This window comes from Budorcas taxicolor, chromosome 3 (genome assembly GCF_023091745.1).
Source record: "Budorcas taxicolor isolate Tak-1 chromosome 3, Takin1.1, whole genome shotgun sequence".
NCBI classification, from domain to species: Eukaryota; Metazoa; Chordata; class Mammalia; order Artiodactyla; family Bovidae; genus Budorcas; species Budorcas taxicolor.
The window spans coordinates 82676921-82821099 of NC_068912.1; the positions used below are offsets into that span (position 1 = coordinate 82676921).

The 144179-nt window shown below is 36.9% G+C and overlaps 1 protein-coding gene and 1 pseudogene across 1 annotated transcript; one reads left to right on the top strand and one right to left on the bottom strand.

Moving 5' to 3' along the window:
- Positions 1-21438: 21438 nt before the first annotated feature.
- On the bottom strand, positions 21439-93485 carry ATG4C (autophagy related 4C cysteine peptidase). Its single transcript, XM_052637662.1, has 11 exons — positions 93410-93485; positions 81119-81202; positions 69733-69966; positions 67279-67603; positions 65175-65245; positions 61938-61958; positions 58107-58243; positions 53081-53159; positions 52344-52420; positions 46885-47004; positions 21439-21606 (listed from the first exon to the last, which is right to left on the bottom strand). The coding sequence occupies exons 1-11, from the start codon at positions 93483-93485 to the stop codon at positions 21439-21441; spliced, it is 1392 nt and encodes a 463-aa protein (XP_052493622.1).
- Positions 93486-139557: 46072 nt separating this feature from the next.
- On the top strand, positions 139558-140130 carry LOC128045760 (EP300-interacting inhibitor of differentiation 1-like; annotated as a pseudogene).
- The last annotated feature ends 4049 nt before the right edge of the window (positions 140131-144179 follow it).

A 144179-nucleotide genomic window follows, 5' to 3' on the forward strand; every position in this document is an offset into this window, starting at 1 on the left:
AGGCCAAGGACTAAGTTCTAGGGCACCCCAACACTTACAGATTAAAGAGGAGGAGGAACTTTAGAAGGAGCAGTGAAGGAGGAGGAAAACCAAGACAACAAAGATCAGCCTCTGAAAGCGTCATGCAAATATGTAATTAGAAATTATCCCTAAGCGCCCTTTTCTCATCTCCCTTAAATCCCAAATTTCCCATAATTCCCAGTTAAAATAACTGTTTTGTTGTCGTAATCAAAGTAGAAGACATCTTCCAACTGATGGACGACACCACTTGGAGTAATATTCGGCTCTCCCTTCATTCCAGGTCATAGCCAAGTCTTGCCTCAATGTCACCATCTGAGTCAAATGATGACTAGCAACAGATAGAGATGTGAATTCAGGCATTAGAGATGCTATGTAGACACAGAATCTTACACACCATAAACCCATAGCCAAGTCAGCTTCAATCAAGGCACATTCCCATGTTCTCTTGCTCTACATAGACGCACCAAGGTGCCATTTTGCCCTGCCAAAATAACTCTTGCTAGATAATTCTCCTCACTGTCTCACCAGGCCAAACATCTGATTTTCAGGAGAAAACAAAAACTATCATTGCAAAATTTTCCAAGCCTGGTTCTTATAAACTGAAAGGGAAATTTGAACAACAAAAAAAGGGTTCTAATCAGAAGATTGTGAATATAAGACTACGCTTCCTCTTGATTGGGCTTTTTCTTAGGTAAAAAGGCTTAGAACAGTTTATGGAACCTTTCAAAATAATATTTTATAAGCATTTTGACCCTTTTAAAATCACACATAGCCTTTGAATACGTGAGCAAACAGGTTGGTTGGTTTTACGTATGTCCATAACTGGCCGGAAAGATGATGTATTTAGCCATATCCACCACCACAAAGGTTGGTTCCCCCATACACCTCTCCAGCAGTGCATGGATGAAAATGTGCCTTTTTTTTTTTTTTTTTTGCAGCCGAGAAGCTGATACATAATCCTGTTACTATCCTAGGCACCTATTAAATATGATTGAAACAACGCCCATTGGAAGTCTTAAAACCTTAACCACCAGTTTTACTTCTAAAATAAAGTAAACTGCCAAAAGTTCTGATAAAAGTGACAATTTATTTTTTAAGTAGTACAACTGGAATTTTCCTATAGCTGTAGACAAAGGAATTCTTACTCAGATAAGTAGAAGAGCACCAATAAATTTAAGGTAGCTTATGCAAGTTAGGCACTAATGAATGTCATCTTCTGTTTTGTCATGAAAAAAGATCTTTCTGCTGCTAAAGGAGACTGATTTAGATTATGAATAGCTGTAGTGATTTGCAAAAATGGCTCCAGAGAGATAGAATGAGACTCCATATACTCATGGCACTTGAGGTTTCTGCCCTTTTTGTTGAAAATTAATTTGTCCTGTGGGTTATTGGATTCTAGCTCAGCCAATGTATATTGCTCAGTCATCACAAATTTACTTAAAATTTAGTGTAGCTGAAGTTCATTCAACAAGACAAAAGTCTACCGTTGAAAGCTTCTAAAAATCTTTTTTAAAAACTGGCTAACAGTGTAATTGAAAGTGCTGGTGTCTAACTAGATTCACATAATGTTTTGCAGGTATCAATATATACTGTATTACTATGTTAGAAATAGATTTTTCACTTGTTTCCCAAGAAAAAGCATATATGGGGGATTTATCATCTTTTGGTAAAAGGACATTTTGCTTGAAGTTTCCATATTCTGAAAAAATACAAATGCTTAAATTCAGATTTGATTCTGGAACGTGTACCCTCTATTCCACTCATTTACCTATTTTAGGTAATTTCAAAATAAATATATTTAAAAGCAAATAGACTATGCAACTCCTAATGCTTCCAAATCCCAAACACATTACACTAGAAAAACATTTTAAGTACATAAATTCTGTCTCCTTGTTTCAGCAGTTTTACTGTGGGTCACTCACTCCCTAACACTACAGTGTGGAGGCTTACGGGCTGGGAGGGTCAGAGCAAAGAGTCCACTTTGAGACAGAGCATCAGGATACAAATCACTTGCTTTAGACAAGGCGAACACTAGTTTAGTGGCTATGTTCCCTTACCAACAATAATGAGATGAAAACAAGAGCATTCTTCAAAAGGATACAAAGGAGACATTAAAAAAAAAAAAAAAAAAAGAATGAACAGCTAATGGTGAGAAACAGAGCAGTTTTAATTAATCATTCCTTTAAAGTGATTTTTCTTAATCTATATTTTTCATTTTTACACATTTAAACATGTATATTTAATACATTAAACATGTTTAAGTAAGTGTGTATGACAGTCTTTTTCCCCTTTAAAAATCTAGATGAATCTCAAGACTTCACACCTAAAATCACATTAGAGAACTTCAATTGTAATTAGGGCCATTAGGGTTGCTCCTAATTAAATTGATACACAGGAGGCCACAAACATTATTTGTTCATTTCATTTATACAGGAAGATTACTAGATAATAGGAGTGCTTCCTATTGAAATATTATATTAGAAAGTAATTAACAGCTAAACCGAAGTGATAAAAACATTAGAATGTATCATCTCTTTAAGAAAAGAAAGCGAATAGTATTGGAGGCAAACTAAACTAGAGTTTGGAACTTTTCTGGGAGAGCAGCATTTGTTTTAGTCCTTGCACTTAACTACACAACTGATCATGTTCAAACTCTGAAGCGATCAGCTCTTTGCTTGAGGTACCATTGCACAAAATGAGATACAGAGTGCTAACCAAATCATGACACAGTGGACTGGAAATTTTAGATTAATAAACCTCTTCCAGTGAAGAACTAAATAACTTTTACAGTTTTATCTATGGTTATTTGTTTCTCTGAAGATTTATGGTCCTCGCAACAGATATGCATCTTATCTTTCACTTTCCAGATTAAAGAAAGGTGATTTTAAACAGGCTTCTGACTGGCATAATCTAGAATTGCAGATGATCTCAATTTTTTAAAAAATGCTAAAAGTGAACTTGCAAGTCAAATGAAAATGACTTTGCGCATGTCAGGTGCGCAAGGGGAAAAAATCTACATAGAGTTAAAGAAGGCTGATCTATTACCAGTCCCGATCGCCTCACACCACCCTGAATCAGCCAGGTGCAATCTGTACATGCTTAACCAGGAATTAAAACTCTTCGTGCTGCTGCTGCTTTAATTGATTGATGCTAAAAGTTTAGAAAATAAAACCTAACCAGCTATTACAAAGGGCCTTTAACCAAGCCTTCTCCTTTGAAAGCAGGATTCTCAATTGAAACTGGCAGACCACATTTTTAGGTTTTAAGCAGCTCTGTCATTCTACAAGGAATGTGTCTGCCACTTCACACGATAGCTTGAGCTGAAAGACATGTACTTTGAATCAGAGAATCAATAGAACACTTAATGGACAATTAGGAGAACAGCTGTAGGACTGTCAGAGACCCATCTGTACACAGCTCAAACAGCAAGCCTGGACAGGGCCCGGAAAACAAAGTACACTGCTCCAGGGCACTGGCCCCAGTACAAAACCTTCCTTTCATTTCTCATTTAATGTTAATATAGTGTTCTTTTTCATTACAAATTTTAACACGTGTAGAAAATTATGGAAATTGCTTAAGCCATTTGTCAACTTATATCATGTGAATTGATCAATAAATTTCACTACTTTGTTGTTAATGTAGATAAATTTTGGCATTTAATTAAGCTCCAGTGAAAATGCGGCCACTTTTAATCTCAGCAGATGCTGCCTTTTTCATTTGTAATACATAACTACAGGGGTAAATACAACCCAATCATGAATTATCACTAAATATTTATAGACAACATAGCAATTCAGAAAATAGATACAAAAGATTTTTACAATGAAATAATTACTATGAGCAAAATCTGAAATAGGTGGTGATGAACTCCAGTAGGAACGGTGAAGGGAATCTTAATATAGTGGCTTACAAAAGAATTCCATATGTATATTTTTCTCTCATGATCTTCCTCTATAGATTATTCTCTATTAGGCAGAAACAGTTTGAAATTCTCTTCACAGAATTGTTCCAAATGTTAAAAGACAGTTTCCTAAGTTTGTGGAAGCTTATGAAAATTTATAAATTAAGATAAACACCCATTCCTTTACATTTCTTTTTACTAAATTTACTCAGACATGACTGGGAACCTTCTCTTGATGGATAAGAGGAAAATCTTTCAATGCTTTTTTCAAAGACCTGATTTGGACTTGGGCAATAAGGTTGGTCAAGAGGAGACTGGGATGGGAAAAGGAGACAAGATGCTAGACAATGGGAAACGGGGAATGAATTTCTTAGTCTTCCTTCACATGGCCCGAGGGGCCCCAATATGAAATCCTGTTCCTGACAGCCAGAAGCCCTATAGGCTTTAACCCTGCGTGGAGTAATCTGACATGATAAACTGCTGAATCTCATTTGAGGGGGAAGAGGCGGCCTCTTGGTGATTCTGCTGGTACCTTCAGGGAAAAGAGGATTCAAAATCACATTGCTGTCTTTGCAGTGTAATCCACTCCATAACACCCATTCCCACCATTGTCTACATGCTTCACCAAGAGGGTCCTGCTGGCGGTGCAATCACTGCCTTTTCAGCAGACAAGCAGACTGAGTGCTTGTGTGCAGTGCCTCTGTAAGTATTTTTTTTTTTAAATAAAGTTTAGGGAAATCAAAGCTGATCCCTTATTCCTATTTTGCCAGTGTCTCTATGTCAAGTTGGCCATCACCACTGCGGTAGTTTGGCACTTTCCGTTGTTCTGGCAGAGGAGTACCTGGTCAGAAGAGATGATTCTCGAAATTCAGACTCTATTAGAGAAATCACAATGCAGCAGCCAAAGGGAAAATGGATTGGGTCTTCTTGCTGAACCAAATTACACATCTAAATTCCCAGCCAAAATTCTCTGTCTGGCTCACTTTTACATGTTCATATTTCTTTTCATTCCAAAACTTAACTTTCCTAGGATTTGAGGCCTTGTTTTTATACCCCTAGAGAGTACAGTTCAGTTCAGTTCAGTCGCTCAGTCGTGTCCGACTCTTTGCGACCCCATGAATCGCAGCACGCCAGGCCTCCCTGTCCATCACCATCTCCCGGAGTTCACTCAGACTCATGTCCATCGAGTCCGTGATGCCATCCAGCCATCTCATCCTGGGTCGTCCCCTTCTTCTGCTGCCCCCAATCCCTCCCAGCATCAGAGTCTTTTCCAATGAGTCAACTCTTCGCATGAGGTGGCCAAAGTACTGGAGCTTCAGCTTTAGCATCATTTCTTCCAAAGAAATCCCAGGGCTGATCTCCTTTAGGATGGACTGGTTGGATCTCCTTGCAGTCCAAGGGACTCTCAAGAGTCTTCTCCAACACCACAGTTCAAAACCATCAATTCTTTGGCACTCAGCCTTCTTCACAGTCCAACTCTCACATCCATACGTGACCGGGGAAAAACCATAGCCTTGACTAGACAGACCTTAGTCGGCAAAGTAATGTCTCTGCTTTTGAATATACTATCTAGGTTGCTCATAACTTTTCTCCCAAGGAGTAAGCGTCTTTTAATTCACTTTCATTCTCATATAGATCATTAGGGATCTTTTTGTAATCTCTGAAATCCAGGCTTTCATATCATAATCCTAGCATTTTCCTAAGTCATGTATGTCTGTGAATTTCTTTGTCTTTGGGGGAAACCGAGGAAAGAGGCAGATTATTGCCTGAGCTAAGGAAATACTGGCACTTGTTGAGTGTTTCATTTGGACATTAAGATGGTAAAAAAGTTAAGATATAAGATTGAGAAACAAAAACTGAGATCTAGACATGAGATTATAATGGATTAAAGATGGTCACAAAATTCTTTGCCATTTCTCTCCTAAGTAAATGGAATGTATTTCTTCTAGCTGTGAATCTGAGCTGGTCTTTTGAGTTGCTTTTGCTCAATAGACTTAGCAGAAGTGATTCTTGCAAGATTCTGGTATGAGCTTTGAGAAGGCCCAGAAGCTACCACATTTGTGCTCTCTTAAGTGTTGCCAGGCACTAAAAAGTTCAGGTTAGAATGACAAGAGATAACTTGAGAGTGGTCTTAGAAGTAAGAGTTCTAGTCCAAGACATAGCTGACTACAGCTTCACCATGAGGAGCAGAAGAGCCTTGTAGCTGAGCTCAATCCACCTGCAGAACCATCAGGACTAGTATCATTCTTAGGTTAAGGCATGATATATTCAGGTGATATGTTACATGGCAATAGATAACTGAAACAGATTTTATATTAAAGGTCTCCATTCATTTTTTTCTCATATCCTACTCTCCTTCTGAAGTCATGCCAATTGGTGGTTATCACCTGTATTCCTATGCCTCTTGCAGAAGTGACTCAATAACAATAACACAAAAAGCCAAGATATGAATTGGGAGGAAGGGGTAGAATTTTTCAAAGGAGCTCAGATTGATTCCCTCTGCTATTAGCTTTTTTTTTTTTTTAAGAGGAATTCTTTAAAATATTTATTTATTTGGCTGCTCCAGGTCTTAGTTGTGGCACATGGGATCTAAGATCTTCATTGCAGCATGTAGGCTCTTTAATTGTGGTATGTGGGATCTAGTTCCCTGATCAGGGATCAAACCGGCACCCTCTGCATTGGGAGCACAGAGTCTTAGCCACTGGACCACCAGGGAAAATAGTTTTCTATTTTCTCTCTTCATGGTTTCACTCACTCACTATCCCAAGTCTACATCAACACTCAAGCTGGACACCAGAAGAAAGGCAAATTCTGTAAGAAGAACTCCATCTCTTTTCCAGACTGTAGTTTTGAAAGTCAATTGAACAATCCAATTTACTTAAATAAGGGTAGACTTTTAAAATGACATCAGTAGATGTTCTTCTCTTTATATTCAAATTCCCTAACTTTAAAACAAATTCTCTCTCAGCTAAAAGAAAAAACTGGATTCTACTTAGAGCTCTGTCCTGTGTAGCTGTGTAACTTGGGCAAGTAATTTTATCTTTGGGGGCCTCAGTTTCCTCATCTGTAAAATGAAGACAGTGGACTGGATAATCTTTAAATTTCCTAAAACATGGCCACCTTTCAAAGACATATGTCATTTTTCAGGTGATGCCAGATCACTCACAACCCCTGATTGCAATCTTGTTATTGTCAACTAAAAAAATCCTTCTCTATTGCCTAAGGCAGGAATGAATATATTCTTAATCTAATATTCTATCCTTGAATAATTGAGGTGATTGTATAACTAACTTTCTCTCAGAAAGCATAATCCTAATTTTTTTCACTCCATCGATCTATAAGAACAAAGAAGTAAGATAATTTGTCTTTACCATGCAGGATACCCATTCTTCATAAAGATCAAAAGAACTTAGTACATGTTTAGCTTATGGGAAAGATCTGAGAGGAACTGAGAGAAGGTAATAGCTTTTGCATGGAAGGTAACAGCTTCAAAGTCCTTCCCAGTTGGCTCAGTGGTAAAAGAATCTTTCTGCAATGCAGGTGATGCAGATTTGATCCCTAGGTTGAGAAGATCCCCTGGAGAAGGAAATGGCAACCCACTCCAATATTCTTGCCTGGGAAATCCCATGGATAGAGGAGCCTATTGGGCTACAGTTCATGAGGTCACAAAGAGTCAGACACAACTTAGCAACTAAACAACAACAACAATAGCTTCAAAATTTACTGGTGCTTATGTTGTATCTGATAGTGAAAATGTTAACACTGAAAATTCTGTTGCATTTCAGGTATCTTCATGAAACCTTGCTAACTTCGGGGTTTTGTCAGAAACAGGTATTAATGTGTCATATGTGTCTCTATGTAAAAAACAAACAAGCAAAAATAAAAGCTTAAGGCTATTACATTATTATAGTAAAATATGGTAAATATTTGGCCTGGTAAATGTGGTAAAGTTAGTTTTCACTTATATCTAGGAAAAGAAAAATATGGTTCATTAATTCCATATACAATCCCCAGATTGAGCAGTTTCAACCATTTATGGAATCAAATAGATCTGGGGTGGAATCCTGAATGAATCATTTTCCAGCTGGGTAGCCTGGGGCAATATGACTAATCTCGCTGAGTCTCAAGTTTCTTCCCTATAAAGTGTAGATTTCTGTCTATGGCATAAAAATGAGATAATGCAAATAAAGTGCCTAGAATAGCAAGCACTTAGTAAATGGAAGTTACAACTAAATGTGAGTTCCATGAGAGCAGAGATTTTTTCTCTTTTGTTTACCTTTCCATATCAAGTGTATAGATAAAGATGTGTAAGTCAAAGATTATTTATCTGGCCAACAATTCCAACTTCTTTCCATGGCTTGTTACATCGTTTATCAAGTGGAAATCATTTAGTGTGAGTTTCATGCCCTTTGACCTCCTCTGCTCATTACTAACAAGGAATGAATCATCTAAAAGACAAAACTTGGAGGGATAAACCCCACATAAATCACTGATCCCTGGTAAATTAAAAGTTACGAGCATGAACTAAAGACAACAAACAGGTACCTTTGGAAAGTTGTACTAACTACCTTTACAAAGGCCACTCCTTAGGTGAGCTTCCGTTTTGGTAAAAGTTTCCCAACAGACAAGTGGATTGGGTTTTAGGAAATCCCGTGGAATAGCTGAAATTCAGTCTAGTAAAGGAATAAAGGGAAAAGAAGTTCTAGACAATTTTTCCCAAATCAGCAACCAAATGGAAATTAAACTCACTTTGCTTAATTTTCCTAATAAGTTATTCATTATTAGCCATACATACTTGGTTCCTGTATTGGGAATCTGCTTAGTGGTATGAAGCAACATTAGAAAACAAGGTATATAACACATGTTCTCAATCTTCCTTCAGGGAATCTGGGCTGAATTTGCAATATACCAGAAGAATCTTACGAAGATCAATGATCAAAGCCTGCCCAGCAGACCTGCTGCCCGAGATGGAGAATCAATTCTGGTTCATTGGCAAACAGAGTGGAGGTAAGACTGTTCCATCTCAAACTGTACCAAATCTATGCCTAATCGATCACTTTTTATGAAATGAGTCAGCCTATCGTTGGGTCGCCACATAAGGCAAACACAAAACCATACAAAAAGATTCACGCTCCCAAACAACACTCCTGAAGTTCCGAAATTATAGAGAATTCACATGGCTAGAGGTAAAGCTAAAGCTGATGAAGATATGACTTAAAAGCAGAAAAGAGAGGGGCACTCTGCCAGTGTATGTGGCGGGGGGGGGGGGGGGGGGGGTCAAATCATAATTATGGAACCAGGTATTAATTGTTCTAAGTCCTAGATAGTACATGGTATATGACATGAATTCATTAAAATCGCACTGACTTCTTTCATCTTTCTCTATCCCCACTCCTGTGAGAAAGAAGACAGCAGTCTACAGGAAACAGGAGAATATAGTTTACAAGAAGCTTTACCACTGACAGAACTGGGGTTGAGATTTGGGTGTCTTATTCTTTGTACCCAGGGTTGAATATACCAAGTTATGCAAGAGTTTTCAGATGATTCTACATCTTCACTTTCATACCAGCTTGCTTGTAGCTCTCGATGAGATTTGAGATTCTAAGAGTTAGGCATCTAAATGCAAACAGTAATAATAATAATAGTGTTTCTTTTCTGTACATGTTAATATTAAGAAAGCATCCTTCATATTGGGGAAGTCAGGTAAAGCATAATCAAGGTAAATCTGTTTGGGCTTGAGGAGAAGCAGACTTGAATCAGAGGTGTGGATTTGGTTCAATTTTCAGAGCATGCCAGATAACTTCAGAGGATGACAGAGAGCCTAATTCTAGTTCTCCTTGAGAGGCTGATGTGTACATGTGCATAAAATGTATATTAGAAGTATATTAATGCAATTCTATCTCAACAGATTTAATTCTTAAATGCTACATATACTTGTTTAATCTCCCATTTTAAAAGTAGAAAAGGTTAGATTATAACATCAGGTTAGCTCTCTTTGAAGCAGGTAATAATTAAGTTGATTCACTGTTGCAATTACTGTCAAATCCCCCTTAATTACCAGAGATTTTATAGCAGCTTCATTATACGTCTGCTATAATGCATTGTGGCCCTAAGGAGAAGTGTTGCAGGAAATTCTGCATAGCATGGATAATTCTCACCTGCAGTTACAGCTTCCAGCAAAAGCTTCTGCACTAAATTTATCTTTTTTTGACATTTCTCCCTGTTACCCAAGCAGTTAAATAAGGTAACAATAGTGAAATACCTACCTAACTTTGAAAGTTAGAATTGGTTTCTCCACAGATATTAAAAACAGGAAAATAGATGAAGAAGGGATAAATTAGCCTTCCATAATTCCTGAAAAGTATTAAATTATGTTTAATAATGAATGTAGATTATGGCATGCAAATAGATCTGAGATCTATATCTACATCATAAATGTATCTCCTGTTTCTACTTCTCGTAGGTATTTCTTGTATGATAAGCAAGACAACATTACAATCCCTGACAGATAATCTTGAAGAGAATTATCAATTGCTTTTTGTTTACCAATGATTTTTCAACTAATTTCTGGGAAAAGTAACCATTTAAAATAGGTCATTTTAAAGTTTCCATATCACTGCTTGTTTTCACTGGAAAAATCTTTACAAATCAGAGCCTGTAAATTGAGTAAAGTTCAAAACAGATAACTGAATAATGTCTCTCAGAGATCTTTTTTTGACCAAGGAATTTACTCCACAGAATATATTAGATTCAGAAAGGGTTGCAGTGTCAATGACATTATTGGCAGCTGTGTTAACAGTTAAGGGCCTGGCTTTGTACAGCAATACAGTTATTAAATTTCTCCAGAGACCATGACTCATTAATCAAATATTCATACATCTCTGTAAATACACACTGAACAGAGAATACCCTCAGAGCAGAGCATCCCAATACAAGTGCTCTTTCATGTAACACTGACAAAATCCTGAGAACATGCGGTCATGTTTTGCATTTCTAATGCACTATGTACTCTTTAATACTCCATTTCCTAAAAACAGAACACAAATGATCTTACTGATTGCATGTGTTAGAGAGTTACAATTAAAATTATTCCACTATTGCTTCATACCATCTTTTTTTAAAACGAGGACAGTGAATCAATTCTTCTGTTCTTTGTTTACCATCAAACAAGTAATTTTTTCCCAGGCGGATGAAGAAACCCAGGGCCATGCTCCTATTAATACAAGAATTTGTATTAGCATGAAAACAACAAATCACTACTTAAACTAGGGAGGCCAAATAACTTAACATATTAGCAGACATGAACTTGCTATATTTTGCAAAGTTCTCAGTCTGTTTTCTACCACTGGGAGTTTTCCCTCTATTATATAGTAACAAACGGTCTTTCTCACTTGTGGTCTCTGGAAAATTGGGGTCTGAAGGCCAGGCAAAGAAGAGAAGGCTTGCTTCATAAGGCTACTAAGATCAGACTCTTCACCTCAGGGTGAGCAGGATGTACTATGTGAAGGGAAGAGAGAAAAGGAGCATCTTACGTAAACTTCCCATCTATTTAGCAGTTTCTGAAACAACAGGAACCTGATTCGCAAAGCCAGTAAAATATAAGCCAATCTGTCGCGTGTCATCTCATCTGTTATTCAACCTCAAACTACCCGTGTCTTTAATCTCAGTTTTCCACAATGCTGGCTGCTAGGTCAAAGGCTTCTCTTCTACTGTTAGCCCCACTTTTATTCCCATCCAGCTCCGTCTTCCTTCATTCTCTGGGCCATTTTCGCTAGCATCCACTTCTAGGTTCTTTTGAGCCACTAACTCACTACCTTCCAGGGAAAACTAGAAAGCCTTTGGAATCATGAGAGGTTTAAACCCCAGCCCTGCAAATTATCAGCTGTGCTAACTTGGCAAGCTATCATGTCTGACACATGAGTTTCTTCATCTGTAAAATGATGGTAATAAAAATAATTAACTTCCCAGGATTTTTTCGTAGATTTAAGGAAATAATACATTTTTATAAAATACTTAGTAAAGTACCCAATAAATGGCAGCTGTTGCTATTGTTGTCATCATTGCGTCCATTAATTATTTTCTTCAGTCCAGTTCAGTCTCTCAGTCATATCCAACTCTTTGCGACCCCATGGACTGCAGCATGCCAGACTTCCCTGTCTTTCACCAACTCCTGGAGCTTGCTCAAGTTCATGTCCATTGCGTCTTCTCTTCACATTGACTCAAATTTTCCTTTGGCAATACTTGTTGTTCAGTCAAGTTGTGTCTGACCCTTTTCGACCCCAACTGCTGCACACTAGGCTTCCCTGCCTTTCACTGCCTCTCGGAGTGTTCTCAAGTTCCTGCTCACTGAGTTGGTGATGACATCCAAACATCTCATTCTCTGCCGCTCTCTTCTCCTTTTGCCTCAGTCTTTCCCAGGATCAGAGTCTTTTACAATGAGCCATCTCTTCATTTCAGGTGGCCAAAGTATTGGATCTTCAGCATCAGTCCTTCCATTGAACATTCAGAGTTAATTTCCTTTAGGATTGACTGGTTTGATCTCCTTGCTGTCCAAGGGACTCTCAAGAGTCTTCTCCAGCACCACAGTTCGAAAGCATCAATTGGCAATACTAAATTCTCATTTAAATTCAACCAACAGAGTGAAAAAGTTGGCTTAAAGCTCAACATTCAGAAAACTAAGATCATGGCATCTGGTCCCATCACTTCATGGCAAATAGATGGGGAAACAGGGGAAACAGTGGCTGACTTTATTTTTCTGGGCTCCAAGAGTGCTGCAGATGGTGATTGCAGCCATGAAATTAAAAGACACTTACTCTTTGGAAGGAGAGTTATGACCAGCCTAGACAGCATATTAAAAAGCAGAGACATTACTTGGCCAACAAAGGTCCGTCTAGTCAAGGCTATGGTTTTTCCAGTGGTCATATATGGATGTGAGAGTTGGACTATAAAGAAAGCTGGGAGCTGAAGAATTGATGCTTTTGAACTGTGGTGTTGGAGAAGACTCTTGAGAGTCCCTTGGACTGCAAGGAGATCCAACCAGTCCATCCTAAAGGATATCAGTCCTGGGTGCTCATTGGAAGGACTGATGTTGAAGCTGAAACTCCAATACTTTGGCCACCTGATGCGAAGAGCTGACTCACTGGAAAAGACCGTGATGCTGGGAAAGATTGAGGGCAGGAGGAGAAGGGGATGATAAGGATGAGATGGTTGGATGGCATCACTGACTCGATGGACATGGGTTTGGGTAGACTCCAGGAGTTGGTGATGGACAGGGAGGCCTGGCGTGCTAGGTTCATGGTGTCGCAAAGAGTTGGACACAACTGAGCGACTGAACTGAACTGAACAGAAACTCCTCCTTCCGTCTGAATATCTCCCATTGGGGTGGGGTTGACTTTGCATTCCTGCCTCCAGGTGCTGCTCTATCTTCATCTCTCACCCTCCTCCTCCTGATGTGCATCCATTTACTTCAACACCAAAATGCTCCATTTTTCAAGCCTTGCCTATGATCCACATAATCTTCTATCTTTCTGTTTGTTCCACTTCCTCACTTTAAATCCTTTGGGAGTCTGGTAAAGTCTATGGACCCATTCTTAATAAAATATTTTTAAACAGAAATGAAATGTACATAGTTATCAGGGGAATAGTTATTAAAATATTTTAAAATTTGTGATATAAAATAATTGATCTCTTTATCAATACATTAATAAGTCCTAGCAGCAAGTCCTAACTGTAATTTCAAAGCAGTATAAATATTTCAAGATAACCATATCAACAATGATCATGAAAGAATGTATGATTTCTCTTAGTGACAAATCCTGGGTACTGCTGATATTACTATATATTTTTGCCTATATTCTTAGTGGAAGAAAATGCTATGTTTTAGTTAGATGATAGTGAAAATAAAGATGTAATTTTTTTTCACATCCAAGTTCACAGACCCTTGAATTCTACTCATGGGTTCATCAGGTTAAGAATCTCTACATTAAATGACCGACCTTTCCTCAGCCCCATTTAAATTTACTAATTTCATCCATAGACTATAGAATTAATCAAAGTAAAACAGTCTCAAAGGGTAGGGCTTGAGAAATCATATTCCAATTTTAAATCTTTATATTTTAAAGTGTTAGAACTAAACCCCAGTTCTTCTGACCTCTATGTTTTTTCTTCCATCATAGCATCCTTCCACCTGTGGCTCTCTCCCAGGCATCTACCTCGCTCCCACGTGCTCAGTTGTGTCCAACTCTTCGCGACCCCATGGACTGCAGCCCACCAAGCTTTCTGTCCATGGAATTTTCCAGGCAAGAATACTGAAGTGGGTTGCCATTTCCTACTTGGAGGCATTTACCTACTTAACATGTTAATTTTAGCATGACCCTCAAGACCTTCAGTAGTATAGCTTTGACATATGTTTCATTCTTACCACTTATTCTTCTATCCACATCATTGCAGAATGCTTGTTATCATTATCCCCTTACTAAATGCCACTAGTGCTCCCTGGTTAGTAGAACAACCAAAACCGGCCGCATGTACCTCAAACGTGCCCCAAGGCATTTGTGCTGTTTCCTTATTAGCTGCAATACTTACTTCATCCCTACTTTATATCAGACTTTTAGGGCTCATCTCAAATGTTGCCTCTTCCATGAAGATGTTCCTAGTCTCCATAACCAGTTGTGAGCACTCTTATGAAACAAAATACAATTCTATGTTAGACAATTTCAAGTCTTCTCTTCCTCTAGAAAGTGTGGCCATTTCTTTGTGTGTATTTCCCCCACACTTAGGTAAATTTCTAAGCTTCCTGACAGAAGAAACGTCACATACCTCAAGATATTCTGCAGAGCTTGACACTCAATACTGGAATAGAATTAAGAAGTTTTAGGTTGTGTGTTTTTTTTTTTTTTTTCCTTTTCTAACTCTTGGTCTTCAATGCCAGTTTTTAAAAAAGTATACTCTTAAAGCCTTTCCAAATCTTAAGACAGAGATGAATGAAATCTTGACAATAGTTTTAAGGGTTAACACTTACTGAGTACTCACTATGTTTTTGCATGTTTCCTCTCCACTGAATCCTCACAATAGCTACTGTTATTCATATTTTATAGATGAGATTAAATTATTTGCTCAACGCCATGTAGCTAGTAGGGCTTCCCAGGTGCCGCTAGTGGCAAAGAACCCACTTGCCAATACAAAAGATGCAAGAGACACAGGTTCGATCCCTGGGTCAGGAAGATCCCCTGGAGGAGGGCATGGCAACCCACTCCAGTATTCTTGCCTGGAGAATCCCATGGACAGAGGAGCCTGGCAGGCTACAGTCCACAGGGTTGCAAAAGGTCAGACGCAACTCAAGCGACTTAGCACACACGCATGTAGCTAGTAAGTGCTAAAGTCTCAATTTGAGGAGAGCCAGTCTGACTCTAGTTTAACCAGTTCATCAGTGCCATCTCCACGGTGTACCACTGGAGCTCAACAGAGAAATATCTGTTTTTCCCTAAATATAAGGATTCATATTTTTTTCCAAACTAGTAGTATTAAGTGAATATGTAAAGTCTTACTTTTGAAACACTTGTTCTTGTCTCCTAAATGACCTTAAATATAAAAGTTAGACTTTGGAACATCAGCTGACACAGAAGCACTATGAGCTCTGAGCTGATGCTGTGTGCCAGTTAATAGCATGATCTTTGTGTAGCAGCTTACACAGTATTAGAGTTTAACATTCCATTTCCCCTTATTTTGTAAACATGACAGGAAAATACAAAAATGAAAGTGCACATGGTAAGAAACGTAGGTGTCAAATTTCATATAATATATAAATAATCATTGCTGTTGTTTAGTTGCTAAGTCAGTGGGTCAGGTTTAGGAACCAGTCACAAGACACAGGGACGACAATGCAAGTCGGAGAAACGACGTCACCGCACAAATAAAAAGTTGAAAGACTGGTAAGTGGTGGCTCTCTCCATCAAACAGAATGCTGTTAAATTTTAAAAATAAGTATCAAAATTCAACCTATTAAACACAAAAAAGAAGAGAATATAGACAAGTGAAGTTGAGGTACCAGAAGTGTAGGTGGATTTTTTTTCGATGACATCTACTTAAAGTTTCTTGGAAATAATTGATGTGTGCCTGCACGTGTGCTCAATTGCCCAGTCGTATCCGGCTCTTTGTGACCCCATGGACTGTAGCCCACCAGGCTCCTCTGTCCGTGGGATCTCCTGGAAAGAATATTGGAGTGCGTTGCCATTCCCTTCCCTAGAGAATCTTCCTGACCCAGGTATCTCTCCATTAAAACTTTGATAACTAATGAGAGTTCTAACTGTGGACTCTCCTGACTTGTGCCATTATGAGATCACCCAAGTCTCAGGACTGCTTAATTGTCTCTTTAATCCCAGGTCTAATTCCCCATCTTAGGTTCAATTTAATACAACTTAATAGATCAAAACAGTGATGTGTAAATTAGCAAGTATTATGTAGATATTAGAGCTTCCCAGGTGGCTCAGTGGTAAAGAATCCACTTGCCAATGTAGGAGCCACAGAAGACACATGTTTGATCCCTGGGTCAGGAAGATCCCCTGGAGTAGGAAATGGCAATCCACTCCAGTGTTCTTGCTGGGACAGAGGAGTCTGGCAGGCTACAGTCCACAGGGTTGCCAAGAGTCGGACATGACTGAGCATGCAGGCATGCGTGTAGATGTTAGCTACAAGAATGCCACACTGTACAATTCCAGGAAGTGCCATTCATTAGTTGTGCAGCATGGAAGCCACATACTACCCTTTGGTATCAGTATTTATTTTCTTCCAATGTCTATACCAAATTTTAAATCATCCCAGCACCAGCCTTCAAGCCTTTTTATTTCATACTTTGTATCAGTTTGGTATGGTGTATTTGCCTAGACACGCTGACTTGCCATCAATAATTCATCCTTTCTATTATCAGACTTCTATTGGACTTATTTTCCTTTGGTTACCTTTCTTGCTTATTACTTCTTTTAAAACCCATGAATTCCCAATTCTTATTATATAATCTGAGTATAAAATATAAATATGTATTATATTTATACTTATTTTTTAATAACTTGAAATATAATTCTCTGTAGAATTTTTTGTGTTTCATTCTTGAATGACACCAGTATCTAATGACTATTGACTTAAAATAGGGGGAGACTGAGCTTCTCAATTTCTGGAGGAATTGGTTAGAGGGTGGCACAATAATTTTTCTACCTAACACAAATAGGTATTCTCCTTTCTTACTGTGAGAGGATAAGCGAAATTTTATAGTCATTGTGAAAGTTTTTGGCCATTGCTTACCCCCAATAAAGTTGAGGAGGACTGTAAGAAAGAAAGAGAGGAAAATGCTAATTCAAAAATGTATCTACAATACTGACACTAAATATATTTTCCAAAGTTTACAGACAAAGAGGAAGTCTTCTGTATAATCATGAAAATCACACAAAAATGCTAAAGATTTCTAAACTGACCTAAGATTCAAACTATAAAATGATAGAAAATTTACATTTTGGAATCAATTTGTTTTTGTTCAGTCACTCAATCATGTCCGACTCTGTGACCCCCAGGGACTGCAGCATGCCAGGCTTCCCAGTTCTTCACTATTTCCCAGAGTTTGCCCAAACATGTCCATTGAGTGGGTGATGCCATCCAACCATCTCATTCTCTGTTGTCCCCTTCTCCTCCTGCCTTCAATCTTCCCCAGCAGCAGGGTTTTCGCCAATGAGTTGGCTCTTTACATCAGGTGGCCGAAGTATTGGAGCTTCAGCTTCAGCATCAGTCCTTCCGATGACTATTCAGGGTTGATTTCCTTTAGGACTGACTGGGTTTGATTTCCAGAATGTTTCCAATTTTTCCTGGTTTGATGTTTGAACTTTTCAATTTGGTACCTCAAGATATTCAGTTTAAATATTGAACAATATAATACTATTAAAGTATGGTTAATTGACAATACTGAGTCTATAATAAATATCACTGGCTAAGTATTAATTCTCCTAAAATTTTTTGAAAGACATTGCTCTTCTTTTTTATAGAAAATAATAATCCATTATCCTTTCTAAGAAATTGCCTCTATCAATATATTCTGGATATCTTGCTTCTATTTCACTATTATTTTAAATCCTCAGTATCCTCCTTATCTTGTGTCTATTTCAATAGAAGTTCATATAGTGATTTAATATTTTCAAAGCATTTTTTCATTATCTGTTCTTCCTACTGTGTCCCATTTTTGGAAAGAATCCTTCACAGTGTTTTTATGACTGTGTACGAAAATAGTCAAGACACAGATGTACAATGCAAGCTACGGAAAGTGAACTGTGTGATAAACCATGAAAATAAAACTTTCTCCTAGTAGCAAAGAAATCAGTGGAGAAAAGGAAAAGAAAAAAAGACTGAATTAGTATGATTTTACCAGAAATACAGCACTTTCTGGCACGGAATAACAGAAAGTAACTAGAGACTAGAGATCTCTAAAAAATAGATTTCTGACTTAAAATAAGACAGACTATACAGATAAGTTATTTTTACTCTTTTGTCTCCACTCTTCTGAAAATAAGGGGAAATTGACATATGCATATTTTAGATATGCTTGTCCTTAGACAACGCTAAACCCTCAGGTTAACGTGCTTCCCTGGTAGCTCAGCTGGTAAAGAATCCGCCTGCAATGCAGGAGACTCCGGTTCAATTCCTGGGTCGGGAAGTTCTCCTGGAGAAGGGATAGGCTACCCACTCCAGTACTCTTGGGCTTTCCTGGTGGCTCAGCTGATAAAGAATCTGCCTGCAAGGCAGAAGACCTGGGTTCAATCCCTGGGTTTGGAAGTTCCCCTGAAGGAGGGTATGGCAACCCACTCCAGTATTCTTGCCTGGAGAATCGCCATGGACAGAAGAGCCTGGCAGGCTACAGTCCATGGGGTCCCAAAGAGTTGGACACAACTGAAGCGACTAAGCACACAGGTTAACAGAATAGAAAAGTGACCTAAATTTTAATTCTCTCAAGTTGTCTTCTCACTAATACAAATTTAATGGGGTTGGTTTAATGTAAAATCAGAAAAATGGATACCTCAGGGAAATTCTTTTGGATAGACTTACACTATAAAGGATCTTTCCATTCAGTCATTCAACAAATGATGACTCTCAAGATTGCCTGTTGCCAGTTAATACACTGACAAAAGGGGATTCAAAGTGTCAAATTTTATGAAGAAGAGAGTAAAGAAACCTTCACCACCAAAAAGTCACATCAAATATTTTAAAAATTCATTTCTGAAATGTTAATGGTAAAATCTAGTATCTTAATATTGAGGTCCAAATGGAGGATCCTTCTGTCATTTTGTCCTTTTTTACTTTCCTTTTATTCCAGGCTGAAAGAGATCATCCAATAGCTTTACTGACTGAGTTTACTGGCTGTCAGAACTTGAAATGAAATCTGTGTTCAAAGTCTAAAACATCTATTCTAACAATGTAGTCGTGTTGCTGCCTTTCCAATAAAAGATTAGCCCAACTTTTGGCTGGTCCTTGGCTGAAGCTGATTTTTCTATTATTAACAAGTAAGATCTATCCATCAGTCTATCTCTTAACTGCCAAGAACGCATGCATTCATTCGTACATATTGGTTGAATGCTTTTTATGCATGTATTATTCTGATAATTGCTGATCCTAACCATTTATTCTCAGACATGGGAATGATTGTGTTTTAAAACCTGTCTTGTCTGTGCAATATTCTGAATATCCTCAATATAATTCAATGTAAAGGAAGTTTCTGCCTCCTCTCACCTCAACTTTGTCCAGGGGTAATTTTGTCTCATTCCAATTCCTACTTAAAAATGATCCCCAAATATGCTGTGACAATAACAGAATGCTATCCTCTAATTCTAAGCTTGTATATAGTTATTGTGAGAGGACACTTACAATCAGTTCTGATTCATTTGAAGATATGGTGCTCTCATCTGATGTGTTTCTTATATTGATAGAATCCTGTGACTACTGCAGGTATGTAGGAATAACCAACTGCAATACTTTAGATGAATGAACTGTGGTATATAAAATCGTGTATAAAGCTGCATTGTATAAAATTGGGTGTACCACTGGCTTCTTGTACCTATACTACTTTTGCATACTAGGAAAATCAGTACTAGACTTAACTTGTCCAGATTTCACCTAGCATAAAGGAAAATTTTAGATTTCTGATTGTTTTTTCAATTCAATAACTATCTTCACTGGGAAATGCCAAACCTGGTCTTCCTCATCGGGCATACCAAAGCAGTCTATCTGCCCACTCTCTGTTTCAGTTTTGGATGCAGCTCTAAACCTAACCAACAGGCTTCCTGATGAAAAAAAAAAATCAATGAGTTTAAATGATACAGAATTGTATGTCTTTATGAGTCACCTTTTCACACTAAAACATGGAAGCTTCATAAAATAAGTTAATATTTTGCTTTCAAAGCAACAGTATTTGCCTTCATTATAAATAAACAGGAGTCATTTGAGACAATGATTTTTCAAATGAAAGGATTAAAATAATCTCATTAAAACCAAAACAAAGGCATTTTATGTTCTTATGTCTTTATTAAAGTACTTACTTTATAAACCTGACTCAATAGTAACTCATATTTTTATTATTACAAATTTGCCTTTAATAATACATAATACACTTAAGGCAGATTTACCTTATAGATGGTCTCAGTTCTAAATACCACTACATTGATTTATACAAATAGCAAAAATCACATAGAAGAACACCTAGTGACAGCTTTCTTGGTACTTATCTTTAGATTTCAAAACTGTATAATAAGTCAAGTTTCCATAAATTTCATTTTTGAAAAGGGAAACAAACAATTTTGCCTTTATCTGCTTTGATTAGATGTAGTTATTATTAAAAATATAACCTTTAAATCTGTGGGGAAACCAATACTTTACCTTTATTCCTCAGAGAAGGCTAACAGCAGGCAAAATAAGGAACCGTTATAGAATCATACTGTTAAGTATTAACTTAACTTAAAATTCTTATATAATTGTATCACATCACAGCTAAAAATTACTATTTAATATATCAAGATACATCCAAAAGTGTCCTTTGGTTGCATTAATATCAGGGGGCTTAGGCAGCACTTAAGATTCATTCTCTGGTCTTCTGGTGATTAGTATAAACTGAAGCTTTTGAAACTATTGGGTGATGCCATTTGGGGGGGCCCAATAGCACAAAACCTTCAGGAGAATAGTGGATCCCAGTGGAAGAATTTGAAGACTGAAAGACTTGCAGTTAAGGTAGATTTATCATTAGGAGAACTTCAAGGAAATAGGAATGTGGTCAGAATCACTTAATATTTATTAGAAATCAAGATTCGGTAAATCATTTCTCTTTCAGAAAAATATCTTTAAAATGTGTATATTTTCAAATGCTCTTTTGTTTAAAAGAACATATAAAATTAAGATACTAGTGAATATAAACCAGTTTTAAATGTACTTGTTTCTCTTCATTTTTCCACCTTCAAAGGATTTCTTCTCATCAAGCACAAATGTGCTAATCTTTACAGCAAGACAAACTCTTCTGTGCTAAATCTTTTTATTCTTTTCTTTTCATCCTCTGAGAAAAGGTCTTCTTCACTGGTTGTAGTAGATGTAAAATCATAGTCTCTGGAATGACCATTTACAAAAGTAAATAAGGGATACTTCTCCTTAGAAGAAATTTTCAGCATCTGTAACAGAAAGTACAGAAGAATCCCTTATTGGATGCAATAGCGCACAGTAGGACCACATGATGAAATCTAAAGTTCAAGCCCTGAACTGCTCCTGTTAGCTTCTCCCATTTATATTTATCCAGTGCTACTGCTTTACTGTTCTGGCTAAAAAGACAAAAGTTGACCAGTACTTGCTGCACAGTTTATTTACAGCTAAATACCTACTTCCTCATTAGGATTAGACCATCAAAAATTAAGTATATTATATTCCTACCCCAAGCCCCCCAAAGTAAAGTCTTCTGGTCACATTGTTTGAAGAGCTACTAGTGAGTTAAGATTTATCTTCTGTAACAGACAGTGAAACAAAATGGTATCACTGATTATGGCAAAATACTGTGAATGACTGTTTAGTACCATAACGCAGAAAAAAAATTAAGTCAAAAAGATCCACTCTAATCTCAGTTCTACAACTTACTTTGATATGACTTTTGAAAAATCACTCTACCTCATCTATTTTTTTTTTTAGGTATTCATTTTTTATTTTTCTTTTTTTCTTTTTTAAAAAAATATAAATTTATTTATTTTAATTGGAGGCTAATTACTTTACAATATTGTATTGGTTTTGCCATACATCAACATGAATCCGCCACGGGTGTACACATGTTCCCCATCCTGAACCCCCCTCCACCTCCCTCCCCATACTTCATTTATAAAAGTGGGCAAAAGATATCCAGTCTCCTTACCTCAGAGAAAAGTTAGGATGACAAACGGCAATGAAAAGTTATTTTTTAAAATAAACAAGTTTTATTTAAAAGACCAAAATATAAGTTTGGTCTTTTCAAAGACTTCCATTTAAAAAAATATATTTCTGCAATAATCTAGTCAATACAAAAACAGTGTTTGTATATACTGCAATAATCCATACTTTACATATTACCTTCTAAAGTTATGTTATATAATATGGAAGTAAAATAAGTAATACCTGGAATATTGTGGGAACACCAACAACCTTTATATAACCTCTGTCAATTTGGGATTCACTGACAAGCCAATTAACTCATTCTACACCATTTAAGTCTTTCTGTTAAACAGTCTATTTAAATATTAAAACAGTTTTAATTTAGAAGTGAATAAAAATTTTTGAGTGAAGGATGTTTTTATAGAAATGAACATTTCTATAGGTAATCAGGGCTTATAAGAAGGATTCTGAAAAATTTATGTGGGTTACAAAGAATGCTGAAAAAATATCAATAGTATTTATACATCATTAATCATGATCAATTAAATATAACTTGTTTAAGGATAATTTTAGGAGCAAAAACTAAATTCTCTCAAATGTTGATATCCAAATGAAGGCTCATCAAATTCTTATATATTACATTTACAGATTCTCCTGAAACAAGGCTAAAATAAATACGTAGCCCTAGGATACGATACAATGTTAAATTTAAAATATTTCAATGAGACAGTTAATGAAATACATTTTCTAACAGTGAAAATGAACCATTTAAAAACAATCAAGTACTTAAAAAGCCAGATGTGATGAAAATCTGACCCTATAAATTCATATTGTGCTCCTATTTTTTATTCTCAAATTTAATTTATATTCTAAAAAAATGGGAGAGAGAAGGGCAAAAATATGGAAATGAAAAAGAGACAGAGGGAGCAGGGAGCTGGCATCTGATCAGGCATCTTTCACCTCCAGCCAATGGTTGGAATACAAGCCAAAATTGTTATCATTTTATATTCATTTAATGTCACTTGTAAAAGTCGAGTATCTAATAGGCAGGTATCATTGCATCATTTTTAATTCAACATAACAGAGCTAACATTATCATCTCTTCATCTTTTCTTTCAAAATCAAGAATTAAGTCATTTAGGTTTATTAGTTGTACATTAACTAAAATTCAAATCTGTGCCCCAAGGCAAAATATTAGAAAGGAACTCCCAGTCCTTTAATTATAAAATGCACCTACTTTTGCAAACCCACTTGCAATGTAAGGCCTTACTGCTGCTGCTGCTAAGTCGCTTCAGTCGTGTCTGACTCTGTGCGACCCCACAGATGGCAGCCCATTAGGCTCCTCTGTCCCTGGGATTCTCCAGGCAAGAATACTGGAGTGGGTTGCCATTTCCTTCTCCAATGCATGAAAGTGAAAAGTGAAAGGGAAGTCGCTCAGTCGTGTCTGACTCTTTGCAACCCCATGGACTGCAGCCTACCAGGCTCCTCCGTTCATGGGATTTTCCAGGCAAGAGTACTGGAGTGGGTTGACATTGCCTTCTCCGGTTTTGGACAATACTGCAGCATGAATTCAGACTGAAACCCGTATCAGTACTGGCTTACAGTTCAAATTCTCAGGGAAGTTCTTTTTAACTCCCTCCACTCAGTGCCAGGGTTGAAAAGTGGAAGTTTCTTTTCTGTCCTTTTCTGTGGGAAACTTTATTTCCCTTTTAATTTTATATTTACTTAGGTTGTAGCCTTTCAGTGTCCTAGCTTTTTAATTGGGTCCCTTTTTCCTTATCATGGGTTGTTTTCTTTATTCTTCAGTGACACATAAATTATGGTATAAAACTGATAGCATCCTAAAATTAATAAAATTTTATAAGGCCTCATTATATATACATATTGATTCAGGCTTTGAGAATTATATTTTCTAACTTTTCTACATTTAAACATTTTTAAAGACTAGAAGATGAACAATAAATTGAAAAAAATGTGTAAATGAAAATTCGATTTATTTAGATAAGTTTAAATCTTATACCATAAAAAAACTTGCACACAATGTTTTTGGTGGCTTTATCCATAATTGCCAAAACTTGGAAACAACAAAGATTTCCTTCTATAGATGAGTGGATAAACTGTGGTACACCCAGACAGGAGAAAATTACTATATACACTATATACTGTGTGATTCTCTCTATATATACACAGACACACACAATGCATTTTTACATACACACACACACACAGTTAAGTTGAGCAATGTTAAGTGATAATCTAACAAATAAAAACATGATATGATAGGAAGAAGTAAATTTAGGACAAATAAAAATAAAAATGCCAATGGAGATTTAAATGATCTAGCTTATTCTCATTTTATAAATGGAAAAATTGAGACCCAAAGGATTTAAACTGTTTTTCCAAGACGACATAACAGCAACAGCAAAAAGAGATAAACTGAAAATCAATTACTGAGACACTGCCTTATCAACAAGCCTTTCAAAGTTCTAAGTACCATATCAAGAATTTTTCAGATTTTTTAAAGAATAATCATTGATTTGAACATCTATGAGAAGGGAAAAGTTTAGTTTTCTTTTTTTACTACAAAATAGGATGCACTGTCAAAACATTAAGGTCCCTCCACAATGGATAATATAAAATCTACACCAAAAAAATTCCACATTAGGTTACCTATATGACTTGGGTATATCAATTGAGATAATATACAAAATAAAGATAATGAAAGTTATTTAATAACTTAGAGAAATAACTATTATATAATGGTAAAGGAAAAACAGCATATAACACTAGATATAAAGTTTAATCTCAGTTTTGTTAAAATAATTTTAAACACGTACTTTAAGAAGTTTAAAGAAAATACAACAAAATATTAACAGTTATCTCTGAATGAAAGACTTAATGGTGATTTTTTTATACTTTTATCTTCCAAAATTTCTAATATGTATTTCTTATACAGTGAGGAGAAAACCAAGTTTCTGGTTTTTTGTTTTTTTTTTTTAACTTAAGCTAACTGGATTTACTATCCCATAGCTATATTTCTAAAGCAGTTCAGTAGTTTACTCAACAATAAGTTTAGAACAGGCAAGTCTTCTGTTCTAGTTTAATAAGACAGCTAAAGATACACTGAAGAGGCTTGATTGTCGAAAAGGCAAATCATAAATGTCTTTTTAAGACGTCAAATATTTTATATAATTTTTCCTATGTCCTAAATTAATGGGTTTCAGAATTTACAAAGGAAATACCTAGAGGACAAAAATCAAGTAATTTCTTCCATCATAAAGCTAGCAGTTATAAAGTAAGAACAGAATGAGAACCAGATGACTCCTTCTCCCCAGCCCCAGAACCTTTTCTGCAAGTCTCTGCCACCACACATGTCAAATCAGACCCAGCACACAGCAGTCTGTACCTATGTGATCCATGCTGACCATGATGGAGGTAAATATTGTGTAGGGGTTAGGTTCTAAATCAGGTCTTAATGTGAAAATCAAATATAGTAAAATATTACCTTCAAAAAGTCTTTAAATTATTTAAAGGGTGTTATGCATAATTCTGTGTATACAACCATGTTTAGTAACATGTATAAGCGTACAGTATAGTGTGGTATACAGCAATGCACAATATGAAATAAAAAGTACACATGGACAAATACTATCATTGAACTGAAGTAAGTTAAATGTGCATGTGATGATAATTCCATTCTGTTCCCTCACTGCTGCTGCTGCTGCTAAGTCGCTTCAGTCATGTCCGACTCTCTGCAACCTCAGACGGCAGCCCACCAGGCTCCGCCGTCCCTGGGATTCTCCAGGCAAGAACACTGGAGTGGGTTGCCATTTCCTTAAATTCCTGTAGTTGAACTTTTAGCCCTTACTATGTTCAGTCACTCAGTCGTGTCTGACTCTTTGCGACCCCATGAACTGCAGCCTGCCAGGCTCCTCTGTCCATGGGGATTCCCAAGGCAAGAATACTGGAGTGGGTTGCCATGTCCTCCTCCAGGGGACCTTCCCAACCCAGGGATCAAACCCAGGTCTCCCGCACTGCAGACAGATTCTTTACCATCTGAGCCACCAGGAATTAACCATCTACATACAAGAAAATAAAGACTCATATTAGAAAAATCAAATAAATACATGTACTCTAACACACCCGGCTGAGCGATGAATACAAAAGTTGAGGGGTAAGTGAGAGTCTAAAATACTAAACCATAGGGGCCTCAGCATTCTTCACTTCCTGCTCTGGGAGCACAGAGAGGCAACATACATTCTACAGAGAGATGGAAGATTTTTTCTCTGAAAAAATAAAACAACCCTAGAGAAAAGATTACCACTTAATAACATTTGGGGGTCACCTAGTAAAATGTAAGGCTCATCACCTGATCACCTTAGTATGAAGGTCACCAGCTAAAAAGCCATACTCAAACACAGGGAACATCTACTCAGCTCTTTAGTGCCCCACTTTCAAGTATAAACAGACACAGAAGATCACCAGTCATTTGGAGGAAAGCATCAAATGGAAAATTGGAAGATTAAAACAAAAAAATAGAAAACCAACCAAATAAAAAAGGATCTAAAAGGAAGGGAACATAAAAAGCAAAGGAAATGGAGAAAAATTTCAAAATTACTATAATTAATTTCCTTAGGGGAGAAGAGAAGGTAATACACCCACTAAAAAATGAAAGAATGCTATGAAGAATGAGTAATAGAAAAATATAAATAATTCCTAGAAATGTAAATATCATGATTGAAATTTGAGAATAAAAGCATTAAAAGATGGAGAAAATCCCCTAATACAAAAAGATAAAGACAAAGAAAATAAAAGGAAAAAAATACAGGAAAATCAGAGGACAATTCAGAGGGTCCAACAACCATATAATAAAAATTCCAGAAAGAAAGAATGAAGAAAAACAAAAGATAGGAAATAATGTTATATCTATTTTAAAAAAATTTTATTCTCAGACTGGAAGGAAACAATCAAGGAAAAGGAATAAACCAGGACACACAATGAAGTTTTAGAATACTAAGGATAATTAGTAATAGCTAACACATTATATAGTACCTACAGAGTATTAATCTAGTAATCATTTAATCTTCATAATAATGCTACTGAGAGGTAGCTATTATTATTTTTATTCCATGAGAACATTGATGCACAGAGAGGTTAACCAGTGAGGCCAGAGGTATACAGTCCTGAGATGGTGGAGTCAGGATTCAAATCTGAAAACTTTCAGAAAGGAAAAAATGTTTACATTCAGAGGAAAATAATCCACAGTGACATTAAGCTTCTCAACAGCAACACTGGATGCTAGAAGGGAGCAGAGCAATGTCTCTAACGTTTGGTGGGGCAGGAGGCAGGGGATTATTCCATTCTAGAATTCTATATAATATCAATAAATGAAAAGATAAAGATGGTCAGACATGCAAGAATTCAAAAACTTTATCATCTACTCATACTTTTCTTTGAAAGTATGCTTTCATACTAGAAACTATGCTTCAGCAAAATGAAAGTGAAAGTTGCCCAGTCATGTCCAACTCTTTGTGACCCCATGGACTATCCATGGAATTCTCCAGGCCAGAATACTGGAGTGGGTAGCCTTTCCCTTCTCCAGGGGATCTTCCCAACCCAGGGATCGAACCCAGGTCTCCCACATTGCAGGCAGACTCTTTAACAGCTGAGCCACAAAGGAAGCCCAAGAATACTGGAGTGGGTAGCCTATTCCTTCTCTAGCGGATCTTCCCAACCCAGGAATCAAACTGAGGTCTCCTGCATTGCAGGCGGATTCTTTACTAACTGAGCTATCAGAGAAGCCCACGCTTCAGCAAAACAAGGAATTAAACTAAATAAAGATTCAGAAGATAGGGGGTCCAATGGAGAAAGGCAGCATTAGGAAGTTCCAAACAGACAATTCTGCGTCAAGTCTAGAGAAGAAAGAAGACTGCAGTCAAGAGAAAACTGAGAGAGAAAAGTCTCCAGAAAAAAGAAGGAAAGAAGAAAATGATATATTTTCTTACATTTATATTCATGAAAAATTTGCTGCTAGGTACTTGACAGATATGAGTAAAAAATTAAAGGAAATATCAGTCAGTATGGGATTCCCAGGTGGCCCAGTGGTAAAAAAAAATTAATCTACAATGCAGGAGACATGGGTTCATTCCTGGACCAGGAATATCCCCTGGAGAAGGAAATGGGAACCCACTTCAGAATTCTTGCCTGGGAAATCCCACGGACAGAGGAGCCTGATGGGCTACAGCCCATGGGGTCACAAAGAGTCGGTCACGACTTAGTGACTAAACAACAAACGACAACTCAGTACGTGCAAAGGAAATAAAAAGGGGAGAGGTAGTATTTACTCCAAGAAAATAAAATTTAGAGAGAAAAGAAATGTGATCATAGTATACCATGTGATTAGTGAGCAACATTATGTCGTTGCTGTTGTTGTTTGGTCAGTGGCTCAGTGAGTAAAGAATCTGCCTGCAAAGCAGGAGACCTGGGTTCAATTTCTGGGTCAGGAAGATCCCCTGGAGAAGGAAACAGCAACCTACTCCAGTATTTTTACCTGGAGAATTCCATGGACAGAGGAGCCTGGTGGCTAGTCAATGGGGTCAGAAAGAGTCAGATATGATTGAGTGACTAACACTTTCATTTTCACAGTAGTCAGATAAGAGAATGTAGGAACTGCACAATTATTCAAGAGTGTGGGGCATCATGTTGGTAACTTTCAAACAGCTCAGAAAAAAAATTATTTGTATTATATTTACAATGTTTCTATAAGGATGGAATTATTCCAATTTTTAATAAAGACAAAATAAAATGTATTAAACAAGAACTGAGTGACTTTATCACCAGCAAATAGCACAAAAGAAACAGTAAAGGAATTGTTCAGAAAGAAGTAAAATAATCCCAGAGGAAAATAAAGTAATACAGGAAAGATTGAAGGGCATCACAAAGGATAACTCTGACTATTTAAAAAATAACACCATGTGGAATTTAAAATGTGTATAAGGTTAAATTATATGACAATAAAACACAAAAAAACAGGCTTCAAGGAAATAAATATTACTAGACACTTCCTTGTAGCTCAAACAGTATAAAAATCTGCTGGCAATGCAGGAGACCAGGGTTTGATCCCTGGGTCGAGAAGATCCTCTGGAGAAGGGAATGGAAATCCACTCTAGTATACTTGCCTGGAGAATTCCATGGACACAGGAGCCTCGTGGGCGACAGTTCATGGGGTCGCAAAGAGTTGGACACGACTGAGCGACTAACACACACGCACACAGTTCTGCACAGGCCACCACCACCAGGATACTACATAGAGCGGAGACTGAACACTACCCTGTCTTCCTGTAAAAAGGCCTATTTACTTAGCTAGAGCTTCATCCCAAGGGACAGGCTTTAGTAATCCTCAAATATACAGGCAAAGGAGGCACTCCCAGGGAAATTAGGCAGGGAGACACCATCCCTGAGCGCTCCTGTAGCCTCACTACAGTGCAGCAAGACTCCCCATGATGGAGCTTAAACACTGTCAAGGGCCCCCCTTTTTGTAATTGTCATCCAGGGGACACCATCAAATCTCCTGGTCTGGAGTCCAGCAGTTTTACTGACTATGGCCCTATGAAACTGCATCAGTTCCGTTGCTCAGTTATGTCTGACTCTTTGCAACCCCATGGACTGCAGCCCACCAGGCTTCCCTGTCCATCACCAACTCCCAGAGCTTGCTCAAATATATGTACAACAAGTCGGTGATGGCATCCAACCATCTCATTCGCTGTCGTCCCCTTCTCCTCCTGCCTTAAATCTTTCCCAGCATCAGGGTCTTTTCAAATGAGTCAGCTCTTTGCATCAGGTGGCCAAAGGATTGGAGTTTCAGCTTCAGCATCAGTCTTTCCAATGAACACCCAGGACTGATTTCCTTTAGGATGGACTGGTTGGATCTCCTTGCAGTCCAAGGGACTCTCAAGAGTCTTCTCCAACACCACAGTTCAAAAGCATCAATTCTCTAGCACTTAGCTTTCTTTATAGTCCGACTCTCACATCCATCCATGACTACTGGAAAAACCATAGCTTTGACTAGACAGACCTTTGTTGGCGAAGTAATGTCTCTGCTTATTAATATGCTGTCTAGGTTGGCCATAACTTTTCTTCCAAGGAGCAAGCGTCTTTTAATTTCATGGCTGCAGTCACCATTTGCAGTGATTTTGGAGCCTAAAAGAATAAAGCCTGTCACTGTTTCCATTGTTTCCCCGTCTATTTCCCATGAAATGATGGGACCAGATGCCATTATCTTAGTTTTCTGAATGTTAAGTTTTAAGCCAACTTTTTCACTCCTCTTTCACTTTCATCAAGAGGCTCTTTACTTCTTTGCTTTCTGCCAAAAGGTGGTGTCATCTGTGCATCTGAGGTTACTGATATTGATCCCCTCAATCTTGATTCCAGCTTGTGCTTCATCCAGGCTGGCATTTAACATGATGTACTCTGCATATAAGTTAAATAAGCAGGGTGAGAATATACAGCCTTGACGTACTCCTTTCCCAATTTGGAACCAGTCTGTTGTTCCATGTCCAGTTCTAACTGTTGCTTTTTAACCAGCATACAGATTTCTCAGGAGGCAGATCAGGTGGTCTGGCATTTCCACCTCCTTAAAAAATTTTCAGTTTGTTGTGATCCACACAGTCAAAGGCTTTGACATAATCAATAAAGCAGAAGCAGATGTTTTTCTGGAAGTCTCTTGCTTTTTCAATGATCCAATGGATGTTGGCCATTTGATCTCTGGTTCCTCTGCCTTTTCTAAATCCAGCTTGAACATCTGGAAGTTCACAGTTCATGTATTGTTGAAGCCTGCCTTGGAGGATTTTGAGCATTACTTTGCTAGCATGTGAGATGAGTACAATTGTGCAGTAGTTTGAACATTCTTTGGCATTGCCTTTCTTTGGGATGAAATGAAAACTGACCATTTCCAGTTCTGGGGACATTGCTGAGTTTTCCAAATTTGCTGGCATACTGAATGCAGCACTTTCATAGCATCATCTTTCAGGATTTGAAACAGCTCAACTGGAATTCCATCACCTCCACTAGCTTTGTTCATAGTGATGCTTCCTAAGGCCCACTTGACTTCATATTCCAGGATGTCTGACTCTAGGTAAATGATTATACCATCATGGTTATCTGGGTCATGAAGATCTTTTTTGGATAATCCTTCTGTGTATTCTTGCCACTTCTTAATATCTTCTGCTTCTGTTAGGTCCATACCATTTCTGACCTTTATTGAGCCTATCTTTGCAGGAAATCATCAGATTTCATGCAAATCATCACTGACCATCACCTCTTGGCAGAGAACTCGAATTCTGGTTCTGGTCTGGTCTGATTTCTGGTAGGGCTGAGTTCCAGTCCTCCCTTCTCTGGAGGCCCAGGGAAAAGTCCCATAACGCCTGGGTATCTGTAGGTGGCAGGAGACGTCTGTAAGGCCACCCCTTTTGCCCATCCTCTCCCTTCTTCTTTCAACCTGGCTTCCTTTCCTCCCTTGAAATCTTTGATGTTAGTACTTGGATCTGAAGTTCTGTGTCTCTATAGGAGGTTTTCTGAGAGACTGTACTCTTGTATTTAAGGGCTTCCCTGGTGGTGCAGAGGTTAAAGCGTCTGCCTGCAATGTGCGAGACCTGGGTTCGATCCCTGGGTCAGGAAGATCCCCTGGAGAAGGAAATGGCAACCCACTCCAGTATTCTTGCCTGGAGAATCCCATGGAGGCAGGAGCTTGGTGGGCTATAGTTCACAGGTCGCAAAGAGTTAGACACAACTGAGCGACTTCACTTTCACTTTGCATGAAATGCTTCCCTGGTACCTCTAATTTTCTTGAAGAGATCTCTAGTCTTTCTCATTCTGTTGTTTTCCTCCATTTCTTTGCACTGATCACTGAGGAAGGCTTTCTTGTCTCTCCTTGCTATGCGTTGGAATTCTGCATTCAAACAGGCATATATTTCTTTTTCTCCTTTGCCTTTAGCTTCTCTTCTTTTCTCAGTTATTTGCAAGGCCTCCTCAGACAACCACTTTGCCTTTCTGCATTTCTTTTTCTTGGGGTTGGTCTTGATCACTGCCTCCTGTACAATGTCATGAACCTCCGTCCATAGTTCTTTAGGCACTCTATCAGATCTAAACCCTTGAATCTATGTGTCACTCTCACTGTATAATCCTAACGGATTTGATTTAGGTCATACCTGAGTGGTCTAGTGGTTTTCCCCACTTTCTTCAATTTAAGTCTGAATTTGGCAGCAAGAAGTTCATGATCTGAGACACAGTCAGCTCCTGGTCTTGTTTTTGCTGACTGTATAGAGCTTCCCCATCTTTGGCTGCAAAGAATATAATCAATCTGATTTTGGTATCAACCACCTGATGTCCATGTGTAAAGTCTTTCTTGTGTTGTTGGAAGAGGGTGTTTGCTATGACCAGTGCATTTTCTTGGTAAAACTCTATTAGCCTTTGACCTGCTTCATTTTGTACCCCAAGGCCAAATTTGCCTGTTACTCCAGGTATCTCTTGACTTCCTACTTTTGCATTCCAGTCCCCTATAATGAAAAGGACATCTTTTGGGGGTGTTAGTTCTAGAAGGTCTTGTAGGTCTTCACAGACCCATTCAGCTTCAGCTTCTTCAGCATTACTGGTCAGGGCATAGACTTGGATTACTGTGATATTGAATGATTTGCCTTGGAAACGAACAGACACTCTGTTGTTTTTGAGACTGCATCCAAGAACTGCATTTTGGACTCTCTTGTTGACGATGATGGCTCCTTCATTTCTTCTAAGTGATTATTGCCCATACTAGTAGATATAACAGTCATCTGAGTTAAATTCAGCCATTTCAGTCCATTTTAGTTCACTGATTCCTAAAATGTCAATGTTCACTCCTGCCATCTCCTGTTTGACCACTTCCAGTTTGCTTTAATTCATGGACCTAACACTCTAGGTTCCTATGCAATATTGCTCTTTATAGCATCAGACCTTGCTTCTATCACCAGTCACATCCACAACTGGATGTTGTTTTTGCTTTCACTCCATCTCTTCATTCTTTCTGGAGTTGTTTCTCCACTGATCTCCAGTAGCATATGGGGCACTTACTGACCTAGGGAGTTCATCTTTCAGTGTCTTATCTTTTCGCCTTTTCATACTGTTCATGGGGTTCTCAAGGCAAGAATACTGAAGTGGTTTGCCATTCCCTTCTCCAGTGGACTCATTTTGTCAGAACTTTCCACCATAACCCATCTGTCTTGGGTGGCCCTACAGGGCATGGCTTAGTTTCATTGAGTTAGACAAGGCTGTGGTCCATGTGATCAGTTTGGGGTTAGTTTTCTGTGATTGTGGTTTTCATTCTGTCTGCTCTCTGATGGAAGAGGCTTATGGAAGCTTCGTGATGGGAGAGATTGATCCAGGAGAAAGAAGCAGTGTCCGTGCAAGAGACTGACCCAGACTTGCCTGTGAGTGTCCAGGAGTCTCCAGCAGAGGCATGGGTCGGTGGTGGACTGCTGAAGGGTGGGGGGCACTGAGTGCAGCAGTGCATGCATGGGACCTCTTGAAGGAGGTCGCCATTATCTTCATTACCTCCACTTCAGTTTGGCCCCTGGTGGCTCAGAGGTAAAGCATCTGCCTGCAATGCAGGAGACCTGGGATTGATCCCTGGGTCAAGAAGATCCCCTGGAAAAGGAAATGGCAACACACTCCAGTACTCTTGCCTGGACAATCCCATGGACAGAGAAGGTAGACTACAGTCCATGGACTGCAAAGATTCGGGTGACTTCACTTTTACTTTCTCACTTTATAGTTTGGCCTCAGCTCAAACAACAGGGAGGGAACGCAGCCCTGCCCATCAACAGAAAATTGGATTAAAGATTTACTGAGCATGGCCCCACCCATCAGAACAAGACCCAGACCCAAAACTGCATTTAGCTGCATATTTTAAAAGCTGCTGACTGAACCTAGATAGTGTATTCAAAAGGAGAGACATTACTTTGCCAACAAAGGTCTGTCTAGTCAAGGCTATGGTTTTTCCAGTAGTCATGTATGGATGTGAGAGTTGGACTGTGAAGAAGGCTGAGCGCCACAGAATTGATGCTTTTGAACTGTGGTATTGGAGAAGACTCTTGAGAGTCCCTTGGACTGCAAGGAGATCCAACCAGTCCATTCCAAAGGAGATCAGTCCTGGGTGTTCTTTGGAAGGAATGATGCTAAAGCTGAAACTCCAGTACTTTGGCTACCTCATGCGAAGAGCTGACTCATTGGAAAAGACTCTGATGCTGGGAGGGATTGGGGGCAGGAGAAGAAGGGGACAACAGAGGGTGAGATGGCTGGATGGCATCACCGACTCAATGGACGTAAGTTTGAGTGAACTCTGGGAGTTGGTGATGGACGGGGAGGCCTGGTGTGCTGCAATTCATGGGGTCGCAAAGGGCTGGACACGACTGAGTGACTGAACTGAACTAACTGAGGATCTGGCACCCCATCAGCCTGAAATTAGGTGTTAAATGAGGTTCCCCCCCTTGAAACACTGACAGGTCTTAGTATGCTCTAAACAACACAGGTATATCAAGAATAAACCAGGTGGTACTCCAAAAAGAGCCAGGATGGGTGAGCACCCTGTGTCCTGCCCTGGTGCACAGCAGTCGAGGCACAAGATGGCTAGGCAAATCCCCCAACCCCACCATACCCATGCAACAGCTGACCCACAAAAGGGCCAGGCAAGTGCCTTGAACTCCACCCACCCCTCACAAATACAAAACTTTAACTAATCCTTACCCACACCATGCAGACACTGAGCCACAACTGGGGTAGGTAAGCAATTTATGTTCTGCCCTCCCTGCACAATGGCCAAGCCACAATCAGGCCAGGCAAGGGCCCTGAGCCCAACCCTCCCCACACAGCAGCCTCAGCCCTATCACATCTGGTAGGCACACAGCCCACACAAAGGACTCCCATAGAGTACCTGACACTGGTGACCAGAGGAGAGTGCATTTCTGAGCCACACGGTACAGCTCCTATATAAGATCACTCCTTCAGACAGAGGCAGCCATTGTAGCTAATACACACAGACAAACAGACAGGCAAAAGGAGGAGACACAGGAATATGTTCCAAACCAAAGAACAAAGCAAATCCCTCCCCCAAAACCTTCATTAAACAGAGATAAGCAACCTATCTGATAAAGAGTTCAAAACAATGATCATAAAGAGCCTATGATCTCAGGAGAAGAATGCATGAGCAAAATGAGAATTTAAAAAAAAGACAGAAAATATAAGAAAGTACCAAACAGAAGTTGCAACAACTGAAAAATACACTAGAGGGGTTCAAGAGCAGAATGGCTTTAAAACAGAAACACCAATCTGGAAGACAAAGCAATGGAAAACATCCAGACAGAGTGGCGATATGAAGAAATAATTAAAAGAAGACAGGATCTCTTAAGGGACTTTCGGGGCAATATCAAGCAGCATACTGTTTCGATTATAGTGATCTCAGAAGGAGAAGACAGAAAGAAAGGACCAAAAAGTTATTTGAATAATGTCTGAAAATTTCCATAATTGGGGAAAGGACACAGATACCCAGGTCTAAGAAGCCCAGAGAATTCCAAATAAGATGGACCCAAAGGAAAACATACCAACCACATTATAATGGTAAAAGTTAAGGATAAAAAGAGAATCTTAAAAGCAGAAAGAGAATGGCAATTTATTTTGTACCAGGGAAAGCCCATGACGCTATGAGCAGATTTTCAGCAGAAACTTCACAGGCCAGGAAAGGAGTGGTATGACATATTCAAAGTGCACAGAGGAAAAAACTGCCAACTAAGAATTCTCTACCCAGCAAACTTATCGTTCAAAATTGAAGGAGAGATTAAGAGTTTTACAAATAAATAAAGCTGAAAAGTTTATCACCACTAAAACACTACAAAAAATGCTAAAGGGACTTCTCTAACTTAAAAAGAAAAGCACTAATTACTAAGAAAGCATATAAAAGTAAAAATCTCAGTGGAAGAGGTAAACAAATGATAAAGGTAGTAAATCAGTCACTTATAAAGCAAGTACAAATGGTAAAAGACAAAAGCAGTACAAAAACTTTAAAAATGTAATAATTAGTCAAAGTGAAGTTGCTCAGTCGTATCCGACTCTTTGTGACCCCATGGACTGTAGCTTATCAGGCTCCTCCATCCATGGGATTTTCCAGGCAAATGGAAGTGGATTGCCATTTGGAGTGGATTGCCATTTCCTTCTCCAGGGGATCTTCCCGAGCCAGGAATCAAACCCAGGTCTCCCACATTGCAGGCAGACACTTTACCGTCTGAGCCACCAGGGAAGCCCAATAATTAGTCAAGGGATACATAAAATAGTAAGATGTAAAATATGTCAGCAAAAATATCAAACATGGAGTCAAAATAAATGTGTTCAAAATTAAATTACTATCAACTTAAAAGAGACTGCTATATACAGAGAATGTTATGTGAATCTCACAGTAAGGACAAAGGGAAAAAAGTAAATATACAAAAGAAAGTGAGAAAGGAATGCAAATACATATGCCGCCTACAAGACACTCACTTCAAACCTAAAGACACTGATTGAAGTGAAGAGATGGAAAAAGATATACCATGAAAACAGAAACAAAAAAGCTAGGATAGCAATACTTAGACAAATTAAACTTTAAAACAAAAACTATTAACAAAACACAAAGAATTATAACAATAAAAGGTTCAATCCTATAAGCGGATACAACATTTTGTAAACATTTAAGCACCAACATGGTGTGTGCATACTCAGTCGCAGTCATGTGACACTTCATGACCCCATGGACAGTAGCCCACCAGACTTCTCTGTCCATGGGATTATCCAGGCAAGAATATGGAGGTGGGTTGCCATTTCCCCCTCCAGGGATCTTCCCAAACCAGGGATTGAACCCATTTCTGAGCCTCCTTCATTGGCAGGTGGATTCCTTACCAATGAGCCACCTGGGAAGCCCATGCACCCAACATAGGAACACCAAAATATATAAAGCAAATATTAATGTAAATAAAGGAAGAAATAAACAGCAATACAACAATAGTAGGGGACTTTCACAGTCCACTTATATCAAAGGACAGATCATCCAGACAGAAAAATCAACAAAGAAACATCAGCCTTAAATGACACATTAGACCAGATGGACTCAATATAAATATATACAGGACATTCCAGTCAGAAACAGCAGAACACTCATTCTTTTCAAATGCACATGGAACATTCTATAAGATAGATCACATGTTAGGTCAGAAAACAAGTCTCAATAAACTTAAGAAGATTAAAATCATACCAAACATCATTTTCAACCATAACCAACAACAGTATAAAACAAGAAATCAATTATAAGAAGAAAATTGAATACACTATATACCCAAAACTAACATAATATTGTAAGTCAACATATTTCTTAAATTAGGATTTACATTTTGTTCAGATAAATACCCAGAAGTGGTATTGCTGGATTGTATCGCAGTTCTATTTTTAGTTTTCTGAGGAATCTTCATGCTATTTCTCATAGCAGCTGTACTACTTTATATTACCATCACCAGTGCATGACAGTTTCCTTTTCTCCACATCTTCACCAACCCTTGTTATTGTCTTTGTAATTTTAACCATCTAGTGTATGTGTATAAGATGGTAAATTATTGTGATTTTGCATTTCCCTGATAATTTGTGATGTTAAGCATCTTTACATATGCTTGTTAGCCATCCGTATGTCTTCTTTAGAAAAATGTTTATTCAGGTCTCCTGTCCATTTTTAAATAGAGTTTTTTGTTTTGTTTGCTGTTTAGTTGTACGCGTGCTTTAAATATTTAGATATCAACTGCTTATCAGATATATCATTTGCAAATATTTTCTCCCATTCCATAGGTTGCCTTTTCATTTTGCTGATGGTTTTGCTATGCATTAACTTTTTGGTTTAATATGGTCTCATTTGTTTATTTTTGCTTCTATTGCCCTTGCCCGAGAAGATATATTGAAAAAAAAAAAAATTGCTAAGACTAACAGCAAGGGCTTACTGTCTATGTTTTATTTGAGGAGTTCATCAGGGATACTGGCCTATATGCACCCCTTTCTCTTTTTGTAGTGTCTTTGTCTGGATTTGGTATTAGGTTAATGCTAGCCAATGTTCATTTCTCTCCAATTTTTTGGAATAATTTGAGAAGGACAGGAATTAATGCTTCTCTAAATGTTTGGTAGAATTCATCTGTTAAGCCATCTGAAACTAGATTTTGCTGGGAGTTTCTTTTTTCTTAATGATTCAACTTTATTACTAGCAATTGATCTATTCAGATTTTCTATTTCTTTGTGATTTGGTCTTAGAAGATTGTATGTTTATAGAAATTTATCCATTTCCTTTAGGTTGTCCAATTTGTTGACATATAATTGTTCATAGTATTCTCTTATGATCTTTTGTATTACTATGGTATTGGTTGCAATTTTTCCTCTTCATTTCCAATATTATTTATTTGGGTTCTCTTATCTTGATGAGTCTGGCTGGACATTGTCAATTTTGTTTATCATTTCAAAGAACCAACATTTAGTTTCATTAGTCTTTTTTCTATTGCTTTTAAAATCTCTCATTTATTTCTGCTCTCATCGTTACTACTTTGGGTTTTGTTAGTTCTTTTTTTCCTAGTTCCCTGAAATATAAAATTAGATTGTTTATTTGAGATCTTTCTTGTTTCTTGAGGTAGGTCTCTATAACTATGAACTTCCCTCTTAGAACTGCTTTTGCTGTGTCTCCAGATTCTGGAAAGTTGTGATCTCATTTTTATTTGTCTCAAGGTTCTTAAAAAAACTTTCTCTTTGATATCTTCATTGACTTCTTGATTGTGTAGTAGCACACGGTTTAACCTCCAAATATTTGTGGTTTTCCAGTTTCTTTTTTTTGCATTTTTGTACACTAATAACAAATTATCAAAAAGAGAAATGAAGAAAATCTCATTTACAACTGCATCAAAAAGAACAATATACCTAGGAATAAATTTAACCAAGAAGGTGAAAGACCTGTACTCTGAAAACATGACAAAAGAAACTAAAGAAGACAACTGAACTGGAAGACTCAATACTATTCAAATACTACTGAAAGCAATCTGCAGTCAATGTAATCTCTATCAAAATGCCAATGGCATTTTTTGCATAAAGGAAAGAAATAATTCTAAAATTTGTATGAAATCACAAAAGACCTCAAATATCCAGAGAGATTCTTGAGAATGAAGAACAAAGCTGGAAGTTTCAAGCATCCTTATTTCAAACTATACTACAAAGCTATAGTAATCAATTAGTATGTTACTGGCACAAAAACAGATCAATGGAACAGAATAAAGAGCCCAGAAATAAACTCATATGCTTCATTAATCTAAGACAAAGGAAACAACAATACACAATGGCCGAAAAAAGTCCTCTTCAGTATATGGTATTGGGAATACTGGACAGCCACATGTGAAAGAATCAGACTACTTTCTCACACCATATGCAAATATAAACTGAAAATGGATGAAAGACTTAAATGAAACCATAAACATCTAGAAGAAAACAGGTAGCAAGCTCCTTGACATGAGTCTTGGTGATGATTTTTTAAACTTTAACACCCCAACGCAACAAAAGCAAAAATTTAAAAAGTGGAACTATAACAAACTAAAAAGCTTCTGCACAGCAAAGGAAACCATCAAAAAAATTAAAAGACAATCTACTAAATGGGAGAAAATATTTGCAAATTACATGCCTGATAAGGGGTTAAAATCCAAACTATATAAAAAAGACTCATATAACTCAATATCAAAATACAGACAACCTGATTAGAAAATGAGCAGAAGATGAAAATAAACATTTTTCCAATGGTAACACACAGATGCCCAACAAGCACATGGAAAGATACTTATCTTCTCTAATCATTGGGGAGATGCAAAGCAAACCATAATGAGCTATTACTACATATCTATCAGAATGCCTGTTACCAAAAGGACAAAATAAGTGCTAGTGAGGATGTGGAGAAAAGGGTACCTTCATGCACTAATGATGGGAATGTAAATTGCTGCAGGCAGTATGGAAAAGTTATGAAGTTCCTCAAAAAACTAAAACTCAAACTACTACACAATCCAGCAATTCTAATTAAGGGTATTTACTCAAAGAAAATGAAAACACTAATTTAAAAAGATATAGGTACCCCTATATTCATCACAGCACTATTTACAATAGCCAAGATACGAAGGCAACCTAGATGTCCACTGATAGATGACTGAATAAAGTAGATGTTTTACACACACACACACACACACACACAGTTGAATACTACTCAGTCACACAAAAAAAGAATCAAATCTTGCCATTAGAGACAACATGGACCTAGAGGGTATCACACTAAGCGAAATAAGTCAGTCAGAGAAAACCAGTATCTGCATGATTTCACTTACATGTGGAATCTATAAAACTAAACAAATGAACAAACAAAACAGAAACAGACTCAGATATAAAGAACAAACTGATCACATGCTCTTGGATTCGAAGAATTAATATGGTTAAAATAGGCGTACTACTCAAAGGAACTGACAGACTTAATGTAATCCTTATCAAATTACCCAAGACATTTACCACAGAACTAGAACAAATAATCCTAACATTTATATGGAACAACAAGAGACCCCGTAAAAGCAATCCTCAGGAAAAAGAACAAGGCCGGAGGCAAATTCTCCCAGAACTCAGACAATACTGCAAAGCTACAGTAATCAGAATAGCATGGTACTTGGGGAAAGTAAAAAAAAAAAAAAGACATATAGATGAATGAAACAGAAGCAAGAACCCAGAAATAAACCCAGACAGCTACAGTCAATTAATCTACAACAAAGGAGGCAAGAATGGGGAAAAGATGGTTTCTTCAGCAGGTAGTGTTGGGAAAGCTGGATAGCCTCATTATAAATCAATGAAATTAGAATACTTCCTTATACCATATACAAAATAAACTCCAACTGTCTTAAAAGACTTAAATATAAGACATGACAACATAAAATCCTGGAAGAAAACACAGGCAAAACCTTCTTGGACATAAATATAGTAGTATTTTCTTAGATCAGTTTCCCAGGGAAAAAGAGAGAAAAGCAAAAATAAACAAATGGGACCTAAAGAAACTTACAAACTTTTGCACATCAAAGGAAACCATCAAAAAAAAGAAAAGACAACCTACAGAATGGGAGAAAATATTTGCAAATGATGCAACTGACAACAGATTAATATCTAAAATATACAAACATCTCATACAGCTCCATATTAAAAAAATAAAAAACCACCCAATCAAAAAATGGGAAGGAGACCTAAATAGTTACTTCTTTAAAGAAGACATAGAAAATAAATAAATAAATAAAGAAGACAGAGAGACGGCCAATAGGCATATGAAAAGACATTCAACATCTATACTTAAATAAATAGATAAACAACAAGGTCCTATTGAATAGCATAGGAAACTATATACAAGATATCATGATAAAACAATAGAAAATAACATGAAAATGAATATATATACATATAACTGAGAATACATATTTACAACTATACAGCAGAAATTAACCTAACAGTGTAAATCAACTATACTTCAAAAATTCAAAAAAAAATTTTTTTAATGTATTATATTGTAAATTGTAATACTGAGTAATGCTCAAAATTCTCCAAGACAGGCTTCAACAGTACCTGAACTGTGAACTTCCAGATATTCAAGCTGGATTTAGAAAAGGCAGAGAAACCAGAGATCAAATTGCCAACATCTGTTGGTTCACAGGAAAAGCAAGAAAGTTTCAGAAAAACAACTACTTCTGCTTTATTGACTATGCCAAAACCTTTGACTGTGTGGATCATAGCAAAATGGAAAATTCTTAAAGAGATGGGAATACCAGACCACCGGACCTGCCTCCTGAGAAATCTGTATGTAGGTCAGGAAGCAACAGTTAGAACTACATATGGAACAACAGACTGGTTTATTGGGAAAGGAGTTCATCAAGGCTATCTATTGTCACCCAGTTTATTTAACTTATATGCAGAGTACATCATGGAAAATGCCAGCCTGGATGAAGCACAAGCCGGAATCAAGACTGCCAGGAGAAATATCAATAACCTCAGATACACAGATGACACCGCCCTATGGCAGAAAACAAAGAAAAACTAAGAGCTTCTTGATGAAAGTGAAAGAGGGGAGTGAAAAAGTTGGCTTAAAACTCAATATTCAAAAAACAAAGATCATGGCATCTGGTCCCATCACTTCTTGGGAAATAGATGGGGAAACAATGGAAACAGTGACAGACTTTATTTTTTGGGGCTCCAAAATCACTGCAGATGGTGACTGTAGCCATGAAATTAAAAGATGCTTGCTCCTTAGAAGAAATGCTATGACCAACCTAGACAGCATATTAAAAAGCAGAGACATCACTTTGCCAACAAGGCTCGTTTAGTCAAAGCTATGATTTTTCCAGTAGTCATGTATGGATGTGGAGAAGGCAATGGCAACCCACTCCAGTACTCTTGTCTGGAAAATCCCATGGATGGAGGAGCCTGGTAGGCTGCAGTCCATGGGGTTGCTAAGAGTCGGACACGACTGAGCAACTTCACTTTGACTTTTCACTTTCATGCATTGGAGAAGGAAATGGAAACCCACTCCAGTGTTCTTGCCTGGAAAATCCCAGGGACGGCGGAGCCTGGTGGGCTGCTGTCTATGGGGTTCCACAGAGTTGCACATGACTGAAGCGACTTAGCAGCACCAAGCAACACAATGTATGGATGTGAGAGTTGGACTGTAAAGAAACCTACTGAAGAAATGATGCTGTTGAACTGTGGTGTTGGAGAAGACTCTTGAGAGTCCCTTGGACGGCAAGGAGATCAAACCGGTCATTCCTAAAGGAAATCAGTCCTGAATATTCATTGGAAGGACTGATGCTGAAGCTGAAACTCCAATACTCTGGCCACCTGATGCAAAAAACTGACTCATTTGAAAAGACCCTGATGCTGGGAAAGACTGAAGGCAGGAGGAGAAGGGGACAACAGAGGACGAGACGGTTGGATGGTATCACCGACTCGATGGACATGAGTTTGAGCAAATTCCGGGAGTTGGTGATAGACAGGGAAGCCTGGGGTGTTGCAGTCCATGGGGTCACAAAGAGTCGGACACAACTGAGTGACTGAAGTGACAGATTTGTAAAAAGTATTACTCTTCTGCAGTTTAAATGAATCAGCTAGACCAACATGAACAGATAAAATCTCCAAGTCAGTCAAATGAAAAAGCAAGTTGCAAAAGGATATATACTTTTTTATATAAGTATATAATTAATGATAAGTTTAAGAACATAGAAAACAGTATATTTTGTTTATGGATATATCAAGTATACTAATTTACACTAATTTAGGATAGTGGCTGCCACTTGGAAGGAAATAAGGGAATAAGACTGGGGAACGGTAATACACTTCAATAATATATGAGGGCTTTACTTTCCCATAAGCTTAATGATAGCACATGGGTATTTATTATGCTATCCTCTGTATTTCTGTATGCTTGACATTTTTAAAAACTAGTCTAATAATGTCAACATATTGTAAAAGTACAAACTACTTCAGCCTGGCATTCAAAACTCTCTACAATATTATTCCAAACTCCTTTTCTAGCCTCATCCTTTATTATTTACTATAGTGTTTCCTTATTTTCACTATACATGTCATCTCTATTACAATTAATGAACATTTCTCTTTTCAGAATTTTATTTTTTTAACTAATTAATTTATTTGGCTGCACTTAGTCTTAGGTGTGGCATATGGGATCTAGTTCCCCAATCAGACATTGAACTCAAGCCCCCTGCAATGGGAGCGTGCAGAGTCTTAGTCACTAGACCACCAAGGAAGTCCCTCTTTTCAGAATTTTGACTCAAATAGTTTTGTACAGGTCAATGATAAGGAGGAAATCACATGTTTAATAAGCCAGCTATACTTTTCTATTATGAATACACATATATATATAAGTATTAAGAGTATTTGTCCTACTGTCATCTAAAAACTTCAAGTATTACACCTTGGGTTGTATATCAGTGGTTCTCAAATTTGATGTACAATGTTACTTGGGAGGTTTGTTAGAAATGAAGGGTCCCAGGCCAAATCTCTAAGACTTCTGATTCAGGCCATTAGAAGATAGAAATCCTGCCCTATATGTATCCATGGCCCCTAACAAATTGGACTATCTGCCATTTTCTAAAGAAACTATATTTTTCTTTTCTGGTACCAACCTTTCCTTTTGTTATTTCCTCTGCTTGAAGCACACTCCCTTCTCCCTGAGCCAAGAGATATTAAGCCTACACTTTAAGGCCCATATTAAATATCACCATCACAATAAAGAACTTTGACTTGGATGTGACATCTCTCTCATTTTAACCTTCTTCCTTCCCCTATCGATTTATTTCTATTTCTGTATGAATGCTTATCACATTCAATGTAATGCCTATCTTCTCTTATTCTGCCTCCTGAACTATAAATGCCACTTGAGGGCAAAAGCAGGGATTATGGCTTGGTCATTTTATGATTTCAACATGATAGTTATTCAGATACTTGCTGGACTGAGCTCTGCTAAACACTGAATTAATTTAACAAGTTTTATTAACATTTAAAACTCATGTGGCAAAAGCATTAGAATATCCATTCGTATAGCATTACAAATTAAACATGAGAATCTACATTATCTGGTGTCATTTTCAAAATGAGAAAACTGAAAACATATCCTATATAGAAACAAATAATTTAAGAAGTTTTAATTTTCAAAGAAAAAATATTACAGTTTACAAATGCCAAATTCAGCTTTTAAGAAGGAAAGCTGCTTAATTTACCATCTTCCAAGCAAAAGTAAATGATCGAGCTATTAATTGACAAAGTGAGTTTTTGATATTGCTATAAAACGCTATGAACTTAAGAACAACAGTATAATTAAACCAAAGTTAATAGACTCTAGCAAAATTCTCAATACTTCCATATATTTCAGCATGATTTCTCTTTGCTTTAACATTGCATATCACTAGGATACATCAAGTGCAATAACTTCTAAGTAGTTTTCCAGCATAAAAACTATAATTATTAGTATAAAACCCACAAAACCATGTTTTTAATCAGAAAATATCAACATGCAACTCATTTATGAATATAATTGTTTTTCAATTTGGTAATAGTAATTTGGGCTATTTTCTACTCCAGAGGTAATTACTTCGCTGTTCTAAATATACTTATTTCAACCTAGATAGAAAATAAACTAACGCAAACAGAAATGGGACTTTTTAATGGAAAAATGTTCATCAACATCAATCTATATTATAGCATCATCTGCATCTGTAAATTTTAGTACATACATAACACCTTATAAAGACAGACCATTGTCAAAATGAAATATACAAATGTATATACTAATTTCAAGTGATAAAAAAGAGAAAATGGATAAAACATATTTCCTTATGTTCACTTGGCCCTTCAGGTTGAAAAGGAGAGTGAAAAGACGACAACTGTGAGAAATGAGGAATAAGAAAACGTTCTCACATACCTCATTTTCTCCTCTTCTCATTCATTTTTCTGTCATATTTCTGTTAAATTTCCTCTTTTACATGGACAAGTCAAGTAAACTAAACCTAGCTCAAATGAAACTTTTTGTTTAACTTTTTCATTCTATTTTTACATTATAAAAGTAAAATTTTAACCCAGTATGTCCATTTTCCTGAATAAAATTAACTGGAAATAAAGCAGTTATAAGGCACACTATTATAACTGAGCTCAAGTTAAGAATTCCTAAAAATGATTCTAGTACTGGCTTTAAATACCATAAATGATAATCTGTAACTATTGATACTAATAAAGAGAGCCATCCAATTATGCTTACTTGCTAAATAAGTAATCTTTCCAAACTACTAAATATACACAGATCTTAAGGCCCTATAAATATTTTAGCAGTACTCAATGGCCAGAAAAATGCAGAAGTTTAAAGGTAATAAGAGGAGTCAAATAAACCTATTTCAGAGATCCTATAAGTAGAACAGATCAGATTAAACAAGCTTATTGGAAGGTAACAACACAGCTCATTTGATAAAGCAGTTCTGAGAAATCCAAAAATACCATTTCTCTTCAAAAAAAAATCAAAGAAGCACTTGGACTAACAAGAAATAATGCACAATTTGGCTTGATCAAATACTTCATTAATTTTTTTCTACCCCCTAAGGTATTGCCCTTTTAAAATCTTCAAATAAAATATAACCTAATTACTTGCACATGGCTACAGTTTGCAGAGATTTTTATTTCAACAGTGCCACCTAGTGGATCAGTCAATACTTTCAACTAGTCAAAAAGTGGTTTCACCACCCTCAAAGGCTAGGAATCCCCAAATAGTTATATTTTCTGGCTCACAATATTCCTAATAATATTAACATTCAAGGGGAAATTTTATAACCATATTATAAATTATATATTTTTGTCTTCTGATAGGCTATCTCTAATAAAAATTAGATCATTTACAAATATTATAATATTTAAAATAAAAGTACCTTAGTGATTTCTTCAGAAGCTCGTTTGAAGTCCTGAACATTTCGACAGTAAAATCCTACTGTACAGCTAGGATCCATTTTTCGAAATGACATCTTTTTGGGAGAAGGGCAGTGGAATGTCTGTAATTTTAAAAGTTCTTTAGGATTAATTTAGTTTTATTTAATGGACTTTATATACAAAAATATCACTTCATTTAAAATTTGCTATCTAGCTATCCTTCAAACTATAAACATGCTTTCAAATGGTGTTTTAGCATATCTTATGCAGATGATCCCTCCCAGTCTCCAAAGTTGTAAAACATAAGAGCCAACATTGTGTACATTCAGTTTACCAAATCTCCACCTTACACATTAGTGCCATTCTGCAAAAGAAAAGAAGTGTGTCAAAAGCAGGGTGCATTTCTAACACTTGCAGAAGGGAAAAAAATGTATCTCTGAAAAAGACATGAATAGGCTAGTACAATGTTTAGAATCAAGTTAGCTATTTCTATGAAAGTGCAATTAAGTCTGTTCAGTTAAGAGATTTTTAAAATATTTATAAACCTTTGAATAAGAAAACCAACACTTTGTAAACAAATATGCAGGTTCATGAAAATGTTCCATGATGATATGAAGAGGTCAGCTTGAGAGTTTTAGCAATTGACACAATCAGCACATAATTGCACACTGTCCCAACCCACTCTTCTACTGAGCTTTACCTCAAGTTCTTGTTTAGTTCCACACAGGATAAGGTGAAAATTGTTCTACTATGGTCCTTGCCCTCTTCCCTTAGTTCACTCTTCTCTAGTAGTCAGTGTTAAAGATACAAATGGCTCAAAAATGCTGCTCTCGACTCTCTACTTTCGCCAGTAGGCTGTGGCTGTTAGTAGAATCTGATTATCTTTAGAGAATGAAAAAGTAGTAAAAGGGTAGAATATAAAGCTAATCATTCTGATCTTTTTTCTTCACCATGACACTCTAGTACTTGGTTTAAAACATTTTTTAACTGCATAAATGCTCAGATACTTGTCCTTAAAAATGCTACCAGATTTTTTTTTTTGTATGTATAAGAAAAAGGATGTTTATGTTAAAAAGGAGGGCCATAAAATATATATTCATATTTGCATAGGATATACAAAAATTAACAAGGTTAGAGAAAAGGGAGAAAACCTGGCAGATGGGAAACAGGTATGAGGAATTCTTCATTTTATATTTTATATTTTTAACTAAAAAATAAGCTGCTCAAGAAATAATCTAGGCTGGATATAAATCCATAAACTTAAAATTTCCCTATATTTAATGCCTAAAACTAAGGGATTTAAACTTGGAATTATCTATAAAAAGGCAGAAAAATATAGACTTTTATATTTATGTTCATGGAAGATCAATCAAAACCACTCTTTTCTCTCCACCTAAATATATCCTGTGATCCCATTAATATTCCATATTATCACCAGAGGATATGCAAAATGAATACATTCAAACTGTTTTTCCCCCCTTATCAATAGTTCAGTCATATATTAGATTCAAATCCAACATCATGCTAGTAAATAACCAAACAAATGTGTTTTTAAAACTATGACTACTATGAAACCCTTAGCTAACACTTACTGTACAGTAAGACTCAACCCAGCTAAACTGGAATGTCCATCTTTCTAATCAATATGAGTACTGTCTTAGCTAGACTTTTCTAACATTGTTTTACCGATTTTGTTTATAAAGAGATATTAAAAAACAGATCTGGAAAGGTATAGAAGAGCTAGGTAAATCTGGTAGTTAACAATATACAAGAGTATTAGGCTCGGACAGTTCTAGGTCATATTTACAAAACAAAAATTATTTGACATACAAGATATCTAACAATAGTCATTTGCCCCTCTTTCCAAAGTCAGTAATAAAGAAATGCTTGTTTAGTTTTCACTACCTGGGGATAAGAAAGAAGAATCAAAAGTTTGTATGGTCCAACAAAGTATTTTCTTAACTTGTCTACATGGATGCCCTAAATTATATTAAAGCATTGATTAAAGTTTTCATTAAGAACCATTAAGACTAAACCAATATAGGCTTAGTGCTACTTCACTGGTTGTCTCCATCACCATAGATAATAATGACAAACACTAGTTAAGCATAGTTATTTTCATATCTATAGAAAACTTAAAATTATTCACAAAAACAAATATAAATATCTGATGATTGAAACTGCACTATCTGGTGTTCCTACATGAGTACTAGGACTCATATTACAGAGAGGCATTTTATACCATTTAAATCATATTTTTTGTTCACCCAAAAATATTCTGAAATCAAACCAAGATTAATTTATAATTCAGAATCAATTCTGTTTATTGTAGAACAACTTAGACTTAAAGGTATTTTTCCCAAGTGGCATTACACAGCTCTGTTCACTCTGTGATAATTCTCTGCACTATGCACTTAGAGGAGAAGGCAATGGCACCCCACTCTAGTACTCCTGCCTGGAAAATCCCATGGACGGAGGAGCCTAGTAGGCTGCAGTCCATGGGGTCACTAAGAGTTGAACATGACTGAGCGACTTCACTTTCACTTTTCACTTTCATGCACTGGAGAAGGAAATGGCAACCCACTCCAGTGTTCTTGCCTGGAGAATCCCAGGGACAGCGGAGCCTGGTAGGCTGCTGTCTATGGGGTCACACAGAGTCGGACACGACTAAAGCGACTTAGCAGCAGCAGCAGCATGCACTTAGATTTTTTAGGTTTTAAAAACTAAAACTTTTTAGCACAATTCTAGTTTTTAAAATTCTGATGATTTGGTAAGAGTAGCAGTTTCTACTGAAACACATTTTAGTAAGTATCACTAGATACACTTCTGCACTTACGTTTCTGAAAAAACTGGCCAGAGCGAGTCAATTCCTATTTATTTCATTTTTCTAATACAATATTTATTCATTGCCTCAAAAAATTAGGCACCTACCAAATGGTAGGTACTCTTCCAGACTTATATCAAAGAGTGGGTTCTACTACCTAAACATACAAATAATACTGAAACAAATAATTTTAGGTGTAGCTCTGTTATTTGGTGATTTAGATAAAACTTCCTAAGATAATTAATTAGAGAATACATCCTTACTAAAAAGCACCTCCTACTCACTGCAGTTCACATGGGTAATTCATAAAGGGTACATCTTTCACTGAGAAATTCACTCATCTATCTACATAATCACATCACATCATTCTAATAGCTTTAGTGCCACTATGCTTTGAATTTAAAAGAATATATTAAAACAGTCACCACTGTATACACCTCCTAAAACCTGAAACTTGGAATTGGGGGCCTAGCAATCAGAAGAGACTAACATATCTGTAATAAGGTTTTTTTAACCTTATTAGTAGAATGTTAATATTAAGATAATACAATATTTGGAGAAGGAAATGGCAAGCCACTCCAGTATTCTTGCCTTGGACATAGACAGAGGAGCCTAGGTCACAAAAGAGTCAGACATGACTTGGCGACTAAACAAGAACGAACAGTACAACAATACCTTAATAATAAAATATTTTCAGTATTTGTAAAGAGATAGAATCAGTCACTCTGAAAGTATATCAGAAATAGCATGAAGCAATAGTTTCTGGTTTAAGAAATCTTAACTTAAATATATACATACATACATATATATTATAAATATGTATAAGATAATGTATATCCACTAGTCCTCTCATCCAAACAATTGAAACTCTGCCCTGATTTAACTACTAACAATGAAAACCCACAGTTTAACACAGCCTCACTGCTAAATCTCATCTTAAACCCACTTTCTGGCATCTCAATATATAAAAAATAAGTGCTTCTGTGCTTTTAAGAAGTTACCTAATTTCACCAAATTTTACTTTACAAAGTCTCTTAAAATCAAATTATTTTCCATTCCCACTACCTCCCACTTCAAGCTTCTATTGACTCACCTGTGAAGTGTTGCAACAGTCTCCCAGTGAGCTACCACCTTCCTAATATTGATTGTGTAGGCATTCGTTAATAACAGTGTGAATAACATGGATATTCACTGACCTGGCATCTTTGTAGAGTCTCTCAAAATATCAGATGAATAATCTCTTTCTACTGGTCAAAACACCCGACACTAATAATCTTTTAATTTGCCTATTTTAGATAATGCTTAGAGCACTATGAACAAGTTTCCATCTAAATCTCAAGTATTTATTTTTTTTAAGGAGTCAATTTGACACAGCCACATGGGAAATGTAACTGAGGACACAGGAATCAGTGCCACAAGATCACTATGCAGCAGAAACAGATTTACAGTGTGGTTCACATAGCACAATTCTAGAGTGCCTCCCACAGAATTAATCAGTCAACCGGAAATACTTACTAAAGTTTATATGCAAAATATAGTGAAGGAAGAAAGTAGAAAGCAAAGCTGTTCTCTGGCCCGTACTTTAGCTGAGATAATGGTCTACAAAAAATGCTAGGCTGTTTTATAATCTATCACTTAGTACCAGATTTTAATCTTATGTTTTATCCATCTTCATAATCTACCCCTTATATACTTATTACATATTAATATTAGCTAGCAAGCTATTACTTATACAAAGTACTAAACCACATTTCCAACTTGCCAAGCCCTGGAGAATTAGTGATCCATGTGCCACTCAAGTAATTAAGATGACTTTAAAAGTCTCTAAAAGCATCAACTGGGAAAATAAGAACTGAAACCATGTAACAGTTACATTTCTCATTTATGCACTCTCAAAATTTTCTGAAATATAATCCTATACAAGTATAATTGATTCACTTTGCTGTACAGCTGGAACTAACAAAACATTGTAAATCCAATTTAAAAATTTTCTAAATGCTGGCTCAGAAAATGGAAGGAAGGAAAGAAAGACTTTAGGAAGGAAGGACTTCAGGAAGGAAAAGAAGACTTTAAGAAACCAAAGCTAAAATAAATATTAGAAACCCAAGTAAAATTTATGGAAACTTAACTAGAGGCTAAGACTTAATTACTGAAATGCTAGTTATTAGACATTGTTCTTGTTTTCACTGAAACTTGTCTTAATTACATACTTAAAGCAAAATAATGTTATACTCTCCTTCAATCATTTTGTCATTCTAACCCAACTCCATTGTCTTCTTTTTCTTTTTCCCCCTTTCTTTCTTTCTTTAAACATGTCTAACATTTTAAATTCTTCACTACTGTTCAGCTGTATATGTACAAAACTACTTGGAAGCTTGATCATTTATTTTGGTAGGGCTAGGATATCTAACAAGTTAGAGACAAAGATAAATGAAGAAGAGAGTGTATTATAAATTAAAATTCAGCAACAAATTATCTAACCTTTGACCACTGTATGTATTATGGCTTTGTAAATTAGTAAAATATTTATTATTAACTTGGAATACCATAAAAGCATAGCTGCTTAGCACATCTCTGAATAATTAAGAGTTTGCTTCATATGGTAAGAAAACAGTCCCAGCTCTTTATCCACAGTACCTCAAGAGGGAAATCCTTTATGCTGACATCTACAAAAGATTGGCAGTAATGAGGATCCATGTAAATCAAACTGTCATCTACAAGGACAAAACAGAAGACAAGTAATTCAAAAAACACCTTATTATTACACTGCTTACAATCCAATTTCTATGTAGAATAGCTGAAAAAAATCTGGGAGTAACAGCTTGCCAGACTGATATTCATTGACTGAAACATAGGTTTGCACAGGACAGATTAACTTTTGCATAATCAAATATGCTTGTATAAGCAGAATTTTTATAAAGTGATGAGACTGTCATTTAATTTTTGGTGATAAAATTACTTTCACAAACACACAATTATATTCTACAGTTTGCATATGAAAAATGTATTGCATTACTTTATCCTGACAGGAAGAACATATTGCTTGTCATTTTATCATCAACTAGCACCACTAAAACTGGTATAAGGTAAATATGTAAATAGCAACTGCCAGAATATAGCAGCAATGTCTTCTAAAGTTTAGTAAAAATCAATAAATTATGCCTTGTTTATGCAATAACAGACATTAAATATACATTTTACAGAATCCAATTATACTATGGACCAAATGACAAATGAATGGCTATGGCAGGACTGATGAATTTATAAGGTACTCATTTTGCTCCGTTACTCATCCTGTTTCTGGATGATCCTATGTTAACTTTCTGACTTTTAAAAGAAAACAAAGAAGAAATATACTTTACTAAAGCACTAACCTTGAAATCCAGCAAAGTAATATGACTGTTTAGGTTTGCCACCAATAATACCCACACAATATTCAAGGCTTAAAATTCCCTGCCAAAATAAATTAATTCAGATTTAGGGTCAAGAGACAAATGATAATTATTCAAAACAACTAAATTTATATTACCAGTAGTAGTCTGCAAATTTTTCACCATCACTTTTATTTTTATTACATTTTCCCCCATGTTCTGAAACCCTTTAGTCTACCAAACTATCTTCCATTTACCAATTTTAAACAGTTACTACGTGCCAGTTATAAACAACATAACTATGGAAAGGCAATAAACATTTCTGCCAAAGTCAAAACATATGGCCTGTCAGTTAGTTGGTGCAACTTTGCTGTGATCAATGTAATATTTTCATCACATTTTGTGAAATGCTAGAAGTAATTATTAGACATTGTCCCTTGTTTTCACTGAAACTTGTCTTAACAAACTAAAAATCATTTTTAATCAATGGTGTTCACTTGACAAAAATTTTGTGCTACTTCATTTGGAATAAAAACGGACTAATGAAAACAACCTAATCCAAGGAAAAGAATAAATATTATTGTATTTAAAGTCAGTTTACTTTACTAATCATAAAATACCAATGATACCTCAATAAATCATTTAGTAGTTCCCTAAGCATCTACTTAAGATGGGTCAAACAATTCTTTTTTAAAATTAATTAATTCATTTATTATTTTGGCTGGGTGGAGTCTTAGTTGCAGCACAGGGGACCTTTTGTTGCATCCCACCAGCTCAATTGTGCTGTGTGGGCTTAGTTGCCCGAAGGCATGTAGGATCTTAGTTCCCCTGTTGTTGTTTAGTCACTAAGTCATGTGGGACTCTTTGCGACCCGATGGACTGCAGCCCACCAGGATCCTCTGTCCATGATAGTTCCCAGGCAAGAATTCTGGAGTGAGTTTCCTTCTCCAGGGTATCTTACCAACCCAGGGATCAAACCCCATCTCCTGCATTGCAGGAGGATTCTTTATTGCTGAGCCACCAGGGAAGCTGAAGCCCCCTTAGTTCCTTGATCAGGGATCAAACCTGCGTCACCTGCACTGCAAGGCAGATTCTTAACCACTGGACCAACAGAGAATAATTCTGGCCTAAATAATTCTATACTTAAAAAAAAAAAATCATGTCCATGGAGTAGAGTCATTTAAAAATATGCCCAGTGGAATCAATTAATATCCATATTCTATTAATGTAGAAACTGTCAATAGCTTCTATATTTATTTTAGCATATATTATGGTAGAAAACACTAATAAAGTTTATGCTATAAACCCCCCAAAGTATTAAACAATAAACTTCCCTTCTCTTAAATGAGAGGATGTTTCAAAATCTAGAAGACACAAAAATAGACTGTGTAAACAAATGCTTTTTTCTTTTAACAAGTAAACAGAACAGTTTTGTTTAAACTTAACGATTTTCTTAAAAATAGTAATGTGGTGGTTTACTGAAAAACACACACAGAAAATAAATCAAAAAGCAAAAATTTCTCAAAACACCAACACTCAGAGTTCATCATTAACCACATTTAGGGGAATACCTTGTTGACATCTGTCTATATTACATATATTCACATATAGATTTATAAATATAATTATATATATATACATGTCATTATATAACATATGCCACTGTAACTTTTGTCATTCATGATCTCTTAAACATCTTCCTATCAATAACTATAGATCTATATTACAATGTTTAATGGATGCAAACTGTATACTTTGTGAAAATATCATAGAGGTGCTTTTTGTGGCGTAAGGAGAACTGCAACTGAAAAAATTAAACAGAAAAATCAATTGGGGCTTCCCAGGTGGCTCCGTGATATGCAATCTGCCTGCCAATGCAAGAGACGCAGGTTCAATCCTTGGGTCAGGAAGATCCTCTGGAGAAGGAAGTGACAACCCACTCCAGTATTCTTGCCTGGAAAATCCCAAGGACAGAGGAACCTGGTGGGCTACAGTCACAAAAGAGACAGACCGGACACAATTGAGCGACTAAGTAACAACAACAACAAAAATTAATTAAGATGCAATTATACCAAAAATCTTGATAATAATATTTGTTATTATTCTGTTATTATCATTCTATTCTCAGTCCTATTATTCTATTGTGTTCCCCCAAAATAAAGATCTTTAACACAATTAGAGAGTGCCTTCGACCTGAGGTAATCTGATCAGCTGAAATACAATGTTTCTGATACAGGGACCCAGGAGAAAGTAAAAGTTCTAAGTCCCTCAAAGTCGAGAGTAAAAAGAAAAAAACGCATAGCAAGAATCATCACAGACTGTCAGAAAAAAGAATGATTTTGGGTAATGGAAGAAAGACTTTGCTTCTTGACATCTATATTTCCTTTTCAACAAAATAGAGCAGATTTAGCAATAAACACTTAGAAGCAGATTAGGAGCTAAAATGTCATTACATATAAGAAGCTGTATCTTTGGAAACTTGAAACATTTTACAGTTCCTAAAAAAGCTTTTTCACAGTTATCTAGCGGTGAGCATTGATTGAGCTGTATCCATGAAGCAATAAATAAGACTGAAGTAATCAGTCAAAAAAGGAAAGTCCTAATTTGTCTTGCTGAAGAAAGAGAACATATTGGATTTTCCTCATTCCAGGTCCTTTTAAAAATAAATAAATAAGTAAACTTCTTGTGGTAGGGATTGATAAAGCTCCTCACAGAATGTAGCAGGCAATGGTACCATCTCTGAAATACCACGGAATTACCTCGGTTAATAAATTTAAATAGAATTGAATGGTGAATTTTGGAGAGTATAATGTACAGTAGTTTGGCAGGAAAAAATACAGTGCTGACAAAGGAGGAGGAAGAAGCACAGACAGAGGAGAAGACAGAGGGGGAGTGAGTGGGGAGGTGAGGGAGGCACAAGTGGAGGAGGAGGAAATACAGAAGAAAAGTGAGCAGAAATGAAAGAGGAAGAAGAGGACGATTACTTCTCTTTCAGGTCTATTAGACACGCTATTTTTTTCACTCCTAAATGAATAGCTCTTTACATGATCTCATTATGGCTTTTGACCCAACCATCCTGTGACCAAGCACCACACCTAACATGACACCCACTTCACTCAGCCATTTTAGACATTTTTACCTGATAACCAAAAACTTTAAACATATTAATAGTTATTAATACTATTCTAAAAGTGGACTGTAGCATAAATTAAATTAGTAGAAGCTCAAAGAAATGTTACATTTTAGGAAGTCCAGATTCTACGGGAACATATGAAAAAAGGTCAGGTCTCTGTCAATAGTTTTGTTATCTGAAGTTGAACTTATCACTTAACTTTTGTCATTTCTGTTTTTTTATAAAGGCAATTGAGTTCCCAGCTAGTGTGAGGGCAAAATGAGATAAATCTGTATTACAAGTGTTATACAAGTATCTGTTGAGCAACTCCTATATGCTAGGTACTAAGGATCACTTTAACAGCTAACCGTGGTTTGTTTCACTACAATGCAGACTCCAATGAATCACTCAAGAGGATTACACAGTCCTGCCATCTGATAACTGTTCTCAATGCCGCCAAACAGCAAAGCCCTCAGCCAGATGAAGCTATCTGCACCCTTTTCACCAGAAATGGGGTTTTAGCAAGTCGATTCCAAAACTGCCTCAGTTTCTGATCTTCTCAGGCAATCCATTTTAGATTTGGTTACAAAAGAGATATAATAGCATGCCAGAAATCTCAAAGCCCTCATGAAATGGTTCACAACTTCTCATATTTCACCAAAAATTCTACTAAAGAGTCCACATATTAGAAATCAAAGCCCCACTTTTATCTAGTGGATTCATAAGTTATTGGTTACAGTGGCGCCAATGGTAAAGAACCCACCTGCCAATGCAGAAGACCAAAAGAGATATGGGTTCAACCACTGGGTCAGGAAGATCCCCTGGAGAAGGGCATGGCAACCCACTCCAGTATTCTTGGCTGGAGAATTCCATAGATAGAGGAGCCTGCTGGACTACAGTCCACAGGGTTGCAAAGAGTCAGACACGACTGAAGCAACTCAGCATGCACACACTGGTATTATTAGTAACAAGTAGCCTGCAAATTTTTATTAACTATTAGGAAAAGCCAAGATATCAGCTAGAAGACTTGCATATACCATATATTGAAATGAACTGCTCTAGATTTTTAGAATCAGTACAATCTAGAGTGAGGATACATGTTCCACCTATATACATTGGGATCACAGTATGGGACTATTACTGTGTTTCACGTGAGGTACAAATCTAAAATTTATTTCAGGAATCGTATATGCCACAACAGTCCATTCAAAGAGGAATTCCATCTCTGGCCTTGATTTTATTAAAACTATGCAAATAATATAAATATTAAACATTCAACCAGACTATTTCAAAAGTTGAAGTTTTGTGACAAGATAACCTAATTAGACAGTTCTTTTGAAAAAAAAAAATTATGTGTTCTGAAATAGAACAGATTTGTAACTGGTTAATATAAGGGAAACAAAATTGGAACCTCCCCAACATTACCTTCATCACCTCTGTCTATATAAATAAGTATTCTTCCTACTTATGGACCTTATGATAGCACATGAAACAAAGTAGAAGATAATGCAGCAGTAATTTTTAAAACTCATCTTGTTTCAATAGTTACCTAGATATAGTTTAATGTGGGTTTATGAATAAATAAAGGTACATACATTTAAAAATCACACATAAGAATACTAGGAACTATAAACATATTTCAGATTATGATCATTGCTGCACTGTATCCCCTTGATTAGCTCCGAAGATTAAAAGGCTTTTTATTTTGTCACAGAACACCTTACTCTTCAAATCACATCTGATCTTGTAATACTGAAATTTAAAATCTATAATGTCAAATTTTATAACCTACAACTATAAAATCATCAATCTACAACTATAAAATCATTCCATTTCATAGAAAAAAGACCGCAAACCTTCTGTATTTTTCAGGTTAGCTAGCATTGCCTTCAAAATTTTTTAGTTCTTATTTCATACCTTTACAAAATCTAAATAGTCGGCATTGGTTCTTTCTCCACCAAGTCTAACAGGAACTAGAATAATAACAGCTTTGTCATTTGTATTATCAGAGGCCATGGAAGTGCACTGTTTATCAATTACATCAGAACTGTAAACTGAGAAAAAATACAATTAATACATATTAAATTTTACAAAAATAATTTTCAGAAACACTTGTACCCTAATTTTTCTCCCAACAATGGCCAGTCATGCAATTTCTAACATCATTAACAAGGTCTCAGTGAGTTAAAAATTACCCACATCCTTTATGCATTCAATATATATTTATCAAATAACTATTATATGGCACTGAGTCTTCAGCCGTGAGCAAAATGGAGAAAAACCCCTACCCTCATAGAGCATATCCTCTAACACAGAGTAGACAATAAATAAGTAAAATATATGATAAGACAGATGGTGATAGCTGCTCTGAAGGAAAACAGGGGAAGAAGGATGGATAGGAAATGTTGAAATGGAGCACAATTTAAATAAGCTGGTAGGGAACTCAAGACTTAAAGAAAGTAATAAACCAAGAAGTGCAGATACCTGGGGGAAGAGATTCTAGATAGAAAGATGAGCAAGTGCAAATGTCTTAGGGCAGAAGCATGGACAGTTTGTTCCAGGACCAAGAGGCCAGCGCCGCTGGAGGGACTGTGAGTAAGGGTACAATAGTAGATAATGAGGTTAGGTGATAAGGTTACAAATTGAGAGAGAACAAAGACAGATGGTAGGAAATTTAAAAAGCCATTATAAAGACTTCAGTTTTTACTTTGAGTAAGATGGGAAGCCACTGAAGAGTTTTTTAGGAAACAAATGTCCTGATCTGGATTTATATTTTATCAGTGTGGTTCCTGTGTTTATTAGCACAGGACTGCAGAGGGCAAGGGCTGAAACACAGAGAAGTTAGGAAGGCACCGCAAGAATCCAGCAACAGACGATGGTGGCCTGAGCAAAGGCAATAATTGTCAAGATGCAGAATGGTCACAAGATGGTCATGAGGAGGTGGTGAAAAATGATTCATTAAACAAATATACGAGAGGAAAAAGGAGTCATAGATGATGGGCGTCGTTTTGATATAAGCAAACAGAGTAGGCGAGCTGCCATTTACAAAGACATAGAAGACTGTAGGAAGGGAAAATATAGGAAGGAGAAACGGGAATTCAGTTTTAGACATGCTAAGCTTGAGGTATCTATTAGATATGCAAGCAGAGATGATGAGTAGGCAGTTATGGACATAAAAAGCCTCTATCTGGGAACAGGTCTGAGATGGAGCTAAAAATCTGGGAACTGACAGGAGACAGATGGTACTGTAAAGCCACGAGATTGAGTAAATCCAAATATGGACACAGGAACTGTGTACCTCCCATGGCCAGTCTACACCAAAGCTACAAAAATGGAAAAATAGTTCTTTCCATGTTTCAATTCATCTTACTTTTGCCAAGCTACTCAGTAAAACTGCTAATTATAAATCTTTAAATTCTCTCACTTTTCTGAGATAGTACAGACAAGACCGTTTCTATCTTTGACTTTTCTGAACTAATAAATACTCCAGTCAAATGGGTTTTTCCAAAGGACTGCCTCCTTCAGAGACAAATATTGTTGCAAAAAGACAAAGTAATAATATTCCCTTGGCATAGACAATAATTTCTTCCTTATCAAGTGCTTCTTACTCTTCAATTTCTTCTTACTCTTCTATTTCATTCAACACACATTTATTGAGGGGCAACTATTTATTGAAGCTTTCTATGCCAGGGAAATATAAATGCAAATAAGATCCTTAATTCACAGTGTCTGCCTCAGTGTTTTGGTATTTTCCCTCTACTTTCAACACATGGAAGGACTATAAAACAGTACAATTCCATAACAGAGGCTCATTACAGAAGTGATTCCCAACCAAATAGTTCTGGTACTTTCCCCCAACACTGATCTACAAGGACTTACAGATAAGCACAAGGTGTTATTAAAAATGAATTACAAGTGCAATATTTAATATAAGTATTTCCACAATGTTACAGAACACAGAATAATAAACTAGTTCTACCTGATAGGAGCTGGAAAAGGCTTCACAGCATGTTCTTAAAGAATGAGTAAGAGTTAATAAAAAGCATTTTAATAATAAGGGGCATTCTAAGCAGAGGCAACAATATCAGCAAAGACATGGGAGAAAGGTAATAATAATACATCCAAGGAATGGTGTGCAGGTTGATGGTACTTTGGTGTACCAGCATGCAAGACAGTTGACAGGTGATGCTGGCAATGTAGGTTAAGACAATTGGTAAAGGACTTCATGTGCTTTATTTTCAATGCTACAATAACTTGAGACTGGAGTTAACAGACAGTCATAGATTTTCAAATTAAGGGACATGATCATATCTTCTGACTAAATGAATGAGAAATAGAAGAGAAAGGGAAATCATGTTCAAGTCCTAGTTAGAGATAAGGGTCTGATCTGTATCAATGAGAGTAAAGAAGAGAGGACAGATTTCAGAACCGTTTTTTTACAAGTATACTTTGTTAAGCCTTGGTTGACTGACTAGATTATGAGCAACAAGAAAACAGTCAAGAATAAGTAAGCATGCATGTGGACATGATACTATCAGTGAAGAGAAAACAGAAAGTAAGAAAAGAGCTGTGTATAGAGAGAAATGATGGGTTTAATTTTAAATGTGCTGAATTTGAAGTGCTTGTAGAACATCTAAATGGAAATAGTTAAGGATGGCAGAAAATACAAGTTACCTCATATTAACACAAGTAGCAATGGCACCCCACTCCAGTACTCTTGCCTGGAGAATCCCATGGACGGCAGAGCCTGGTAGGCTGCAGTCCATGGGGTCGCTAAGAGTCAGACAAGACTGAGCGACTTCCCTTTCACTTTTCACTTTCATGCATTGGAGAAGGAAATGGCAACCCACGCCAGTGTTCTTGCTGGAGAATCCCAGGGACGGGGGAGCCTGGTGGGCTGCCGTCTATAGGGTCGCACAGAGTCGGACACGACTGAAGCGACTTAGCAGCAGCAGCAGCACTAGAAATGCAGTTTTAAAGTCCTCGTGTATAGAGCATAGTCCTAACTATTTAAAGCCATGGAAAAATATGTAATTACAAAGGAAAAGAATACAGAATGAGAGGAAGAGAAAATGAATAGAAAGTGGAGCTTCTAAAAACACTAATTTAAAAAACGCACTAATGAAGATGGGGGAATGGTGAGGAATTAATTATTAATTGACTCTGGCTTCACCTAATTTCTAACCTCAAAATCTATCAAAATGCACTACAGCAATATAAACTCTCCCTTTATAATTTTAAATATCAGTGTTCAAAATTTTAAATATCTACTTCAAATTATACAAATCACCTAGATATTGAGTAGCTTTGTGATCTTTAATTAACAGTATGTGACGCTAAAGACCAAAGCTGATTGATATCAATAAAAATGCAAAAGGCAAATTCATAAATTATCTAATGACTGATTGTTTAAGTACATACTTTGGCTTAATTAGAACTCTTAACACAGTACATTTTATTTGTAAGATTTCCTACCTGAAAAACAAATTTAGTATCTGCAAAATTCATACACTTGTTTGAAAACTTAAAACTTTCATGTTCATATGGTTATAATCTTGGCTTATCAGTCTTTCTTAAAAATCCAATTAACCTTAACAAAAGCCCAAACAATATGCATGTTTATTTGCTAACCATTATTTCCACACTATCAGCACTAGTCAGTTACCAAGGTACTCTCAAACTTCTTATAAACACCCTTATATTAAACATAATTAAAGTATAACTTAACTTTCCCCAACATTAACATACTTTGTTCTGTTGAAAGCATTTCTGTAATAAATAAACAATATGAGATGGCTTATTTTGAAGACACTTTATTTTATCAGGAAATTAAGGTCTCTATTTTATCCCCAATAGAGTTTCAAAATTACTATAAATACTGGTCATTAAACAGAAGACCCAAAACAATAAAACAAAGCTACATTCTGGACAATACCTGCATCATGATCAGATGATTTACTGAAGGACTAGTAACAGACAACTCAAACTGAGAATTTTCCTCCCTTGAAACAAATCCACCAATGAGGAGGTACTTGGCAGACATGCATACCAAGTATACACTTATGTTACATTTTCCCACCTACCTTTTTCCAAGTAGTCATTTTAAATACTGAAATTTTCCTCAAGAATTTATTTTAATATTGCAACTTATAATTCATAGTATATATTCAATCAAGAAATATTTAATAAGTGCCTACATAGGGTACCATGTTGGAACCAAAATGTGAAAACATGGTCCCCACCTTCATAATCATTTACAGTATAATTGGGATAAGCTAAATACTTTTGAAAAATCTAATTATAAATGGTGTTGAGACAACTGTACGGCAACATGCAAAAGAATAAAACTGGACCACCATCTTATACCATACACAAAAATTAAACCAAAATGGATCATCAAAGATTTGAACATAAGACCTGAAACCATAAACTCCTAGAAGACAACAGGCAGAAGGCTCCTTGATATTGGTTTTGGTGATAATTTTTTTAATTGGGCATCATAAGGCAACAAAAGCAAAGGTAAACAATGGGAATACATCAAACTAAAAAGCTTCTGTTACAGTAAAGGAAAACATCAACAAAATCAAAAGGTAACTTACTGAATAGAGGAAAATATTTGCAATCACATATATGATAAGGGGTTAATATACAAAATATACAAAAATCTGTATGCAGGTCAGGAAGCAACAGTTAGAACTGGACATGGAACAACAGACTGGTTCCAAATAGGAATAGGAGTATGTCAAGGCTGTATATTGTCACCCTGCTTATTTAACTTATATGCAGAGGACATGAGAAACGCTGGACTGGAAGAAACACAAGCTGGAATCAGACTGCTGGGAGAAATATCAATCACCTCAGATATGCAGATGACACCACTCTTATGGCAGAAAGTGAAGAGGACCTAAAAAGCCTCCTGATGAAAGTGAAAGAGGAGAGTGAAAAAGTTGGCTTAAAGCTCAACATTCAGAAAATGAAGATCATAGCATCGGTCCCATCACTTCATGGGAAATAGCTGGGGAAACAGTGGAAACATTATCAGACTTTATTTTGGGGGGCTCCAAAATCACTGCAGTTGGTGACTGCAGCCATGAAATTAAAAGATGCTCACTCCTTGGAAGAACAGTTATGACCAACCTAGATAGTATATTCAAAAGCAGAGACATTACTTTGCCGACTAAGGTCCGTCTAGTCAAGGCTATGGTTTTTCCTGTGGTCATGTATGGATGAGAGTGTTGGACTGTGAAGAAGGCTGAGCACTGAAGAATTGATGCATTTGAACTGTGGTGTTGGAGAAGACTCTTGAAAGTCCCTTGGACTGCAAGGAGATCCAACCAGTCCATTCTGAAGGAGATCAGCCCTGGGATTTCTTTGGAAGGAATGATGCTAAAGCTGAAACTCCAGTACTTTGGCCACCTCATGTGAAGGGTTGACTCTTTGGAAAAGACTCTGATGCTGGGAAGGATTGGGGGCAGGAGGAGAAGGGGACAACAGAGGATGAGATGGCTGGATGGCATCACGGACTCGATGGACGTGAGTCTGAGTGAACTCCAGGTGATGGTGATGGACAGGGAGGCCTGGTGTGCTGCGATTCATGGGGTCGCAAAGAGTCGGACACGACTGAGCGACTGAACTGACTGACTGACAAAAATATTTGTATATAAAATATATAAAAAGACGCATACAATTCAGCATCAAAAAAAAAGTAATCCAATTTTAAAATGAGCAGAAGACCTGAAGAGACATTTTTCCAAAGAAGCCATACAAATGGCCAACACATACATGAAAAAGTGCTCAACATCACTAACCATCTGAGAAATTCAAGTCAAACCACAATGAGATACCATCTCACAGCTGTTAGAATGGTTATTATCAAAAAAGACAAGAAACAACAAATGTTGAGGATGTGGAGCAAAAGGAACCCTTGCGCACTGCTGGTGAGAATGTAAATTAACATGGCCACTATGGAAAACACTACAGCGGTTCTTCAAAAAAAGTAGAAAAAGAACTACAGTATGATCTAACAATTCTACTTCTAGGTATTTTTCTGAAGAAAACAAAACCACTATCTCAAAAAGGTAAATGCATCCCCTTGTTTTCTGAAGCATTATTTACAATAGCCAAGGTATGGAAACCACCTAAGTGTCCATCAATAATGAATAAAGAAAATGTGGTGTATGTATATGTGTTTATATATATATATATATATATATATATAAAAGAATATTATTTAGCCTTAAAAAAGAATGAAATCTTGCCATTTGTGACAACATGGATAGATTCTGAGAACATTATACTAAGTATAATAAGTCAGACTGAGAAACACAAATACTCTATCATCTCACTTACATGTGGACTCTTAAAAAGCAAAACAAAATGAATAAAACACCAAGCTCATAGATACAGAGAACAGACTGATGGTTGGCAGAGGTAAAGTGGGGGGACAGAAAGAGTGAAGGGGGTTAAAAGGTACAACTCTTAGCTATAAGATAATAAATTATAAGAATGTAACATACAGGATGGGGACTATAGTTAATAATATATATTGTATATTTAAAAGTTTTCATCACACACACAAAAATCTGTAACTATGTATGGTGCATCAGAGAATGAGATGGCTGGACGGCATCACTGATGCAATGAACATGAACTTGGGCAAACTCCAGGAGATGGTAAGGGATAGATAGGCCTGGCAAGTTGCAGTCCATGGGATCGCAAAGAGTCAGACACAACTGGACAACGAGAATGGAATGGACAGAATGGATGGTGATGGATGCTAACTAGACTTATTATGATCATTTCACAATATATACAAATACTGTTGTACATCTAAAACCAATGCAACATACAAATTTGTATATACAAACACAAATTATGCTGTACATCTGAAACTAATGTAATGCTATATATCAATTATACCTAATTTTTAAAAAGGTCTAACCAAACAAGTGGATAAAAAGTAGAATTATATAATAGATTCCTCACCTGTACAATCTTGCGCAACATAAATAGTGATTCCTTTTAAGTCTGGATGTCTTGCTTCTTCAACTGCTTTTCTAAGAAAATAAAAAGGATTATCCTTTAAAATCCTAACATTTCCAGTTAATAAATAAAGATTTCATTTAAAGGAAAAGAAAGCCAACATTTTCTTGACTTTCCTATTTAACCTTTAGTGCCTGCTTTCAAAACTATTACTTGAATGGTATTTTTAAAAAATCACATCAATTTTTTCAAAGTAGAATATTACTCTAAATTACTCAAAGAACATAAAAACATAAGTTTAAAATTTAAAATTCTTGGGTATAAAGGCATGAACCCTACCCAGTCCTCCCAAAACAATTGCTCACAAACTCCCCTGGCTATATTAAATGCTTTCTAAAAAGTGCTATTACAATACGCTTCAAGGTTTGCTTCATATTAACTTACATTAAATGAAAGTGAAAGTAGCTTAGTCATGTCTGACTTTTGCGACTCCATGGACTGTATAATCCAAGGAATTCTCCAGGCCAGAATACTGGAGTGGGTAGCCTTTCCCTTCTCCAGGGGATCTTTCCAATCCAGGGATTGAACCCAGGTCTCCTGCATTGCAGGCGGATTCTTTACCAACTGAGCTATGAGGGAAGCCCATTACATTACTGATTAGCAAAATATGATTGTTCTCTAGTACACTTAAGAAAGTTTTTTATCTTTTCTTTAAACAATAACATGACTTTTTTCCTTCATTCAAAAACCTATAGGACCTGAACAGATGAATTTCCTATTCAAGTCTTAGAATTCTGTAAGTAAAACTGCAAATTGAAAAATTTTTCCAAGTGAATATAATGCTCTCAATGGTTCACAAGATATGACAAAAAAACCCATAATATCTGTAAAAAGAAATTACACAAATTGTAGAAAAATATATACTTTTATTTAACTGTATCTTTATATTTTTTTACTTTAATATGCCTTATTTTGCATGTTTTTATGTGCTAGTATAAAAGAGGGATGGAAAATTATGGCCCACAGTTCAAACATGAGCTGAGGCCTGTTTCTGTACAACCTGAGGCAAAAAAATGGTTTTTAGTTTTCAAACAAAAAAATTTTTTAAAAATGAGAAAAATGAGCAATAGAGCCCTTACAGAGCCTGAAAAGCCTAAACTATTTACTATCAGGTCTTTTATAGAAAAAGTGCCCTGATCCCTGGGGATACAGAATATAACATCTTGAAGAGTAGAAACTATGCTTTTATGATTATGTTTTTATATATGTCATACTAAACTGGACTTGATATTATTCTTAATAATCTATTTAATAACATTAGGTAAATATTTTTTCAACTGCAAGCATTTGGCCTACAAAATATAAAGCCTTTTAATATGCAAAAAAACACTGTAATAATTTGGATTTTGTTTATTATTCTAAATGGACTAAATTTACTATAACATGCTGTAATTTGATGATATTATTAATGATTCAGTTAATAATAATAATGGGACATACAACAAATAAGATAATTTTTTTAAAACTTCAGTAGTAAATGACACTATAAACCTGAGGTATAGTGAAATTTGACTTTCAACTTTTTTCTAAGTACTCTGAATATCACATACCCTTTACTTTTACTATGATATAATTATATTAATAATCCCATACATTTAAAATTCACAAGAATTTGATGTGTGCAAAGAAATGCTGGAAACATCAATTTTAGCTCTTGACATTTCATTACACTATCAGTACATTACAGCCCCCAGGTTACACTGTTTAAAAAAAAAAAAAAAACTATAATGTCATGCATGTTCCAAGGTTGAAAGAGTTGTTAGTTTTAAGAACATTTCAATAGGGCAGTCTAGTGAAAACCTGGTTAGAAAGAAAGCTTGGATATCCATACCTATGAGCAAAAGAAGAAAAATTTGTCAGTAAATTAAATGAGACTAGAGTCACAATATGTCTTGTCTTTTCCCTAATAGCAAATATAAGTTCCTTTATAAATATTCTCATACAGTTAGGTTTTAAAAGTTCTAATAATATATATACACTGCAAAAATCAGTATCTCTGAGCCTGAGGAACTCAGTCATAAGATGGAAGACTTTAAAACAATTTTACCTTAAAATGTGAGCAACCACAGCTGGTCCATACCAATCTCCAGCTTTTTTCCCAGACTTCTTTCCATATTCTATTAGCTGATGTAAACCAAAGAGAGCCAAGGGGGAATCACCAAACCAAGAGATGATTTTCCGGTGATAAATTTCATTTTGCATCTCATCAGAATATCTCTCGATTTTTTCCTTCAGAGAAACTGTTGGGGTTTTGAGTTCTCTTTCCCCTGAAAGCGATGCTTCAAATGATGTGGTAAACTTTTTTACAGTGTTGGAAGTCCAAGATTCAGACTCTGAATTTTCAATGTTCAAAGCATCTGGCCAGGTCCAAGCTATAGTAGTTACAAAGCAAATTATTCAGATCTTTTAAATAGTTAGACTTTAGCAATTTTACTAAAATAAGTATGCACCATTTAAAGTTACATGAGTTACTAAACTAAAATAAAGTCAGAGAGTAGATTTATGGTTGTATATGGGGAAGGAGGAATACTGGGAATGACCACTATTAGTATGGGCTTCCCTTGTAGCTCAGCTGGTATAGAATCTGCCTACAAGGCAGGAGACCCCAGTTCAATACCTGGGTCGGGAAGATCCCCTGGAGAAGGGAATGGCTACCCATGCCAGTATCCTTGCCTGGAAAAATCCAGAGGAGCCTGGCAGGCTATAGTCCATGGGGTTGCAAAGAGTTGGACACAATTAAGCAACTAAGCACAGCACAGCACTATCAGCATGTGGTTTCTCTGGGCGAAGACGAAAATGTCCTAAAATCAGATTATGGGGATAATTGCAAAATTTTGTAAATACACTAAAAACCACTGAAATATTGTTCACTTTAAATGAGTGAATTTATAGTATGTAGATTAATAAAGGTGCTTAAAAAATAAAGGTACAAGCAGAGAAAACATGCTAATTTATCAATGATGCTTTCTTTAGAGCTGAAATATTATTCTCCACACTTTTCTGTAGTTTCTAAAATTTTTTAAATGGGAATATATTACATATAATCAGGAAAAAATTACCAAAATAAAAGAGAAAAAAATAGTAAACAGGTACAAATGGACAATTCAAGAATATGTTTCTCTTTCTTTTCTTTTCTTTTTTTTTTACAGTACTAAGATGGAATAAAGAATTTTATATTCCATTACCAATACTGCTCACCAGATCTTGACTACCCAAAGGCACAATAAATATACTGAATATCATTCACAGTAATCATGAGAGATTCACTTCAGAAAATGTGTTTTGTTTTGGTTATACATTAAAATAAAAGTTTAACCATGGAAGTTTAATATTTCTTTTCAAGGTCTTTTTTTCTCATACACTCATTTCAAAATAATTTAATTATTCTTTGGGGAGTAATATCAATTCTCTAGTAAATAAAGTTAATAAAGCCATTAGAGATCAAAGATCCCCCTACACAAAATCAACTATATCACTACCTCACTCTTTTTAATAATAAGACAGTCCCCAAACATTCATGCAATTTTAAGTTAGCCAAATGAGTCACAGGTTCAGAGGCCAAGTCAGGACTGTGAAAAGTGTTCCAATTTGTGTCCATGATTGCAAATAAAGCATCCCAGGAAAAGCTGAAGAGTTCCTTTTCTTGCAATATCTACACCATTCTGGAATAAATATTCTCTCTAAATGATCTCATCAATAATACCTACAGAAAGGTTATTAAATATTTGCTGGGCATTGCAGAAAATTATCTAACACCTAAAAAAATATAATGATACTTAGTAGTAACCAGATACGATAGCCTAAAATGGTAAACTAAAATCTTCCTACAAACGTACATATTACGTAACAATAAACTAGTGGAAATGTTAAGAAAGGTGGCACATCAGAAAAAATAGATATATGTAAGTTAGGTATCAATGACATTTTTGAGAGTCTTAAAAGTAAGATGACTTTATTTATCAATAGAAAATAACAATCAATTTAACTGATTATAGCCATATTTATAAAAATACAAATAATTTTAAAGCATTACTGATGATATGTAGAGTGAAAAATAAAGAAACCAATACAAAATTTCTTAAGATTTAAATAATATAAAAATATTTTAATGTAACAATATTAACTGCACAATAATTATCTGCTCAGTCATTGCTGCCAGAATTTACAAACTGCAGATAATCCAGAGAGTCCAACTGAAAAGAACTAAATAATAACAAAAACAAAAAAAATCCAAAGACTACTAAAACTTGAACTTAATTCATAGTGGTAGCCATGAATAATATTTACATTCAACCTGTATTTTGGAAAGGTGAATCATGAAAGTTAAAGTCATACTGGCCCAATTCAGCAAAGATGTTATGTTACTTGCTAAATTAGGTTCAACTTCAGAAGACATCAGAGAGTCAAGAAAATGAACATCAGGGAATTTCATTCAGTTTGCAAGCTAGTCTTAAATTTAAACAACAACAATAAAACTCCCAAAACCAAAAATTTGATTTACCTCTACCAAGAAAGTGTAGTATGAGTCCTTGAGCCAACAGCATCTGGCCAGTTCTTAATGTACAGCCCCAACCACAGTCTGTTGTCAAAGCTGAGCCTTCTATTTGAGGAAATTCTTCCCTGTAGGTAAGCCATATTCTTGAAATGAAATCTTTACGAAATTCTTCTACATTTCCTGCAATCACATGATCTTCTATTGTACACCCTGATCTTGCAGGTAAGAGTTCATCTTCATCTACAAAATAAAAATATAAAAAAAATATACAAAGTAATATATAAATATATATACAAAGAAATGTCAGTAATGGTAATATATTCCCATTACTGTTCATATGGAGTATGGCACAATCCAATTCTTTCTTCAGATTTAAATGAAGATAAATCTTCCATTCTGTTCAGACTGTTATGAAAATCAAATGAGAATGAATGCGGAAATGTTTTGTACACTTTGGTACTAACTAATATAAGGTATTATCAGTAATTCTGTTGTTACTAATAACATTCTATATTCCAAACATAATCAACTCTAATGAGATAACATAAAAATATGTTTCCTTTCTGCCTCCCTTGGCTCAATATATAGATATTAGCACTCTCTAAAATGAGATTTGCAAATAAAATATCATGATTTGCCAATATGTAAAAAATGTATATAATCATATAACTATATCATATGAGACAACTATATCATATGATAACTAGCTCAAATAAAATATAGATGTATTTATTGTTAGGAACATTTATACTCAAATTATAAAACCAAAACTAATAAGCTAATGGCATCATCAACTCAATGGATATGAGTCTGAGTAAACTCCAGGTGACAGTAAAGGACAGGAAAGCCTGGAGTGCTGCAGTCCATCATCAGGCAGCAAAGAGTCAGACAGGACTGAGCAACTGAACAACAGCAAATAAAATTGTTAAATATGATGTCACCCGATCATGTTAAAATGTATTTTTTAATTGTTGCCACTCACATATGTAATGTTTTAAAGCCTTTCCAAATTGATTCTAACACAATTTCTATGTGAAAACTATGGTCACTATTTGCCCAATAATTTACAAAACACCAGTGCTCAGAATGAACTAACATTCCCTGATCTTTCCAGATCTTTTCAGCTTCTGCATGCATACAGTACCGAGCACAAACAGATCCTAATAAATGTTGGCTGGTTTGGGTGGATGGATGGATAGGTAAATAAATCTGCCTATAACTCTCAATTCCAAGGAGTTTAATTTTTAATGCCATTCTGCAAGATGTTAAAGCAGTTTTATCACACTTTTATTCCTCATGTTTTCTGCATCTATCCCTCTTCAAGCTCATTCTGAAAAAATTATAATCACCCAAACTTTATAATATTCAGTTTAATGGAGCTAAATTGTAGCATACAGTTTTAATAATTAAAAGAATACATGCCAAGCCTCTTTTATCAATGAATTTCTCTTAATACTAAACCTTGAATCTAATTATAAATAAAAACTAAAATGCCTGGAAACTGAATATGGCACTATAAATATGTCAAAAGTTTCTACTTTAGGAGACATTTAAATTTGTTTTAAATTGAATACAATAATACATAACTATCACGCCTTATCCTGTGGCTTGCCAAACACATAGTTTCTAATTTTCTAACTTGACAAAGTGACTAATTCCTTATTCTTTTAAGGTCTAGTCTCCCTCTTAATATTTACTCTAAATATTATTAGAAAACTGCTAGTAACTGCTAGTACTAAATGAACTTAAAAAAAAAAAATGGACTTTGTTGCCCTGTTCACTTTCCACTATAATACTGCTCCTTCTATTCCACTCCTTGACTGGCTTTCCTTTTTACAGTATTAGTTATATCAAGAATATTTTTTTATTTACATCTGCTTTCCATCCAGATTTCAAGTATACCAGAGAGGAAGAAATGTGTTTATCTTCTGGACCTCTGAATGTTCAGTGCCTAACACAGAGTTCAGTCCATAGGATGCACAATAAGCATTTGTCAGGTGAATGTAAGACAAATGGAATCAAAGGAAGAGATGTTTTTTAAATTTTGTTTTGCTTTGCTTTGGTTTCCCATGATGGAACAGACTTCTGAGCAGATGTTTATGAAGAATGAGAATGCCTAAAAGAACCACTAAAAGAGTGAGAAAGAAAGCTGATAGAGGAAAGAGAAGAGAATCGCTAGTAATATTGAGAGCTCAGGGAAAGTCTGCTTCTCACCAATAAAAAAAGTTGGACAAATAACATAAAACAGACTATTAAAATTGACCAGGCACATGTAAAAGAAAACCAAAAGGAACTGCTAGAAATAAATCATAATAATAATAACAGAAAATAAAAATTTGGTATAGATTAAATAGAAAACTATACATAGCTCAGAAGATAATCAAGGAACCAGAAAAACTAAAAAAATTACTTAGAACACAGCACAGAGAGGCAAAATAACATAAAATATCTAAAAACCAAAGAAATTAAGAGACATAAAAAAAAAAAACTAATAACAGAAAAGCTTGTCAAAGATGTACAGGAGAACAAGAAAAATAGAGAAAAACTATAATTAAAAGTGACTGAAATTTTCTCAGATTTTAAGAAATATATGAATTCTGAGTAGAACAAAACGAAGCCCACACAAAAGACAAAGAGCTGATCTTAAAAAAAAAAACAGAGAGAAAACATACACACACAAAATGACAGCTTCAAAACACTAGAGAGAAAATCATGTCCTAAAGTGAGCAAGAATCCAAAAACTACTAACCATTTAAGAAAGTAAAAAAGTCAACCAGATTATATTAAAATTATGAACTCTTTAAAATAATGAGCTCTTCAAAAGATAAATGATGAAAAAGTAACTAAGGGAGTAGGAGACAACATTTCCTGTAGATATATTCAAAAATGGATTTATATCCAAAATATATGGAGACAATCTAGAGAGACAATTTAATAGAAGACATGTTTAAATGGAAAAATATCTATGAAAATATGCTCAATTTCATCAGTTACCAAACAAATGCAAATTAAGATAAAATGTTTCTCTAATAAATATGAAAAATACCAAGTACTGGTGAGCTGAGAGCAAGCAGAATTCTTATACACACCTAGCAGAAATATAAATTAGCACAACTGGCTTGTAAAATTATCTGGTATTATATACTGAGACTGAACATATCAATACCCTGTGACTCAGCAATTACATCCCCAGGTATACATACTGTATGAAAATCCATATACATGTTCATTAAAGCACATGTACAAAAATATTCACAGCAGGGCTCTTACTGATTGCCAAAAACTTGAAACTATCCAAATCTCCACCACAAGTAAAATGGATTAATAAAGTGGCATAATCACACAATGCAATACTCAGAATACAAAAATATCCAGCACCCCAAAAGTTAAATAATACAATGTCTGGCAATCAATTGAGCATACAAATTGGCAGGAAAACACAAGCCAAAAAGAGAATACTCTGTCAATCAAAACTGAACCCAAACTAACAAAAGTGCTAGAATTAGCAAACAATGACATTAAAAGACTTTTAATATTACAATATTGTGCTGTGCTGTGCTAAGTCATTTCCATCATGTCCAACTTTTTGCAATCCTATGGACTACAGCCTGCCATGCTGCTCTATTCACTATATATAGCCTGCCATGCTGTAAGAGTCTTGGAGTGGGTTGCCATGCCCGCCTCCAGGGGATCTTCCCAGGCAAGAATTGAACTTAAGCCTCTTACATCTCCTGCACTGGCAGGCAGGTTCTTTACCACTAGCACCACCTGGAAAACCCCACAACAATATTAAATATGTTCAAAAAGATAAGTAGAAACAAATCTTTTTACTGGAATTTTTAGACATACAAACTACAATGTCCAACATAAAAGATATACTGACTGGGATTTAATGACAGGTTAGATATTGTTGAGGAAAAGATCAAAAGACGGGTGAACTTGAGGACAAAGCACTAGGAACTAGACAAATTAAAACACAGAGAAGAAAAAGAATTCTTTAAAAGAATAAAAGCACATCGGTGAGATGTGGCACAATTTCATTCATGCTAATATGTGTCCAACTGGAGATCCAGAAGGAGAGGGGAGAGAGGGGAGGGTAGAAAAAAATATTTGAAGACAAAATGGCTAAAAAAATTCAGAACTGGTGAAAGCTATGAGACAACAGTTTCAAGAAATTCATCAAAACCCAAGCAATCATGAAGAAAACAACACCACTTCACATCATAGTCAAACTATTTCAAACTAGTGATAGAGAAAAAAAATCTTAAAAGCAGTGAAGAGTAAAAAAGACATTATGCGCAAAGAAAGATAAGGATAACATCACATTTCTCACAGTAAACAAAACAAGCAAGAAGATAAATGAATCACAGCACGCCAGGCCTCCCTGTCCATCACCAACTCCCGGAGTTCACTCAAACTCATGTCCGTTGAGTTGGTGATGCCATCCAGCCATCTCATCCTCTGTCGTCCCCTTCTACTCCTGCCCCCAATCCCTCCACCATCAGAGTCTTTTCCAATGAGTCAACTCTTCACATGAGGTGGCCAAAGTACTGGAGTTTCCGCTTTAGCATTATTCCTTCCAAAGAAATCCCAGGGCTGATCTCCTTCAGAATGGACTGGTTGGATCTCCTTGCAGTCCAAGGGACTCTCAAGAGTCTTCTCCAACACCACAGTTCAAAAGCATCAATTCTTCGGCACTCAGCTTTCTTCACAGTCCAACTCTCACATCTATACATGACCACAGGAAAAACCATAGCCTTGACTAGATGGACCTTTGTTGGCAAAGTAATATGTCTGATTTTCAATATACTATCTAGGTTGGTCATAACTTTCCTTCCAAGGAGTAAGAGTCTTTTAATTTCATGGCTGCAATCACCATCTGCAGTGATTTTGCAGCCCCCAAAAATAAAGTCTGACACTGTTTCCACTGGCATGCTGTGATTCACGGGGTTACAAAGAGTCAGATACGAATGAGTGACTGAACTGAACTGAAGAAGATAAAAGGGCAATATCTTTAAAGCCACAGAAAGAAAAAAACCATCAACCCAAAATTCTATACTCAGCAAAAATATCTTTCAAAAATGAAAGCAAGACTCTTTCAGAGATACAAAAGCTGCAAGAATATATCACCAGCACCCCTGCACTGTAAGAAATGTTAAAATAAGTCCTTCAAGCAGAAAAAAAATGAAATTTAGCAGATAGAAATATGGATTCATACAAAGGCATGAGAAATACCAAAAATAAATACATGAGCAAATACGTAAGTTTTCTTACCACTTAAATCTATTGAAAGATATTGACTGTTGAAACAAAAACAATAACAATGTATTGTGGCATGTATAAGACACAAATAAATAAAATATATGACACTAACAGCACAATAAAGACAAGGAGGAGGGAAGTGCAATACACCACTCCAAGGTTCTTATACTATATGTAAGTTGATATAATACCACTTGAAGGTAGACAGTGATAAGTTAAAGATGTATACAAAACCTTAAAGTAACCAGCAAAACAACATAATAAAAAGTTATAGCTAATCAGCCAGCAAAGAGATAAAATAGAAACCAGAAATATTCAAATATTCTGAAAGAAGGTAGAAAAGAGGAAAAGGGAACAAAGCAGATTTAACAAATAGAAAGTAAACAATGAGATGACAAACTTTACTATATCAATAACCATATAAAAGGTGAACACAGGCATATCTTGTTTAACTAATCTTCACTTTATTGTGCTTTGCAAATAGTGAATTTTTTACACCTGAAGCTTTGTTGACAACCCTGCATTGTCAGATGATGATTAGCACTTTTTAGTCATAAAGTAATCTTTAATTAAGGTATGTAGAAGCAACTGTTAGAACCGGACATTGAACAATGGACTGGTTCAAAAATAGGAGCACATCAAGGCTGTATGCTGTCACTCTGCTTACTTAATTTATATGCAGAGTACATCATGCAAAATGCCAAGCTGGATGAAGCACAAGCTGGAATCAAGAATCTCAGAGGAAATATCAATAATCTCAGATATGTAGAAGACACCAAAGGTAGAAAGCAAAGAGGAACTAAAGAGCCTCTTGATGAAGCTGAAAGAAGAGAGTGAAAAAGCTGGCTTAAAACTCAGCATTTAAAAAAGCAAAGATCATAGCATCTGTGCCCATCACCTCATGGCAAACAGATGGGGGAAAAATGGAAACAGTGACAGATTCTATGTTCTTGGGCTCCAAAATAACCGCATTGGTGATTGCAGCCATGAAATTCAAAGACACTTGCTCCTTAAGAAAAGCTATGACAAACCTAGACAGTGTATTAAAAGCAGACACATCACTTTGCCAACAAAGGTCTATATAGTTAAAGTTATGGTTTTTCCAGTAGTCATGTACAGATGTAAGAGTTGGACCATAAAGAAGGCTGAGGGCTGATGAATTGATGCTTTCTAACTGTGATGTTGAAGAAGACTCTTGAGAGTCCCTTGGACTGTAAGGGGATCTAACCAGTCAGTTCTAAAGGAAATCAATCCTGAATATCCACTGAAAGGACTGATCCTGAAGCTGAAGTTCCAATACTTTGGCCACCTCATTAGAAAACACCCTGATGTTGGGAAAGATTGAGGGCAGGAGGACAGGGAGTGAAAGAGGATGAGATGGTTGGATGGCATCACTGACTCAATGGATTTGAGTTTGAGCAAACTCTGGGAGATAGTAAAGGACAGGGAAGCCTGATGTGCTGCAGTCCTTGGGGGCACAAAGAGTTGGACATAACTGAGTAACTAAACAACAATATTATTTTTTAGATATAATGCTGCTGCTGCTACTGCTGCTGCCAAGTCACTTCAGTCGTGTCCAATTCTGTGTGACCCCGTAGACGGCAGCCCACCAGGCTCCCTCGTCCCTGGGATTCTCCAGGCAAGAACACTGGAGTGGGTTGCCATTTCCTTCTCCAATGCATCAAAGTGAAAAGTCAAAGTGAAGTCGCTCAGTTGTGTCCGACCCTCAGCAACCCCAGAGACTGCAGCCTTCCAGGCTCCTCCTTCCATGGGATTTTCCAGGCAAGAGTCCTGGAGTGGGGTGCCACTGCCTTCTCCGAGATATAATGCTATTGCATGCTCACTACACTATTATTCTGTGTAAATACAACCTTTATATGTACTGGGAAATTTTAAAAATTGTGCAACTTATTTTATGGCAATATTTGCGTTATTGAAATGGTCTGGAACCAAACCCACATTATCTCCAAAGTATGCCTATAGTCTAAACAACATAATTAAAAGGCAGGGATTATCAGATTGGATAAAAAAGCAAGATTCAACTATTCACTTCCTACAGGAAACAAACTTTAAACATAAAGACAAATAGATTAAATGTTTTAGAATATTTAAAAAGATATACCATATAACCCTAAGCAAAAGAAAGCTTAATATAAGATAGTATATTTCAGACCAAAAAATATCAGCAGGGATAAATAAGGGTTTTATAATTATAAAGGGGTCAATTCATTAACAGACCAAACAATTCTAAATGTTTATGCATTCAATAACAGAGCTTCAAAATTGATAAAGCAAAAACTAATAAACTGCAAGGAGAAATAGATAAATCCACAATTACAGTCTGAGATTTTAATATCGCTCTTAACAAGTAGGACAGTGCAAGAATAAAGATTTGAACTCAATCAACTTGACTTAACTGTCCTTTTAGAACATTTCAGTAATAGAATACACATTCTTGTCAAGCACACAAAGAACATTTACCATATTTAGAACATTATACCATATTTAGACCATACAGCAAGTCTCAATAACTTTAAAGAGATTAGAATCATAAAAGTGTTTTCTTTGAACACAATGGAATTAAAAATCAATAACAGAACAAGATCTGGAAAATGTCCAAATTGAGCAATGTACTTCTAAATAATTAATTTCTTCCTACATACCCTTTCTTAGTAAATGGCAAAAAGTCATGTTTCAAAAAATTCCACATTGTGGGATCTTATTTCCATAACACTTGGGCATAATCTTGGCAATATCTGGAATAAGAGAGATCCATGAAAATAGCAGAGACAGCACAAGAACCAAAACCATATCCAAGAAGACCCTTTGAAATGTAACTTTCATGCCCTTCCTTCTGTTCTATAAAGTGATCCCTAGGCAAAGCTCCACCCTGGGCTGGTTTCAGCTCAGAAAAAAACTTTTATTATTTCCTAGCCTCTGTGCTACCCTCTCTACTTCTTAAAAACTTTTTTCCCCTTTTTTCCATGTACATTTTTTTTGTCCATAGGTTAGAATGATTGTCTATAGGCATTCCTCAGCCCCAAAATTAGGAAGGAGAGAGCCTTATCTCCAGTTATTATTGTTAAATCCTTTGGGTCCCTAAGAAAGAACTGGTATGCTAGAGATAACCACACATACATTTTTTCCTTAATGGTCTCTGGACCCATCGTGTTCTGAACCATCTAAGAGAAAATCTAAAAAACTCCTAGCCAGATCGGGACATGGTATCTAAGGGGAAATGAGGCTTTCTTAAAATAAGATAAAATCCTTAACTGCTTCTCTTACAGATACCTTAATTTTTTATGAAATTTTGGTATTTGATCAAAATAATACTGATTGGAAGGACCATTTGGATTTACATACCATGAACATTGACTTAACAATGCACAGCATGATACCAAACTCTGGGAAAGAAAAATTGCATAATATAAGTTTGTAGTTCAAGAAAGGTAGCAAGATAAATTTAAAACCTTGAAAAAGCAGGACAGACTTTGCATAAAGTAGTATAATCATATTAAGATTATAACCTTATAGGAATCTTATACTTATTTATCATCACAAATTAATTCATTGTAGATAAGTCAGAGGGAGGCAAAATAAAACCACTGTGATTGGAAGACACCATTTTCTAAGCAAGCACTTAGATCTGTGAAACAGATTGCCAACACCTTCAAACTGAAAGGGAATTGAAACAACTGAACAAACTATCCATCAGATAAATGTCAATAAATAATGAGAGATGAGTGACTCTGGTTAAAGTAATTTGACCAAAATCTTTAGCAAAACAAAAAAACTATTAGAAAATCTTTACATAATAGAAAAAGATAATTAAAAAATCAAGAATTTAAGTGGGAATGTGATCCATCAGAACTAGATTGGAAACAACTATTATACACTGATGGCTCTATAAGAAAAAAAAAGAAAAAATATTTATCTTCTCTGGCTCTGTCCACTCAAGTGGCCTGGAGAAATGATATCTCCACAATGACACCTTTTTCTACACAAGAAACCAGAGTTCATTGGGAATGGCTGATTTCATATCTGAGGCTGAAAAGTATAAAGTGGGCATGGCACACCTACTTAAGGAAGAAAATAGGAAATTTCCCAAAATTAATTAGCATTTGTTGACAGATAAGCCAATCTGAAAGAAATTTCCACTGGCTAATTTGAGTACCTTAAGATTACTGGTGGAGACTGACCAATGCACAGTATAGAACCTAAAAACCTATGAGTCCATAATGATATACAAAGAAAGAAAAGATTAGCATTAAAATATTTCAAATGTGATAAACAGAATATTATATTACTATTGAGCCTACTTAAATCTACCTTGTAGGCTTGTGAGAATTAAAGACATTTCTCAAAGAGTTTAGCATGATGCTTGACACATAGTAGGCACTCAATAAAGGGTATAAATTATTAAAAGAAAATACACAATAATTACAGAAAGGATGAGTATATGTAAGAATTCAGAAACATCAAATACAGTAAACAGTTTCAGAAATTAGAGCATCTTACAAATTGGAAAACTTACCATTTTTAGGTTAACTAGAAGGTATACTTTTAATTATTATCATATACTTTAAAATTATCAGAGAATTTGATTAAAAATATCAAGATATCAATTCAAATAATATTTATTTATCACTCATACTGTAAGTCCAAAACTATGAGGGAATATAATAAATGGAGTACAAATGGTACGAACTTTAATTTCAAGGAATTTACGAGAAACTCAAACCACATGGCAGTATTTTATGTAACATATTTTATGCGTTAGGAATTAGCATAGTTAACCTTCTATCCATATTTTATGTGTTACATAAAATACAGGTTCTTAAAAGATATATGCCAAAATATATGCATAAAAAGTAGAATACAGATTGCCAGGGGCCGAAAGGAAGAGAGGAATGAGGGAAAGGGAGGGAAGTTGCGCAGTCGTGTCCGACTCTTCGCGACCCCATGGACTGCAGCCTACCAGGCTCCTACGTCCATGGAATTTTCCAGGCAAGAGTACTGGAGTGGGGTGCCATTGCCTTCTCTGGAAAATATTCTACTTAATGTTAATTACTCTAAGACATGTCTATATTAGATAGGTCAACAAACAAACATTAATATCAGGTATTTAATACTGAATATTTCCCAGTTCACATGAACCTGGAATTTATTGCTTAATTTAGAATTCTTTGATTTGTAAGTGCTTACCTTTTTTTAAGCCAAATAAATACAGCTCATTTACAAATTAACCTCAAAAATATTACCCAGAGACAAAGACATACCAAGACATATTTAGACAGCGCAAGATCTAGCTTCATTTTCTAAGTTTAGTCATGAATTAGATATTACAATATAAAATTTACTAGCTTATAAAAAATAGTTGACAGTACTGTAAAGTAAAATAAAGTTAAATAAATAAATAAATAAAATAAAATAAAATAAAATGGGACACCCATGGTGGATTCATGTCAATGTATGGCAAAACCAATACAGTATTATAAAGTAAAATAAAGTAAAAAAAATAAATAAATAAATAAAATAAAAAATCGTTGAAATAAATAAAATTTTTAAAGTCTTTTTCCCCTTTTCCCTCAGTCTCAGGAGTTAGAAATAGTCTAGATAAGTGTTTCTGAGAGCCCTGGTCTCAAGGCACAGGGAAAGAAAATCAAGTTCTAACAAAATGGCAGCAGGTCTACACCAAATGGTGGCCAGACAAAGCAAAATGGCCATCAAAAATCACAACACAGAACACAGAGTTAAAACACACACATATAAATCTGGCAATCCTCATCAGACACTCCCTTAAATACAAGAATAAGGGAGAGGAATGAGGAGTTACTGTTTAATGGGTACCAAATTCAGTGTTACAAGATGAAGAATTCTATAGATGAATGGTAATGATAGTAACACAACATTATGAATGTATTTAATACCACTGAACTGTACACTTAAAAATGACGAAGATGTCAAATTTTGTGTTATATGTATTTTACCACTTAAATACATAAAAATAACTGGAAGTAAAAAACAAAAGAAATATGTCAAAGGTAGATTAATCTAGAAATAGAATAATGAAAACAACACAGTGAGTTTCTACAAAGATTTTTAAATGAATTACAAATTTAGTGCTTACCTTCATATTTAAAATGGTAACATTTTCCAAGTAATAATACAGGAGAATTTCTACTAAAATATGTCTTCGTTTTCAACACCCAACCTAAGTAAGACAAAGAGAAAGACAGTTTTGCAATTAAGGGATTTCAGACTAAAAGTTTAGCAGCATTTTCTTTTATTTCATTTCAAATCACGAATTCTCAATACAGATGTACATCTTTTACAAGTGGAGCAAAACTATGTTGACAATGAACTGAAAATACAGGGCTACTGCTGCTGCTGCTGCTGCTGCTAAGTCACTTCAGTCATGTCCGACTCTGTGCGACCCCAGAGACGGCAGCCCACCAGGCTCCCCTGTCCCTGGGATTCTCCAGGCAAGAACACTGGAGTGGGTTGCCATTTCCTTCTCCAATGCATGAAAGTAAAAAGTGAAAGTGAAGTCACTCAGTCGGACACGACTCTTCACGACTCCATGGACTGCAGCCTTCCAGGCTCCTCCATCCGTGGACCTTCCAGGCCAGAGTACTGGGGTGGGGTGCCATTGCCTTCTCTGAAAATACAGGGCACTTACATTAAATATTTTCAAATAAAGCTAAGTATTTTAACCACATTCTATCCACTTAAAGATCATAACAGAGAAAACATTTTAGTTTTAATTTATTTTCAAACAGATCACAATGTTTTCACGGTATAAAAATTAAAAGTTAAAAATTCTACTCCAGTTTCCTTGACACCAACCATCTTCCGAAAGGCAATAAGTATTACCAATTTCTTGTATTTCCTTCCATTTTAGATAACTTAAAAGTTTAAAATATTTGAACATTCCAATGAAGTAATTTAGGGATAAGATCACAGAATATACTGCTGCTGCTGCCACTAAGTCACTCCAGTAGTGTCCAACTCTGCGCGACCCCGTAGACAGCAGCCCATCAGGCTCCTCTGTCCTTGGGATTCTTCAGGCAAGCATACTGGAGTGGGTTGCCATTTCCTTCTCCAATGCATGAAAGTGAAAAGTGAAAGTGAAGTCGCTCAGTCATGTCCGACTCTTAGCAACCCCATGGACTGTAGCCTACCAGGCTCCCCTGTCCATGGGATCTTCCAGCCAAGAGTACTATAGGTTGCCATTTCCTTCTCCCAGAGTATACTAATGCTTATGATAAAAGTAGATCGCTGAAGTTTCCTAGGGAAATCTGTTTTAACCCCATCATTTCGGCTTAATAAGGATTTCTGAAAGTGATATACGAAGCTTTCAGACATTTTCATCTCAATTTTCCACCTCCCAAACCAAATCCTCAATCCTCAACTTTTAGCTGCAAACTCTAACTCTTTCAATTTTCTTCCAACTAAATTGTCTATATCTAAAAGGTACTACCCTTTTGGCTTTTTATGATGCCATTAATATTCTCTATTTCCTAAGAAAAGCACTTGCCCATTATATTCCTGAATATTCCCAAGTATATGAAATTCCTGCATGCTAATGTAGCTTTAAAAAGCAGCTCCTAAAATGTAAGAACAGAGAAACAGAATCTGAAACTGGGAGTCAAGACTAGTCTAGTCTTAAGCAGACCAGCATTTATATTTAACAGAGTTGTTACAAATTTTAAATGAGTGACTTTTATGAAAGTGCTTCCTTAAAGACTATAATACAAATAAGTACAAAGAACAAGTACATTAAAATATGTATTTATAATAAAAATCATACAAGTATCTGAGTTTGGTACTGAAACAGAGACAATGGAAAGTCAGATACACTGATTAGACTTTGGATTACTCCAAAGTCTAATTTGCAGTACTCCCCCAAATGGCTTCTCTGTCATCAGTCTTTCCCCATGCTAGCATATGCCACTTATCCCTGCCAAATTAATCTCCCTGTGGCTCAGCTTTGATTAGGTAATTCATCTACTCATTTGCTCAAAAACCAACCTCAATGACTCATTAACCTAACAGATTTATAATGAACTTCTCTGTGATACTAAAGACTTTCTTCAATATGATACAAATTACCTTTAGAGCTATCTTTTCCACTAATTTTCATCTATACTCAAAGCAGGCTTTACTATTTGGTTCATATTATTCCATGACAAAATTATCCTCCCCAATATCAGCCCATTTCAATCCATTTAAATCATCTTCTAGTTCAAACATGCAGTTTTTGTTGTTCCCAATTTACGAGTGTTATTAGTACCATGCTAGAATGATTTTAACCCCCTAACCAGTAACAATTCCCCCCTCTCCAAAAGGCAATATTTCCAAAGTAAGTCCTAAGAACTTTATAAACACAACCTTAAAAACAAACAAAAAGCCTTTAAGGAGGACTTCTCTGTCCCTATGCTTTACCTTCAACCTACACCCTCTTACCAGTCACCAGTCCTTCCAAAAGAAAGAAAGGTGAATCTGCGTCAGAGTCTGAGGCTCTGCAATGATCTACATTTTACATAAGCAATAAGTTATAGTGCACAAAGAGAGTAGAAGTTGTCTCCTAAGAGTCAGGCCTAGAGTTGACATAGCCTCCTTTCTCATTCTATTGGTTGACGTAAGACACAGTCCAGCACAGATTCAAATGAGAAAAAAAGACAACACAAAATGTGATTCACTGAGGACTGTCTTAGGAGAGTCACCATAAACAAACTGTTACCCCAAAACCTACAGTCCATTAAGTTAGCAATTATAAAATCACAAATAAAGCTTTAAAAGATGCAAACAAATCAAAGACATTGAAACAGTAGAGATGATAACAATTTTCTGGAGGAACAGAAATCATGAAGGATGATTTAGAAGAAGGATGAATTATTTAATATTTTAAAAAGGAAATCAAGTTTATATACCTCATAAAGACATGTAAATAAGGGGGTGGGGAGGAAAGCAAAAATTAAATATTTTTTCAAAAAAGTAAGGTCCAGTCTCTTTTAAAATGTAAGTGTTATGCCATTTCTAGTTCTGTCTTCATATCATAATACTGACATCGATAAAAAAATAATTCTAAATTATGTTCAGTGTATCCAGAAAACAGCAAGAATAGGGAGCCAAGGGAGGCTGGACTTGAATACAGTTTCAAGACTCATCTAGATACGTGACCTTGAGCATGTCAATCTCAGTTTTCTAATTTCCAAAAAAGGAAAACCTTAAAAAGATAGGAGATATAAATCCCAGAAAGATCTCTAACTCAGAAAGATATGAGATTTAATTGATAAGGTACATAAGCTATAATATACTGGTTGGTGCTCAATCAATTTCAGTCCTTCTTCACTACATAATGATTAAGGGATCAATCCAAGAAGAAGACATAACAACTGTAAATATTTATGCATCCAACATAACAGCACCTCAATACACAAGACAAACACTAACAAACATAAAAGGGGAAACTACAGTAACACAATAATAGTAGGGGACTTTAACACCTCACTTACACCAATGGACAGATCATCAAAACAGAAAATTAATAAGGAAACACAAGCTTTAAAATGGGGTTCAGGATGGGGAACACGTGTATACCTGTGGCGGATTCATGTTGATGTATGGCAAAACCATACAATATTGTAAAGTAATTAACCTCCAATTAAAATAAATAAATTTATATTTTAAATAAATAAATAAATAAAATGACACATTCAACCAGATGAACCTAACTGATATCTTTAGGACATCCCAGCCAAATACAGAAAAATACACTTTCTTCTCAAGTGCACATGGAACATTCTCCAAGACAGACCACACTGTGGGTTACAAATCAAGTCTCAGTAAACTTAAGAAAACTGAAATCAATCATCTTTTCTGACCACAATACCTAGATAAAAATTACAGAAAAAAAAAACTTAAGAATACAAACACATGGAGATTAAACAACACATTTCCAAATAATCAACTAGTCACTGAAGAAATAAAAAGGGAAATCAAAAAATTCCTAGAAAAAAATAACAATGAAAACAGTGACTCAAAACCTATGGGATGCAGCAAAAGCAGTTCTAAGAGGGAAATTTATAGCAATACAATCCAATCTCAAGAAACAAGAAAAACACAAAATAGACAACATAACTTGACACTGGAAAAAGAAAAATAAAAAAAAAACCCAAAGTTAGTAGAAGGAAATAAACTATAAAGATTAGAGAAGAAATAAATGAAAAAGAAATGAAGAAAACAATAACAAAGATTAATGGAACTAAAAGCTGGTTATTCAAGAAGATAAATAAAATTGACAAATCATTAGCCAAACTTATCAAGAAAAAAAGGGAGAAGAATCAAATTAACAAAATTAGAAATTAAAAAGGAGAGGTTACAACAGACAACACAACAATACAAAGGATCATAGAAGACTATTATAGGCAATTTTATGTCAGTATTAAGGACAATCTGAAAGAAATGGACAGATTCTTAGACAAGTTCAACCTTCCAAGACTGAACCAGAAAGAAATAGAAATTATGAACAAGCCAATCACAAGCACTGAAATCGAAACTGTGATCAAAAATCTCCCCAAAAACAAAAGCCCAGGGCCAGATGGCTTCACAGGTGAATTCTATGAAACATTCAGAGAAGAGCTGATGCCTTCCTTCTCAAACTTCCAAAAAATTGCAGAGAAAGGAACACTTCCAAACTCATTCTACAAGGCTACCATCACCTTGATACCAAAACCAGATAAAGACATCACCAAAAAAGAGAAAATTATAGGCCAATATCACTGATGAACATAGATGCAAAAATCCTCAACATATTCAAACATCATACAACACAACACATTCAAAAGATCATACACCATGATCAAGTTGGGTTTATCCCAGGGATGCAAGTATTCTTCAATATACACAAATCAATCAATATGATATACCATATTAACAAACTGAAAGATAAAAGTAATATGATAATCTCAAAATTTGCAGAAAAAGCTTTTGACAAAATTCAGCACCCATTTGATAAAAATTATTCAAAAAATGGGCACAGAAGGAAGCTACCTCAACACAATAAAGGCCATATATGATAAACCCAGAGCACATATTAATCTCAATGGTGAAAAACTGAAGGCATTTCACCTAGATCAGAAATAAGACAAGGGTGCCCACTCTTGCCAATATTATTCAACATAGGTTTGGAAGTCCTAGCCACAGCAATCAGAGAAGAAAAAGAAAAAAAAAAGAATCCAGATTGGAAAAGAAGTAAAACTCTCACTGTTTGCAGATAACATGAACTACACACAGAAAACCCTAAAATAGTGTCAGAAAATTGCTAGAGCTAATCAGTGAATTCAGTAAAGTCACAGGAAAGAAAATCAATACCCAGAAATCAATTGTGTTCCTATACACTAACAATGAAAAGTCAGAAACAGAAGTTAAGGAAGCAATCCCATTTACCACTGTAACCAAAAGAATAAAATACCTAGGAATAAACCTAACTAAGGAGAGGAAAACTGTAAGACACTGATGAAAGAAATCTAAGATGACATAAACAATGAAGAGATATTCCATGTGCCTGGGTTGGAAGAATTAATATTATGAAAATGACTATACTACCAAAAACAATCCCTATCAAATTACCGATGGCATTTCTCACAGAACTAAAACAAAAAAATTCATAATTCATATGGAAATACAAAAGACTCCGAATAGCCAAAGCAATCTTGAGAAATAAGAATGAAGTTCAAGGAATCAACCTTCCTAACTTCAGACTATACAGCAAAGCTTCAGTCATCAAGACAGTATGGTACTGGCACAAAATAAAAAGAAATACAGACCAATGGAACAAGATAAAAGCCCAGAGATAAACCCACACACCTATGGGCACCTTATCATTGACAAACAAGGCAAGAATATATAATGGAGAAAAGATAGGGTCTTCAATAAGTGGTGCTGGGAAAACTGGACAGTTACATGTAAAAACAATGAAATTAGAACATTTCCTAACACCATATAGAAAGATAACTCAAAATGGCTTAAAGACCTAAATGTAAGACCAGAAACTATAAAACTCTTAGAGGAAAACATAGGCAGAACACTGTATGACATAAATCACAGCAAGGTCCTATTATGACCCACCTCCCTTGAGTAGAATGGAAATTAAAACAAAAATAAACAAGTGGGACCTAATTAAACATAAAAACATTCGCACAGCAAAGGAAGCTATAAACAAGCTGAAAAGATAATCCTCAGATGGGGAGGAAACAATAGCAAATGAAACAACTGACAAAGGATTAATTTCCAAAATATACAAGCAGCTTGTGCCACTCGATACCAGAGAAACAAACAACCCAATCAAAAAGTGGGGAGGAGACCTAAACAGACATTTCTACAAAGACGTACAGATGGCTAATAAGCACATGAAAAAATGCTCAATATCGCTCATTATTAGAGAAATGCAAATCAAAACTACAATGAGGTATCATCTCATACTGATTAGAATGGCCGCCATCAAAAAATCAACAATAAATGCTGGAGAGGGTGTGGAGAAAAGGGAATCCTCTTGTATTGCTGGTGGGAATGTAAAATAATACAGCCACTATGGAGGATAGTATGAGACTCCTTAAAAAACTAGGACTAAAACTACCGTATGACCCAATAATCAAGGGTATCTGCCTTGAGGAAACCAGAACTGAAAAAGACACATTGTACCCCATCTCGCACGCTAGTAAAGTAATGCTCAAAATTCTCCAAGCCAGGCTTCAGCAATACATGAACCATGAAATTCCAGAGGTTCAAGATGGTTTTAGAAAAGGCAGAGGAACCAGAGATCAAATTGCCAACATCCGCTGAATCATAGAAAAAGCAAGAGAGTTCCAGAAAAACATCTACTTCTGCTTTATTGACTATGACTGTGTAGATCACAATAAACTGTGGAAAATTCTGAGAGACATGGGAATACCAGACCACCTGACCTGCCTCTTGAGAAATCTGTATGTAGGTCAGGAAGCAGCAGTTAGAACTGGACATGGAACAACAGACTGGTTCCAAATAGGAAAAGGAGTACGTCAAGGCTGTATATTGTCACCCTGCTTCTTTAACTTATATGCAGAGTACATCATGAGAAACGCTGGGCTGGAAGAAGCACAAGCTGGAATCAAGATTGCCAGGAGAAATATCAATAACTTCAGATATGCAGATGACACCACCCTTCTGGCACAAAGTGAAGAGGAACTAAAAAGCCTCTGGATGAGAGTGAAAGAGGAGAGTGAAAAAGTTGGCTTCAAGCTCAACATTCAGAAAACGAAGATCATGGCATCTGGTCCCATCACTTCACAGGAAATAGATGGGGAAACAGTGGAAACAGTGTCAGACTTTATGTCTGGGGGCTCCAAAATCACTGCAGATGGTGACTGCAGCCATGAAATTAAAGACGCTTACTCCTTGGAAGGAAAGCTATGACCAACCTAGGTAGCATATTCAAAAGCAGAGACATTACTTGGCCAAGAAAGGTCCGTCTAGTCAAGGCTATAGTTTTTCCAGTGGTCATGTATGGATGTGAGAGTTGGACTGTGAAGAAAGCTGAGCACCAAAGAATTGATGCTTTTGAAGTGTGGTGTTGGAGAAGACTCTTGTGAGTCCCTTGGACTGCAAGGAGATCCAATCAGTCCATTCTAAAGGAGATCAGTCCTGGGTGTTCATTGGAAGGACTGATGCTGAAGCTGAAACTCCAATACTTTGGCCACCTCATGGGAAGAGTTGACTCATTGGAAAAGACTCTGATGCTGGGAGGGATTGGGGGCAGGAGGAGAAGGGGACGACAGAGGATGAGATGGCTGGATGGCATCACTGACTCGATGGACATGAGTCTGAGTGAACTCCAGGAGTTGGTGATGGACAGGGAGGCCTGGCGTGCTGCAATTCATGGGGTCACAAAGAATTGGACATGACTGAGCAACCGAACTGAACTGAACTGAACCGAACCCCATCTACACATGTTCATTGCAGCACTATTTACAATAGCTAGGACATGGAAGCAACCTAGATATCCAATGACAGAAGCAAAGCGAAGCGAAGTCGCTCAGTCGTGTCCAACTCTTTGCAACCCCGTGGACTGTAGCCTACCAGGCTCCTCCATCTATGGGATTTTCCAGGCAAGAGTACTGGAGTGGGTTGCCATTTCCTTCTCCAGGGGATCTTTCCAACCCAGGGATAGAACCTGAGTCTCCCGTATTACAGGCAGACGCTTTACTGTCTGAGCCACTAGGAAAGCCCTTTCCAACGACAGATGCATGGACAAAGAAGCTGTGGTACATATACACAATGGAATATTACTTGGCCATGAAAGGGAATGCATGTGAGTCAGTTCTAATCAGGTGGAAGTCAGAAAGAGAAAAACAAATATCATATATTAACACATATATACACTATCTAGAAAGATGGTACTAATGAACCTATTAGATCTAGGGCAGCAATGGAGACGCATAGAAAACAGACTAATAGTCACAGCATGGGAACGGAGAGGGTGGGATGAATGGAGAGAGTAGCATGGAAACATATACACTACCATATGTGAAACAGATAGCCAGTGAGAATTTGCTGCATGACTCGGGGAGTTCAAACAGGTGCTCTGTGACAACCTAGAGGGATGAGATGGGATGGGAGATAGGAGAGAGGTTCAAGAAGGAGGGGACACCTATGGCTGATTCATGGTGATGTATGGCAGAAACCAACATAATACAGTAAAGTAATTATTCTTCAATTAAAAACAAATAAATTCAAAAAAATGTTTTAGTACTTCTTAAACCACACATGGTAAAGAACCCATGTGCCAGTGTAGGAGACCTAAGAGACACAGGTTCAATCCCTGGGTCAGGAAGATCCCCTGGAGGACACCATGGCAACCCACTCCAGTAGTCTAGCCTGGAGAATCCCACAGACAGAGGAGGCTGGTGGGCTATAGTCCAGAGGATTACTAAGTGGGACATGACTGAAGTGCCTTAGCATGCACACAAACCACCCATACAATACAAACTCTAAGCCAGGAATGGATACATATTAAACATTTTAGAATAATTTTCATCAATAAAACGAAACTAAAATACTATTCTCTAACTCAAAACTATCTAGAACATGTGACTGACTGCTCAGTCACTAAGTGGTGTCCAGCTCTTTGCAACCCCATGGACTGTAGCCTGCCAGGCTCCCCTGTCCATGGGATTTCCCAAGCAAGAATACTGGGGTGAGTTGCCATGTCCTTCTCCAGAAGGTACCTTCTGGAGGGTACCCTTTTCCAGGGTAACATACAGTTACCCTGAACATTCTGTTCTTCAGAGATTAGGGATTACCATAATCTTGCTATACCCACTTAATATCTAGATAGGGAAAGCTACACATATGTATATAATAGTTTAAATATCAATTCCTAGAATACTGCTAAAATGTGTTAGTTCCAGTATGATAATTTCCAGACCTTATAAATGAAATCTTCATCACATAACCTATCCATCAGATTAAATGACTGAAAAGAATGTAAGTCTCTATTTGCAGATGGCATGAGCTTACACAGAAAATCCTCTAGAATCCACAAAAACCTATTAGAACTAATAAAGGAGATCAAGTTTACAAGACACATGATCAAATCACAAAAAAATCAATTGTATTTCTATAGACTAACAAAGAATATGAAAAGAAATTAAGAAGACAATCCATTTTAAAATAGCATTGAAGGACTTCTCCAATGGTCCAGGGGTTATGACTCTGCTTTCCAAAGCAAGGGGCGAGGATTCAATCCCTGTTCAGGGAACTAAGATCCCACATGCTGCAAGGTGTGGCCAAAAATTGGAAAAATATTACAAATAAAATAGCATTGAAAAGAATAAAACATTTAGGTATAACTTTAACAAAAGAAGTGTAAGACTTACAGAAAACTACAAAATGTCATGGCAAGAAATTTAAAATCTAAATAAGTGTAAAGACATCCCATGTCTATGAATTGGAAATCTTAATATGGAAGTATTCTGTTAATATGTCAATACTCTGAAAATTGATCTATAGATTCACTAAAATCTATATAAAAATCCTAGCTGAATTTCTTGCAGAATTGATAAGATGATCAAAAATTCATAGGGAAAATGCATGAGATCCAGAATAGTTAAAACAACCTTGGAAAAGAAGAGCAAAATTGGAGGAATCATACTTTCCAATTTCAGATCTCACAAACAGCTAAACTGTTTGTGAGAGAATGTTGTATTGGCATAAGAACAAACATATAGATTAATGGAATAGAACTGAGTGTCCAGAAATAAACCCTTTACATCTATGGTCAACTGATTTTAGATAAGGGTGGCAAGACCATTCAATGGGAAAAGAATATTCTTCTAAACAAATGGTGCTATGACAACTAGACAGCCACATACAAAGAATGAAGTGGAACTTCTACCTCACATCACATACAAAAATTAACTCAAAATGGATCAAGGACCTAAATAGAAGAGCTAAAAAGAAAAAATATCTTTAAAAATAGGTGTAAAACTTCATGATCTTGATTTAATCAACATTTCTTAAATACAGCATCAAAAGCATAACAACAAAGAAAAAAATAGGTAAAGTGGGCCTCATCAAAAGCAAAGTTTTATGCTTTAGTGGACACTATTAAGAAAGTGAAAAGACAATTCAAGATTGAGAAAAAATATCTGCAAATCATATTTTTGCTGGGGGACTTTCATCTAGAATATATAAAGAACACTTACAACCCAATAATAAAAAGACAACCCAATCTTAAGACGTGTAAAAAATTAAATGGACATATCTTCAAAGAATACATACAAATGGCTAATAAACACATGATAAGACACTTACCTTCATACAGTCATCAGGGAAATGCAAATCAAACTTACAGTGAGATATTTCACACTCACTAAAATGGATCTAATTAAAAGATGGACATTAACAAGTACTGCTGAGGATATAGAGAAATTTAAACCTTCAAACATTGCTGTAGCAGTGTATAATAGTCCAAACAGTTGGGTAGTTCCTTGAAAAGTTAAACTTAGAGTTAATATATGATCCAGTAATTTTACTCCTAGGAATATAGCCAAGAGAACTGAAACTAAGTTTACACAAAAACTTGTACACAATATTCACAGCAGTACTATTCATATAGCCAAAAAGTAGAAATAACCCAAATGTCTATCAACTAATGAGTGAGTAAAGAAAATGGCATATATCCATACAGTGAAACAGCACTCAACCATATAAGAGAATGAGGTATTGATACATACATGCAACAACATGGATGAACTTTGAAAACACTGTGCTAAGTGAAAGGAGTCAAAAACAAAAGACCACAAGTTATGTGATAGCATTTATATGAAAAGTCCAGAATAGGCAAATCTATAGAGGCAGAAAGTAGCATGGTGGATGTCAGGGATTGGAGAGAGATGGGGAAGAATAGGGAGTATTCTTATACTGCTAATGGGTACAGGGTAACTTGGAGGGGTGATAAAAATGTTCTCGAGTTAGTGACGATGGTTGTACATTTCTGTGCATATACTAAAAAACCACTGAATTATACCCTTTAAAAGGGTGAATTTTAGTAGCAAATGATTTATCTCAAATTTTCAAAAAATTAATGTCTATAATCTTCAAAACGCAATGTTAAGTTATTACCAAGTTTTAACTGTCTAAATAGCTAGCTGGCCATGATTTCCAGTGAATCAGGAGTCAACAGCCAACTGTGTTTTACTTGAATTTGCACTGCCTACGGGTTTTACTAAATTTTTCCATTCCTATTTTATGGATATGAACTTCTTCCTGTTGACAATAATTCTCTGAATATTTCTCCACCTTTGAATGATTCTTCATCGACAGTCTGTTTCCAGTCTGAAGTAGGCTTCAAAACAACCATATGATCCTTACCAGACCTCTATGCAAACCAAGAATAACTAAGCTATAATTGTCTGAGTGTGCTCCTAGAAGGAAGTTATATGTATCAGAGTATGAACTTTATACGGTCTGCTTTCTGTGTTCAGGTATCTATTTTGATTGGTTCCTGGATCAGACATGAGGCTGCCTGAAATTGAGTCTGAAAAACTGAGGTAGTATCCGTTACCTGAATAAATTATATCTGCTTTGGCATTTTCTTTTTTAAAGGACCTGAGTTTCTAAGCAATATTTATGAGGATATTTGGCTCTTTCTTTAGGAAGTATTCTTATATACTTTGTAACTGACATATATAGAGAATATATTATTTTCTATATATTATTTGTAACTGACATATATAGAGAATATATTATTTTTATTCCTTACAGAAATATTTCATTCAAGGAAAACCTCAGCAATTGTTACTGACTGAATAAGGGAGATAATACATATCTTCAAATATTTCTTTGGATTACATAATTTTCAAATCATGATACTTACTATATTTCATGTTGTTCCAAGCAGATATAAATTTAGTTTTCAGCTTATCGACATCATCTGTTCCTGTGGCCTCCATATTCAGATTCTAAAGAAAAAGCCATCACTTGATTGCATTCTTCTGTAAGTTTAGTCTTTTGCTCTGACATGAAGAAAAAGTTAAAGAAAAATAAGTAATGAGTACATATTCTGTGGTGTAATACCTGCTAAAGTTACTTAAGCTATTAAATACAATTTAAACTAGAAATGAGCAAACAAATTTTTCATTTTACAGAATAAAAAATAATATATACATACATATTTCAATTACAAAATATATTTAATACCAAATATACAACAATAGAAATTATCACACAAGAGACTTCCCTGGTGGTCCAGTGGCTAAGACTCTGTGCCCCCAATGCATGGGGCCCAGGTTCAATCCCTGGTCGGGGAACTAGACCCCACATGCCACAAATAACAGTTTGCATGCTACAATGAAGATCTATGATCTGTATGCCAAAACTAAGACCAGGCACGGCCAAAATAAATAATAATAAATAAATAAATGTTTAAAAAAGTTATCACATAAATCCAAACAATAACTCCCCATTGCTACTGCTGCTAAGTCACTTCAGTCGTGTCCGACTCTGTGCGACCCCATAGACGGCAGCCCACCAGGCTCCCCTGTCCCTGGGATTCTCCAGGCAAGAACACTGGAGTGGGTTGCCATTTCCTTCTCCAATGCATCAAAGTGAAAAGTCAAAGTGAAGTTGCTCAGTCATGTCCAATGCTTAGCAACCCCATGGACTGCAGCCTATCAGGCTCCTCTGTCAATGGAATTTTCCAGGCAAGAGTACTGGAGTGGCTTGCCATTGCCTTTTCCAGTTATTAAGTCACTGCTTTCATATAAAGCCTAATCATTTTTTTAAATTAAGGCATTTCCTATATATCCTTCTTACAGCAGCATTTTTTTAAAAAATAGAAAGGCTTAAATTTACAACAGACAATGCTTTCTTACTCTAAAACAAGAATAAATGTAGCTTATAGGTATTTGTTTTTTAAATGACTTGATGGAAAATTGAGATATGTTATATGTAATTTGAAAGAAGAACAAATTATTACTGAAAATACTCCAGTTTATTTGTAATAATTCACAGATAGTTTTCTTTTCAAGAAAAGAATACAGGGCCTTCCCTAGTAGCTCAGTGGTAAAGAATCTGCCTGCCAAAGCAGGAGACACAGGTTTGATCCCTGGTCCAGGAAGATCCCACATACCAAGGAGCAACCAAGCCCATATGCCACAACTACTTGGCCTGTGCTCTAGAGCTCAGGAGCTGCATTCACTGCGTTCACATGCCACAGTTACAAAAGTCTGCAGACCCTAGGGCCCATGCTCCACAAAAGAAGTCACTACAGTGAGGCCACATGCTGCAAAAAACAGTAGTCCCCACTCTCCACAACTAGAGAAAACCTGCATGCAGCAACGAAGATCCAGTACAACCAAAAAAAAAAAAAATTATAAAAGAAAAGGAAAGCAAAGCAATGCCACATAGAACACTATCCTTTCAGAATTATAAATATCAGCTCAATGGGATTGGTACATTCGCTTCTCTAACGATACATATTCCATTTTACAATATGTATTGGAAGTTACTAATTAAACATTACAATTATGGCAGAAGAAAGCATGATTCAGTAGAAGAATTTAAAAAGTCAGTGAGACTAAGGAGCAGAGTCCAAAAAAGTGACATGTGTGTGGCTATTGGGTTAGACATGGTCCAGAGCACACAGGGCCCTGCATCCTGTGTTAAAAATTTTGTTCTTTATGCAAAGAGCAATGGATGCAAACAGGAATGTCAGAATCTGATTCTGTGGGTTTGTGTGATTTTTTTTTTTTTTTACACTCCAACACAGAGAAAACAGATTGAAAAGGGACAAGAGTAAAGGGTGAAAGTTTACTATTATTGTATAGGATGAGGAGAAAGATGGTAGCCTGGACTAGAGCAGTGGAGATGGAGACAAATGGGCACACGAAGAAATGGGTCAAAAATTCATTTGGTCTTGGTGATAAAATGAATGTGAAAGGTGAAAAAGAGAAATATGTCAAAGATATACTCAGGTTTCTACCTTGTGAAATTAAATAGATGGTGCCAATCCCTTAAATAAGCAACATCAGGAGAAGGGCAGATTAGAGGGATAAGATCACGACCTGGATTTATGTGGAATTCGAGACACCTCTGAGATATAGTAAGGAATCGTTCCCTTTTGAATTGAATCACTCGGGGTAACTTATTGCCAGGCACTGTTCTAAGAAAAGCAGATACAGCTTAGGACAAAAGGAGTAAAATTCTTGCTTTCATGGAGTTTACTTCCTAGACATTCTTAAAGAGGCCATCAAGGCAGTTGGATATATAGATCTGGAACTCAAAGCTGAGGTTTGGGCTAGAGCTGTTGAGAACTGCTGATGTACAAATGGAAGAGCCAGAGCTATAAACATGTTTCTCAACGATTCTGCCTCGTTCATGATGACACCCCAGCCTTAAGGATGATATTCAAAGCCCTTCATGAAATTACATCTGCCCACTTACTCAGCTTTCTCTCTTGCCACTCCCTCACATGCACCATAGACAGAAGCCATTTTAATATTAATATGAAAGCTTCCTAAACTTGACATGCTAATACCTCCTTGCCTTTGCATGCACCGTTTCCTCCACCTAGAATGCCTTTCAGCTTACCCTCACTTTTTGATGGCCTTATATCATAAATACTAAGACCCAGTTTAAGTTTGTCCTCCTCAGATTCCTTAAAAAACTGGGAATAAAACTGCCATATGACCCAGCAATCCCACTGCTGGGCATATTCCCCAAGGAAACCAGAATTGAAAGAGACACATGTATCCCAATGTTCACTGCAGCACTATTTACAGTAGCTAGGACATGGAAGCAACCTGGATGTTCATCTGCAGAGGAATGGATAAGGACATTTTGGTACATGTACACAATAGAATATTACTCAGCTATAAAAAAAGAAATGCATTTGAGTCAGTTCTAATGAGGTGGATGAACCCAGGGTCCATAAGAGTGAAGTCAGTCAGAAAGAGAAAGACAAATACTGTATATTAACACATATATATGGAATTTAGAAAGATGGTACCAACGATCCTACATGCAGGGCAGCAAAGGAGACGCAGACGTAAAGAACACTTTTGGACTCTGGGAGAAGGAAAGGGTGGGAAGATTTGAGAGAATAGCATTGAAACATATACATTACCATATATAAAACAGATGACCAGTGTGAGTTTGATGCATGAAGCAGAGCACCCAAAGCCGGTGCTCTAGGACAACCTAGAGGCATGGTGTGGAGAGGGCGCTGGGAGGGGGGGTTCAGGATAGGGGGATACATGTATACCTTTGGCCAATTTGCTTATGTATGGAAAAAAATCATTACAATGGTGTAAAGTAATTATCCTCAATTTAAATAAATACATTAATTTTTTTTAAAAAAGAAAAAAAATTTATCCTCCTCTGGTAAGATCAGTAAATTTTCTACCCTTGTCCCAACTTCAAACCAATACAGAAGTCCCTCTTTTTAGTCCCTTAGGGTCCTATGTCTTCCTCTATCACAGTACTCATCACACGTTATAATCATTTGTTTCTTACATTCTCTTACATTAGCCAGTCAACTTTTTAAGTGTCCTTAAATTGTGCCTGACACACAATTGGTCCTCAAAATAAATTTAAGTAAATCACAAACTGATAAATTAATGAAAAGTAGCAGTATTTTACCTGCTATATTTAGAATTCTTTAATTGACAATGAGAATAAAGGAGAAAAATTTCCTCCCAAAAGTGCATTATTTAACAAAATTTGGAAAAGTAGGAGTAAAGTTTATAAAATGTGTGAATTACACATAGCGAATCTGTATGATGGACTATATATCCATTTAATACGCCCCTGAAGAGTCTGTGAAAATGGGGAAACAATACACAAAACCTAAAACTTCATGTATCATAAAATACTTACTGGTTGGGATCTCAGAGGGAGGCGAGGAAGTTTTTAAAAAAAGTATACCAATGACAACAGTTTCCCTAACAAACTGTGACTGATTATTTTTATATCACTATGGCTCACATTTTCCAAATCTTACACAGAGAATATATGTAATGTTTAGAATTTTAAAAGTTTAGCTTTAAAAAGCCACCAACCATGAATCTCCTAAATCAAAAATGTTTAAGAGAGTGTAAGGAACCACTACACTGTTCTCCATAGTGGCTGTACCAATTTACACTTCCACCAACAATGTAGGAAAGTTCCCTTCTGTCTACACCCTCTCCAGAATTTACTATTTTAAAACTTTTGGGCGATGGCCATTCTGACCAGTGTGGGGTGATACTTCACTGTAGTTTTGATTGCATTTCTCTAATAATTAGCGATGTTGAGCATCTCTTCATGTGCCTGTCAGCCATCTGTACGTCTTCTTTGGAGAAATGCCTATTTAGATCTTTTACCCATTTTTTGGTGGTGTGTTTGGTTTTTTGATATTGAATTGTATGAGCTGCTTTGTATATTTTAGAGGTTAATCCTTTGTCAGTCACATCATTTGCAAATATTTTCTCTCACTCTGTGCATTGTCTTTTTCTTTTGTTTATGGTTTCCATCACTGTGCAAAAGCTCTTAAGTTTAATTAGATCCCATTTATTTTTTTTTTCACCTCCATCACTCTAGAAGACACATCCAAAAAGATACTGCTGTAATCTCAAAGAGTGTTCTATGTTTTCCTCTAGTTTTATAGTGTCCAGTCTCACATTTAGGTCTTTAATCCATTTTTTAATTTATTTTTGTGTGTGGTGTTAGAGAATGTTCTAATTTCATTCTTTTACAAACAGCTGTCCAGTTTTCTCAACACTACTTACTGAAGAGACTGGAGGGTCTTTAAAAAACTAAAAACAAAACTACCATATGATCCTGCAATCTCACTCATGGACATATATCCAGACAATACCGCAGTTCAAAAAGATATGCAACCCAATGTTCAATGTTCACTGCAACACTATTTACAACAGCCAAGACATGGAAGCAACCTAAATGTCCACTGACAGATAAATGATAAAGATGTGGTGCATACACAATGGAATGGTACTCAGCTGTAAAAAAAAAAAAAAAAAAAAAGAGTGAAATAATGCCATCTGCCACAACATACATGGACCTAGAGAATATCATACGAAGTGAAGTAAACCAGACAAAGACAAATATCATATGATATTGCTTATATTGTGTTGTAAAACAGGAACAAATGTTGTCAGTCAATTACATGTCAAAAACAAACTCAAAGAAAAGAGATTAGATTTGTGCTTACCAGAGGCAAGGGGTGAGCAGAGAAGAAATTAGAAGAAGACAGTCAAAAGATATAAACTTCCACTTAAAAGTACTAGAGATGTAATGCACAACATGACAAATATAATTTTGTATGTTATATATGAACATTATTAACAGAATAAATCCTAAGAATTCTCATCACAAGAAAAAAATTTCTTTAATTTTGTATCTATAGGAGATGATGACTAGTCACTAAACTTATTGTGACAATCATTTCATGATATATATGTCACATCCTTATACTATACATATTAAATTTATATTAATTTGTGATACTAAACATAGAAAATTCTAAAAATGCTACTAAAAAGCTACTAGAACTTATCAGTTGTTTCAGAAAAGTTGCAGGATACAAAATTAATACAAAGAAATCTGTTGCATTTCTATACATTAAAAATGAATGATCAGAAAGAGAAATTAAGGAAACAATCCCACTTATCATCAAATCAAAAAGAATAAAATATCTAGGGATAAATGTACTTAAGGAGACAAAAGGCCTGTACATGAAATCATAGCTAATGCAGTAAGTCAGTAAAAGGCTGTAAAAGGTATATACACTGAGAAGAAATAAAACTGTCTTTCTTCATAAATGACATGATTATCTCCAGTGGATATTTTAAAGAATCAACAAGAACAACAACAACAACAAAAACTGCTAGAAATAATAAGTGATTTCAGCAAGGCTGTAGGATACAAAGTTAATGCACAAAAGTTAATCACTTTCCTATATACCAGCAATGAGCAAGCAGCAACTAGAATTTTAAAAGACATTACCATTTATATTAGCACTCAAAAAATATTAAATAGATATAAATCAAACAAAATATATACAATATCTACATGAGGAAAAGTACAAAACTCTGAGAAATACCGAAGAATACCAAAATGCCAAATGGAAAAATATTCATGGCTAGGAAGACTCAATGCTGTCAATATGTCCACTCTTCCATAACTGATCTATAGATTCAATACAATCTCAATCAAAGTTCCAGTGAGTCATTTCGTGGACACTGACAAACTGGAGACATTTATATGGAGAGGCAGAAGACACAAAATAGCCAACATTATACTGAAGAACAATTTTGGAAGGTGGAGTCTACCCAACCTCAAGATTTATTATAAAGCTACAGCAATCACAACAGTGTGTCATTTCAAAAGAACAGACAAATAGATTAATGGAACAGAAATAGATAGACATAAATATAGTCAACTGGTCTCTGACAAAGGCAAAAAGCAAAACAGCACAGCAAAGATAGTCTTTTCAACAAATGGTGCTTTAACAATTAGACATCCACATGCAAAAAATTAAATCTTGACACAAATCATACATCCTTCACACACAAAAAATTAACTCTAAATGGATTATAGATCTAAATGCAAAACACAAAACTATAAAAGTCATGGAAGATAACACAGAGGAAAATCCAAAAGACCATCAGTGTGGCAATAAATTTTTAGATTTAACACCAAAGATATAATCCCTGAAAAAAATAATTGGCAAGCTGGACTTCATCAAAATTAAAAATTTCTGCTCTGCAAAAGACAAGGTCAAGGACTTCCCTGATGGTGCAGTGGATAAGAACCTACCTGCCAATGTAGAGGACACAGGTTTGATCCCTGGTCTGGGAAGATTCCACATGCCACAGAGCAACTAAGCCCATGCGCCACAGCTACTGAAACCAGCACACTCTAGAGCCCACACGCTGTAACTACTGGGCCCCCATGTCACAACTGCTCAAGCCTTTGCACCCTTAGAGCACATGCTCAGCAACAAGAAAAGGCAGTGAAATGAGAAGCTCATGCACTGCAAGTACAGAATAGTCCCCGCTCGCCACAGCTAGAGAAAGCCCACACCCAGCAATGAAGACCCAGTGTCACCAAAAATAAATAAATAAATAAATGACGTGGTTTTGTTTTCTATTTTTTAAAGATAATGTCAAGAGAATGAAAAGATCAGGCCACAGACTAGGAGAAAACATTTGCAAAAGACATATTCGATAACAGACCATTATCCAAAATATAAAACTTTTAAAACTCAACAGTAACAAAACAACCCTATTTAAAAACAGACCAGGACTTTCCTGGTAGTCCGGTGGTTAAGAATCTGCCTGCCAATGCAGGGGACACAGGTTCGATCCCTGGTCTGAGAAACTAAGCCAATGTATCACAACTGAGCCCACACATCACAACTACGGTGTTCTCTGCAACAAAAGAGTAGCCCCGGCTCGCAGCAACTAGAGAAAACCCACAAACAGCAACAAAGACCCAGCACAGACCAAAACAAATAAATAAATAAATAGTTTAATGGGCTAAAGATCTTTATAGATACCTCAACCAAAGAAGATCTACAAATGGAAAGTGAGCATATGAATAATGCTTCACATCATATGTCATCACAGAAATCAAAACAATAGTGAGACCCCACTACACACTTGTTAGAATTACCAAAATCCAAAACACTGACAACACTAAATGCTGGTAAGGATAGGTACTCTCATTTACTGCTGGTGGGAATGCAGCTAATTTGGAAGATGGTTTGGTGGTTGTTGGTTTTTTGTTTTGTTTTGTTTTTCACAAAACTAAACATACTCACAAGATCCAGTAATTGTGCTCCTTGGTATATACCCAAATGAAATGAAAACTTATTCCCACACAAAATCTTGCCCACAAATATTACAGCAGCTTTATTTATACCTGCTAAACTTGGAGACAACCAAGATATCCTTCAGTAAGTGAATGGATAAATCAACTAGGGTACAAACAGACAATGGAGTATTATTCAGAACTACAAAGAAATGAGCTATCAAGCCATTAAATGATATCAAGGAAAACTAAATTTAAAGTAAAAGAAGACAATCTGAAAAAGTTAAATACCACATGATTCCAACCATATAGTGTTCTGGAAAAGGCAAAGTTGTGGAAACAGTAAAAAGTGGTTGACAGGGGCTGGGGGGTTAGAGGGAGAGAATGAGTAAGCAGAACAGAGGATCTTTAGGGCAGAAAAACTATTTTATGACACTGTAGTTGTCTATACACATCATTACACACTCCTTCAAACACAGAATATACAACACCAAAAGTGAACCCTAATGTAAACTATGGTCTCTGGGTGATGATTACATGTCAAAGATTCTTCAGTTGTACTAAATATACCACTTTGGTGCAGGATTTTGAGGGGAAGTCATGTATGTTGTGGGGAGAAGGTATATAGAAATTGTATACTTTCTGTTCAGTTTTGCTGTAAACCTGACATTGCTCTAAAAATAGTTTATTAATTAATTTTTAAATATATCTCCAGGACATACAGTGAAAGGAAAAAAAGAACAGGATAAATACAATTTATGCATATACATACACATGTATTATGTATGTATATACATTTACACACACACAAATATATATGCATAAAAAAATGTCTAGAAGTCCATAATGTTAAAAGTGGAAACTCTAAGAGATGTGAGGTCATTTTTTAAACATTAGGACAAGCTCTATATAACAAGACATGATTAATAGTGAGACTAATTTTAAAAACGTTGATATTATGCAATGTTATTTCTTCCTTTTTTGTACTTCTCTTATTATTTTTACATTGAGCTTCTTTTAAAATAACAAGATTATTTATTGAAAAATAAGTTGTTCAAATGAAAAATTTAATACACAAATTATAAATGTATCCAGGCTATGTTCAACTCTTAACAACTGAAACTACTCTATTAAGAAATCTACAGAGAAGACACTCTGTTGCAAAATTGCTAAACAGCCTATAAGAAAGATAAAAATACTAAGATGAAGCGCTTTTTCCTTTTTAAGATAAACAGCATTATTCCTGTGGCTCCTACAGACATCAGATTTAGCTATTTAGTCATTTGCAAAACTTAACTTCCTCAATCTAGTTTCCTAGAGCAGCTTTGGCTAAATAAAATGACTTGGAGGATATCCCTTGTTAATTGATAATTTTTGTTTTTCCTTAAAAGAAGGGGAATAAGACCTGGAAATGGGAAAAAGAATAAATTAATGCTCGCAGACATTCAGTCTACCGAAATATTTTCTTTTTTTTTTAAGATTTTTTGATGCGGACCATTTTTAAGTCCTTACTGAATTGTGTTGTAATACTGCTTCCGTTTCATGTTTTGGATTTTTTTTGAGGGGGGCAGATACGAGGCCTATGGGATCTCCACTCCCCAACTGGGGATTGAATCTGCCCCCTGTGCATTGGAAGGAGAAGTCCCAACCGGAGGGAAAGAATTGGATGAAGGCAGTCAAAAGGTACAAACTTCCAGTTATAAGATAAATAACTACTAGGAATGGAATTAACAACATGATAAATATAATTAACCCTGCTGTGTGTTATACATGATGGCTGTTAAGAGAGTAAATCGTAAGAATTCCCACCACAAGAAAAAAAAAATGTTCTATTTCTTTAGTTTTGTATATACAAGATGATGGATATTCACTCCACTTATTGACAGTCATTTTTTTCATCATGTATGTAAGTTAAATCACTATGTTGTACATCTTAAACTTACATAGTGCTGTAGGTCAATTACATCTTAAGAAAGCTCGACAAGAAAGTATGTATTTATTTAAAAATCAATAAAGAAAACAATTCTTTTTCTTCATATTTATATGAAGAAAGCCAGGGAAAGGCAAAACAAACAGCACTTTGACTACAAACGAGAAAATTAAAAATGAAGAAACCATAATTCTAAACTATCTTCACCCACTAATTTCCTTTCCAAAAGCTTTCCTAATTTAAAAGTAAATAAAAATGAATTAAAATTCATATGTTTATCAAGTATGAAGTGATAAGATGATTTACTCATTATCCAGTATATTTCAATATTCTGTGATGCCTCAAATACTTGGTGGGACTGCCCCAGGGGGAAAAATATGCCAAAATTCTTGGTAATTTTATGTAGTGCTGTCAGAGCTTCAGTTTGGAAAACCATCCAAATAGCATTCTTCACAATTTCCAAATACTCACAAGAGATTCATGATTTATTTCTCAACACTTAAGAGAAATTAGTAACCTTTTTTCAAATAAACTTTCTTTACTAATGCATACTACAATGAGTCTTATCATCCACCATTTCCACATTTCTGTTTGCTGTTTACCTTCTGACAAATCCATTTTTAATTAAAAAATAATAGCATTTTGATTTTCCTGGTGGTCCGGTGGATAAGAACTGCCTTCCAACACAGGGGACGTAGGTTCAATCTCTGGTCAGAGGTTCGATCTCTGGTCAGGTAACTAAAATCCCACAGCCACCGGGCAAGTAAGCCCACATGCCTCGACTACAGAATCCACATGCTCTGGAGCCTGCGGGTCACAACCAGAGAGAAGCCCATGCCCCACAACGAAAACTTCCACATGCTGCAACTAAGACCCAACGCAGCAAAAAATAAATAAATATTTTTTTAATAGCATTAAAGAGGAGAAAAGGAATTCTGGTGGCTCAGCAGTAAAGAATCTGACTGCCGTGAAGGAGATGTGGGTTCAATCTCTGGGTCAGGAATATCCACTTGAAAAGGAAATAGCAACCCACTTCAGTATTCTTGCCTGGGAAATCCCATGGACAGAGGAGCCTGGTGGGCTACACCCCACGGTGTCGCAAGAGTCAGACACGACTTAGCAACTAAACAACCATCACCAAAATGAGAAAACTCTTTAACTCAGTAAACACAGATAAAGCTACTCAGTTTAGTTCAGTTCAGTCACTCAGTCGTGTCCGACTCTTTGCGACCCCATGAATTGCAGCACGCCAGCCCTCCCTGTCCATCACCAACTCCCAGAGTTCACTCAGACTCACGTCCATCGAGTCGGTGATGCCATCCAGCCATCTTATCCTCTGTTGTCCCCTTCTCCTCCTGCCCCCAATCCCTCCCAGCATCAGAGTCTTTTCCAATGAGTCAACTCTTCACATGAGGTGGCCAAAGTACTGGAGTTTCAGCTTCAGCATCATTCCCTCCAAAGAAATCCCAGGGCTGATCTCATTCAGAATGGACTGGTTGGATCTCCTTGCAGTCCAAGGGACTCTCAAGAGTCTTCTCCAACACAACAGTTCAAAAGCATCAATTCTTTGGCACTCAGCTTTCTTCACAGTCCAACTCTCACATCCATACATGACCACTGGAAAAACCATAGCCTTGACTAGATGGACCTTTGTTGGCAAAGGAATGTCTCTGCTTTTGAATATGCGTCTTTTAATTTCATGGCTGCAGTCACCATCTGCAGTGATTTTGGAACCCCAAAAAATAAAGTCTGACACTGTTTCTACTGTTTCCCCATCTATTTCCCATGAAGTGATGGGACCAGATGCCATGATCTTCATTTTCTGAATGTTGAGCTTCAAGCCAACTTTTTCACTCTCCACTTTCACTTTCATCAAGAGGCTTTTAGTTCCTCTTCACTTTCTGCCATAAGGATGGTGTCATACTAGGTGAGGTTTATTGCTAAACTTTATTGTTAATGATTTGAAAAGACAGTGAAGACTAAATAGATCTATTTTGGAAGACAGAACTACAACATTTGATATGAAAATATCCATTGAGACCTAAATGTCAGTTTCAGAGAGTCACTTTTCTAACCATAACCATGCATTAAGACAGTCGATAAATTATAAACTGATAAATGTAAAAGATACTCAAATCAATGTCCTTGAAGGGCAGATGAAGGTAATCAGCTTCTCTCACGTGGCAATAAATAGAACATTTTATCCACTGAAGATTTAAAGCCAGTAAAAACTCCTGACAGAACTTTAGGGACTGACTCTACAGAATATATCTCAATCACATAGTACAACCAATGAAAACACTGCAGGCTTCTGGGATTTGTGTATGCTTGGGCATCTTCCCCAAATGGTATTCTGCAGCAAAAGGAATATAGATATTGATTTAGAATTTTTCATGTGCGTTTAGCTACACCATCAAATAAAATGAGCTGTGAATAGGTTTTTCATCTATTGTAACCTTTTCTACCTGCTTCCTTTTTTAGTAACAAATATCAATCCCTTGTCTGACCTTGAATGTCTCTCAATATGTTGGCCTGCCATCTCTGTTGTTATTTCTTATCTCCATCTCAGTTCTTTGTTTATAGAAACATCAACTGTTACACTCACTTCTACTCCCTCTCTTTTCCTATAATTGCCAGTCTTCTATCTTCATGCACGAAACTAAAACCAGCCTAAAAATGTTGTTTTTAAACCTAGCAAGGTATTTTTTTAAGTAGCAAATACGAAGAAAGGGAGAGTACAAGGAATATTTACTTGGATTGTCCTCTTTCAGAGCTAAGGGTTAAGCAATGTAAATGGCAATACGAGATAAAAAAGATTGAGAAAAGGAACAAGAAACATAATAAGGGCAGGATATGCATATTCAGCGGCTTCCCGGGTGGCTCAGTGGTAAAGAATCCGCCTGACAATGTAGGAGACACATTAGACGTGGGTTTGATCCCTGGGTTGGGAAGATCCTCTGGAGGAGGAAATGGCAACCCACTCCAGTATTCTTGCCTGGAAACGTCCATGGACAGAGGAGCCTGGTGGGCAACAGTCCATGGGGCTGCAAAGAGACTTAGCGACTGAGCACGCACACATATCCAGAAGCTGATTTGGTAGTTTTCCCTCAAGTATACATCTTGCAAACATTCTTAGAATTCGTCAGGATTGCATCCTCCGTTTAAAGACACTAAATCAATGCACAGCTACTGTGTAATGATAATATAAATAAAATGTACTATTTATGTGTTCTCTTAAATTTGAAATAAAAAAAAAAACAACTTAGTACTAAATAGACATTTACCCTCACATATGAGTTGTATTGCAAAATTCAGACTTAAATTCTACAAAATAGGGAAAACCACTAGGCCATTCAGTTCAGTTCAGTTCAGCCGCTCAGTCGTGTCCGACTCTTTGCGACCCCATGAATCACAGCACACCAGGCCTCCCTGTCCATCACCAACTCCCAGAGTTCACTCAGACTCACGTCCATCGAGTCATGATGCCATTCAACCATCTCATCCTCTGTCGTCCCCTTCTCCTCCTGCCCCCAATCCCTCCCAGCATCAGAGTCTTTTCCAATGAGTCAACTCTTCACATGAGGTGACCTAAGTACTGCAGTTTCAGCTTCAGCATCATTCCTTCCAAAGAACACCCAGGGCTGATCTCCTTCAGAATGGACTGGTTGGATCTCCTTGCAGTCCAAGGGACTCTCAAGAGTCTTCTCCAACACCACAGTTCAAAAGCATCAGTTCTGCGGCACTCAGCCTTCTTCACAGTCCAACTCTCACATCCATACATGACCACAGGAAAAACCACAGCCTTGACTAGATGGACCTTAGTCGGCAAAGTTATGTCTCTGCTTTTGAATATGCTATCTAGGTTGGTCATAACTTTCCTTCCAAGGAGTAAGCGACTTTTAATTTCATGGCTGCAATCACCATCTGCAGTGATTTTGGAGCCCAAAAAAATAAAGTCTGACACTGTTTCTACTGTTTCCCCATCTATTTCCCATGAAGTGATGGGACCGGATGCCATGATCTTTGTTTTCTGAATGTTGAGCTTTAGGCCAACTTTTTCACTCTCCTCTTTCACTTTCATCAAGAGGCTTTTTAGTTCCTCTTCACTTTCTGCCATAAGGGTGGTGTGATCTGCATATCTGAGGTGATTGACATTTCTCCCGGCAATCTTCATTCCAGCTCATGCTTCTTCCAGACCAGCATTTCTCATGATGTACTCTGCATAAGTTAAATAAGCAGGGTGACAATATACAGCCTTGATGTACTCCTTTTCCTATTTGGAACCAGTCTGTTGTTCCATGTCCAGTTCTAATTGATGCTTCCTGACCTGCATATAGGTTTCTCAAGAGGCAGGTCAAGTGGTCTGGTATTCCCATCTCTTGAAGAATTTTCCACAGTTTACTGTGATCCACACAGTCAAAGGCTTTGGCATAGTCAATAAAGCAGAAATAGTTGTTTTTCTGGAACTCTCTTGCTTTTTCCATGATCCAGCGGATGTTGGCAATTTGATCTCTGGTTCCTCTGCCTTTTCTAAAAGCAGCTTGAACATCAGGAAGTTCATGGTTCACGTATTGCTGAAGCCTGGCTTGGAGAATTTTGAGCATTACTTTATTAGTTTGTGAGATCAGTGCAATTGTGCAGTAGTTTGAGCATTCTTTGGCATTGCCTTTCTTTGGAATTGGAATGAAAACTGACTTTTTCCAGTCCTGTGGCCACTGCTGAGTTTTCCACATTTGCTGGCATATTGAGGGCAGCACTTTCACAGCATCATCTTTCAGGATTTGAAACAGCTCAACTGGAATTCCATCACCTCCACAGGTGAGACTCAAATCTCTTACAATTAAACAGTGGAAGTGACAAATAGATTCAAGGGATTAGATCTGATAGAGTACCTGAAGAACTATGGACAAAGGTTCATAATATTGTACAGGAGGTGGTGATCAAAACTATCCTCAAGAAAAAAGAAATCCAAAAAGGCAAAATGGTTGTCTGAGGAGGCCTCACAAATAGCTGAGAAAAGAAGAGAAGCAAAAGGCAAGGGAGAAAAGGAAAGCTATATCCATCTGAATGCAGAGTTACAAAGAATAGCAAGGAGAGATAAGAAAGCCTTCCTAAGTGATCAATGCAGAGAAATAGAGGAGAACAATAGAATGGGAAAGACTAGAGATCTCTTCAAGGAAATTAGATAAGGGAATCTTTCATGGGCACAATAAAGGACAGAAATGGTAGGGACCTAACAGAAGCAGAAGCTATTAAGAAGAAGTGGCAAGAATACACAGAAGAAGTGTACAAAAAAGATCTTCATGACCCAGATAACCAGGATGGTATGATCACTCACCTAAAGCAAGACATCCTGGAATGCGAAGTCAAGTGGGCCTTAGGAAGCATCACCACGAACAAAGCTAGTGGAGGTGATAGAATTCCAAATGAGCTATTTCAGATTCTAAAAGATGATGCTGTGAAAGTGCTACACTCAATATGCCAGCAAATTTGGAAAAGTCAGCAGTGGCCACAGGACTGGAAAAGGTCCGTTTCCATTCCAGTCCCAAAGAAAGTAAAAGTGCAAGTTACTCAGTTGTGTCCAACTCTTTGTGACCCCATGGACTATACAATTCTCCAGTCCAGAATACTGGAGTGAGTATTCTTTACCTTCTCCCAAGGTTGGGAATCCCCAACTTCTCCCCAAGTTGGGGATCTTCCCAACCCAGGGATCAAACCCAGGTGTCTCGCATTACAGGCAATTATTTACCAGCTGAGCCACAAGGGAAGCCCATCCCAAAGAAGGGCAGTGACAAAGAATGTTCAAACTAGTGCACAATTGCACTCTTTTCACATGAGTCAGCAAGGTAATGCTCAAAATCCTCCAAGCAAAGCTTCAACAATACATGAACCGAGAATCTCCAGATGTATAAGCTGGATTAAGAAAAGGCAGAGGAGCCAGAGATCAAATTGCCAACATCCGGTGGATGATAGGAAAAGCAAGAGAATTCCAGAAAAACATCTACTTCTGCATCATTGACTATGCTAAAGACTTTGTGTGGATCACAACAAACTGTGGAAAAGTCTTCAAGAGATGTGAATACCAGACCACCTTACCTGCCTCCTAAGAAACCTGTAAGCAACTCAAGAGGCAACAGTTAGAACCAGACGTGGAAGGAGGATGTCAAGGCTGCATATTGCCACGCTGCTTATTTAAATTACATGCAGAGTACATCATGTGAAATGCCAGGCTGGATGAAGCACAAGCTGGAATCAAGATTGCCAGGAGAAATAGCAATAATCTCAGATATGCAGATGACACCACCTTTACGGCAGAAAGTGAAGAGGAACTAAAGAGCCTCTTGATGAAAGTGAAAGAGAGTGAAAATGCTGACTTAAAACTCAACATTCAAAAAACTAAGATCATGGCATCCAGTCCCATCAGTTCAGTTCAGTTCAGTTCAGTCGCTCAGTAATGTCCGACTCTTTGTGACCCCATGAATCGCAGCACGCCAGGCCTCCCTGTGCATCACCAACTCCCAATAGATAGGGATAAAGTGGAAACAGTGACAGACTTTTTCTTGGGCTCCAAAATCACTGCAGATGGTGACTGCAACCATGAAATTAAAAGATGCTGCTTGCTCGTTGGAAGAAACGCCATGACAAACCTAGACAGCATATTAAAAAGCAGAGACATTACTTTGCCAACAAAAGTCCATCTAGTCAAAGCTATGGTTTCTCTGGTAATCACGTATGGATGTGAGAGCTGGACAATAAAGAAGGCTGAGCGCTAAAGAATTGATGCTTTCTAACTGTGGTGTTGGAGAAGACTCTTGAGAGTCCCTTGGACTGCAAGGAGAGTAAACCAATCCTAAAGGAAATCAATCCTGAATATTCATCAGAAGGACTGATGCTGAAGCAAAAACTCCAATACTTTGGCCACCTGATGCAAAGAGCCAACTCCTTAGAAAAGAATCTGATGCTGGGAAAGATTGAAGCCAGGAGGAGAAGGGGATGACAGAGGACAAGATGTTTGGACGGCATCACCGACTCAATGGACATGAGTTGAGAAAGCTCCAGGAGATAGTGAAGGACAGACAGGCCTGGCATGCTGCAATCCACGGGTCAAAAAGAGTCGGACACGACTGAGTGACTGAACGACAACAATGAGCTGTATCAAGTGCCAGTAGGCAAAAGCCTTCACCTGTGTAGCACTGAGTATTACTTGTTCACAGACTATAAGGTCATCATGATAACCAACCTAGATGATTAAACACTACAGTAAGAACTTTTAATGTTATCTGGGCTATCTTAAGCATTCCTTGATCTTATCTCTAAGAAGAACATAATATTGACTATGGTTTGCTTTGTTGTTGTTTAGGTGCTAAGTTGTGTCTGACTCTTTTGACCCGATGGACTGCAGTGCACCAGGCTTCCCTGTCCATCACTATCTCCAGGAGTTTGCTCAGATTCATGTCCATGGGTCAGTGATGCTATCTAACCATCTCATCCTCTGCTATTCTCTTCTCCTTTTGCCTTATGTCAGTACCTCAGTAACCTCTGATGACTCCAAGATAACTATGAATGCTTGCAGCCTCCATACTTAAAAATGCAATTTTGCAAGCTATTAAGTACACAGTCTACATATAAGAAATAATATACTAGGTCAAGTCATTTAATCAACAAAATAAACATACCTCTATAAAAACTCAAGGATGTCAGAATCTTAGGATTAAAGGGGAACTTAAAGCATCTAGCGGAGAAGGCAATGGCACCCCACTCCAATACTCTTGCCTGGAAAATCCCATGGGCGGAGGAGCCTGGTAGGCTGCAGTCCATGGGGTCACTAAGAGTCAGACACGACTGAGTGACTTCACTTTCACTTTTCACTTTGATGCATTGGAGAAGGAAATGGCAACCCACTCCAGTGTTCTTGCCTGGAGAATCCCAGGGACGGGGAAGCCTGATGGGCAGCTGTCTATGGGGTCGCACAGAGTCGGACACGACTGACGTGACTTAGCAGTAGGAGCAGTAAAGCATCTAGGAACTATTTAGTAGTAATATTAATAGTCTTGGCCATTTTCCCACCCAGTACACTCCAATCTACCAGTAGCTTCTCCTAATCCTATCTTCCACTTTTTGGGTGGGAGCAGCAGTGAAAGAAAATCACTCTTCTCCCAGAAATCTGATCTGCTCTTTGGTTTGGACTTATTAATCACTAATCAGGTTCATCCACTCATACAGCAGCACAATTTCCTTTACAACTACCTTGCCAAGTGCATTCAACCAGTCTCTGAGTGAACACTCCTAAGACAGGGAACTGAGTATATAATGAGCTTTGTACTGAGCCAGATATACAGCTATAAGTTTACAAGTTTGATAATATTTTAAACTATCTATTTCTCTACTAACATAACGAATCCCTTGGACAGCAAGGAGATTAAACCACTCAATCCTAAAGGAAATCAATCCTGAACATTCACTGGAATGACTGATACTAAAGCTGATACTCCAATACTTTGGCCGCCTGATGCCAAGAGCCAATTCACTGGAAAAAATCCTGATGCTAGGAATGATTGAGAACAGGAGGAGAAGGGGACAACAGAGGATGAGATGGTTGGATGGCATTACTGACTCAATGGACATGAGTTTGAGCAAACTCCAGAAGATAATGAATGAAGGACAGGGAAGCCTGGAGTGCTGGAGTTCATGGAGTCACAAGGAGTCGGAGACAACTTAGTGACTGAACAATAACAACAGTTCTAAACATCTACACTTGCTTGAAAGACATATAAACCAAAAGTCTCTGTCCTGATAATTTCCACTAACAGTTCCTGGCTGTGTTTTCTGAAATCAATCCCTCTTCCATTTGATAGCCCATCAGAAAGTTTCAGTCAAACTTCTTGGTCTCCCCTCATGGTTGAGTGGTTAAGAATCAGCCTGCCAGTGCAGAGGACATGGGTTTGAACCCTGCTCTGGGGAGATCCCACATGCTGGGGGGCAACTAAGCCCTGCACCACAACTGCTAAGCATGCATTCTAGAGCCCGTGTGCCACAACTACTGAAACCTGTGCACCTAGAAACTCTGCTGCGCAACGAGACAAGCCACCAAATGAGAAGCCGGTGAAACACAACTAGAGAGTAGCCCCAGCTCTCCACAACTAGAGAAAGCCCTTGAGCAGCAATGAACACCCAGTGCAGCCAAAAATAAATCTTAAAAAAAAAAAAGACATACTTCTTGCTCTTCGCCCCACCCCATCATCTCTTTTCACTTTCAATATTCTTAATTCCTTCAGTTAGTCAGAGGATTGTTATATGAGTGGTAACGAGTGCCTCAATCAGGGCGCTGGTAAGGGGATAAGGAATAAGGAGATACAAGCAAGAAACTGAGACGGCAGAATGAGCAACATCATATATGAATATTTATATGCCCACATACAGGAGAGAGACTAAAGTGACTGAGATTTCAGGTCCGATGTCTAAGAGGACAATGATACTATTAACAGAAAAGGGGAACCCAGGGATAAAAAGCTAAAGAAAGATGGGGGATTCAGTGTGAGACACAGTGATTTTGAGATTTCTAACAAACAAATTTGGATAAGATCTCCTCTAAGTCCCATTCCATTAGTTTTGTCAAGGAAAAGGTGCAACCATATTATTGAAACTAGAAATTACATATCATATAAACACAAAGCATCATTTATTCATTCATCCAGTATTGCAGTGCTTACTTCTGTAAGGCACTATAAGAAATACAATAAGCCACAAAACCCAGTTCCTGTCCCCATTAACCCTGCATTTTAATAAGCAAGATGTTTATAACTAATCAGAACTCAAGACTGAATATGGCTATGTCTCACATTAGAAATATAAAATGCTCAATTATTAAGAGAAATATTTTTCCCTTTCCAGTGAGAATATTCACACATGAAAAGGCATTCTTTAAATACGAAGAACAAGGACATACAAATAACATCTTTCTATTCTGGGTGTAAATACAGGAAAACACTAGCCATCGTTTCTAGGAGTGAGTTAAAGTACCCTGAACAATTATATCTATTGTTAAAGATTAATGCTTGAATTGTATTATCAGTCAAAAGAAGAGCATTGTTTAAAATGTTCACAAACACAATTGTTCTGGCTTACAATTGGAATTGTTTGATGTCATTTTTCTCAACATTTTTAATTTTAAATAATAAAAAAAATTACACCAGTTTGAAAATAGAGCTATGAGTTTAACGCCTTATAAAGATAAAAACTGCATATTCTCTAACTGTTCTAGACTTTCCTATTACTATATATTATGATATCATTTTAAATTATTATGTCTACTTTAGTAGTTTTACAGATAACCAATTTTACAGGAAGTCTATTAAAAAGTAGTTTAGTAGGAACTTAACTATATTTTAAATTGATAACATAATCACAGAAAAAATAATTCAAATAACTCTGAATATGTACTTTGACTATACATCTTTAGAGGGATATATTCCAAGGACATAAACTGGCAAAGAAATCTTTATTTGGTAAATCTGTTGTAGGAGGGAGTATTAGTATTGTAATTCCAAAACTAACATATGTGGTGTGTGTGTGTGTGTGTGTGTGTGTGTGTGTGTGTGAGTACTCGTGCGTGCATGCTTAGTCTCTCAGTCATGTCTGACTTTGCAACCCCATGGACTGTAGCCTGCCACAGTCCTCTGTCAATGGAATTCTCCAGGGCAAGAATACTGGAGTGGGTTGCCATGCCCTCCTCCAGGCATATATGTGTGTAAGACAGTAAATATAAATGAGTAAACATATTAATATGGCTGAGAATCAGAATTCTGCCTGTAGGAAAAGGGAGACACAAATATAAACTGAGTGAAGGTAAAGTTGAACTCTGTGGTTTTGAACCTGAAGGTATCCTATAAAATCATGATTTCTTTTAAAACATGTGTGTGTGTGTCCATTTAAAGGGCCCAAAAGCAATGATACTCCAGTAGTAACGAGTTTTTTCAATGCCTAAATTTTGGTTTCTAAGTACCATTTTCCACTAAAATGAATAAGGGTGCTGGTGGTAAAAGAAGGTGGTAAAAGTGTTGATTCCCAGCCTCAAGCAGAGAATAGATAAGGTAAGCCTGCAACAAGGTGCCCAAATAACAATATGGACATATACAAAGGTCATAGGAACTACTTTGAAGGGACTAATCAAATTTGAGATAACTCAATCATCAAAAGAGAATAATGCTAACACCGGCTTCGCTGGTGGCCCAGTGGTAAGAAACCACCTGTCAATTCAGGAGACATGGGTTCAATCCCTGATCCAGGAAGATTCCACATGCTGCGAGTAAGTAGGCCTGTGTACCACAACTATTGAGCCTGTACTCGAGAGCCCAGGAGCTGCAATTACTGAGCCCACGTGCTACAGCTACTGAAACCTGTATGCCCTAGAGCCCATGTTCCACAGGAGAAGCCACTGCAATGAGAAGCCCACTTGGCAAACTACCGAAAAGCCCACGCAGCAGTGAAGACCCAACACAGCCATAAATAAATTAACCAATTAATGTAACTATTTTCTAAAGAATAATGGCAACAGATCATCACACTGGATAAATTTTTTAAAAAGGAATTGTTGGATACACAGTGAAACTAAAAAGAAAAGGAGAAGGAATATATCTTCTTTCGAGAGATAGTCAACCAACACATGTAGATGGAATGAGAAAACTGGAAAACCATTATTTGCAAAGCACCAGTGCCATGGTTGACTCAGAAAAGGATCGTCTATGGTTACTAAAACCACTGTTATAGAAAAAAAAAAAAAAAGAAAACAGAATATCCAATGATAAAGTAACACCTCCAGAGATTAATTATTAAATACAAAACAGAAAAGATATCTTTAGAATGTAGGAATCTGTCTAACCTAAGCGGTCAACCTTAACATCACCAATAACCTACAAATAATCATTATATTACTCTTGATGTAATCAAATGAAAAGTTTACAATAACTACCATATAATAACAATCTCAGGGGAAAAAAGCACACAGCCTGAAACTGTGAGGAAACAATCAAATTCATTTTGTGAGACATTCTACATACAACTGACCTGGACTTTTCAAAACTGACAAAGTCTTGAAAGACCAAAAAAAGAAAAAGGAAGGAAGACAGGAGGAAAAAGATGAGGACTGTTCTAGATAAAAGAAAACAAGAGAGATATGACAACTAAATATAGTTTATAATCTCTTCTTAAATTTAATACTTTTTTTTCTGAAAAGTTATAAGGGAAATTACTGGAACACTGGGTAAATTTCAATTTTTTCATATGGCTTGTACATTAGGTAATATTATCAAATCAAAATTAAATTATTTGGGTATGCTAATAGCATTATAGTTATGTTAAGAGGCTGTCCTAGATCTTAGGACAAAATATTTAATAAGACAGTGTCATGATGTTTCCACTTTCCTTCCAAATGGTTTAACAACAACAAAAAAAAGTGTGCATTTATGTGTGTGTGTCCAGGTGGCACTAGCGGTAAAGAATTCACCTGCCAATGCAGGCAGACGTAAAAGATGTGAGTTCCATCCCTGGGTTGAGAAGATCCCCTGGAGGAAGAAATGGCAACCCACTCCAGTATTCTTGCCTGGAGAAACCCATGGGCAGAGAGTCTGGTGGACTATAGCGCATGGGGTGACAGAGTTGGATATGACTAAAGTGACTAAGTGCAAGTATGTGTGTGTGTGTGTGTGTGTGTGTGCATGCACACATGCTAGAGAAAAAGCAAACGAGCCATAATGCTAACAAGTGAATCTAGGTGAAGGATATATAGGTACTTTATTACTCTTTCAACTTTTTTTATAGGTTTATAACTTTCAAAAGAAAGTAACTTGGGGGAAAAAAGTAGGATGGAAATCAAATTGACGTTAGAGCAGCTGATCAGATTTTATAACATTTAACTACTTCTTCACCCTATCCGTAAGACCTAAAAGCCAATAAAAGTCCAGAAAGGTTGGACTAGTAATAATTTTAACAAATAATAAGTAATTAGTAACAAATTTTAACAAATAATTAGTAATTACTAATTAGTAATTAGTAATAATAAGCCAATCCATCATTAATTTCCAATTATAGCTATTGCTGTTGTTATTTAGTCACTAAGTCATGTCCAACTCTTTTGCAACCCCATGGACCACAGCCCCCCAGGCTCCTCTGTCCATGGGATTCTTCAGGCAAGAATACTGGAGTGGGTTGCCTTTCCTTCTCCAGGGGATCTTCCCAACTCAGGGATCAAATCTGAGTCTCCTGCATTGGCAGGCAGATTGTGGTAAGAATTCTGTGAAAGATGACATGTGCTAACTCATTTAGGATAAGTAATTGTGAATAAACAAAAGCTTTCTTATATTTTCCCCAAATTCAAATATGACTACCAAACAAAATTTTTTACCCAACTGAGATCTATAAGTTAAAAGGAACTCTAAAATTAAAACATTGTACAGAAATCCAGATGATCTCAGACACAACATCACTATAATAATAATCATAACAATAATAAAACAAACTCTATACTGAGAATTTTGTATAACTCATGCACACATCCCATCTCTTTAATCTTCACAACAACTCTATAAGCCAGGTACTATTGTTATACTCATTCTACAGATTTAAAAACTAACAAAGGCTAAATGCTGCAAGATTATACTGCTACAAAATGCAAAACACACCTTGAATCCAGGCAACCTGACTCCAAGCCCAAGTTTTTTGCTCTGTACTCTCTACAGCTTTTTACTATGAAATATAAATTTTAAATAACCAACTGTATTGATCCAATATCTATCAAAAATTACATAAAGGAGTCATTTCAGAAAAAATCAAAAGCATTCCCTAAAACATTTATATGTATATATATACCAACTAAATGAAGTTAGAATTTAACCAGATGCCCAATTTATTGCCAAATCCCAAGTGAAAATAAAGATGATATATAGCTTGATTACTCAATTATCTATTCATATATATGGCTGAATATGTTACATATAAATTCAAAACAAATTCCAATATTTTCCCAAAGGCCTTCATCTAGAACTTCCTCCCTGCCCACTCAAGAAAAATAATACTGAAAAAACTTCTTTCAGGTACACTATTCCTCAAATAAACAATGACATAAAAGGAAAAAAAAGAAGAATTAAGACATTAACCTTTAACATCGATGCCATAGTGAAAACAAAGCATGTCCCCCCAAAACCCAGTCATCTTACACTGTTTTCTGTTTCATGAATTGTACTACGATCCATCTAGTTACACAAGCCAAAAAATCTAGTGGTGGCCAATGGCACCTTTCTCTCCTTCATTTCTCATACCTAATTAAACACCAAATTCCACACCTAAACATCTCTAAAATCCCTCCACTTTTATTTATCTTCACCATCACTTTGTCTAAGGTATTATCGTCTCTTATATGGCCTCTTCTCATCTATACTATCTTCTGTGTAAACAGTTTTCTCTTCCGTATAATATCTACTCTTTTTTCACAAAACTTAACAAACAGTTGCACGTTTACCTTTTTTGATGGAATATTTATGTCTGCCTTCCCTCGTACATTTTGTGTGGTAGAGATGCTATTTAGTCATCACCATATCACCGTGGCCTAGGAAAGTGCCTAGTAAATAAATATATAAATGCTAAATGATTGAATGCATGTCAAAGATTACAAACTTATTTATAAATAGTCCCAAAAAATTAAGTAGTTATAAGGTTCATGAATCATTATAAGGAGTACCTTATTTCATCATTTCTAGATCACACATTGTTACATTTCATTTTTTTTATTTTTACATCTTTAACTCCAAAACTGAATACATCTTATAGTCAACAATCTCTGTATGCTTAATTGGCAGTTTGTTTCTTTCATAGCAGTTCATAAAATAATAGCACATCTTGAAATAAACAAGGGGGAAAAAACCTCATGATTTGATGAAACAGGTAAATCTGGCTCACTCAGTTCAAACTTGGTAGGCTAACCTCTCTTTTCCATTGGCTACTCTGCTACTGCCGGTATTCAATAATTAACAGGGCCTACTGGTTCTTTCACCAACAGCTATCAAATCTTTTCCTTAAATTCCAGAGTAATGACACTACACCTATCTAATTCCACGTTGCCTGCTGAGTTCTTGCCCTAGCTTCATTCATTTAAATATTTGCTTCAAATTCAACCAACACTGTGCACCTAAATGCAAAGAACTGAAGATACCAAACAGTCCAGCAATCTGTGCTTTCTGCTAATCTCTCTCCTATAATTTAGAATTTTGCTCATTTCATGCCTCAAACTGGAACTACTTTCCTCCCAATTTCTATCTACCAAATTCCTACTCAATACTTTAGCTTTAGATCATATTTCATCTTCATGAAATATCCCCTAGTTAATCTTTCAACCTTAACATTCTAAAACAGATGAAATCTAATGCATATTGGTTGCATTTTCTTTACCATCTGAGCCACAAGGGAAGTCCCCCATATTGGTTGTATTTTCTGTTTCCTGAAGGCAAGGTTTACATGTCATACATTCTGATAGAGTGTAAACTCCCTAAGAGAAGGAATTTTTGTCCCTTTTGTTCACTGTTATATTCCAAGCACCTAGAAGAGTATCTGGTACATAATAGCTGCTTAGTAAGTATCTACTGAATTAATGCTCTCTAGTATGTGGTCAAGAAGCAACAGTTAGAACCAGACATGAAACAATGGACTGGTTCAAAATTGGGAAAGGAGTATGTCAAGGCTGTATACTGTCAGCCTGCTTATTTAACTTAAATGCAAAGTACAGCCAAAGCTCCATTACTTTGGCCACCTGAAGCAAAGACCTGACTCACTGGAAAAGACCCTGATGCTGGGAAAGATTGAAGGCGGGAGAAGGGGATGACAGAGGATGAGATGGTTGGATGGCATCACCAACTTGGTGGACATGAGTTTGAGCAAGCTCCAGGAGTTGGTGATGGACTGGGAAGCCTGGTGTGCTGCAGCTCATGGGGTCACAATGAGTCAGACACGACTGAGCAACTGAACTGAACTGAACGGAACTGCAGAGTACATCATGAAAATGCTGGGCTGAATGACTCACAAGCTAGAATCAAGACTGCTGGGAGAAATATCAGCAACCTCAGAAACACAGATGATACCACTTTAATGGCAAAAAGTGAAGAGGAAATAAAGAGCCTCTCGAGAAGGGTGAAAGAGAACGTACAAACTGGCTTAAAACTCAACATTCAAAAAATGAAGATCATGGCAGCTGGTCCATCACCTCATGGCAAACAGATAGGGAAAAAAGTGGAAGCAGTGACAGACTTTATTTTCTTGGGCCCCCAAATCACTGCAGACAGTGAAGCCATGAAATTAAGACACTTGCTCCTTGGAAGAAAAGCCATGACAAACCTAGACAGCATATTAAAAAGCAGAGATAACACTTTGCCAACAAAGGTCCGTATAGTCAAAGCTATGGTTTTTCCAGTAGTCGTGTATGAATGTGCTGCTGCTGCTGCTGCTTCGAAGTCACTTCAGTCATGTCCAACTCTGTGCAACCCCATAGATGGCAGCCCACTAGCCTCCTCTGTCCCTGGGATTCTCCAGGCAAGAATACTGGAGTGGGTTGCCATTTCCTTCTCCAATGCATGAAAGTGAAAAGTGAAAGTGAAGTTGCTCAGTCGTGCCCGACTCTTAGCAACCCCATGGACTGCAGCCTACTGAGCTCCTCTGTCCATGCGATTTTCCAGGCAAGAGTACTGGAGTGGGGTGCCATTGCCTTCTCCATATGAATGTGAGAGTTGGACAATAAAGAAGGCTGAGCACCGAAGAACTGATTCCTTCGAACTGTGGTGCTGAAGAAGATTCTTGAGAGTCCCTTGGACTGCAAGGAGAACCAACCAGTCCATCCTAAAGGAAATCAACCCTGAATATTCATTGGAAGGACTGATGCTAAAGCTGAAGTTCCAATACTTTGGCCACCTAACGGAAGAGATGACTCACTGGAAAAGACCCTGAGGCTGGGAAAGATTGAAGGCAGAAGGAGAAGAGGGCGATAGAGCATGAGATGGTTGGATGGCCATCACTGACTCACTGGGCATGAGTTTGAGTGAACTCCAGGAGGCAGTGAAGGACGGGGAAGCCTGGCATGTTGCAGGCCATGTGGTCACAGAGTTGGATGCGACTTGGCGACTGCACAACAATAATATACTCCAGGGTATAGAACAAATCTTTGCAGCTATAGTAAGAGGGAAGAGTCAAGAGGAACTGGATTAAATGACTTGAACTCCTTGAGCTTCAGTTTCTTCATCTGCTAAATGTAAATAATACTCAATAGCACAATAAGTTGTTATAATGATTCAATGCAATAATGTTTTAAAGCATCTAGTACAGAGCTGAGGACCAGCAGATGCTCTCAGTAAATCTTTCGATGACAGTGTGACAACAGTTAAACAGTGAGAAGCATTCAATAAATGCCTATTAAATGAATAAAATCTCAGGAAAAGTATAAAAAGTTTGAGCAATGCCTAACCTCATCATTCATCCAATAAAGCATTCATGAGTGAGTTAATTCTGAAATATTATATGTACATTCACCCTCAATCTTAAGCATGGTTGAAACCATTTCTGATTAATTAGGAATAACCCCACCAATAGTCAGTGTACAAGTATCAATATTTATACTTTACTGACACATAGAGATTATATTTAATTCCTAAAGAAGAACAATAATTTTACTATTAGAGTAGTAAAATACTGAGAATAAAAGAAAGCTGCAAAGTTACTGAAGTTACATGGTCCCCAGAAAGCCAGGAAGTACAAAAGTTTCTGTCTACAAAACACTAGTGAGTGATAAATTATAAAAAGCAGTTTTACCAGCTCTATCAAAATATATAGAAATATGTGATAAACAATCACAAATAAACTCTTCAATATATTTGTATTCCATTTTACAGGGAAAAAAAAAGGATCAGTTAAAATGGGTTTTAAACTGTTTTTACAAACCTATTTCTTATATTGGCTACTTTTTAACTTTAAACAGTTCCCAGAATTTTACAGTGAGATTATTAATTCAACATAGCATCAGATTATTGAACTAATTAGAAACTCTCCCTTGTTCAGGGAAGACACTTTCACCTTGTAAATTGGTATATACACAAACTTTTCCTTTCAAAGCTTTTCCAGTCCCTCTGGGTACTTTCAATGACTCACAATCTAATCACCAATCATAAACAACAAAGGAGGAAAGAGCTATTGTGTCTATCTACTATTAGTTGTGTCTATCTGCTATTAATTGACATAAAGTCATCACAAAAATTCCACTGGGGATATACGTCTTGAGTAGGAAAAGAGAAAAAGATCCCATCTAAGTATTTCAGATACAAGCAGATCTAGGAGGAGGTATTCTCCTCTAACCATGGGATAGCAGTAACCCCTTGTGGGAAAATAATCAGAAAATAATCAAAACAAACCGAAAAAGTAAGCCAAAGAGATCTTAAGCATAAACGCCTTAGAGTCACGTTTAGCTGATCGTTGACGTCTCTCGTATTCACCAGTCATCATAACAATGTATTTGAACCTCCAACCTAAAAGCCCTGAGATGTGGATGGAGGTGGAAGGGTTGAGGACGAGTAGGAACCAAATTGAGTGAGTAAACTGTTAAGGTCTGGATGGAAAAGCATTAAGATATTCGGGCAAATGTATTAAGTGTCTGAAGCAGTAACAAAGGCCTAAAAAGGGATAAAGGAGTGAGGAATGAGAAGATTAAGATCTTGAGGATCTGATTTGGGTTTTTTTTTTTTTTCTTCTTTTTTTAATCGGAAAGAAATAGGGAAGGAGCTAAACAGATGCAAGAACTGAGGAGAAAAGAGATCGTGCCTGAAACACCCAAGAAAACCCTCTAGAGGCGGGGAAACGGCTTCCCACAGGAAGGCTTAGGCTTAGTTAGCTCTGGAGCCCAGGAAGGGCAAGGAGTCAGAAAAATGATACCAGAAAGGAGAGATGAGGGTGACGCCAAAACCCTCAGAGAGCCGAAAAGGTTGGTCACCGGATTTCCATTGAGGGCAAGACCCGACTCCCCCCCGCGCACCCACTTCTTCCTCAAGGAAACCCGATCTTTCGAGGGGACCAGAGACACTAAGTCCCAACCTTCTCCTGAGCTAGCAGAGTCAGAAGAACCTCAAGTCCCTCCCTCACCAAAAAGAGAACTGGAGAAGTGTAAACAATGTGCAGGAGCCACCAACCGGGAAATGTTCCAGCTCCAGCAGCAGCCGCCCCACAAGCAGCCCGCTTACAAGCCGACTCTCCGACCTCAGCGCCGCAGCCACAGGCTCCTCGAGCTCCCCGGCCACCGTAGTCAGAGAAACGCCCCACCTCACCCGCTTCAAACCTAGTAGGTCAGCCACTTCCGGGGCGTTAAAGCCTATTGATTGGCGGCAGCAATAGCCAGACCAATGGCAAGACCCTGAGGCTGGCCAAGATTGAAGGCGGGAGAAGAAGGGGAAGATAGAGGATGAGATGGTGGGATGGCATCACCGACTCAATGGACATGAGTTTGAGTAAACTCAGGGAGGTGGTGATGGACAGGGAGGCTGGCGTGCTGCAGTCCAAGGGGTCGAAAGAGTCGGACACGGCTGAGCGACTGAACTGAACTGTACTGTGCAATAGCCATAGTGACAGGCCCCTGATCTATTTACTTCATCCATCCTTTTTTCGCTCCTTTCGCCACTCAGACTGTAAGCCACCAATATAGCAAGCACAGAACCAAGGGAAAGTATCCACCTATAAGCGGTGTCTCTGATAGACAAAACATCGTTCCTGCCTTGAGTTCCTGTTGAACAGACTTCAACTCCCAGCGTGCCGTGAACACCACGCCCTCTCCTCGAACGCGGGAACTACAAGATCCAGCATGCACTGTGCCGTTTATTTCTCACTCTCCCCGAAACACCCGCAGACCCCAAAAGCGGTTTCAAAAGACTCACTAAATCCTTTACATTAATGAAGACCTTTCTACCAAGCTCCACTTTGGTAAAAAAATACAAGTATTTCTTTTCTTTTTGTAAAAGTATTCTGAAGGGACTATAGGTAAATGCTTATAAAATATCAAGGAATATGTGCTTTCATTTTCCATGTTTAGATTATTTTCCAGAATTGAAACAGAACAGTCTGCGAAGGCTTTTTATGAAATAGAAATTTTTATCCTCTTTCATGAGGTGTGTGGAGAGAAATCCTAAATTACTGCAGAGTGTAATGCTGTAAGATTTTGCTGGAACAAGGGCTACGAGACATGCTTCTGAATTGCATAGGGAATTACAGTAAGAGCTAGAAGTGAAAAATTAACAGTCTGTACTAGCGGACTATGAAACCACATGGGAAAGAAAATCCTTCAGAATGCAGAGTTGAAAAGTTCAAAATTAGATTTGAAAACGTTTTCATTTTTTTATGTGTTTAATGGTTTGAATTATTTTTATTATTCTCACAAAAACAGGTAACTGCACAACTATTTATTTTCTGTTATGCAGTAGAGCAACCAATAACCAATCACACAATGAATATAGTAAGATGTAACATTTATTAGAGTGAGCGAACAAAAGAACTGTTTTCTTGCCTGATTAGACAGCTGGTGGATCCACATTTTAAAATACAGAACTCTGTTTTGATTTCTTAGGACAGATAATAGACATTTAACAAGCTGTCTGGATGATTTTTTTGTTACTTTTGCAAAGTCTTACATTACAAGAGCAAATAAATTTTATTTTTAATATTATACAATAACAGGATGTGAGAAACAATGCTTTGATTCTTTAATTAAACTATATGGTAATTTTACAAAATAAAATTTTGTATACCACAAACATTGGTATTCTGTGGATTTACTTGTACAAAACAAATTTTAATTGGTTAGTAAAACAGTAGAATACTTTCCACTTTTACAACTTCACATAGAAGTCACAGAGGGGAAATACATTCTGTAACCTTGGCATGGCATCTATCCAACTCCCAAGTGCTAAATTATTCAGCACAAGCAGGTAAATATTTAAAACCTACTATCATGGAAAACAATCTGCTGCTTTCTATACTCATGCACCATAGCAATGTGAACTCTATGAGAGAAAACATTTTCATTGGAATGATTCAGAGGTAATAATAAACTATAATTAGGTTATCTGCTATTCATAGGTGTTTGTAGTAAATAAACACATAATTAGATCCACTTATTAGGGATGTTATTAAGGAGGCTTTGAAATATGCTAAATATTTGATACACATATTTCTAAAGCAGTTTCGATGATCAATTGTATAAATGAACATGGGAGTCTAAAGAGTACATAATTTATGTAACAGACTTCAGGTTTTTAAAAGAGATTCTTACAGCTGCAGCACTCAGCAATATTCTCTCCTCTAAACTGACTCCTATTCAGCCAATTAAAAACTGCATAGGAGTCAAAATTAGACCAGATGTTCATTTTTTTTTCAACAAATACATAAGTACTGCTGAGGCAAAGCACTCTGCCTAGGCACTGAAGTCTTTTTTTGAATCACATAATTTTAGGAAGTGTGACTTGTATATTCTGTGCTTCCTCGGTGGCTCAGCAGTAAAGAATCCTCCTGCCATGCAGGAGATGTGGGTTTGATCCCTGGGTTGGGAAAATTCCCCTGGAACAAGGCATGGCAACCCACTCCAGTATTCTTGCCTGGAAAATCCCATGGACAGAGGAACCTGGTGGGCTATAGTCCATAGGGTCAGAAAGAGTCAGGCACAACTGAAGCAACTTAGCACACACACAGGCACTTGTATACCATGGTAACAATCTTGAACTTTAAATTGGTTATAAAGGAAACCATTTAGGGAATGACAGATTGCATTTTTGACTGCTGGTTGCAGGATTATAGAGAATGGCTTGGAATGGAAAGAAAACTTAGGAGATTGTTTTCATAAATCAGATTTTAAGAAAATGGGAGATCTGAAATACATAGTAATAAGAAAAGATTTTTTAAAACTGCCCAGATATATTAGGATAGTAGAACTCAGAGGAAGGATGGGATAAGGAAGGGAGAAAGCAAAGGAGACTCCCTGGTTTCTGTTTTTTTCAATTTTCTACCTGTTGAGTCAGAATGTTTAAGCACCATCAGAGGGCGATGCCCAGGAGGCAATTAGCTATGGAGCTTAAGGGGAAGATTTGAGCTGACTATATAGCTTTGGGACTCATTAGCTTTAAGTGAGAGTTTAAATTATGGGCATAGATAAGATTATGAACCAGGTGGGTAGGGATCTGAACTAGTAACCAAGAAGCCAAAAGGTGACAGAAATGAGGGAGGTGGAGAACAGTATAAGTAAATATCATGAAATTTTGAAAGGAACAGGAGTTTTACATAAAAATAGAGGGTTCCTGGTTTAGTTGTAGCATTGAAAAATAAGGAGAGAGTCAAATACCTGGACTGGGTGTTTATAAGTAAATGAGATCAGAAAGACAAAAAAGCATAAATTCAAAAAAATTGCAAGGAGACAGAATCTTCAGAGAAGAGTCAGCATTTATTAAGACCAGAAAGTGAAGGAAGAATTCCATGGGTTGGACTTTCCCAGTAGTCCAGTGATTGGGAGTCTACCTGCCAATGCAGGGGATGTGAATTCAATCCCTGATCTGGGAAGATTCCACATGCCGCGGGGCAACTGAGCCTGTGAGCTGCATCTACTGAAGCCCAGCACCTAGAGCCTGTGCTCCACAGCAAGAGAAGTCACCATCGTGAGAAGCCCGCGCACCGCATCTAGAGAGTAGCCCCCACTTGCCACAACTACAGAGAAAGCTCGTGCGCAGAAACAAAGATCCAGGTCAGGCAAATAAATAAATTTTTTTGAAAAAAGAATTCAGTGAGAGGAATCTGGAAGTAGGAAATGAGAGCATCAGAGAGAGAATGGAAAGATTTCAAATGGAGAAAAGTAGTGGGAGATTGGGTCATAAGAAAGGAAACACGATGAGAATAAACACAAAAGAGATGATGATCAGGCTTCCCTAGTGGCCCAGTGATTGAGAATCCCCTGCTAACATGGGTTCAGTCCGTGATCTGGGAGTATTTCATGTGCTGCTAGGCAGCTAAACCTGTGCACCACAACTACTGAGCCTACAAACTGAAACTACTGAGCCAGCACACCTAGAGGCCCTGCTCTGCAAGAAGAAAAGCCACCGCCAGGCATAGTCCACGTACTGCAACAAAGAGTACCTCCTGACTAGAGAAAGCCCGTGTACAGCAATGAAGAGTGAGCACAGCCCAAAATTTTAAAAATACATTTTAAAAAGAAAAAATGATGACCAGCCAGAAACATGAGGTAGTATTCACCAGCTTCAAGGTTTAAAACTAGAAATCCTATATGAATCTGCAGTTCACCTGAGCTTGTATATGTAGCCTTCACTAGTCTTGGCAGCCAAGAGTGTAATTCACTGACTTAGATTCTCTTTTATAGTGGAACTCAGAGTCCTCACAGCCAAGAGCTTCAGAAGACAAATAACCCCCACCCAAGCCCTACGAGTCATAAATTGTGAAATGCTTCACATATAGACTTTAAAGCAAACACTGTGGCCTATTTCTCTTGGTTTAAGCATGAACACGTGAGATAATTTCAGGCAATAATATGTGAGGGAAAATCTGCCAAGGCAGAAGGGAAGAAAAACTTCTGGAAAAAGATTTTCTCTCTAACAAAAAGCAATACATATTGTGTACTCTCGTCACGGTAGCATTATTCACAACAGGGAAAAGGTGGATGCAGGCCAAGGGTCCATCAACAAGTGAATGGATAAGTAAAATGTGATGTACAGACATAATGTACCATTATTACTTTAAAAAAAAGTGAGAAATTCTGATACATGCTACAATATGGATGAAATTTGAGGACCTTATACTGAGTCAAATAAGCCAATCAGCCATTCACAACAAAACAAATACAATTGACCCTGCAACAATGGAGTTAGGGCACCCATCCCCATGCAGTTGAAAATCTGCACATGTAACTTGTAGCCAGCCCTATATAACCACAGTTCTGCATCCACAGATTCAACCAATCTTGGAGTATGTATCACTGTAGTATTTACTACTGAAAAAAAAAATCTGAGAATAAGTGGACCCATTCAGTTTAAACCCATGTTGTTTAGGGGTCAACTGTACTGTAGAATTTCACTTACCTGACTTATCTAGAGTAGTCACATTCACAGTGATAGAAAGTAGAATGCTGATTACCAGGGACTGGGGGAGAGAAAGGAACAGTCATTATTTAATGGATATAGTTTCAGTTTTGCAAGATAGAATGGATTCTGTAAGATTCTTTTCTTTTTTTTTCTGGAACTACCCATCCTAAGAGGTCTGGTTTATTACAAATTCTTTCTCAAGTACTGAACCTCCTACAGGGAAGTGTTTGTGGACCAGAACTTAGACTCTGAATGAATGGTGTTAGAGACATGGTAAGAGTTGCACAACAATATGAAAGTACTTGGTGTTACTGAACTGTAACTTAAAATGGTTAAAATTGTATATTTTATGTGTATTTTACTACAATAGAAATAAATAAGAGGGACCTTCCTGATGGTTCAGTGGCTAAGACTCCATGCTCCCAATGCAGGGGGTCTGGGTTTGATCTCTTGTCAAGGAACTAGATCCCACATGCTGCAACTAAAGATCAAAGATTCTGCTTGAAGCAACTAGGACCAAGCACAGCCAAATAAGTAAATAGGTAAATAAAATAATAAAAATAATATCTCTCTCTTTCTTTTGATAGAAAATTAACTATTTGGGGTGTTTGGAGACCAAGGAATTCAGTTAGCTTAGAGGAAGAGGAAGGAGTCTAATACTGACAGTTTGTCACTTGAACCAAACCCAGGACTCAAACTTTGAATTGGAGGAATGTTCAGAAAAGACTAGTAATTTAAGATTAATATTAAATTAATATTAATATTAAATGTGAATATCACAAAACTGTAGTTTTTCAATAAAATTAGAAAAACTATTTACACATTTTAAGGTAAAAAGACAGCCAAAAGAGAATTCTTCTTTGTATTAATTCTTTTTGACTTGTCTATAGGAACACAAAAGCTGGCAAGGATTTTGTTTATTAAGTCTCAGCAGATAGTTAAAGGTTATTATTAACTCAATAAGTACTCAAATTTTACTAATGAATGTCAAAAGTCTGTTTTTTAATGAGCCTACTCTAGTTTTATAATCACAATGGTGTGATCATTCACCTAGAGCCAGACATCCTGGAATGTGAAGTCAAGTGGGCCTTAGGAAGCATCACTACGAACAAAGCTAGCGGAGGTGATGGAATTCCAGTTGAGCTATTTCAAATCCTGAAAGATGATACTGTAAAAGTACTGCACTCAATATGCCAGCAAATTTGGAAAAGTCAGCAGTGGCCACAGGACTGGAAAAGTCCGTTTTCATTCCAATCCCAAAGAAAGGCAATGCCAAAGAATGCTCAAACTACCACACAAATTGCACTCATCTCACATGCTAGTAAAGTAATGCTCAACATTCTCCAAGCCAGGCTTCAACAGTACATGAACTGTGAACTTCCAGATGTTCAAGCTGGTTTTAGAAAAGGCAGAGGAACCAGAGATCAAATGGCCAACATCTGCTGGATCATGGAAAAAGCAAGAGAGTTCCAGAAAAACATCTATTTCTGCTTTATTGACTATGCCAAAGCCTTTGACTGTGTGGATCACAATAAAATGTGTAAAATTCTTCAAGAGATGGGAATACCAGACCACTTGACCTGCCTCTTGAGAAACCTATATGCAGGTCAGGAAGCAATAGTGAGAACTGGACATGGAAAAACAGACTGGTTCCAAATAGGAAAAGGAGTACATCAAGGCTGTATATTGTCACCCTGCTTATTTAACTTATATGCAGAGTACATCATGAGAAACGCTGGTCTGGAAGAAGCACGAGCTGGAATCAAGATTGCCAGGAAAAATGTCAATCACCTCAGATATGCAGATGACACCACCCTTATGGCAGAAAGTGAAGAGGACCTAAAAAGCCTCTTGGTGAAAGTGAAAGAGGAGAGTGAAAAAGTTGGCTTCAAGCTCAACATTCAGAAAACGAAGATCATGGCATCTGGCCTCATCACTTCATGGGAAATAGATGGGGAAACAGTGGAAACAGTGTCAGACTTTATTTTTGGGGGCTCCAAAATCACTGTAGATGGTGATTGCAGCCATGAAATTAAAAGAGGCTTACTCCTTGGAAGAAAAGTTATGACCAACCTAGATAGTATATTGAAAAGCAGAGATATTACTTTGCCAACAAAGGTCCGTCTAGTCAGGGCTATGGTTTTTCCTGTGGTCATGTATGGATGTGAGAGTTGGACTGTGAAGAAAGCTGAGTGCCGAAGAATTGATGCTTTTGAAGTGTGGTGTTGGAGAAGACTCTTGAGAGTCCCTTGGACTGCAAGGAGATCCAACCAGTCCATTCTGAAGGAGATCAGCCCTGGGTGTTCTTAGGAAGGAATGATGCTAAAGCCAAAACTCCAGTACTTTGGCCACCTCACATGAAGAGTTGACTCATTGGAAAAGACTCTGATGGTGGAGGGATTGGGGGCAGGAGGAGAAGGGGACGACAGAGGATGAGATGGCTGGATGGCATCACGGACTCAATGGACGTGAGTCTTGAGTGAACTCCGGGAGATGGTGATAGACAGGGAAGCCTGGCGTGCTGCGATTCATGGGGTTGCAAAGAGTTGGACACGACTGAGGAACTGAACTGAACTGAACTGAACTGAACTGAAAGTTCTCACTGTCACATTAAAACCTGAAATACCCAACAGAAGATGGGCTGTGTGTGTGTGTGTGTGTGTGTGTGTGTGTGTGTGTGTGTGTGATGTTTGTTGTTGTTGTTGCAAAATACAGATAACATGAAATTCATCATTTCAACCATTTCAAATACACAATTCAGTGCTGTTTAGTAAATTCACAATGTTGGGCAACTGTCACTACTATCTGGTTCTAAAATGTTTTTATCACCCTTAAAAGAAACCTCATATTGATTAAGCAGTCATTCTCTATTTACTCCTTCCACTAGTTTCTGGAAACTAGTAGTATACTTTCTCTTTCTATGGATTTGCTCATTCTGGTTAATTCATATAAATGGAATCATAAACATATGGTCTTTTTGTCTGGCTTTTTTCTCTTAGCGTAGGGTTTTAAAGGTTCATTTATGATGTCACATATATAAGTACTATATCCTTTTTATGGCTGAATAATATTCTGTTGTAAGAATATGCCACTTGTTTACCCATTCATCTGTTGATGGACACTTGGGTTATTTACACTTCTTGGATATATGAATAATGCTGCAATGAACACTAGCACACAAGTATCTGTTTACATCCCTGTTTTTGATTATGTTGGGTGTATATGTGGTAGTGGAATTACTAGATCATATGATAACTCTGTTTTACTTTTTGATAAATTGTAGAAATCTTTCACAGCAACTGTACCATTTTATATTCCATCAGCAATGTGTGAAGGTTCCCACTTCTCTACATCTTTTCCAGCACATATTACAACACTTAATATTTTTCATTTTTTGATATAGCATCCCAGTAGGGATCAAGTTGTTCTAACTATATTTTATTAGATTCTGTGTTTGCCTCTTTGGCATCCATTCATCACAGGTCAAATCTTGTATTAGCTGTGTTTGTTTGTTTGTTTGTTTTTGCTATATTCTTTTTTTTTTTCAGTCTCTAAGTTTTTATCAACATGAGTTTCCAAAAACAAGCATCTATATTAGTTGGGGTCGGGGGAGGAATGTGGGAGAAGAGGAAAGGGCAGGGAAGAGGAATTCTCCTCTATTGGTAATAAAGTTTCAGTTTCATCCTATAATGGGTTTTATAGTCCCCCAGAGACAGGTGGTCTTTAAAAATCATGTACCATTTTTTCAATACCATCTTTTCCCATCTAGTGCCAGTTTGAGCTGTGATCAGCTTCTTAAGGTCCCCGATGGTGTCATCAGCATTGCATTTAATGCAGACTTTCTTCCCCAGTCACTGCCAACAACCTTGATCACCCTGACTGGAGCTCAAATCGCCTGGAACTAGCTGATGCCACAATCTCCTTGCTTGAGTGCAGAGACCAGGCCCTATTTTCTATATTTTTGATGCTCTGGAACTTGGGGACCTCACAGACCCAGGGAGAGAATACTCCTCCAAAGGCTACCTAATTCCTACATTCGTCTACTGAGCATGCCTTTAATGTGCAAACCAATCAGTCCTGAGTCTATACCCTCAACCATCTCATCTAACTCTCACACTAAACCAGTATCTCCCCTGCTCTAAATCATCCCAGGGCTGGGTATCAGGCAACTAGAGACCAAGTCTATAGTCCAGAGCCCACTGGAATTATTCAAATTAGTCAATCTTAAACTATTTACCCTGCTGTGTCTTGTCTTTTTTTTTTTTTCTTTTATGATTAGTGATGGTGAGTATCACTAATTATTTTGGGGAAATGAAGGCAAGAATATTAACTTTATGAAAAAAGTATGTGTTACTGATGGAACTGTGTCCCTCCTGAAAGTCATTTGTTGAAGTCCTGACCCCCATTGCATCATCATATGATCTTACTTGAAATTAGAGTCCTTGCAGATGTAATTAAGCTGAAGTCACACCGCAGTAGGGTGGATCACTAATCCAATAGGACTGATGATCTTTTAAAAGGGAGAAATTTGGATAAAGAGACATTCACACAGGGAAAACACCACTTGAAGACTGGAGTTTTATTGTCACAAGCCAAGGAACTACTGGAAGCTGGGAGAAAAACCTGGAACAGATCCTTTCCTAGAACCATCATCAAGAGCGTAGTCCTGCCAACACATTGATCATGGACCTCCAGAACTGTGGGACAATAAATTTCTAATGTTTAACTGACAATTTTTGTTGTACTTTGTTATGGCAGTCCTAGCAAGCTAACAAATCATGCAATAATTTCTGCAGGAGGAGACGGGGTGACAGAGGATGAGATGATTGAATGGCATCACTGACACAGTGGACATGAGTTTGAGCAAACTCTGGGAGATAGTGAAGGACAGGGAAGCCTGGTGTGCTGCAGTCCATGGGGTCGCAAAGATTCAGACACGACTTAGTGACTGAACAATAATTTATGGGTTATATATATCTTTTTTTGTTACTAATCTAGACATTGCCAATCCATTGACAAAATATACAAACATGTACAGTAATAATTAAATTCAATCATCTTTTCTATTTTGATGACAGTCATATAAAACCATAAATTTAAACAATTTTTAACTTTGTTGCTATAAAAGTATTTTTTGGCAAGATAGGAAGATAGAATATTGTAGCGTTAGCCCTTACACTTAGGGCTTCCATTGATCCATTCTTTTTGGTCTATGATATGACTTCATTTTTCTGCAGGTGCATTTAGTTTTTCTATCACCATTTTTAAAAAAGATTATTATTTCCCCAGTAAACTGTGGTGGCATCCTTGTCAAGTATCAGTTGCCCATAAATATGTGGGTGTATTTCTGGACTTGCAATTCTATATATATCCTTATGCCAGTACCACTGTCTTTGACTACTGTAGCTTTTCAGTAACTTTTGAAATTGGGAAATGTGAGTCCTCCAACTTTGTTGGTGGATTCTTTACCTCTGAGCCACCATGGATTCCCTTTCAGTGGTTCTGGGACCAAATGCAAAGCAATCAATTTAGACCTGTACCTCATGCCTTACACAAATATCAAATCAAAATAGATCATAGACTTAAATGTAAGAGCTAAAACAATACATTTGTCAGAAGAAAACCCAAGAGTAAATCTTCATGATTGTAAGTTAGGCAAAAGTTTCTCAGATACAATAACAGAAGCATAAATGATTAAAGAAAAATATTTTAAATTTAACTTTATCAAAATTAAACATATTTTGCTTCAAAAGTTTTTTAAAATAAGCATATTATGTTGCTGATAAAAGACTTATCTCCAGAGTATACAGAGAACTAAAAAATAAAAAGACAAACCAACTCTAAAATGGGCAAAGAATTTGAACTGACATTTCTCCAAAGAAATGTTCAACATCACTAGCATCAAAGAAATGCAAACCCTAACCACAAAAAGTGTTTACAAATAGCTCATACAGCTCAATATTTTAAAAGAAACAAAAAAAAAAAACAATAAAAAATGGGCAAAATGTCCAAATAGACATTTTTTCCAAACAAGGCACACAAATGGCCAACAGGCATAGGAAAAGACACTCAACATTGCTAATTATTAGAGAAATAAAAATCAAAACTACAATGAGGTGTCACCTCACACCAGTCAGAATGGCTATCATTGAAAAAATCTACAAATAATAAATGCTCAAGAGGATGGGTAGAAAAGGGAACCCTCCTACACTGTTAGTGGAACTGTAAATTGGTACAGCCACTCTGAAGGACAATTTGCAGGTTCTTTAAAAAAAACTAAAAATAGAGTTACTTTATGATCCAGCAATCCCTTTCTGGATCAAAACTAAAATTTAAAGAAATACACACATGACAACATTCACTGCAGCATTATATACAATAGCCAAGACATGAAAGCAACCTAAATGTCCACTGAGAGAAGACTGAGTAAAGAAGATGTGGTGTATATACACAACAGAATATCACTCGGCTGTGAAAAAAAGAATGAAATAATAGCAACTGTTGACAAGCATTTGGAAAACCAGAACTCTTATGTATCACTGGTGGGGATATAAAATGGGGCAGCTGCTTCGGAAAATAAGTTCCTCTGAAAGTTGAACTTTTTTTAAAAGTAGAATTACCACATAGCCCAGCAATAACATTCCCAGGTACATACACCCTCAAGAAAGAGAACATATATCATATAACACAAAAACTTATATGCAAATATTTGTGCCAGCATTATTCATACCAGCCAAAGGGTGGAAACAGTTCAAATGTCTATCAATTGCTGAATACATAAAGAAATGTGACCTATCCTTACAATAGAATGGTATTTAGTCATAAAAAAGAGAAGGAAGTACTGATATAAACTTCAATACAGATGAACTTTGAAAACATTATACTATAATAAAGAATAACTTTGAAAACATTATATTATATTAAAGAAGCCAGACACAAAAGGCTATGTATTGTATAGTTTCACTTCTATGAAGTGTCCAAAATAGGCAAATCCATATAGACTGAACCGAAGCAGTGGTTGCCAGATTCTGGAGGGAAGGATAAGATGGTAAATGCCCAACTGATATGGGATTTCCTTTGGGAGAAGCAGTGATGAAATATTCTAAAATTAGTGATGACAGTTACACAATTTTATGAATGTACATTAAAAATGCTGAATTGTATACTTCAAAAGCATGAATTTAATAATATATGAACCATATCTCAACAACAACAAAAGAATATAGATAATGGAACAGATTTGGTGATAGAGGAGAAATGTGTTCTGTTTGAAGAAATTAACAAGTTAAGTCTTGGTGGCTCAGAAGGTAAAGAATCTTCCTGCAATGCAGTAAACCCAGGTTCAATCCATGAGTCAAGAAGATCCCCTGGAGAAAGGAATGTTTACCCACTCCAGTATACTTGCCTGGACAATTTCATGGACAGAGGAGACAGGCAGACTACTGTGGGGTATAGTCCTTGGGGTTGCAAAGAATCGAACATGACTGCGGAGTCAGACATCATTGGAAGGACTGATGCTGAAGCTGAAGCTCCAATAGTTTGGCCATCTGATGAAAAGAAGTGACTTATTGGGAAAGTCCTCAATGCTGGAAAGATGAAAGCAGGAAGAGAAGGGGACGACAGAGGGTGAGATGGTTGGATGGCATCACCAACTCAATGGACATGAGTTTGAGCAAGCTCTGGGAGTTGGTGATGGACAAGGAAGCCTGGCGAGCTGCAGTCCATGGGGTCACAAAGAGTCAGACATGACTGACCGATTGAACTGAACTGAACTGATAGTGTATCAGGAGGAGGATGTAGCAACCCACTCCAGTATTCTTGCCTGGAGAATCCCCATGGACAGAGGAGCCTGGCTGTCTACAGACCATGGGGTCTCAAAAAGTCAGACACAACTGAGCAACTAAGCACAGCAGCACAGGGTAATGTATCAAGGCCTCTAGGAATGGCCTTTGCACTTCTTCCAGCCTCATCTTTCATCACTCTGTGTCTCAAAATTTTTTCTCAACAGTAATGAGTTGCATTCATTCATTAAACAAATATGAGGAATAAAGACATAGCCCCTGACTTCAGGGACCTTGCACTCTAGAAAGGTAAGCAAGTAGTTATATTTTAATGTGCTTGGTCTCATGACTAAGAAAACTAGCTAAGACATTATCCCATTCTTCCTCGACCCAGCTGAGCTAAGTGCCTCTTCATTGTAGTCTTTAGAGCACCCTTTCAGGTCAGTTCAGTTCAGTTCAGTCGCTCAGTCGTGTCCGACTCTTTGCGACCCCATGAATTGCAGCACGCCAGGCCTCCCTGTCCATCACCAATTCCTGGAGTTCACTCAGACTCGCGTCCATCGAGTCCGTGATGCCATCCAGCCATCTCATCCTCTGTCGTCCCTTTCTCCTCCTGCCCCCAATCCCTCCCAGCATCAGAGTCTTTTCCAATGAGTCAACTCTTCACATGAGGTGGCCAAAGTACTGGAGTTTCAGCTTTAGCATCATTCCTTCCAAAGAACATCCAGGGCTGATCTCCTTCAGAATGGACTGGTTGGATCTCCTTGCAGTCCAAGAGACTCTCAGGAGTCTTCTCCAACACCACATTTCAAAAGCATCAATTCTTCAGCGCTCAGAGCATCCTTTACATACTTTAATTAACTTACCACATTATTTTTGCTATAATTATCTACATTTGCATCTGTCATCCTAAGTAAATGTAACTTTCTCAAATTTGACTTAGTATCTCTATAAACCATAACAACACCAATGAGATAATATGAACTCAATAGCTGTTTGCATCTGGTTATGGCTAAGAGTATACACTCTTCAGCCAAATTCAGTTCAGTTCAGTGGCTCAGTCATGTCCAACTACTTTGCGAACTCGTGGACTACAGCACGCCAGGCCCCCTGTCCATCACCAACTCCCGGAGTTCACTCAAACTCATGTCCATAGTGATGCCATCCAACCATCTCATCCTCTATCATCCCCTTCTCCTTCTACCTTCAATCTTTCCCAGCATTAGGGTCTTCTCAAATGAGTCAGCTCTTCGCATCAGGTGGCCAAAGTATTGGAGTTTCAGCTTCAGCATCAGTCCTTCCAAAGAAGACCCAGGACTGATCTCTTTTAGAATGGACTGATTGGATCTCCTTGCAGTCCAAGGGACTCTCAAGAGTCTTCTCCAACATCACAGTTCAAAAGCATCAATTCTTCCCCACTCAGCTTTCTTTATAATCCAACTCTCACATCCATACATGTCTAGGTTTGTCATAATTTTTCTTCCAAGGAGCAAGCGTCTTTTAATTTCATGGCTGCAGTCACCATCTGCAGTGATTTTGGAGCTCCCCCCCAAAATAAAGTCTGTCACTGTTTTCATTGTTTTCCCATCTATTTACCATGAAGTGATGGGACCAGATGCCATGATCTTCTTTTTCTGAATGTTGAGTTTTAAGCCAGCTTTTTCACTCTCTTCCTTCACTTTCATCAAGAGGCTCTTTAGTTCCTCTTCACTTTCTGCCATAAGGGTGATGTCATCTGCATATCTGAGGTTATTGATATTTCTCCCAGCAATCTTGATTCCAGCTTGTGATTCCTCCAGCCCAGCGTTTCTCATGAAGTACTCTGCATATAGGTTAAATAAGCAGGATGACAATATATAGCCTTGATATGCTCCTTTCCCTATTTGGAACCAGTCTGTTCCAAATTTTTGAGTTCTAATCTACTCTCTGAAATTTCTTAGCTGCTTGACTTTTGGTAGAGATGTCTAGCTTCGCTATGTTCAATTTCTTCACCTGCAAAATGAGAATAATAATAGGTCCTAATTTATAAGATTTTATGGAAGTTTTAAGAATTAATGTAGGTAAGATACATGGAACAGTGCTAGAGATACATTTTCTTTCTTTTTTTAAAAAATTTATTCAATTGGAGGATAATTAATTTACAGTATTGTGATGGTTTCTGCCATACTAGACATACATTTTCTGCTCTTATGTTGTACAAATCGCTAAACATCATATATCCTGTTGTTACCATTCTTCCTGTAATAGTTTAGTTGGCTAACAGTAAAAGAATAACTCCTCCACGTGAATATATGTGCTTCAAGTTATAACTACGATATTATTTAAAGATATCCTCCATAAAAAGTATGGCAAAAGTACTGGTCAGATTGAATTTAGCCAGAAAGTTAATCACAGTATCACCTATGGAAATATATTTGTCAGAGAAACCTGATAAATTAAACAGATTTCAATGAGCTACCAGTAGATGGCTCTCTTAATTTGCTATTTTATTTCAGTTCAGCTTTGTGCTTTTATGCATAAAGTTACACAATCAAACAACCCCGGTAACAGGGTAGAAATGGCTCTCCAGGAATTGTCTAATGTATTTGTCTATCTTCTGGTAGGGTTTATAATCCACAGTCCACAGTTGTAAATTAATTTGCAGAGGTCCTTCTTCAGTGGGTACTTCTGAGGGTTCTTTTTCCTTTATTTTTTAAGAAAATCATTTTGGAAATATTTTTTGGCCTAGAATTTTGATTATTTTTTAAATGTCATGATAGATGGATGAACATAATTTATGTCTTAAATGAATTTTCCATTTTTCTTGATATCTCATTTCTTTATAATAAATTTAGATCCGGTTATTTCTAAAGTTAACTCTTCCCTTAGTTTTTCTCTGTATTGTAAAACCAAATAATGATGTTCAAAATTTGTCTTTACTATAGCAGTTAGCTACTCAGGACCTTTCTATTTCCATAGCATTTTATCTTTATTTTATTATATTGTCATTTATTGACATTTATTAGTTTTACTATTAGTTCCTATACAAATGTTTGGAGAATAAAGTTATACTCTATTCTCCAAAATATTTATTGCTGTAGCAGATATATCCAGATATTCACTAGTTAAACCTTATAACCTATAGTGTTCATAGCCCTACCCACTGTTTCTGCAAAGTTGTAGAACTTATTTCCTCAGATTATGTCTGTAAACTTACAAATATACCTGTATTCCATCCTATCCTAGGCCAGTCCCAGGAGGATGCCCAATCTCTTCACTGCTTTCACACACACACACACACACACACACACACACACACATTTGCACTCAAATACTTGATGGAGATCTGTAAAGTCCTAAAGAGGAGTCAGAGGCAAAGTGCATGGTCTTGTCTTAGTTGAAATAATCTTTGATTTCACTTTGTATTTGCTCCTCTTCTCCTCTCTCCACTACTACCCTATTATCCAGAATTTTACAAAATAAACTCAGTATCTCTTCTTTATAGAACAGATCTGCCAGAAGTCAGATCTCAGTTCCTCAAACTTCTCAGCCTCTCACATGGATAGTTCTAAAGCTTTAATGTGTCTTCAGATACATCTTCAGTAAAGGAAAGAGGCCAGGCTTTGGTATTTCTCATTGGTCAGTTTTTGGATGCAAGCCACTCCCAGGGAGGAAGCATAGCCCTGGCTCTGAGTGAGGTTCCTCCTTTGTGCAAGAGCAATTCCCAGAGAGAGACAATCAGCCTTAAGCCATCAACACCAACACTCCCCATAGTTGGGGAAAACCAGTACTTCCATCCTAAAAGTGGCTTCTGAATGGTACACCACAGAATCCGCCTCAGAATCCATCTTCAGAAGAAGAAGATGAGGGCCAAACAGCAAGAAATAAATCCAGACAGAAATGGCAAGAGCCAACCCTAATATTATTCGAGTTCCTCAGTTCAGTTCCAAACCTGGAGTTCTTAGTTACACGAGCCAGTAGATTGCATTTTTCTGCTTAGGCTATTTGAGGTTGGGATTCTGTCACTTCTAACTGAAAGACCTCTGATGAATAACACCCCATGTTTAAAGCAAGTCATAATCACTATTCTCTTCTTTCAGCAATTACAATGTGATATTATAGTTTGTTTACACATCTACCTTTCTAATTAAACTGTAAATTTCTTATGGGACCTTATTTTGTTTATCCTCTCTCTAGCATCTATAGCAGGGGTAAGTAGGGGAGATAATGAATACAAGCTTGTTGAATTAGTGAATAAGAAAATTCCAAAATGATGACAACGCACAGGGATAGACACAGATGAGTTCACAGAGCACATTAGATAAGGAATGTATAGTCAAAAGTTGACTTGAGGTGGGGAGGTTGAGCTGCTTGCACTATGTCTGAAATGAACGAGCTGTCCGAGCTCTGTGAGGAGAGCAACGATCTGCAGATGGATGTGATTCCTGGTGAGTGACCTTCCGCATATGGAGGTAGGCGGCGGGAGCCGGGAGCTATCCCCGAACCCCTCCCGCGCCGGGCCCCGCCACAACTGGAGGAGGAAGGCCCAACGGAGGAGGAGGCGGCCCAGCCAATGGCGGAGCCACAGGGGCCCCGAGGACTCGCTAGCCGGCCCAGCCCCGGGGAGCAGCCAGGCCAGATCGCGCGCCCTGATTTCGAGAGCGAGGACGAGGGCGAGGAATTCGATGACTGGGAGGACGACTATGACTATCCTCAAGAGGAGCCGCTCAGTGGTGCGGGCTACAGAGTATCAGCGGCCCTTGAAGAAGCCAACAAGATGTTTCTGAGAATCTCCAGAGCCAGAGAAGCAGCTCTGGATGGCGGGTTTCAGATGCATTATGAGAAGACCCCGTTTGATCAATTAGCTTTTATCGAAGAGCTTTTTTCACTTATGGTTGTCAATCGTCTGACCGAAGAACTCGGCTGTGATGAGATCATTGACAGAGAGTAGTTAAATGCTGTTAAGAGAGGAGGAAGCTGCTTGAGGAGAGACCCAACATTCCACTGTCTTTTGGGTTCATTCCAAATAGTTCTGTGCCAATGAAAAACTTAATCTCCCCCCCCAAAAAAAAATTTTTTTTTTTTTGCTGAGTAGAATAAGGTAGTGACTGCACAGTTATGAAAAAGAAAGAAAATTGTTAAAGAAGAGTATCTTAGTACTGTTGAAACCTGTTTTCAAGAATGTCCAGAGACACTTATGGCTTTGACTTTGTTGTTTATTCAGAGTAATTTCCTTGCATTGAGGAAGATAATCTTTCATGTTTCACTGTAAGGAATGGCTTTGCAAGAATAAATTATGACCAAGACAGACTGCCAGTACCAGAGCCCACTGATGATAATTATATGAAAAAAAGTAACTGATGTATCCATTTTAGGACATAAGATGTCTTTGAGTTATTTGGACTGAAAGCATATTGAGAAAACTTTAAAGATTCAATTTTGTGATCTATCCGAGCTGTGGTTAAGGCTAAATTTTTAGTGTAAAATAAATCTACCGAGTATTCTTCAGTATCTCAAAGGATAATCTAGACCCAAAAGAAGTATGTGTCTTGTGTGCTATTAAAATGTGTTTCCAAGAACAACTGAGATTTTGTTTGTACATATATCTTGATCATTTTTAAAGCTACTGTAATCTTTAATTCAAGAAAATTCATTGCCTTGAACATATTTAAAAGTCAAAACTTAAGACATCCTTAATAAAGTTTCAAATTTAGACTGTAAAATGTACATGAAGGTACAAAGAACACAAACTCTTGAAACATCTGTATATACTAGAGAATTTTCTGTTTCACTTGCTCTCTTTTTTCATTTAACTTTACAGGCAAAAGACTCTGGTTGAACTTCATAATGTAAGAACTGTTAAATGAACATTGTCCAGTAAAAGGAAAGCCCTACATCTAAAAAAAGACACTATGAACAACCCTTGAAAGTTTTAAAGGGTTTTCTACCCAAAAATCCACCTCAGTATCTGAAGTTTCCCTCTGTCTCCTCCTCTAATTAAGCTTGCTTTTGGTTATGCACCAGCATTCAAGATAATAAAGATTTCTTGCTCTCTGTAAAAAAAAAAAAAAAAAAAAAAATTGACTTGAAAGGCATGATAAGATTTCACATTTCCTCTCTTAGCCCAATCTAAGTTGGAATTTAAACCAAGATACTCAGATTCATGAATATTATTTTGACATTTAAGCTAGATTTGGTGGATTGTTCATTCCTTCTTAAAATACGTTTTTTACCTTCTGTATAGGTTCTGAGCTCCGTGTTCATTCTTGGTCTGTTGATTTGTTCACTGTGTATATGGTCTCAGGTCTTGTGTTGGACTCTGAGAATATTTCAGTGATAGGAAGATCCGCACCCAGGGAGAGCATATTCTTTAAAAAGAGATAGACTTTAAATAAGTAATTACAAATGCAATATTTATCATAAAAAATAATTGTAGGAGTGTACAGCATGGGAGGACAACCTAAATTGTGAGATTAGGGAAATTTTCCTGAGAAAGTGACATTTTTATACAGAAACAAAGGAAAAATAGAAGTTAGCTCCCAGAAGCCCCCAACAAGCATGTCATTCTGTCTCATTTGGTCTAAAATAATCAGTATAGTCAGAGAAATAGGTGAATTAGTGAATTCACTACATCATTAGGAATTCACTGAGTAGCTAAACTAACCAAAATCCACTTCTGGAACTGAAGGTGAGGTTAATCCCACCCAAATTACACGATTGAGAATGAGATAGGGATTTTTTTTTTTTCCCCCAAAGGAAATTTTTGAGTCCAGCTACCAAGAAAAACCAGAAATTGATGCTGGGCAGCAAGCACAAGCCTCCCTTATAAGGAGGCTAGAAGACCTTTCCATGGACTGCAGCCTACCAGCCTCCTCCATCCATGGGATTTTCCAGGCAAGAGTACTGGAGTGGGGTGCCATTGCCTGCAGTCCATGGGGTCGCTAAGAGTCGGACACGACTGAGCGACTTCACTTTCATTTTTCACTTTCATGCATTGGAAAAGGAAATGGCAACCCACTCCAGTGTTCTTGCCTAGAGAATCCCAGGGATGGGGGAGCCTCATAGGCTGCCGTCTATGGGGTCGCACAGAGTCGGACACGACTGAAGTGACTTCGCAGCAGCGGCAGCAGCAGCAGCAGAACTTTCCAGCATCCAAGTGAGAGATGAGAGTGACTTGGATAAGGAGAGGCCCATGAAGGTTGACAGGACTGGATAAATAATTGACTGAAAATGTAAAGAGTGGGGAGACAAATCAAAATGACTCCAAGATTAAAGTTTTTTCTTGCCCAGACTGCGACATAGCTACCCTTGATATTTTAGAATTTCTTGACCATGGCTCAATGAATGAGAAAATATTTCCCAAACTTATTATTAAGTTTCTTTTTGGTAGTTTCTAAATGTCTCCTTTGCCTTTTAATGTTCTCTCTTGTTCTTCTGGATCCTCATATGCTTTTTTAAATAACATACTGCTAGTCTGAACCATATTCATTAATTAAATGTTAAGGCTACTTCTACCTTAGGGCTTTCCCAGTGGCTCTCAGCTCCAGGGAATTCAGAGCAATGCATGATATGCAAGAGATGGGAGCTGTATTGCCTGTGGTTGGGAAGATCCCCTGGAGGAGGCATAGCAGCCCATTCCTGTATTCTTGCTGGGAAAATCCTACAGACAGAGGAGACTGGTGGGCTACAGTATATGGGGTCACAAAGAGTCAGACAGGACTGAAGCAACCGAGAATGCACTTCTACTTTAGCTTCTTTACACAACATATTAGGCAAGCATCTGAGCCTTAATACTAACCAGTGGCGAATGTCATGAAGTTTAAAACTATTTCAAAGTAGTTCTTTAAGTATCAAAAATAGTATGCCCAGAACTTTAGATGCAAATTGGAGTGGCTGCTCACTTGATTCCTCTGTGATTGTATATGATTAGAAAATTCCAGATCTCTGGGCACAAAGGTAGGCACATGATCCAGACTGGGTCAGTTTAAATTCCTGATTCCCCAGCCCTGCTGATTCATTCAAGGAATGGGTTCATCATTCCTTTCTAGAGATTTTTGAAACTGAAGTTGAGAAAAAGATTCATTTTCTTCTAAAATAGACAAGCTTGAAAGAATGAAATTACAGGTTGCTTTGTCTGTGTACTCTTCATGAATTCACTTCATCTATAGAAGCAAAGATTGACATTACTGTGCAAAAAAATACATAGACACAAGAATGGAAAAAGAGAGAGAAACAGAGATCTTAAAATCTGGTAGCATTTATATGCTTGGGTCTTGAGGTTCCTGGAGCTATCCCAACTTCTGATTTTCCTGTAGTTTGATCACTGCTATATAAAAGGAAGGATTGCAAATGACTGGCACATGACAGGCAGGCCAAAAATCATTGCTGAGACAGATAGTTCATTTCGGACCAAGATGAAGTGACAGGGACCACATTTACCTTCCTTCCGAAACTGGAGAAGGAAATGGCAATCCACTCCAGTACTATTGCCTGAAAAATCGCATGGACAGAGAAGCCTGCTAGGCTACAGTCTATGGGGTTGCAAAGAATCGGACATGACTGAGTGACTTCACTTTCACTGAAACAATTTAAAAGACAGAGAAAATACATGAGGAAAAAAACCAGTTTTTAGATATTGGACATCAGACAGTACAGAACGATGTGATTTCTGAGAAAGGTAACAAACAAAATTAGCTCTATGATTACCCCATTTTAACATTGGGAGAGTTTTCATACCACATCGCAAAGAGGGGGAACCCGAGTGGAGCATCACCATCTCTCTGAGTTGAGAAGATGGGGTTAGGGTCCTGGGAGGACAAGGCAGCTAGAGTTCTCAGCACCAACACACTGAAGAGGAGATTGCTGCCCTGAGAGAGTGCACTGCAGATCGGCAGAGTTCCTCTTTATTGCTTAGCTGACTACTCATCAGAGAATAGAAATGAGGAACAGTCTGAAGTGGGAACTGTAAAAACACAAAAACATTTCCTACAGCTTTCTTTG

Excerpts from the sequence above, each read along its gene's own strand:
- ATG4C (XM_052637662.1), bottom strand. The coding sequence starts at position 93,485 with ATGGAGGCCACAGGAACAGATGATGTCGATAAGCTGAAAACTAAATTT. Across the intron at positions 58,244-61,937 it reads AATGCTTTCAACAGAACAAA|TTTACAGTTCTGATGTAATT; the intron begins GTATGTTAATGT and ends ATTTTTTCTCAG. Across the intron at positions 52,421-53,080 it reads TTACTTTGCTGGATTTCAAG|ATGACAGTTTGATTTACATG; the intron begins GTTAGTGCTTTA and ends TTGTCCTTGTAG.